Source organism: Aotus nancymaae, unplaced genomic scaffold (genome assembly GCF_030222135.1).
Source record: "Aotus nancymaae isolate 86718 unplaced genomic scaffold, 86718_ANA_hifiasm-v0.15.2.pri h1tg000002l, whole genome shotgun sequence".
NCBI lineage: Eukaryota > Metazoa > Chordata > Mammalia > Primates > Aotidae > Aotus > Aotus nancymaae.
The window spans coordinates 19029608-19173786 of NW_026988413.1; the positions used below are offsets into that span (position 1 = coordinate 19029608).

General features: G+C 41.6%; 3 pseudogenes; 2 read left to right on the forward strand and 1 right to left on the reverse strand.

Moving 5' to 3' along the window:
- Window positions 1–1785: 1785 nt before the first annotated feature.
- LOC135276804 (large ribosomal subunit protein eL36-like) lies at window positions 1786–33467 on the reverse strand (annotated as a pseudogene).
- On the forward strand, window positions 27575–27729 carry LOC135274566 (U1 spliceosomal RNA; annotated as a pseudogene).
- Window positions 33468–41006: 7539 nt separating the features above from the next.
- Window positions 41007–71712, forward strand: LOC135276807 (small ribosomal subunit protein eS17-like; annotated as a pseudogene).
- Window positions 71713–144179: the final 72467 nt, after the last annotated feature.

Here is a 144179-nt window from a genome sequence, read left to right on the forward strand (position 1 = left end):
GTGTAAAAATTCCCTTTTCTCCACATCCTCCTCAACACTTGTTATCTTTTGTCTTGTTGATGATAGCCATTGTTTCCTATCCCCCTCCATTTAAAGCAATTGGCAATAATTGTACATATTCATGGAGTACCTAGTGATGTTTTGATATGTATAATGTGTAGTGTCCAGCTCGGGGTAATTAGCATATCCATCATCTCAAACATGTATCATTTTTGTGTTGGGAACATTCAATAGCCTCCTTAGAGCTATTTGAAACTATATAATACATAGTTAAGATTGTTTGATTTGCAACTGGTTAAGGAAGGAAGGAAGGGAAGCTTTGTCTAAAGGCTTGGGGTCCACAGAAAAGAATCTTAGATGTGGCCTGTGGGTTTGACTTCCTCCAGGTCCCTCAGGAAGAAGTTCAGAATGAAGAATGACTGTCAGAGTTCAGTCCTCAGTTCCCCCTTATCTGAGGTCTATGTGCCAGCAGACAGCGTTTTCTACTTGATGGGGGTCTGGGTTTCTGAAAAATAAGTCAATGACAAATGTCAAGATGTTATCTTGGTCTGGTGCGGTGGCTCATGCCTGTAATCCCAGCACTTTGGGAGGCCGAAGTGGGCAGATCACAAGGTCAGGAGTTTGAGACTAGGGTTTCACCATGTGAAACAACTCAGTGACAAATGTTAAGATGCTATCTTTAGATTTTACAGGAAATCAAACATTTTGTGACGTGAACCTCCTTGGCTACTGCTTTAAGCTACTATTACCTTCTTGCCTGTCCAGTTCATTTACTGGTAAAATCAACATGGAGAAACCCCATCTCTACTAAAAATACAAAAATCAGCTGAGCGTGGTGGCACATGCCTGTAATCCCAGCTACTCAAAAGGCTGAGGCAGGAGAATCGCTTGAACCCTGGAGGTGAAGGTTGCAGTAAGCTGAAATCACACCACTGCAGTCCAGCCTGGGTGACAGAGCAAGACTCTGTCTGAAAAAAAAGAAAAAAAAAGTAGCCAGGGATGCTGGCACACTCCTGTAGTCCTATGCAGGGGGCTGAAGTGGGAGGATTGCTTGAGCTGGGGAGGTTGAGGCGACAGTGAGCTATGATTGCACCACTGCACTCCAGCCTGGACAGCAAAGTAAGAACTTGTCTCTAAAAAAACAAAAAAAGTGTAGATTGTGTTCTAAATCACTATAGAATGACTATAATTAACAATAATGTTGGGAGGCTGAGGCAGGGGAATCGCTTGAACCCGGGAGGTGGATGTTGCAGTGAGCCGAGATCACACCACTGCAGTCCAGCCTGGGTGACAGAGCAAGACTCTCTAAACAAAAAAAAAAAAAAAGGAAAGAAAGAAAAAAAAATTAGCCAGGGATGGTGGCACACTTCTGTCGTCCTAGCTATGTAGGGGGCTGAGGTGGGAGTATTGCTTGAGTCCGGGAGGTTGAGGCAACAGGGCTATGATTGCACCACTGCACTCCAGCCTGGACAGCAAAGTGAGAACCTGTCTCTATAAAAACAAAAAAAGTGTAGATCATGTTCTAAATCACTATAGAATGAGTGTAATTAACAACAATGTTGGGAGGCTGAGGCAGGGGAATCACTTGAACCTGGAAGGCAGAGGTTGCAGTGAGCTGAGATCGTGCCACTGCACTCCAGCCTGAGTGACAAAGTGAGACCCCGTCTCTAAATAAATAAATAAATAAATAAATAAATAAATAAATAAATAAATAAAATAAATAAAAGATGTTATCTTTTTTGGGGTGGGTGGGTCAAGCTGTTCTTTATTTCAGGGAGAGGGGGCTCAGTCTTTCTTGGCAGCAGCTTTCCTCATGGCAGCCAGGACGCTGCTCAGTTCCTCCCCCCACTTTTCTTGATGAACTTGAGGGCCCGTTTGTCCTTGGAGACCTTCAGTAACTCCATGGCGCGCCGCTCGTACGGGGCGATGCCACATACCTCCTGGCTCATGTCCCGCACGAACTTGGTGTGTTTGGTTGGACGGCCACGGCAGTGACTGTGGCTGGGCTTGCTCGCGTTCTTGGTTACCTTGTGGCCCTTGTTGAGGCCCACGGCCACAGGGTAGCGAAGAGCCACGGCTGCTGCCCTCCAATGGTGACCGTGGTGGACGGGCTGGCGTGCGCGGAACTCTAAAAGATGTTATCTTTAGATTTTTGAAGCTATTTGAAACTATACTTAGTTTTTGTTGCTACACAGTTAACAATAATGTATCATATAGTTTCAAATAGCTATAAGGTGGCTATTGAATGTTCCCAACACAGAAATTCTGGGATTACAGGACTGAGGCATAGTGCTCAGCCTGGCTAATTAAAAAAAATTGGTGGGCAGGGGCTGGGCAGGGTGGCTCACACTTGTAATTCTACCACTCTGGGAGGCCAAGGCAGGCGGGTCACCTGAGGTCAGTAGTTTGAGACCAGCGTGGCCAACATGGTGAAATCCCATCTCTATTAAAAATGCAAAAATTAGGCATGGGGGTGTGTGCCTATAATCCCAGTTGCTCGGGAGGCTGAGGCAGGAGAATCACTGGAACCCAGGAGGTGGAGGTTGTAATGAGCCAAAATCACACCACTGCATTTTAGCCTGGGAAACAGACAGACTCCGTCTGAAAAAAAAACTTTTTTCTTTCTTTCTTTATTTTTTTTTTTTTAAAGACAGGGTTTCATCATGTTGGTCAGGCTAGTCTTGAACTCCCAACCTCAGGTGATCCGCCCGCCTTGGCCTCCAAAGTGGTTGGATTACAGGCGTGAGCCACCATGCCTGGCCCTAAAAAATTTTTTTTAGAGACGGGTTCTCACTTTACTGCCCAGGCTAGAGTGCAGTGGTACAATCATAGCTCACTGTTGCCTCAAACTCCTGGGCTCAACCAATACTCCCACCTCAGCCACCTGCATAGCTAGGACTACAGGAGTGTGCCACCACGCCTGGCTAATTTTTGTTTGTTTCTTTGTTTCGAGACAGAGTCTTGCTCTCGTTGCCCAGGCTGGAGTGCAGTGGCGCAATCTTGGCTCACTGCAACGTCTGCCTCCCAGGTTCAAGTGATTCTCCTGCCTCAGCCTCCCTGAGTAGCTGGGATTACAGGCATGCACCACCATGCCTGGCTAATTTTTGTATTTTTTGTGGAGATGGGGGTTTTACCATGTTGGTCAGGCTGGTCTTGAACTCCTGACTTCAAGTGATCCACCTGCTTCAGCCTTCCAAAGTACTGGGAATATAGGCAGGAGCCACTGTGCCTGGTGCTATACTGCCCAGGCTGGTATTGAACTCATGGCCTCAGTGGATCCTTCTGCCTTTGCCTCCCAAAATGCTGGGGTTAAAGACATAAGCCATGACGTGCAGCCTATTTCTACTTTTAGAAAATATTTGTGAATATTATCCCTCATAATAGCCTTAACTAACTTGGAAAATTCCAAGTAAATGATAGTATGATGCTAAATGCATAGGGCCTTCAAAAGACTGAAGTGATGAACATAGATTATAATTGTAGATTCATATAATGAAAATGACATTTGGCCGGGCGTGGTGGCTCACGCCTGTAATCCAAGCACTTTGGAGGCCAAGGCAGGCGGTCACCTGAGGTCAGGAGTTCAAGACCAACCTGACCAACATGGTGAAACCCCATCTTTAAAAAATAATAATAAATAGGGCCGGGCACGGTGGCTCAAGCCTGTAATCCCAGCACTTTGGGAGGCCGAGGCGGGTGGATCATGAGGTCAAGAGATCGAGACCATCCTGGTCAACATAGTGAAACCCCGTCTCTACTAATACAAAAAATTAGCTGGGCATGGTGGCGCGTGCCTGTAATCCCAGCTACTCAGGAGGCTGAGGCAGGAGAATTGCCTGAACCCAGGAGGTGGAGGTTGCGGTGAGCCGAGATCGCGCCATTGCACTCCAGCCTGGGTATCAAGAGCGAAACTCCGTCTCAAAAAAAAAAAAAAAAATAATAATAATAATAATAATAATAATAAATAATAAAAAAAAAAGTGACATTTGAGGAATACATTGCCCTAATACTATTAGAAGACATTTAAATAAGCAGATTGAAGGCAAATGCAGTGACTAGAAATATTTTGTGATAATCCCAGGAAGAGGTGAAAGGAGCCTAGAATAAAACATGATACACAAGAAAGGAAGGCACTCACTGGTAATGCTCCTTGTGGACCGATCTCACTCAATCTAACTTCCTCTTGCCTTTATTTCCTTCAGGGTCTTCTATCCTAAGCAGCCCAGTGTGAGTATTAGTTCTATTCCATTCCTTGACTCAGTTGATTCATTCGTTTTGTTTTGTTTTGTTTTGTTTGGGAACTCAGTCTTGCTCTGTTGCCCAGGCTGGAGTGCAGTGGTGTGATCTCAGCTCAGCAACTTGCAGCTACTGGGTTCCAGCAATTCTCCTGCCTCAGCCTCTTGAATAGCTGGGACTATAGGCTCGGGCCACCATGCCTGGCTAATTTTTGTATTTTTAGTGGAGACAGGGTTTTACCATGTTGGTCAGGCTGATCTTGAACTCCTGACCTCAAGTGGTCTACCCACCTTGGCCTCTCAACGTGCTTGGGGTACAGGCAAATGAACCACCATGCCTGGAGTGACTTATTGACATTAAATAATGCTTTTCTGTGCCGATTTGCCTTCCTTGCACTCTTTGTTGTGAAGGAATTCTTGACCAAATAACAGATTGATTCTATTCCCTTGCCAAGCACTGCATTAATTGATTCATTTTATAAAATAGTACAAAAAACAATTTAGAATTCATGGAAGTATACATGAGTCAAGAAGATTTTTCAATAGTATTTTTAAACTAAATATTAAACCATTATCCAAAGTTGACTGCACTTGTTCCTCAACCCTCTTTGAGATTCAGATTTGTTCTTTTTATTAAAAAATTCTAATAGCAAAGTCAATCATTACTACCTCTCCTCCCTGGATGCCCACCCCCATATAAGGAGAAGAAGATAAATAAAACTATACAGATGAGACACTGAATTCTCTAACTCCCTTTTCTAGCCTAAAGGATTGGCAGTAATGCTGAAACTGCCTTAGCAAAATCATGACAGCAAGACATCTGACCTGGTTGACTCCATTTTGCTTCTGCCCTCCAAGCTGTCTTTGATAATTTTTGGATATAGGCCAAGCTAACTTTGGGAGGAATTTAGTTTATAGTTTAACCTTAAAGCAAACATCTTTGCTTTAATGGCTCTTCCCGAAACCAAACTGCCTTTGTAAAACTAATGAAAGGCCACAAGATTAGGATTATGAGAGGGGCCTGAATTCTGATAAGATAAGCATAGTTTCTATAATCTTTTACTAGCTCAGTAGTCATGGGGCTGGAAGTCACAAGATTTGTGACTTGCCCAGTTGCTCCTGTAGATAACATCAGGATTGGAGAACCTAAGATTGGTTTTTTGAAATGTTTCTGAGACTTTTGCATTCTGGCCACTGACTAACCCCACTTAGACCCATGATGGATCAGCACACAAGGACTTCTTCCACAGCTGCATAATTTCATCCCCAACCTATCAGCAGCACCCATTCTCTAACCCTCTGGCTTCCAAATTATCCATAAAAACCCTAGCCTCTGAGTTCTCCAGGAGGCTGATAAGAGTAATAATAAAACTCTCATCCTACTGTTTGGCTGGCCTTGTGTTAATTACATTTTCTTTACTGCAATACCACAGTGTATCAGTGAGTTGGTTTTGTCTGTGCAGCAGGCAGGAAGAACTCATCAGACAATGATAGGTATCCCATGGTAGTCACTACTGCCATTAAGTACATGTTTTGTTAACCCCTCTCAGGCATATAAAATTGTGCTTGCTGGCCCCTTGTGATTGTGTTGAGTCTATCTATTAGTTCTGAAAAATGAGTTGTGAGCAGAAGTGATCTGTAATTGCTAATGTGAGAACCTCAAGGGCTTTGTTTCATTTTTGCATGATGATTGGCATTATTCTAGGTAATGGCTGCTCTACCAGTGTGGGTTCTGAGTGACACAACAGAGCCCCATAAACTCTTAGTAGAAGTGTAGCACTAGTGGCCGAGTGTGGTGGCTCATGCCTGTAATCCCAGCACTTTGGGAGGCCGAGGCAGGCAGATCCCCTGAGGTTAGGAGTTCAAGGCCAGCCTAGCCAACATGGAGACACCCTGTCTCTACTGAAAATACAAAAATTAGCTGGGTGTGGTGGTGCACATCTGTAGTCTCAGCTACTTGGGAGGCTGAGACAGGGGAATATCTTGAACTTGTGAGGCGGAGGTTGCAGTGAACTGAGATCTCACCATTGCACTCCAGCCAGGATGACAGAGAGAAACTCTGTCTCAAAAAAAATAAATAAAATTGAAAAAAAAGAAATGTAGCATTAGTGAGAAATAAATTTTTGTTGCATTATACTCACTACAATTCTATAGTGGGTGGTGAGGTCTTCTTTCTCATTGATTTATAGATTTGATGTCTGCTTGTGTAATAGTTGGGTTGACGTTTTTCTGGTGTATGGTAGTGTGTTAAAACCGGTTTTGTTACAACCCATTTACATTCTGCTTGTTCAAAGCCTGTGCACTGCTGCTTATTAAAATATGTTGAATATCATCCCTCTGGCTGGCCAGAAATACTAGAAAGTATACAGTGCAAAATTGTAATAAAATATTTTGAATATGGAGAATATTGTCTATTCATTTGAAAAAAAATTTAACTCATGGATGACATCAGTGGTATGAAATCCCAAAGGAAGGTCCATTATCTCACATTAGATAACTAAGTGATTTAGATAAAACCTGGGCTGAGGATATGTAAACTTTATCCTGCTCTATAATATGAGGGATATTTAAGGCTGTTTTGTTATTTTATTTTTATAATTATGTTTTCTTTTCATTTCTCTATAAAAATAAATTACAAAAACATACTCTTTTTTAAAAAAGAAAGAAACAGTTGAGGCTTTTGATGTGAGAATTGAAATCCAAGTTTTTCCCTGTCTCTTTGTTAAACAGTACTGGGAGCAGGCGTATTTTCTTTGCCCCAAGTTAAACAATTCTGGTACCAAACATAGTTCTTGTCCCAGAACTAAATAATTGTAGAGTGAAGCATACACCCTTCTCTCTGCTAAGTAATACTGAGAACAGGCCAGGCATGGTGGCTCACTCCTGTAATCCCAGCACTTTGGGAGACTGAGGTGGGCGGGTCACTTGAGGTCAGGAGTTCAAGACCAGCCTGGCCAACATGGTGAAACTGAAAACATAAAATTAGCTGCGTGTGGTAGCAGGTGCCTATAATCCCAGCTACCTGGGAGGCTGAGGCAGGAGAATTGCTTGAACTTGGGAGGTGGAGGTTATTACAGTGAGCCAAGATCATACCACTGCACTCCAGCCTCGGTGACAGAGCAAAAGTCCATCTCAAAAATAAATAAATAAATAAATAATAAATTGAGAACAGTAGGCCAGATGCTGTGGCTCGTACCTGTAATCCCAGGAGGATTGCTTGAGCCCAGGAGTTTGAGACCAGCCTTAGCAACGTGACTTTCTCTCTCTCTCTCTCCACCTCCCCCTCTGTTTTTGGACAGAGCTTTGCTCTTGTTGCCCAGCCTGGAGTGCAGTAGCGTGATAGCTCACTGCAATGTTTGCCTCCCAGTTCAAGTGATTCTCCTGCCACAGCCTCCTGAGTAGCTGGGATTGCAGGCATGTGCCACCATGCCTGGCTAATTTTGTATTTTTAGTAGAGACAGGGCTTCACCATGTTGGCCAGGCTGGTCTTGAACTCTTGACCTCAGGTGATCCCCCGCCTTAACCTCTGTAAGGACTGGCCTTACTACACATCAACATTTCTTTTAAGGCTCCAGTAGTTTTTTTGTTTTGTTGCCCAGCCTAGAGTACAGTGGCTATTCACACGTGCATTTATCACACACTACAGCCTTGAACTCCTGGGCCACGTGATCCTCCTGCCTCAGCCTCCCAAGTAGCTGAGTCTATAGGCCTGTGTCACTGTGCTAGCTTCTGGTTTGTTTTGTTTTTGAGACGAGATCTGGCTCTGTCATCCAGGTTGCAGTGCAGTGGTACGATCTCGGCTCACTGCAACCTCTGCCTCCCAGGCTCCAGCCATCCCCCAGCCTCAGCCTCCCGAGAAGCTGGGACGACAGTCAAGTGCCACCATGCCCAGCTAATTTTTGTATTTTTTTGTAGAAACAGGGCTTTGACATGTTGCCCAGGCTCATCTCCAACTCTTGAGATCAAGCAATCCATCCCTATGGCCTCGAAAAGTGCTGGGATTACAGGCATGAATCACCGTGCCCGGCCACATTTTTTTTTTATTTGTTGTTTGTTTGTTTATTTTTTGTGACAGGGTCTCACTCTGTTGCCCAAGCTGGAGTACAGCGGTGTGATTATAGCTCACTGTAACATCAGTCTCCTGGGCTTAAATGATCCTCCCATCTTAGCCTCCTGAGTAGCTGAGACTATCAGTGCATACCACCATGTGCAGCTAATTAAAAAAAAAAATTGTAGAGAGGAGGTCTTTCTATGTTGCCCAGGCTGGTCTTGAACTCACTCTCGGGTTCAAGTGATCCTCCTGTCTTGGCCTCCCAAAGTGTTGGCATGATAGGTGTGAGCCACCGAACCTGGCCTAGGTGTTTGAATTTTATGTTGTCAAATTGATACATTTTTTCCCTCCTGGTTGTTTTTGTTGCCTTTACTCTTAGAATTCTTCCCCTTTAGAAATTTGGCAAGTATTCATATATTTTTTATATATAAATTTTGTTTTAGTTGAACAGAAACACACGCACATATATTACAGGCTTATGAAAAAAAGTCAAATTGTACTTCCCAACCCAGATCTCCAGACATACAAATGAGTCTGTTCTTTCAAAATTTCAATTCATACCCACACAAATAGCCTTTAAGCAATTAGAACCTGTTTCAAACTCGCTTCTGCTCTTTTTCTCTTTTACTTACTGGTGTATCTGTGATACCTTTTTAGATTAGTATGTGTATGTGTAGCCCATTTAAAAAAATAGCTGTACAATTTTCTACTGAATAGCTCAGGATGATAAACAGCGATGCTTCTAGTCTAGTATGCTTCATATAACGCTGCAATGAACAATTTTGTAAATGTGTCAGTGTACATAGGCAGAAATATCGATGGTTAAATTTTCAGAATTGGAATTGCTGAGTCAAAGCAATTGTTTATTAAGAATCTCTGTATTTCTTTTTTTTTTTTTGAAGACAAGGTTTCTCCATGTTGGCCAGGCTGGTCTTGAACTCCTGACCTCAAGGTGATCTGCCCGCCTCAGCCTCCCAAAGCGTTGAGATTACAGGCATGAGCCACCACGCCCAACCAAGAATCTCTGTATTTCAAGAAAATTAGTACTCTGCCTATGTGTCTTATTATTATTATTTTTTTGAGATGGTATCTCTCTCTGTCACCCAGCCTGAAGTATGCAATTGTGTGATCTCTGCTCACTGCAACCTCCGCCTTTTGGGCTCAAGTGATTCTCTTGTTTCAGTCTCCCAAATAACTGGGATTACAGGTGTCCACCACCACGCCCGGCGAATTTTTGTATTTTTAGTAGAGATGGGGTTTTGTCATGTTGGCCAGGCTGTTCTCAAATTCCTGACCTCAAGTGATCCACCCACCTTGGCCTTCCAAAGTGCTGGGATTACAGTTGTGAACCACCATGACTGGCCGAATTTTTTTCTTTATAGTTTCTGGGATTTGTATCTTATTTAGACACATACCATAATTAATTTATGTTTTTGTCTACTATTTTTACATTTAAAAGTCTGAGTCATGTGATGCAAAAGGAATGAGGGAGGGAGCCAAGTCCATTTCTTTCCAGATGGCTTCCCAGCCTCCCAACACCACTGATCACTAATCAATTTTTTCCCTACTGTTTTTGTATGTTGCATTTATCCTCTAGTAACTTCCCACAAACATTTGGATCTGTTTCTATAGTTTTAATTTTGTTCCACTATTCTGTTTGTTTATTCACACATCAGAACTGAGCCTTTTTAAATTACTGTTCTTTTCTTTTCTTTTTTTGAGACAGGATCTCACTCTCTCATCCAGGCTGGAATGCAGTGGTGCGATCTTGTCTCACTGCAACCTCTGCCTCCCAGGCTTAAGTGATCCTCCCATCTCAGCCTCCCAAGTAACTGGGATTAGAGGTAAATGCCACTATGCCCAGCTAATTTTTTGTGTTTTTGGTAGAGGCGGGGTTTCGCCATGTTGCCCAGGCTGGTCTCAGACTCCTGAGCTCAAGAGATCCCATCACCTCAGCCTCCCAGAGTGTTGAGATTACAGGTGTAAGCCACCACACCTAGCCTAAATTACTATTCTTTATAATACATTCTATACATTCGTTTTTATTCCATCTGGAATTGATTTTGTTATGTGACATCATGTGAGAATCTAAATGCCAAATACAGTCACACCGTAGAAAAAAACAAGAAAGTTAAAGAAAATGGAAGTGGTGGATATTGAGCTCTCACAGCCTGTTTGCATAATTAGTTCATGAAAGGTGGGAAGAGAGAAAGAATATCTTACGGTGATGGTATTTTTGTTATTACTAAAATATATTATGGTATTCATTATTACTAAAAATATGATAAATGAATATTGGTCTCAAATACATGACCACTTTGATCACTGTTTCCCATTTCTGTAGTTTTTCTTTAAAATTATTATTAATAAATTTTACTATCTGAATTAATTATGGGAAGCTGTATCTTGTTATTACACCATCCTAACCTATCTTTATAAAGTAGTCTTTCTCGTTTTTACACATTTTATTTAAAAAAAGATTAATTACAAAACATAATATTTGGATTTTGCCACAGGGCTCCAAAGAGGAGCAGTTCTGTGATGTGACAGGAATATGTGGTGCTGAACCCAGAATCTTTGTCCAACAGATTAAACTTGCCCATAATTGTATTAGCTTCCTTCTAGTAAAATTTATTTTAGTATTATTATTTTTTGAGACAGCCTTGCTCTGTCACCCAGGCTGGAGTGCGGTGGCTCAATCTCGGTTCACTGCAAACTTCACCTCCTGGGTTCAAGCGATTCTCCTGTTTCACCTTCTGAGTAGCTGTGATTACAGGCATGCACCATCACACCCAGCTCATTTTTGTATTTTTAGTAGAGATTGGGTTTCACCCTGTTGGCCAGGCTGGTCTTGAACTCCTGACTTCAATGATCCATCTGCCTTGGCCTTCCAAGGTGCTGGGATTACCGGCATGAGCCACTGTGTCTGACCTCCTAGTAAAAATTAAAATGAACTACATCTCTAAAGAAATCAGGCCAGGCAAGGTGGTTTGCACCTGTAATCCTAGCAGTTTGGGAGGCCAAGGCACGAGGATTGCTTGAGGTCAGGAGTTTGAGACCACCCTGGGCAACATAGAGAGACTTCATCTTTCAAAAAAAAAAAAAAAAATAGGCCAGGTGAAGTGACTCATAATTGTAATCTTACCACTTTGGGAAGCTGAGGCGGGAATGTCGGTAAAACTCAAGAGTTGAAGACCAGCCTCCTGGTCAACATACTAAGACCTCGTCTCTACAAAAAAATAAAAATTAGCTGGGTATGGTGGTACATGCCTGTAGTCCTGGATACTTGGAAGGCTTAAGTGGGAGAATCTCTTGAGCCCAGGAGATCAGGCTGCAGTGAACCGAGATCTTGCCACTGTACTCCTGCTTGGATGACAGAATGAGACTTTATCTCAGAAACAAAAACCAAACCAAAACAAAAAGGCAAAAAATGTATACAAATAAAATAAAAAGTGAACAGATGCTGTAAGCACTAGTAGAGTTTAAGCATAAGACTACAAAAGAAAATGATACCGGATTGTTTCCTACTATATGAGTGTCCCAGAATGAGCTTAATTCTCTAAGGAACACACGGTTTAGGGTTGATTTCGCCTGCAATTTTGTGGTAGACACAGTTCATGGTGGTCTTTACCACAGAGACTGGGAATGTCAAACATACAGACCTTTTTTTTTTTTAAGACAGGTCTCGCTGTATCTCCTAGGCTAGAGTATAGTGGTATGATCTCAGCTTGCTGCAAGCTCCACCTCCTGGGTTCCAGAGATTCTTCTGTCTCAATCTCCAGAGTAGCTGGGATTACAGGCATGTGCCAACACTCCTGGCTAATTTTTGCATTTTTAGTAGTAGAGATGGAGTTTTACCATGTAGGCCAGGCTGGTCTTGAACTCCTGACCTCAAGTAATCCACTGCCTCAGCCTCCCAAATACTGACATTCTTTGTTTTTTTTATGATTTTTTTTCTTTTTTTTTTGTAAAGATGGGGTTTTACCCTGATGGCCAGGCTGGTCTTGAACTCCTGACCTCAGGTGATCCACCCACCTTGGCCTCCCAAAGTGCTAGGGTTACAGGCGTGAGCCACCGCGCCTGGCCTTACTGACATTCTTAATCTTATTTGTAGGCAATTCTGGCTGCTGGTACATAAACAGAAGACTGTCGGTGCATAGTCGGAAAGCCTTTTCTTTTCTCATGAAAGAGACAGATGTGGCCAATACCACGTCTTCTGGGTTTTACAAGTTTTTGTTTTTTCCTCTCTTGAAAGCGGACTTAATGTCTGGAGCTCTGGCAGCTATTTTTAGTCATGAAGTATATGCAAAGAGCATCTCAGAACATTGGCCTGGACCTTGATGCCAGTATTCCCTATCTACAAACTCCTTATATGAAAAAAAAAAAAAAACACTTCATTTGTCTAAGTCACTGCTAGTCAAGTTTTCTATAATGTGCAGACAAGAGTCGTGGAGAGTATAGTGATATATACACACCAATTATAAAAATACAGATCAAATAATTAATTTCTTGCCCATATATATATATATATATATATATATATATTTTTTTTTTTTTTTTGAGACAGAGTCTTGCTCTGACACCCAGGCTGGAGTGCAGTGGGGTGATCTCGATTCACTGCAACCTCCACCTCCTGGGTTCAAGTGATTCTTCTGCCTCAGTCTCTCAAATAACTGGGATTACAGGCATGTGCCACCATGCCCAGCTAATTTTGGACTTTTAGTGGAGACAGGGTTTATCCATGTTGGCCAGGCTAGTCTTCAACAGGTGATCCACTTGCCTCAGCCTCCCAAAATGTTAGCATTACAGGTGTGAGCCATTGTGCTCCGCCAGAAACGGGGCTTTTAAGAGGTGATTAGGCCTTAAAGCCATTCCTGCCTCATGAATGGAATTAACGCCCTTATAAATGCAGCTTCAGGCAGCTTCTTGCTCTTTAGTGCTTCTGCCTTCTGCCTTGTGAGGACACAGCACTTCCCTCCTCTGGATGGAACAACACGGCACCATGTTGGAAGCAGAGAGCAGCCCTCACCAGATAGTAAACTTGCTGATGCCTTGACCTTGAACTTCCCTGTCTCCAGAACTGTAAGACAATTACTTTCTATTCTTTCTTTATTTTTATTTTTTTATTACTTTTTAAAATTTTGAGATGGGAGTCTTGCTCTTTCACCCAGGCTGGAGTGCAGTGGCGCCATCTCGGCTAATTGCAATCTCCGCCTCCCAGCTCCAAGCAATTCTCCTGCCTCAGCCTCCTGAGTAGCTGGGACTACAGGCATGCACCACAACTGGCTAATTTTTGTATTTTCTTTTTTTTTTAGTACAGATGGGGTTTCACCATATTGGCCAGGCTGGTCTCGAACTCCTGACTTAGTGATTCACCTGCCTCAGCCTTCCAAAGTGCTGGGGTTACAGACATGAGCCACTGCACCCGGCTCTATTCTTTATAAATTACCCAGTCTCAGGTATTTTGCTGTAGCAGCACAAAATGAACTAAAATTTGCAGATTAGGATTATAGCTTAGGGGCAGTAACTGAGGCAATTTTCTCTGTTGGCTTGCTCTCTGCAGATGAACCTGTGCGTAAAAGTCACTGTGAAAAATGGGAAGGAGACCTGCATAGAGAACTTCCTAGTATATTTTCTGAGCCCACTTGAGGTTAGACACCATAAATCCAGAAAGTGAACGTTCAGCAGTTTTGAAGTATTGAGAAGGCAGCTAGTCTGGTTGATCCAGTGGTTGGGGTTTTGCCAAGTGGATGGGACAGAAGAACAAAGTTGCTGATATCCTGCATGAGCAATTGATGCACCAAATGTTAAATGTTATCTGGATTGAGAGGAAAGTGACCACAGCTGGGATGTATAAGAAAGTAGGGTTTGAAGAATGGAGGAGATTAGTAAGGTAAAAATGTGGTTGGTATGGGAGTGAGTGAGCTAGCATAGCGGACTGATAAAAGATTGGGTCAGAAAATTAGATTTAAAGAGAAAATTCAACTTTACATTTTTTTATACAAATTTTTTTTTTTTTTTCTTCGGCGGCTTGGTGGAGGTGGCAGGTGTCGAATGCACCCGGATTCGGGGCAACCGAAGAAAGTTGCACCTTGGCCTCCTCTGAGCCAAAAGCCAAAAGCTGGCCAGGCGCGGTGGCTCACGCCTGTAATCCCAGCACTTTGGGAGGCTGAGGCTGGTGGATCATGAGGTCAAGAGATCGAGACCATCCTGGTCAACATGGTGAAACCCCGTCTCTACTAAAAATACAAAAAATTAGCTGGGCATGGTGGCGCGTGCCTGTAATCCCAGCTACTCAGGAGGCTGAGGCAGGAGAATTGCCTGAACCCAGGAGGCAGAGGTTGCGGTGAGCCGAGATTGAGCCATTGCACTCCAGCCTGGGTAACAAGAGCGAAACTCCGTCTCAAAACAAAACAAAACAAAAAAAACAAAAGCCAAAAGCTCTACAAATATTTTAATTAAAGAATCATCTGGCAGGCCTGGTGAGGTGGCTTACACCTGTAATCCCAGCACTTTAGGAGGCTGAGGCCAGTTTTGACTCACCTGGGGTCGGGAGTTCGAAACTAGCCTGGCCAACATAGTGAAACCTCATCCCTACTAAAAATACAAAAATTAGCTGGGCATGGTGGTGCATGCCTGTAATCTCAGTTACTCAGGAGGCTGAGGCAAGAGAATTGCTTGAACCTGGGAGGTGGAGGTTGCAGTGAGTCGAGGTTGTGCCATTGCATTCCAGCCTGGGCAACAGAGTGAGACTCCATCTCAAAAAAAAAAAAAAAAAAAAAAAAAAAAGATCATCTGATTAATTCAGCCACACAAAAATTAAAGAAGTAGACCATTCCCAGTCTCAGCACATAGAGATTACTTGTAAATATGCTGCTGGATTTTTTCCAGTTATTTATATCGTTAATAAAGCTGCTTCTTATAGAAATCTTAAGTATATTTTAAAGTAGAGGGAATAACACAGCACACAACTATGTAGCCATCAACTATTTGCAAAAAGTATCAACTTTTAAAAATCTTTTTTTGATGTATAATTCTTAATATGCTTTGGATGTGTCCCCACCCAAATATAAACTTGTATTGTAATTCCCACAATTCCCATGTGTCATGGGAGGGACCTGGTAGAATGTAATTGAATTTTGGGGCGGGTCTTTCCTGTGCTATTCTTGTGATAGTGAATAATTCTCACCAGATTTGATGGTTTTAAAAAACAGGAGTTTCCCTGCATAAGCTCTCTTCTCTTGTCTGCTGCCACATGAGATGTGCCTTTTATCTTCTGCCATGAGTGTGAGGTCTCTTCAGCCACGTGGAACTGTAACTCCAATAAGCCTTTCTCATTTGTAAATTGCCCAGTCTCAGGTATGTCTTTATCACCAGCATGAAAATGAACCAATACACTCCTCTACTTTCTTTATTTGCTTATTTTATATTAAATTGCAGCATTTCACCTATAAATACTCTGTATGTACTCCAGTGGATAAGGACATTTAAAAAAATCATCACATCTGATGTTTTTTGTGATGTGTCACAAAAAAAAGTGTTAATTCCTTAATATCCTCTAATACCCAGCCTGTGTTCCAATGTTTTTGTTTGCTTGTTTGTTTGTTTTTTGAGACGGAGTTTCGCTCTTGTTACCCAGGCTGGAGTGCAATGGCGCGATCTCGGCTCACCGCAACCTCTGCCTCCTGGGTTCAAGCAATTCTCCTGCCTCAGCCTCCTGAGTAGCTGGGACTACAGGCATGCCCCACCATGCCCAGCTAATTTTTGTATTTTTTAGTAGAGACGGGGTTTCACCTTGTTGACCAGGATGGTCTCGATCTCTTGGCCTCGTGATCCACCTGCCTCGGCCTCCCAAAGTGCTGGGATTATAGGCGTGAGCCACCACGCCCGGCCTATTTTTGAGATGAAGTTTCACTCTTCTTGCCTAGGCTGGAGTGCAATAGCATGATCTCAGCTCGCTACAACTTCTGCCTTCTGGATTCAAGCAATTCTCCTGCCTCAGCCTCCCAGGTAGCTGGGACTACAGGCATGCACCACTATACCCAGTTAATTTTGTATTTTTATTATAGACAGGGTTTCTCTATGTTAATCAGCCTGGTTACAAACCCCTGACCTCAGGTGATTCACCTACCCCAGCCTTCCAAAGTATTGGGATTACAGGCATGAGCCACTGCACCCAGTCTGTGTTCCAATGTTTGAATCACAATCCAAACAGGTTTGTACACTGCATTTGGTTGATTTATCTATCTCACAAATTTCTTTTAATAAAAAAACCAGATCTTTCATCCCTTTTATAACAATTCCATTTAGTTACTGAATTTTCTACACTCTGAATTTAGATGGTATCATTTATCATGCTTCTTTTGCCCTTAAATTTCTGGAAAAACTGGAAGTTAGATCTAAAGGTTTGATTGGGTTGAGGTTTAATTTTTTTTTGCTAGAATATTTTATATATTTAATCTTGATTGTCATATTTTTCTAGCTATAGGACATATATGTACATATAAAAATGCTTATTTATATATACTGGAGTGATATATTATATCCTGCATTTTAACCTAACAATGCAACATAGAGCTCTGTTCATATCACTAATACAGGTATATATCCTTGTTTTAAAAATGGCTGATCAGCTGGGTACAGTGGCTCACGCCTGTAATCCTAGCACTTTGGGAGGCCGAGGTGGGTGGATCACCTGAGGTCAGGAGTTCAAGACCAGCCTGGCCATCATGGTGAAACCCCATCTTTAAAAAAAAAAAAAATGGCTGGTCAAGTATTTAGTTTTAGAATGAACAATAGTTCTATTGATTTCCTATTGATGGACAATTAAGCTTTAAAAATGATCTAAAATTATAATTAGCACTATGATAAACTTTGCCCAGGCTGAAGTGTGGTGGTACAGTCATGGTTTACTGAAGCCTTGACCTCCATGGCTCAAGTGATCCTCCCATCTCAGCCTCCCAATTAACTGGAACTACAGGTATGTGCTGCCATGCCCAGCTAATAGTTTTAATTTTTGTAGAGTCGGGGGCTGGCTATGTTGACCAGGCTGATCTTAAATTTCTGGTTCAAGTGACTTTCATGCCCAAAGAGAGTGGAGAATTTATTAGAACATTTTAATAACAAAAAATCTGTATATACCCATTAACAGGTGAGTGAGGTAGAGACCAAATTTTGCTATTCCAAGTGGAAGGACATTGTCTCCAAGCCATATGTTGAGTAATTTTTCTTTTCTCTATTTATGTACACTGTTGACACTTTTTTTTTTTTTTTTGAGATATAGTCTTGCTCTGTTGCCCAGGCTGGAATGCAGTGGTGCAATCTTGGCTCACTGTAGTCTCTCTGCCTCCTGGGTTCAAGCAATTCTCATGTTTCAGCCTACCGAGTAGCTGGGATTACAGGTGCCTGCCACCACACCCAACTAATTTTTGTATTTTTAGTAGAAACGGGGTTTCACCATGTTGGCCAGGCTGGTCTCAAACCCCTGTCCTCAAGTGATCTGCCCACCTTGCTTGGTCTCTTAAAATGCTGGGATTACAGGTGTGAGCCACCGCACCCAGCCTTTTGACTGAACACTTCCCAAATTTAGCAAAAGACATAACCTACAGATTAAAGAAGCTGAGCAAATCCTCAGTAAAAGAAATTCAAAGCAAGACATATCATATTAAACCTATGAAAACTAAAGACAAAGGTGCAGTGGCTATGACAGCATCAGAGAGACATGTAAATACGTAACCACGTTGTGGCAACGCACTGTTTCAGTCCCCCGCTCTTTCTCTTCTAGGACTTCAATGATAATAATCTAAGAACTTCTGTTACTGTCCCAAAAGTTCTCTAGGATCTGTTCTTTTTTCTTTACCCCTAGAATTTAAAAAAAAGTCTGTGTTGTTCAGGTCAAATAAATTTTATTGGTCCGTATTCGAGTTTTTGATTCTATTCTCTATCATTTCCACTCAACTGTTGAGCCCATTCTGTGAGTTTTTATTTTGGTTGTTATATTTTTCAGTTTTAGAATGTTAATGATCTAAACTTATATTTCTTTTTTTTTTTTTTTTTTTTGAGACGGAGTCTCGCTCTTGTTACCCAGGCTGGAGTGCAATGGCGCGATCTCGGCTCACCGCAACCTCCGCCTCCTGGGTTCAGGCAATTCTCCTGCCTCAGCCTCCTGAGTAGCTGGGATTACAGGCACGCGCCACCGTGCCCAGCTAATTTTTTTGTATTAGTAGAGACGGGGTTTCACAATGTTGACCAGGATGGTCTCGATCTCTCGACCTCGTGATCCACCCGCCTCGGCCTCCCAAAGTGCTGGGATTACAGGCTTGAGCCACCGCGCCCGGCCCTAAACTTATATTTCTTGCTGAAATTTTCAATTTTTTCATTTCTTCCAAGAAAATCCGTAATTACTTGCAAGAGCATTTTTTAAATGATGGTTTAAAACCCTTTTCAGATAGTTCCTATGTCTGATTCATCTCACTACTGGCTGTTGATAGTCTTTTCTCATTTCAATTTGTGATGTTCCTGGTTCTTGATAAAATAAATGATTCTCTGTTGTATCCTAGACATTTCTTGATATTATGCTAGGAGACTGAATCCTATTTAAATCTTCCGTTTTAGCAGGTAATTACTTGTATAGGTTTAATGTGTGAGTCTTAGCTTATGTTTTTGGGCTGTGGACCCCAGGACAATTTAGTTTTCAGAGTTTTTGTAGTGCTATTCTGGTCTGCTTGGTTCCCCTGGGGCTTCTGGGGCACCTGCTTAGGCAGAATATACTTCTCAGGTCCTAGTGTTGCTAGGTGGGCATGGGAGACGTCAGTACTACAGGGAGGATAGCACAATTATAAGCTTGCCCAGTGCTGGCAGGGCTCTCCTCAACCTTTGCTGGTGCCATCTGTGGTGGTTAAAACACCTGGTGGGCCTACTGGGGCTGCTAGGTGGGAATGGGAGATGCTGGGGACCAAAGGACCAAGAATGTTTCTTAGTTCTTCCAAGTATCAGTGGGCTTCCCATCTGATCTCTGTTGGGGGCCTCTGTGGTGTGGGAGGAAAGGAGGTTGGGAAACGTTAGGCCTGAGCTAGCTTCTGCTGCTGTGTGGAGGGCAATGCCCATATATTTAGGGGTGACCTGTCATAATGTCTGTAACCAACTTTCGAGCAAACAAACTCCATAAGCCAATATCTTTCATGAATATAAATCTTTAACATATTAGTACATTGGATTCAGCAGAAGGCTAATTGAAAATGTGGAGTTTATATAAGGAATGCAGGATTGATTCAGTATTTGAAAATCAAACAACATAATCCATGGTATTGACAGACTAAAGAGAAATTACATGAGACCCAAGTATAGAGGCTCATGCCTTTAATCCCAGTACTTTGGGAGGCCAAGGTGGGTGGATTGCTTGAGCCCAGGAGTTCGAGACCAGGTTAGGCAACATGGCAAAACCCCATCTGCACAAAAAATACAAAAATCAGCCAAGCATGGTGATGAGTGCCAGTGGTTCCAGCTATTCAGGAGGATGAAGTGGGAGGATCACCTGAGCTAGGGAGGTCGAGGCTGCAGTGAGCTGTGTTTATGCCACGGCACTCTAGCCTGGGCAACAGAGTGAGTGAGACCCTGTCTCAAAAAAGAAAAAGAAGGTTGGGTGCAGTGGCTCATGCCTGTAATCCTAGCACTTTGGGAGGCCAAGGCAGGTGGATCATCTGAGGTCAAGAGTTCAAGACCAGCCTGGTCAACATAGTGAAACCTCATCTCTATAAAAATACAAAAATCAGCAGAGTGTGATGGTGGGCGCCTGTAATTCCAGCTACTCAGGAGGCTAAGGTGGGAGAATCACTTGAATCTGAGAAGCAGAGGTCATAGTGAGCTGAGATCACACCATTCCACTCCAGCCTGGGTGACAGAACAAGACTCTGTCTCAAAAAAAAAGAAAAGAAAAACTATATGACCATTACAATAGACACAGAAAGAGCATTTGATAAAATTGAATATCCATTCTCAGCAAACTAAGAATAGTGGAGAATTTCCCCAACTTTATAAAGGACATCTGTGAAACACCTCAGAAAATATCAGACTTAAAAAATGAAAGACTAAGTATTTTCCTGTTAAGATCAGGGAGAATGTAGCCAGGTGTGGTGGCGTGCACCTGTAATCCCAGCTACTTGGGAGGCTGAGGCAGGAGAATTGCTTGAACCTGGGAGGCAGAGGTTGCAGTGAGCTGAGATCACACCATTGCACTCTAGCCTGGGTGACAGAGTGAGACTCTGTCTCAAAAAAATAAAAAATCAGGGAAGATGATGTTAGCTTTCATCACTTCTATTCAACATTGTACTAAAGATCTTAGCCAGTGCAATCACCCAATAGAAGCATATATTTGCAAAAGAAAGAAAACTGTAATTATTTGTACATGACATAATTGTCTACGTAGAAAAACTTAGAGTCTATTAAAAAAGCTATGAGGGGCTTGGCACAGTGGCTCACACCTGTTATCCCAGCACTTTAAGAGGCCAAGGCGGGCAGATTGCTTGAGATCTGGAGTTTGAGAACAGTCTGGCCAGCATGGCAAAACCCTGTCTCTGCTAAAAATATGAAAATTAGCCAGGCATCGAGGTACATGCCTGTAATCTCAGCTACTCAGAAGGCCAAGGCATGAGAATTGCATGAACCTGGGAAGAGGAGGTTGCAGTGAGCCAAGACTATGCCACTGCACTCTAAGCTTGGATGACAGAGTGAGATTCCATCTCAAAAAAAAAAAAAAGATGTCAATTTCTCCCAAATTTATCCATGGACAAATCCTCATCAAAATCTCAGCAGAGGTTTTTGATAAAACCTCACAAATTGATTCTAAAATGTATATGAAAGCATAACTACCTCATGAGTTCTCCTTGTCTGCTGCCCAGATAAAGCCAATTCATAGAGACAGGGGGATTGCAATAGAAAAAGAGTTTAATACGTTCAGAGCTGGTTAAAAGGGAGACCAGAGTTTTATTATTCAAATTAGCCTTTCTGGAAATTTGGAGACTGGTGATTAAAAAAATAATAATTTAGTGGGCAGGTGGCCAGGGAATGGGGAGTGCCGATTGGTTGGATTTAAGATGAAATCATAGGGGGTCCAAGTGGGTTCTTCTTGCTCTCTTCTGTTCCTGGGTGGGATGGCAGAACTGGTTACACCAGATTACTGGTCTGGGTGGCATCAGCTGGTCCATCATAAGACAGGGTCTAAAAATATTTCAGGCCAGGTGCAGTGGCTCATTCCTGTAATCCCAGCTCTTTGGGAGGCTGAGGCAGGAGGATCACTTAAGGTCAGTAGTTCAAGGTTGCGGTGAGCCATGATTGCACCATTGCACTTCAGCCTGGGTGACAGTGTAAGACCCTGTCTCCAAAAAAAAAAAAAAAAAAAAATCTTGAACACCAATCTGAGCTTTTATAATAGTAATGTTATCCATAGGAGCAATTGAAGAGGTTAGGCATCTTGTGGCCTCTGCGTGCATGACTTGTAAACCATAATTTCTGATCATGTGGCTAATTTGTCTTTCAAAGGTGGTCTGGTACCCAGGCAAGAAAGGAGTTTGTTTTGTGAAAAAGCTGTTATCATCTACGTTGCAAGGTTAAACGCTAAACAAATTTCTCATACAGTTAGCTTGGCTTATGCCCAGGAATGAACAAGAACAGCTTGGAGGTTAATGGCAAGATGGCAATCAGATCTCTTTCGCTGTAATAATTTAGATGATTTCAAAAAAGCAAATGGACTAGAATAGCCAAAAAAATTTTGCAAAGAAAGACAAAGTTGGTGGACTCATACTACTTGATTTTAAGACTTACTGTAAATGTCCTGTAATCAAGACAATGTGGTATCAGCAAAAGAGATCAATGGAACAGAATAAAGAATCCATTAAGTAAGGCAATTTAATGGAGGAATAATAGTCTTTTCAACAAATAGTGTTGAAACAATATGCAAAAGCAAGAACTCAACCCACAATTTCTTTCTTTTTTTGTTTTGAGACGAATCTCACTTTGTAGTCCAGGTTAGAGTACAGTGGTGCCATCTCAGCTCACTACGACCTCTGTCTTGGGGTTCAAGTGATTCTCCTGCCTCAGCCTAGCCTCCCAAGTAGCTGGGATTACAGGCACATGCCACCACGCCTGGCTAATTTTTGCATTTTTAGTAGAGATGAAATTTTACCATGTCAGGCAGGCTGGTCTTGAACTCTTGACCTCAAGTGATCCACCAGCCTCAGCCTCCCAAAGTGCTGTGATTATAGGTGTGAACCACCATGCCCGGCCTCAACCCATAATTTCTAAGAAAAAAAATAGGAGAAAAACCTCATGACCTTGGGTTAGGCAAAGATTTCTTAGAACCCAAAATCACAACCTTAAAAGAAAAATATAATAAATTGAACTTCATTAAAAACAAACTCTTTTTAGGTCTTTCAAAGTCACTGTTAAAAAAGACGAAAGAATAAGTCACTGGCTGGCATAAACCACATTTCTGATAAAAGATTTATATGTAGACTATATAAAAAATGTTCAACGTTTATTATTAGGCTCATCTTGAACTCCTGATCTCAAGTGATCCACCAGCTAATAAACTAATAACAAAACTAATAATAAAAGAATAATAAAATAATCCAACTACAAAGTGAGCACTAAAAATAAACTAGTAATAAAACGATCCAACTCCAAAGTGAGCAGCCTGGGAGCAGTGGCTCACACCTGTAATACCAGCACTTTGGGAGGCTGAGGGAGGAGAATGGGTAAAGTCTAGGAGTTAAAGACCAGCCAAAGTAACATAGTGAGACTCCATCTCTACAAAACCAGAAAAATTAACTGAGCATGGTGGCACATGCCGTAGTCTCAGCTACTTGGGATGCTGAGCCAGGAGAGTTGATTGAGCCTGGGAGGTGAAGGCTGGAGTGAGTTGTGATCATGCCACTGCACTCCAGCTGGGAGACAGAGTGAGACTCTGTCTTAAAAAAAAACAACAAAAAAAGTGAGTGAAAGATTTAAATACTTCACCAAAGAAGAAATACAAATGGCAAAGAAGTACATAAAAATGCTCAGCATCAGGCTGGGACATTGGCTCATACCTGTAAACCCAGCTTTTTGGGAGGCCAAGGCAGGCAGATCACTTGAGGTCAGGAATTTGAGACCAGCTTGGCCAACATGGCAAAACCCAGCCTCTACTAAAAATACAAAAATTAGCTGGGCATGGTGGTACGCGCCTGTAATTCCAGCTAGTTGGGAGGCTGAGGCACAAGAATTACTCGAATCCTATGTTCTAAATATAGATGGTGGATGGTTGTACAACTTTGTAGATGTATTAAAAACTCTTGTATTCTTTAGACAGGTGAGTTTAATGATATTCATATTATAACTGAAGTTGTTAAAAATATAACAAAACCCTTCAAATTATAAAAGAAAAGAAACACACACACACAGATGGGTTTACTTTAAACTTTATAGATCTTTGCTTGCATAGGACCTATCCACATTCCTCTGAGGAGTCCTAGTAAGGTCTTGCATTTTTGTAAAAATTGCAAAAGTAGAATTTTACAGCGTTATGTTAAGACCATTTTCTCTTTTCACTGCAGCTTCTCATGGGGTAGCACTGGAGTTGCTAGAGGCATTTTTGAAATAGGCAAGAGGGAAGATAAATTGGGGCTACATTCAGGCCAGGTTTAATGGAATATATTTATATGTTTTGTAGTCAGTTTAATAAATAATAATGATTTGTGATCCTAATGTCTCAAAATGGAGTTACTCATATTAGGTGGCATTAATACCACAGTAAAATTGCTTTTCTTTCTTTATTTATTTTTTCTTTGAGATGGGATCACACTCTATTGCCATGAATGCAGTGGTGCAATCATAGCTCAGCTCAGCGTAGCCTTGAGCTGCTGGGTTCAAGCCATCCTCCTGTCTCAGCCTTCCCATTAGCTGGGACTACAAGTGCACGCCTCTGTGCCTAGCTATTATTTTGATTATTATTATTTTTTTTTAAGATGGAATTTCACTCTTGTTGCCCAGGCTGGAGAGCAATGGTGCGATCTCAGCTCACTGCAACCTCCACTTCCTGGGTTCAAGCGATTCTCCTGTCTCAGTCTCCTGAGTAGCTGGGATTACAGGCACCTGCCATCACGCCCAGCTAATTTTTATATTTTTAGTAGAGACAGGGTTTCACCATGTTGGCCAGGCTGGTCTCGAACTCCTGACCTCAGGTGATCCACCTGCCTTGGCCTCCCAAAGTGCTGGGATGACAGGCATGAGCCACTGTGCCTGGCTACTTTGATTTGTTTTGTACAGATGGGGTCTAACTTTGGTGCCTAGGCTGGTCTTAAACTCCTAGTCTCAAGCAGTCCTCCTGCCTCAGCCTCCCAAAATGCTGTGAGCCACTGTGTCCTTGTTTCTTTAAGGTGATAAGTATATGTGTGATAGACTATGGTGAGACAATAGCACCTGCTGTGGCCCGGTGGCACTGAGGACCCGGTGGCACTGATGACCCAGTGGCTGAGATAATGACTGAGCACATCTGCGGAGAATCACAAAAGTGTAAGGGACTGACAATGTCCAGAAGCTTCTGGAATCTCCTCCCTGTGAATTCTGAAAGCCTCCTCCTGATTTTAGCAGCTGTTGTCCAGAACTACTGCTCTGAGAGGAACAGCTTTGCTCCCTGTCAGCTCGCACCTGAAATAAACTTCATGTCAGTAGGCTGGTCTCCCAGGCCTCCATTATAGTTTATTATTCCTTAACTACTGCTTTTTATAGAGTATTTGTATTGTGGGCCTGGCATGGTGTCTCATGCCTGTAATCCCAGCAGTTAGAGAGGCCGAGGTAGGTGGATTGTCTGAGGTCAGGAGTTCGAGACCAGCCTGGCCAACATGGTGAACCTCCATGTCTACTAAAAATACAAAAATTAGCCGGGTGTGATGGCACATGCTTGTAATCCCAGCTACTTGGGAGGATGGGGCACAAGAATCCCTTGAACCTGGGAGGCAGAGGTTGCAGTGAGCTGAGATTGCGCCATTACACTTCAGCCTGGGCAACAAAAGTGAAACTCCATCTCAAAACAAAAAACAAAACAAAAAACACATGTAATAATAAGAGTACGGTGAACACGTGCCTGACTCTGTGTGTATGTGTGTGTGTGACTCCCTCAGTAAACTGGGAATTTGAGAATTGCTCCTTGCCTAATGGGTCATCATGAAATCTTTCTTAAACCCCAAAGAATCTGGTTAATGTAACAATTAAAATTAACACAGCATAGTTCCATAGTTACTGTTCACCACCTTATATGAGAGTAGAAATGAATTCTAGTAGTTCTAGCTGGCTTTCTTCCTGCACATACACAAGAGCAGTTCTTGTATCACAACAGGAATGTGTGCTGTGGGGTGCAGCACTGGAAGTCAGTGGGGTAGTTGAGATGTGGCATTTGCAATATGTGGAGCCTGATGCCAGTGTGTAGAAATTGTTCCAAATGGCTGGGCGTGGTGGCTCATGCCTGTAATCCCAGCACTTTGGGAGGCCGAGGTGGGAGGATCACAAGGTCAGGAGATGGAGACCATCCTGGTCAACATGGTGAAACCCTGTCTCTACTAAAAAATACAAAAAATTGGGCCAAGTGTGGTGGCTCACACCTGTAATCCCAGCACTTTGGGAGGGTGAAGCGGGCAGATCAGCTGAGGTCAGGAGTTTGAGACCATCCTGGCCAACATGGTGAAACCCTATCTCTAAAAAAAAATAATAAAATAAAAATTAAGAAAAGAAAAAAAAAATACAAAAAATAAGCTGGGTGTAGTGGCACATGCCAGTAGTCCCAGCTACTTGGGAGGCTGAGGCAGGAGAATTGCTTGAATCCAGGAGGCAGAGATTGTGGTGAGCCAAGATCATGCCACTGCCCTCCAGCCTGGGCAACAGAGTGAGACTCTGTCTCAAAAAATAAATAAATAAATAAAAATAAATAAAAATAAAATTCTAGCTGGGTGTGGTGGTGCACACCTGTTATCCCAGCTACCTGGAAGGCTGAGGTGGGAGGACTGCTCAAGCCCAGGAGGTCAAGGCTGCAGTGAACTGTGATCACACCGTTGCACTCCAGTCTCAGCGACAGAGTGAGACCCTGCTTAAAAAAGAAAAGTTATATTACAAAGGTATTATTATGTAAAGAAGCAATTGAGCAATCGTATATTTTGAGGATTTTCTGCTGTCTTGAAAACCTGAGAGTAAGACATTATTTTTCTGAAATAAGGAAGTCTTAGATCCTTTATATTTCCTCTCAGTTTCTTTAAAATCTGACAAGTGCCCTTTAAAGCTCATCTCTTTTTATCTGTATCTTACAGGCAGCCAACAGAAGGCACACAGTGTTTTCAGTATTCTGCCTGGAAATCTCCGAAACTGGATCACTGAGTAGATTAGGTAGGTTTTCTATTGTCCATGTTGTTGTCGGCAAGAGCGTGCTAAACTTGCTGCTACTACCGCATCATAAGGGTCTTTTTGCCTTCATCTTTCTTTCTTTCTTTCTTTCTTTTTTTGAGACAGAGTTTCGCTCTTGTTACCCAGGCTGGAGTGCAACGGCGCAATCTCAGCTCACCGCAACCTCCGCCTCCTGGCTTCAGGCAATTCTCCTGCCTCAGCCTCCTGAGTAGCTGGGATTACAGGCACGTACCACCATGCCCAGCTAATTTTTTTTTTGTATTTTTATTAGAGACTGGGTTTCACCATGTTGACCAGGATGGTCTCGATCTCTTGACCGCGTGATCCACCTGCCTCGGCCTCCCAAAGTGCTGGGATTGCAGGTGTGAGCCACCGCACCTGGCTCTTTTTTTTTTTTTTTTTGAGATAGTCTTGCTCTGTCTCCCAGGCTGGAGTGCAGTGGCACAATCTCGGCTCACTGCAACCTCCTCTGGCTCCCAGATTCAAGTGATTCTCCCACCTCAGCCTTCTAGGTAGCTAGGACTATAAGTGTGCATCACCACACCCAGCTAATTTTTAAATTTTCAGTAGAGAGGGTTTTCACCATGTTGGCCAGGCTGGTCTTGAACTCCGGACTCCAAGTGGTCTGTCCGCCTCAGTCTCCCAAAGTGCTGGGATTACAGATGTGAGCCACTGCACCGCCTGGATGCCTTTGTCTTTCAATAACTTTTTCCTCACTTGATGCTATCAACCCTCTCCAACAGGCTCTTCCAGGCTCTTTCAGGGTTCCCTAACCTCCTCCTCAAGGTCCTTCTAGCTTCTTCCTGATGCCTAGTCTTAAGGCTAAGGCTAGTCTGGGCAACATAGAGAGACTCCCATCCTTAAAAAAGTTAGCTGGGACCACGATCACGAAGGTGGTTTTCCCAGGGCGAGGCTTATCCATTGCACTCTGGTTATGCTGACCCCTGTGATTTCCCCAAATGTGAGAAACTTCACTGCATAATTTGTGGTAGTGGGGGACTGCGTTCATGCTTTCCCCCGTTTTGTTTTTTTTTAAAAAGTTAGCTGGGTGGGGTGGTGCACCCCTATAGTCCCAGCTACGTGAGAAGCCAAGGTGGGAGGATCTCTTTAGCCCAGGAGTTTGAGGTTGCAGTAAGTCATGATCACACCACTGTACACCAGCCTGAGTGACAAAGCAAAACCCTGTAAATGAAAAACAAAAAAGCTGGCTGGGTGTGGTGGCTTAGGCCTGTAATCTCAGCACTCTGGGAGACTGAGGTGGGTGGATCACTTGAGCTCAGGAGTTCAAGATCAGCCTGGGCAACATAGTGAGATCCCATCTCTACAAAAAATGCAAGAAATTAGCTGGGCATGGTGGCAAGTGCCTGTAATCCCAACTACTCGGAAGCTGAGGTGGGAGCATCTTTGCAACTGGGAGGTTGAGGTTACAGTGAGCTATGATCTTGCCACTGTACTCCAGCCTGGGTGACCCTGTCTCAAAGGGGGAAAAAAAAAAAAGCAAAAAACGAATGCTACCTGTTTTAGGTTTTGGATACAGCAGCACTTCATTTTTAGGTAACAAAGTTTGTTCTTGGTTATTTTTTGCTGTGTAACAATAGAGAACTGCCGAACTTGGCTCACACCTACAATCTTAGGACTTTGGGAGGCTGAGGTGGGAGGATTGCTTGAGCTCAGGAGTTTCTGAGAAACATAGCAAGACCCCATCTCTACTAAAAATAAAATAAAAAATAAAAATTAGCCAGGCATAGTGGTACATGCCTGTAGTCCTAGCTACTTGGGAGGCTGAGATGAGAGGATTGCTTGGTCCTAGATGGAGGCTGCAGTGAGCCATGATTATGCCACTGCAATCCAGCCTGAGTGACAGAGCAAGATGCTGCCTCATAAACTAAACTAAAATAAAACAAAATAGAGCTGTGAAAAAGTCTCCATAAGAGAAGCACTCAATTCAACCTCCATCACTAAGAGACTTAACTAATCTCCGGTAGGACGTCTAGTACCCAAACGCCTTGGTCCTGGGATGACCTAGTCCCCCTTACATTTCTGCCTGTAAAAACCTAAGGTTGCCAAAAGAATTTACTATTTCTTGCAGCTAAAACCTGATGATAGACCCCTGACCTCCTTTGTCTTGGAGCATTTGCTTTTGAAATCTTGCAATTGTAAATCCTTTCTCTGTCCTTTTAAGGTGGATATCTTTTTTTTTTTTTTTTTGGACATAGTCCTGCTCTGTTGCCCAGGACAGAGTGCAGTAGTGTGATCTCAGCTCACTGTAACCTCTGCCTCCCAGGTTCAAGTGGTTCTTCTGCCTCAGCCTCCTGAGTAGCTGGGATTATAGGCACCTGCCACCATGCCCAGCTAATTTTTGTATTTTTAGAGAGATGAGGTTTCACCATCTTGGCTGGTCTCGAACTCCTGACCTCATGATCCACCCGCCTTGGCCTCCCAAAGTTCTGGGATTACAGGTGTGAACCACCACACCCAGCGAGGTGTATATCTATTTTCTTCAACTGGGTATGTAATGTCTTTCTCAAGGACCTAGGAGCCATTCCTTTGAAATATCATTAAGAAGGATAGGTTGGGCTAGTCTGGGCCTCAGGGTAGTTGCATTGCTGATCTGGCAGTTGCAGATTTCAAGGGCAAGTATTCTAGGGAGCAGGGTGGAAGCTACAATGCCTTGTCTGATCTAGCCTTGAAAGGCAATGAGTCACAAGTCAGCATGGACTAAAGGGGAGGAGAGTAGACCCCATTTCATCATAGGAAGAGTGTGAAGGCCACATTGCAGATGAGTACAAAGGATGGGAGATAACGTTGTGACCATCTTTGGGGAATGCAGCTGGCCACAATCATCTACTTTGCCAGCATGCAGATTTAATATGTTATATATAGTCTTTCATAGCCATAAATAGAAAATACTTCTTTGCCCTTCCATTTGCTATTGAAATATTAGGCTCTCTCTCTTATTTGTGGGAGTTTACAAAATTTTAGGCATTTGTCCAGGGCCTATAAAGCTGGGAGAAATAGAGAAATAGGCCATCTATACACTGATAGAAATCTGTGCCTTCGAGACCATTCTTATTGAATTCATGCTTTGGGCAACTCTGCCAAATTATCTTCATTATTAGATCTAGTATTTAAGCCTAGGAACTTCATGTGACTGTTAGCGGTGAATGACAAAAAAACAAAACACAAACAATGACAAAAAGCCCAGGGATACCAGCCACTTGGGATTTGTGTATTTGCCATTTAAAAAATGCCATTAAAAAATAAATTGTTAATAAGATATGAAAATTAAGCATTAATTTTTCTCTCTTTGAAAATAATTATATAGAGATTAAATTAAAAAAGAGAAGATGGCCAGGTGCAGTGGCTCACGCCTATAATCCTAGCACTTTGGGAAGCCGAAGCAGGTGGATCACTTGAGGCCAGGACCATCTTGGTGAAACCCCATCTCTACTAAACATACAAAAATTAGCTGAGTGTTGTGGTGCACACCTGTAGTCCCAGCTACTCAGGAGGCTGAGACAGAAGAATGGCTTGAACCCAGAAGGCAGATGTTGCAGTGAGCCAAGATCAGCCACTGTACTCCAGCCTGGGTGACAGAGTGAGACTGTCTCAAAAAAATAAAAATAAAAATAGTCCAGGCACGGTGACTCACGCCTGTAATCCTAGCACTCTGGGAGGCCGAGGCAGGTGGATCACAAGGTCAAGAGACTGAGACCATCCTGGCCAACATGGTGAAACCATGTCTCTACTAAAAATACAAAAATTAGCTGGGCGTGGTGGCACACACCTGTGGTCCCAGCTACTTGGGAGGCTGAGGCGGAAGAATTGCTTGAACCCAGGAAGCGGAGGTTGCAGTGAGCTGAGATTGTGCCACTGCACTCCAGCCTGGTGACAGAGCAAGACTCTCTCTATCTCAAAAAAAAAAAAAAAGAATACCACCATTAAAAAAGAAGATAAAATTAGTAGAGTTGAGTTTGAATTTCAAAAACTCTAAGAATCTAAATAAGCCAGGTGCAGTGGCTTACGCCTGTAATCCCAGCACTTTGAGAGGCTGAGACGGGCAGATCACCTGAGGTGGGGAGTTTGAGACCAGCCTGACCAACATGGAGAAACCCTGTCTCTACTGAAAATACAAAAATTAGCCCGACATGTGCACTTATGTAATCCCAGCTACTCGGGGGGCTGAGGCAGGAGAATCGCTTGAACCCGGGAGGCAGAGGTTGCAGTAAGCCATTGCACTCTAGCCTGGGCGACACGAGTGAAACTACGTCTCAAAAAAAAAAAAAAAAAAAAGATAACAGACAGTATTCACCCTGTAAGTCTATTTAGAGAAACACAATCATGCAAAGGTAAGGTTGTTTTCAAAGATTTTTAAATTCACACCCTCTCCCACTTTTAATTATTCGAAGAATATCAATGAGGGAGATAAAGAGACCCACCTCAGCCCAGGTAAAATCCCAAAGCTGAGTCTAAGAGACTTTTGGAGACTCCTAAGTCTTATAGGATTGGCAGATTTGTTTGCTTGTGTGTAGCAATAGACTGATACACTGAGACAGTGGGGTTTGCAGCAGAGAAGGAGTTTAATAATCAAGGTCACTGAATGAGGAGAAAGATGGAATCCTCAAGCCTCAAATCCATCTCTCCAAGGAGTTCTGGGGAAAGGTTTTTAAGGGGATCATGGAAGACAAGGGGCTGGAAAATTGGGGTTGTTGATTGGTCAGGGTAAGAAGGATGAGATTACTAGGTAGAAATTGTAAACTTCTGTGAGTCACCTCCTTGCTGGGCCCTGCAGAACAGCTGGCGTCAGTGGTTTTATCAGTGAGCAGAACCTAAAAGAGAAACTCAAATGGAAAGCTTACTTCACAATGTATTAGATTTTATCTATAGAACAGAAAAGGAACAGAGTCTTGTGACAAGGTCTATATTATCCCGGAGTAGTAAGCAGCAACTAGCTATAAGGAAGTGGGCCAAAGGACGAGCTGGCTGAATGATTACTGCTGATTGTGCGGCAAGCCTAGTTGAATTTTATTTTGTTTCTCAAAATTTCCTTGCGGATGGTTTCATAGCAGATGAGTATAGCTGGAAGAGTCTCGCCTGGCTGGAGTGCAGTGGCACGATCTCAGCTCACTGCAACCTCCGCCCCTCAGGTTCAAACCATTTTCCTGCCTCTTTCTCCCAAGTAATTTGGATTACAGGTGTGAGCCACTGTGCCCAGCTAATCTTTTGTATTTATAGTCGAGATGGGTTTTCGTCATGTTGGCCAGGCTGGTCTTGAACTCCTGACTTCAGGTGATCTGACTGCCTCGGCCTCCCTAAGTGCTGGGATAACAGGCCTGAGCACCACTCTTGGCCTTAGAAGAGGATTCCATAAGAATCCCCAGGGAAATCAATCTGTGAAGCAGTTCCATTTGATCAGAAACAGAAAGTGGGATGGTTTAGGATTTTGTTTTTAATCTCCTTAATTGAGTGTGATTTATGTGTACTGCAATGAATGAAAGCCTAGACTATCCATTGCAGCTGTTGGATGTTCATGTTGATGGAGGTCCGTCCTGTCTTTCTCCATCCATCTCCAATCCATCTGAGCAATTCCCTGGACGCGGGGTACACTTGACAGAGAGATTTCACTTGGCACTATACTCATGTTCTCTTGGCACATTTTCAGTCCTAGACTCAGGCTTATATTTTTTGGCAAGTGTGTTTTTCTCTAATCATTTTAGTGTTGTCTGTTACAGAGCTGAATTTGTACCATATATAATCTCTATGTTTTGACTGACACAGTTTTCTACTCTTTGACACATAACAATCCATATGAATAAACAGTATCTGCACAGTATTTCTGACTCAAAGATAGAGTCACTGTTGAGTATCGAAGGTAGAAGCTTTGAGGCCTTCAGAGAATGAATACATTTCCTCATTTTCTACTACAATACTCTTAACTCCACCTACACATAAGCTATTGTCAACACTTGGCTCTGTGTTTTTCCAATCAGTTATTTCTCAGGGAATATAGACAATTTTCTTTATAGATAATTGAGGTTATATTGAATATACTACTTTGTAAGTATCTCTTTCCCATGTTATTATATATGTTTTTGTTTTTATTTTTTTCTCTTAAGAAACTCACAGTTAAGGCCTGGCACAGTGGCTAATGCCTATAAGCCCCACACTTTGGGAGGCCAAAGCAGGCGGATCATCTGAAGTCGGGAGTTTGAGATGAGCCTAACCAACATGGAAAAACTCCGTCTCTACTAAAAATACAAAATTAGCTGGACATGGTGGTGCATGCCTATAATCCCAGCTACTTGGGAGGCTGAGGCAAGAGAATCACTTGAACCCAGGAGGCGGAGGTTGCGGTGAGCTGAGATCGCACCATTGCACTCCAGCCTGGGCAACAAGAGCGAAACTCCATCTCAAAACAAACAAACAAACAACAACAACAAAAAAAAAACGAAAGAAACTCACAGTTAAGTTCTTTTTTTTGTCAATAGCTCGTTTATGTCATTTCCCTATGTAAAATTTTAAAAAATGAATTATTGTTGAGTTGCCCTTGCTGTTTTTCATCTGACATGCTGTTTTCCTAATCTTTTTAGATGGTATCCATTAGCTTTTGCTGCATAACAAATCATCCCAAAACTTAGTGGCTTAAAATAAGGAATATTTGTTATTTGTCAGGACTCTGTGGGTTTGACTAGGAGGTTTTCTGGTCTGGACTGACCTGGCAGCTCTCTAAGGTCAGCTGGCAGCTCAGCTGGGGCCATGGTCTAGGGTTGGCTGCACACAAAAGTGAAGGCAGGGGCCGGGCTCAGTGGCTCATGCCTGTAATCCCAGCACTTTGGGAGGCTGAGGAGGGTGGATCACCCGAGGTCAGGAGTTTGAGACCAGCCTGGCCACGTGGTGAAATCCTGTCTCTATTAAAAATACAAACAACAACAACAAAAATCAGCTTCGTGTGGTGGCACGCACCTGTAATCCCAGCTACTTGAGAGGCTGAGGCATTTTGCAAACAATCTGCCATGCTTTTTTTCTCCCTCTGTCTTCCTTCTCCTTCCTTCCTTCCTTCTTTATTTTTTTTTCTTTTTAAGGAGATGGAGTTTCACCATGTTGCCCAGGCTGATCTCAAACTCTTGGGGTCAAACATTCCACCCACCTTGGCTTCCCAAAGCGCTGGGATTATAGGTGTGAGCCACCACGCCTGAACTCCTCTCCTTCCTTACCCTGTTCATTCGTTGCTTCTGGATATTTCTTAGTAAAACTAAGAGCTGGAAGGTTGACATTGTATCTGCTTAACAGGAAATTGTTAGGAGTGGCCTGGCAATACTTTGCTATGCTAGTAGGAAGTATAGGGGAAAATTCTTGTCAGAGTTTGCTGAAACGAAGATCTGAAGTTCTTTAGGGACAAAAAAGTTATTTATAAATTTAGAGAACCCCTTTTGCCATCTCAGTCTGTTTTGTGGCTAAAATTAAACTTAAGAGTAGGGATGAAGCTTACATAATCATTTTTTTGTGAAGACCTCAGGTATTCATTTAAATTATGAGAATAAGAAAAGATTAGCCTTCAGGTAATCTGCACACCAACCTCGACTTAGAAAACATAAAATTTGTGTACATTTGTTTTAAAGAAATCACTTGACAAAATTAGTACGTTCTAGTGGGTTATGTTTATGGATAAATGTGGCCAGAGATTTTTTCATTTTGATGGATTTTTGGAAACGGAGTCTCACTCTGTCACCCAGGCTGGAGTGCAGTGGCAGAATCTTGGCTCACTGCAACCTCTGCCTCTCAGGTTCAAGCGATTCTCCTGCCCCAGCCTTCCGAGTAGCTGGGACTACAGGAGCGCACCACCATGTCCAACTAATTTTTATATTTTTAGTAGAGATGGTGTTTCACCATTTGGCCAGGATGGTCTCAAACTATGACCTTAGGTGATCCACCCACCTCAGCCTCACAAAATGCTGGGATTACAGTCATGAACCACCATAGCAGGTGAATTCAGCTATTTCTAACTTAGCATTTCTCAATAGGTACTCAGAACAATATTAAGTATGTAACAATTTATGCTGCTTGTAATAAAAGTTCATACATTTTGGAAAAGTTGCATGAAACACTTTCCATTTGAAGATTCATGAATCTTCTTTAATATCCCATATCAAAGTTTTGAGAAGTCTTCAAGTAAATATACCTGCTTAACTCTGCTTTATTTAGTGTTTCACAAACTTGTTTTTCAAGTCACACTTAGCAGTGTTCTTCAGAATACAATTTAGCACATATGTCTCTAGAAGAATGGCCCTTGGATAAGCAGTATTTCTCCTAAAATTATTAAGAATAGAGACTTAGGCTGGGCATGGTGGCTCATGCCTGTAATCTCAGCACTTTGGGAGGTTGAGGCAGATGGATCACAAGGTCAGGAGTTCAAGACCAGCCTGACCAACATGGTGAAACCCCGTCTCTACTAAAAATACAAAAATTAGCAGGACATGGTGGCACATGCCTGTAATACCAGCTTCTCAGGAGGCTGAGGCAGGAGAATCTCTTGAACCTGGGAGGCGGAGGTTGTAGGGAGCTGAGATTGTGCCATTGCGCTCCAGCCTGGGACAGCGGGACTCCATATCAAAAAAAAAAAAAAGAATAGAGACTTGGTAACATTATTGCTCATGTAAGGCTTGAGATCTCCAGAAATATTAGTCATCAGAGTTTAGAACACTTAAAAATGAAGAAACAATGTCTTAAAAATCAGTACACAGCTTGACAAGAAATATTTATTTAATAAGACATACCATATCTTTTACAAACAAACCAAATAAGAATGGAGAGAATTAGGTCTTACTGATTAAGCAAGGAAACATTTTTTAACATTTTCCCTGAATTAAGAGAGTTAAACATGTCTGGTTCTTGCTTTCTTCTAACATTGTTTTTTCTCCACGCAGTTGAAAAATAAAAGAATAAAAGTTTTAGAAATGAGCCAGGCATGGTGGCTCATGCCTGTTATCCCAGCACTATGGGAGGCTGAGATGGTAAGATTGCTTGAGTCCAGAAATTTGAGACCAACCTGGGCAATATAGAAAGATCCTGTCTCTACAAAAAATAAAAATAATTAACTGGCCATGGTGGTGTGCGCCTCAAGTTCCAACTATTTTGGGGGACTGAGGCTGCCATGAGCTGTGATCATGCCATTGCACTCCAGCCTGGGTGACAGAACAAGACCCTGTCACATACACACACAAAGAAAGCTTTAGAAGTGAGTAAATTAGCCGGGTGCAGTGGCTCACGCCTATAATCCCAGCACTTTGGGAGGCCAAGATGGGTGGATCACGAGGTTAGGAGTTCAAGACCAGCCTGGTCAAGATGGTGAAACCCTGTCTCTACTAAAAATACAAAAATTAGCCAGGCATGGTGGCACGTTCCTGTAATCCCAGCTACTTGGGAGGCTGAGGCAGAGAACTGCTTAAACCCGGGAGGCGGAGGTTTCAGTGAGCCAAGATCGCGCCACTGCACTCCAGCCTGCGCAACAGAGCGAGACTCTATCTTAAAAAAGAAAAGAAAAGAATAAATTAGTGCTCTAAAAATCTAGTTCAAGTCAGAAATTTTTATGTCAGAATTTTTTATGTCTCATGACGTTGAGTTCTTTTCATTTAGAAGTGCCACTCCCCCTGCTATATTTCTGAAAAATATAATCTGGAAAAATTTAATGTCACATTATGTAGTTCACTGTCATTTGCTGCTTGGGGGGCATCAACATGGTTGAGCAGGGATCAGAATAGGACAGCCTGCGGGACATCAGCAGCTTCTGAAATGTTCTTTGGGGATGAAATTGAGAGAGGAAGATGAGACAATCATGAAAGAATTTAGTTCATCCAAGGTGGTTTTCTCCGAGGGAGAAGGGGCGGAAGGGACGGGGTAGCGGGCAATAGATAGCTCTCATGGGGTTGGATGTTGATGAGAAAAAGAACACTTTCTATCCAGCGAGGAAGATGTTTAAAGATTTATTTTGTAGTAGTGGTGGTAATGAATTCTTGTTGGCCTTGTGCACTTGTAGTCTGTGTATATTTATTGTTTTCTGAATTTTTCCTTCGGCTCACTCTATTCTGGCATTGAACTACGTGGCTGCTGTTGCTATATTCTGAGCTATTTATTGCATTAGCAACAGCTATTGACATATTCCTCCTCCAGCCCATGAATGATGTTAAAATAGACATCAATTTTTTATTTCACTACTCTATTTAGTATCCATTGATTGCAAAGTATGGGACTCATCAATTTTATGTTCCTCATGGAGGGATGAAATGGTTCATGATGGGAACATCATTCTCTGGTAAAGCTACGTAGTCACTGCAGAAGTCTTTAAAATATATACATTTTTTTTTATGAGACACACATACATATATACACATATATTTTTTGAGACACACACACACACACACACACACACATATATATATATTTTTTGAGACAAGGTCTCTCTTTGTGACCTGAGCTGGAGTGCAGTGGCATAATCTTGACTCACTGCAACCTCAACCTCCTGGGCTCAAGCAATCCTCCCACTAAGTAGCTGGGATTACAGGCACATGCCATCATGCCAGGCCAAGTTTTGTATTTTTTGTAGAGACAAGGTTTAATCATGTTGCCTGGGCTTAAAAGTCTTATTGTTATAATAGATGATTCCTTTGGCCATATCCGTGTGTGTGTGTGTGTGTGTGTTTGTGTGAAATGACATCACATTACAATAATAAAAGAATGTTGTTTCTCTGAGTCCTTTCTTATTTGCCGATGATTGAGAACAATTTTCAAATTCTCTCCCACTGTTCAGGAGTGCTCTAGGGTATGCCTAGTATGTATCTGGGAACGCAATCCTCCCAGCTTCTGTTTTCTCCAGCATGTCCTCAGAGGCATATTCTCTCGGTTCTAATATGGCGGTCTCCATTTGTTGTCTCCTTGCTCTGGCTGCTGCTGTGACGTTCCCTGCTAATGCTTCTCAAGCCAAAATTTATACTTTTCTGGCTTGTTGTTCAAGTAGAAGTTATATTCTACATTTCAATATGCTCACAGTGCTGAATGGGAGCATCGTCAGTTAAAGATGGTCAAAAATTATTTGCTTTTCCTCTCATTGAGAGGTAAGAGTCTAAGTCCCCCACCCCTTGAATCTGGCTGGCTCTAGTGACTTACTTAATCAATAAAATGTAGCAGAAGTGACATTCTAGGACTTATGAGTCTAGATTATAAGTTTGCACATTTCACTGGGCATCTTGAAATGCTTGCTTTGGGGTAAGCCAGCTACTGCAGAAGTCCATCTTACCTGTGACCACCATGTTGTAAGGAAGCCCAAGCCAGCCATGTGGAGAGGCTGCAAGGAGAGAGAGCTCCTTCTATGCCCTTACTGTTCTATCCCACACCAGCATGTTAACCAGACATAAGAATGAAGGAGCCATCCTGGTCATTCAGGTTCAGCAGACATTGTGTGGAAAAGAATCGAGAAACCAGTTGACAGTCAAAACTGGAGCCCTTGGCTGGATGTGGTGGCTCATGCCTGTAATCCTAGCACTTTGGGAGGCTAAGGCTGGTGGGTCACCCGAAGTCAGGAGTTCGAGACCAGCCTGGTCAACATGGTGAAACCCAGTCTCTACTAAAAATACAAAAATTAGCTGGGTGGTGGTGTGTGCCTTGTAGTCCCAGCTACTGAGGAGGCTGAGGCAGGAGAATCACTTGAACTTGGGAGGTGGAGGTTGCAATGAGCTGAGACCATGACATTCCACTCTAGCCTGGGTGACAGAGCAAGACTGTCTCAAAACAAAAACAAACAAAAAACTGGAGCCCTAGACATATGACCCCACTTCAGTTCTCCCTGGCCACTTGAGCCACCTGAGGTCCCAGTCATCTGGAAGAGAGGTCAGCTATTCCCACTTGATCTGCTTGAATTACTGATCTACAAAGTCATGAACATAATAAAAAGATATTTCCTTATGCCGCTAAGTTCTGGGTGGTTTGTTACACAGCAATAGATGACTGGAACAGGGAGAATATTGGCTTGTTTCAACTTATGCCATCCAGAGTTGCAGAGGCTAATAAGTGTTCCCTGCACTCTATTGTTGTACAGAGATTGTAGGATAACAGCTGTCCTCAGACCTCTGGCATGAGTCCCCGGGCTGGAGGCCAAGAGAAACTGGCTAGAGAAGATAAGAACAGCATACATCCTGCTTTATTCAACATTGTTCATCTAGAGAATTACCCCAAACAATGAGGGGAATAAGAAACAATCTCTGGAGAGAATAAACAAGTCAGTTATAAAGAAATGGGAATTAGAATGTCCTCAGTTTTTTCAACAACACTAGTGGAAGCTTGAAGATAATAGAGTGCTTGCAAAATTTTGAGTGAAAATTATTTTCAACTTAGAATTCTATATCCCCTCCAGACTATCAGTGAAATGTGAAGACAGAATAAAAACATTTTCAAAATAGAAAGATTAGGGAAAAAAGGTATCTCTCATGCAAATGTTTTAAGGAAAATGCTGAAAGATGCTCCAAAAGACAATCAATGAAAAACATATAGGCTGTAAGAAACAAGAGATTCAGTGCAGAAAAGGCGCATAGGGTTTTTTTTAAAAGACAGAGTCTCACTGTGTTGCCCAGGCTGGAGTGCAGTGGTGTGATCTCAGCTTATTGCAACCTCCGCCTCCTGGGTTCAAGTGATTCTCCTGCCTCAGCCTCCAGAGTAGCTGGGATTATAGGTGCCTGCCACTATGCCAGGCTAATTTTTGTATTTTTAGTAGAGATGGGGTTTTGCCATGTTGGCCAGTCTGATCCAAAACTCCTGACCTCAGGTGATCCACCTGCCTTGGCCTCCCAAAGTGCTGGGATTACAGGCATGCGCCACTGTGCCTAGCATTTTTTTTTTAAAACAAATTTAAAAATATACTTGAGAAAGGGAAATCTTAACATGGTAGCTATGAAGCATATCCTTCTAGATTTAAGGTACACCTTATAAAAAAAGAACTGATAAACTTTCTGACATGTTTAACCATGGGGGAAATATATTGGAAGTATGTCACAGAATTATTGGAAATTATAGGAAGACTTAAATATTCAAAAGACTGTAGCAGATGAACTCCAGATAAAATAGTAAATAATACAAAACATAATCTTAATGTATCCCTAACTCACAGGGAACAATATTTACACAGTCACAGTCACAATAAGGAAAAAATGAAATGGGTGTCAAGATTATAACAAGTTAACTTGGGGGAGGAAAAGAATGATTAGAAGTGAGCAACATCTTTATTTACCATAATATGAAGTTATAGATATTGTTTAAAATAGATGATTCAAGAGGTTATAGGTACTTTATTTAGAAATATGAATATAAGTATTTGAAGAAAAATCAGTTGAGCTGAGAATGGCTTGTTCTGGGGAACAGGATGAGAGGAGGAAGGAAGTGGGGGAGTGCCTATTTGTGATGGAAGCCTTTTAGTGCTGAATGAATTTTTTAACTACTTACATGTAATACTTTAAAAAATATAAAAAGTGTTTGGAGACTGGGTGCAGTGGCTCATGCCTGTAATCCCAGCACTTTGGGAGGCTGAGGAAGGTGGATCACTTAAGGCCAGGAGTTCAAGACCAGCCTGGCCAACATGGAGAAACCTCATCTCTACAAAATACAAAAATACAAAAACTCCATCTTTACAAAATACAAAAATTAGCCAGGCGTAGCGGTGCACGTCTGTAGTTCAGCTACTTGGGAGGCTAAGACATGAGAATTGCTTGAATCCAGGAGGTGGAGGTTGGAGTGAGCTCAGATCGTGCCACTGTACTCCAGCCTGGGTAACTGAGTAATACTCTGTCCATTTAAAAAAAAAAAAAAAAAAATCTGTTCAGGGCTGGGTAGAATGGTTCATGCCTGCAATTCCAGCACTTTAGGAAGCTGAGGAGGAAGGACTGCTTGAGCCAGGAGTTCAAGATCAGCCTGCGCTACAAAGCAAGACCCTGTTGCTACCAAAAAAGAAAAAAAAATAGTAATAATAAAATTAGTTGAGCATGGTAGTGTGCATGTGTGGTCTTGCTACTCAGGAGGCTGAGGTGGAAGGATTGCTTGAGCCCAGGAATTTGAGGTTGCAGTAAGCTGTGATCACACCACTACACTCTAGCCTTGGCAACAGAAAGAGACCTTGTCTCAAAAGCAAAAGAAACTGTTCAGGCAGATATCCTTTTGTAAGCGTTATTGCTGAATTTAAAATAAGGAAACCGAGACCAGCACAAGAAGATCCAATGAGAATTTATTCAGCTCCCGGGCAAGGTTCTGTGGTCCAACAGATGGGGCTGGAGAAGTCGCACGGACTTCTCTCAGAGGTGGGATTTTATAGGGAGTGGAGGCGTTCTGATTGGCTGTGGGAGAGCAGGATGTGGGCGGGGCAAGCTGCCATTGGCAGGTAAGCGGGATGCACAATGCTATTGGGCAGATTTATGAGGCTTCTTTTGAATTTTGGTGGGATTCTTCAATGGCTGGCTAGGTGCCGAGTGCAGAGCCTAGTGCCGAGTGCAGAAGTGGGCGCGGGGTGATGACGTAGTTTCTAGGCGTGGAGAGGGATGGGCATGGCCGAGCTCTGGGGGGGGTGGGGGGTGCGAGGCATGTACGAGCTCCCGGTGAGGCGACCGGGCTTACACCTTTCTCCTCAATAATTTTCTTAAAGGTAGCTGAGAACTTGTCTGCTGCTTCTTGGTTAGCACAATCTGCTTCTCCTGTTATCTTGACATTTTAGAGCCAAACCTCTCTCTAAAATTATCAAACCATCCTTTGCTGGCATTAAATTTTCCATCGTTAGGCCGGGCGCGGTGGCTCACGCCTGTAATCCCAGCACTTTGGGCGGGCGCGGTGTCTCACGCCTGTAATCCCAGCACTTTGGGAGGTCGAGGCGGGTGGATCACGAGGTCAAGAGATCGAGACCATCCTGGTCAACATGGTAAAACCCCGTCTCTACTAAAAATACAAAAAATTAGCTGGGCATGGTGGTGCGTGCCTGTAATCCCAGCTACTCAGGAGGCTGAGGCAGGAGAATTGCCTGAACCCAGGAGGCGGAGGTTGCGGTGAGCTGAGATCACGCCATTGCACTCCAGCCTGGGTAACAAGAGCGAAACTCCGTCTCAAAAAAAAAAAAAAAAAATTTTCCATCGTTAGATCCTTTACCTTCCTTTTTCTTTAAGTTGTTTTATAATGACTTTGCTTTTTCTTAAATCATATTGAAGCCCATAACGATACCTGCCTTATAACAATCTTGCACACACATAAAAGCTGCATTTTCAACATGAAACAAAAAGATATTTCAAAAAAGTACAAGGTTTTTTGCACCTGCTGGCATAGCTTCAGCAATGGCTTGATGAATTTCTTTTCCTTTTTACAATTGTCCTTATGCTGTATTCATTTATCTTGAAACGGTTGCAACCACAGTTGTGGACCTCAATCTATGGTACCTATCAGGCAATTTAATTTTTTCTTTTAATGTCATGACTCTTTTCTGCTTTTTAGGATCACTTCCAGCATTACTAGTGGCACTTTATATGGGTCCCATGGTGTTTGTTATTCAAGGTCTATGGCATTGCACTAAACAAGATGAAAATACACAAGAACTTCAAGAGATCATTTTTTTTTTTTTCTTCGAGATGGAATTTCGCTCTTGTTACCCAGGCTGGAGTGCAATGGCGCGATCTTGGCTCACCACAACCTCCGCCTCCTGGATTCAGGCAATTCTCCTGCCTCAGCTTCCTGAGTAGCTGGGATTACAGGCACGCGTCACCATGCCCAGCTAATTTTTTGTATTTTTAGTAGAGACAGGGTTTCACCATGTTGACCAGGATGGTCTCGATCTCTTGACCTCGTGATCCACCCGCCTCGGCCTCCCAAAGTGCTGGGATTACAGGCGTGAGCCACCGTGCCCAGTCCCAAGAGATCATTTTTTAACTGTGATACACAATTTACTGGAGAGATGAACTGCTCATACAAAGATGATTAGCATCCTACAGTGTTTTAAGTAGATCATCACAACACATGAACTTACCACAATGGCAACAGGAAGTAGCCAAGGAATTATTCCTGTAGGACGGTCAGTATGTACTACATACTGTACACCAGGAGTGTACACGAGGCTTCACACCAGGAATTTGAGACCAGTCTGGGCAACATAGACCCAGTCTCTACTACAAAAAAAAAAAAAAAAAAAAATTTGTGGTTGGGCATGGCTCACGCCTGTAATCCTGACACTTTGGGAGGCCGAGGCGGGCAGGTCACCCGAGTTTGTGTTCAGGAGTTTGAGACCAGCCTGGCCTACATGGGAAAACTCCGTCTCTACTAAAAATACAAAAATTAGTCAGGCATGGTGGCACATGCCTGTAATCCCAGCTACTTGAGAGGCTGAGACAGGAGAATCAGTTGAACCCAGGAGGCAGAAGTTGCAGTGAGCCAAGATTGTACCACTGCACTCCAGCCTGGCTGGGTAACAGTGAAATTCCATCTCAAAAAAATAAATAAGCAAGTAAATAAATAAACAAAATTATAAAATAAGGAATGTAACTACATGTGGGAAAACAGGAATTAGGGATGGAGGGATAAGGAAGAGGTGTTGGTCAACAGGCAGCAGGTGTGCCTCATTGTCTGAATGCAGTGATCTGGAAAGTTTCAGTTCCTTGATCCTATCTGGGAGGGCTGATGGTTGGTTTCCAGAGAAAGGAACACAAATGAAACAAATGTAAATATCTCAAGCTTCAGTTCTATGGGAAAGTTGGGCTGATATCAATGTCCATCAATTATTTGAATGCTTTCTAAGTTACTTCCCAAAAACCACACAGTTATCTTTGTTGAAAATTGCTTAAAATGAGTTATCAGCTGGCAATTCATTTAAGTCCTCCAGTTTTGTTAAGCAAATCATTGGACATTATCTGACTTGCAAAAAAATTTATCTACTTATTAAAGGGATTCACTTACTCAATTACTAATAATCACACCTAAAAAGCCTAATAGTTATCAGGGACTATTAACTTACCTGTTACTAACCTAGAGGTTAGTTATTTTGTTAAACTTGAAGGAATGGAAACTAGGCTTAAAATAAGTCTATAATATTGAAAATTGTCCACTTTGAGATTTTTTTTTTTTTTTTTTTTTTTTTTTTTTTACCCCACAGGCTGTTAATAAATTTAGGCCGAATTAAAAAAAAAAAATTAGTAGTCAAAAATGATGGCTGGGCGTGGTGGCTCACGCCTGTAATCCCAGCAGTTTGAGAGGCTCAGGTGGGTAGATCACCTGAGGTTCGGGGTTCGAGACCAGCCTGGCCAACATGGTGAAACCCTGTCTTTACTAAAATACAAAAATTAGCCAGGCTTGGTGGTGGATGCCAGTAATCCTAGCTACTTAGGAGGCTGAGGCAGGAGAATCACTTCAACCCATGAGGCAGAGGTCACAGTGAGCTGAGATCATGCCACTGCACTCTAGCCTGGGCAACACAGCAAGACTCTTTCTCAAAAAAAAAAATAAAAAGCTTTAGTTCTGCCAAATAATATGACATACATACTTTAAAATTAGTTTACCATCTATAATAAACACTCACATGCCCATCACAGATTTAAGAATTGTTAATTTGGCCAGGTGTGGTGGATTATACCTGCAATCCCAATACTTTGGGAGGCTGAGGCAGGATGGTCACTTGAGCCCAGGAGTCTGAGTAACCAAGCCGGGTAACATAGTAAGACCCCATCTCTATAAAAATAAATAAAAATTAACTGGGCATGGTGGTGTGTGCCTGTGGTCACAGTTCCTTGGGAGGCTGAGGCAGGAGGATCACTTGAGCCTGGGAGGTCCAGGCTGCAGTGAGCCATGACATGATTGTGCCACTGCTCTCCAGCTTTGTGATGGAGCAAAAAAAAAAAATTTTTTTTTGCCGTATTTGTTTACTTGTTTGAAGAATTTTACAGAAAAATAGAAACATCGTATTATTTCACCCCTATGTGTTTCACTAGGCATCTTTTTAATAAAGAATATTTCCCACTTAACCACAGTAACATTGTTACACTTAAAAATAATAACTTAAAAAATATAATGTAAAAGCTAGTCATTAGCTACATTTTCCCATGTTGGAAATGGCTTTATAACAGGAAAAATCCACACTGGGACAACGGATCACTCAGCAAGGCTAGTTTACTTCCTGAAGAAAGGGTGAAACTTGCCAGCAGTCTTCCCATGAGAGCACACCTGAGCAAAGGAGACAGGGACGTTTATAACTTTCATAACCTGACGCAATTGCCCTACTGCTGTGCCCAGTTTCCATTGGCCAGAACGGGACCTCACATTCTATGCTTGACCTGATTGGCTAAAAACTTGAAAATGTCCTGAATAGATTAGGGGGGAAGAAGACAAGGAAGAAGAGAAGAAAGAAGAGGAAGCTAGTCACGAGAAGGTCAGGAGGGTTTCCAAATAAGGAATGGCAGGCACCAGGGTTTGGAGGTTGCCCAGTTCTGTTGAGACACCTCCGGAGCGAGTCAAGGTAGCTGATTTAAGACTTAGCTGATTTAGAGAATATATACGTGGTATATGTTTATGCTAATAGTGGATAATGGCCATAGAACAAAAGATTGTAACTCCTTATAATGTAGTCTAAGATAAACATTGAAGAACTTTCCCATTTCTCATATCCCAGTTATCAGAAAGATGCCATTTAGTGTTTTGAAAACTAGGACAAATCAGGGATCACGTATTTCATTTGGCTATGTCTCTTAAATTTCCTTTAAAGGAGAACAGTTCACCTTACTTCTATCCCCTATTTTCCCCACTCTCCTTCATTATAGTCATTTGTTAAATAGACTCGATCAGTTGTCTTGTAGACTATCCCATCTTCTAGATTAATTCCATTTCTTCCTCATGGTATCATTAAAATTTTTACTCTGACATCTAGCTAGATCTGAAAGTTGTAGAGACTTGATAGTTTCAGGTGAAATACATTTGGTGAGAATACTTCACATGTACTTCATGCTGTATCGTATTAGGAGGCACCTAATGTCAGGTGGTAGCACTCTCAATGTGCTAAAGTCAATCACTGGATTAAGGTGGAAACAGCTCAATTCCTCCATTGGGAGTTGTCTTTTCCTTGAAACCAGCAAATGATTATTGGGGCAATATTGTGGATCTATGAAATTATCCTTTCATTAAATTTAACAACATTGATGATCCCTTCTGAGTTAATTTCTTCATTATCTGGAGCTCTTTGGGTATTCTGAAAATCAAATCCTAATAAAAATGTAAGAAAAGGCTGGGTGTGGTGGATCACACCTGTAATCCCAGCACTTTGGGAGACCAAGGTGGGTGAATCATGAGGTCAAGAGATCAAAACCATCCTGACCAACATGGTGAAGCTCTGTCCCTACTAAAAATACAAAAATTATCTGGGCATGGTGGCACGTGCCTGTAGTCCCAGCTACTCAGGAGGATCACTTGAACCCGGGAGGTGGAGGTTGCAGTGAACCGAGGTTGCGCCACTGTACTCCAGCCTGGTGACAGAGCACGAGACTCCATTTCAAAAAAAAAAGGTAAGAAAAATGCAAAATGCTTACTAAGTTTCCCTTCATTACTAAGCTTATTTAGTTTTTATAATAAAGAGTTGATGTCATGGCCATCTCCAGTGATGCCAAATAAGGTTTTTATGTGTCTGTTTTGTTTTGATTTGATCTGTTTTGGTTTAATCTACAGTTTGGCTCTCTCTTTTTTGAGTATGTTGATCGACCTACAGATTTTTCACATGCTCTATGTATTTCCATCAATTAGAGTGAGAAAGCAAAGCGGCTCAGAGCAGTCTGAGGAATGTGAGGTATGCAGAACTTATCAGGCCCAGAGAGACATGAGCATGAGACTGCAGTCACATTACCAGCACCCATGCCCCGGGCAATTGTTTACAGGTATTTTGTTTCTTCTTTCTTTCCCTGTAGTTTCTGGATAGCTGATAAACTACCTGAAATGTTATTACAAATTGCACAATGTGACCTTCACCCATTATTCTGGAATTTATGATACAAGGAAAATGCACAGCCAGTCAATAGCTTATGTTATGGCAATAAACCAATGAAAATTCTTGGTAAATTAGAAATTTCCTCCTAACTTCTTTGTATTCTTTAAAAACTCACTTGGGGTCAGGAGCAGTGGCTCACACCTGTAATCTCAGCACTTTGGGAGCACAAGGCGGGAGGATCGCCTGCGGTCAGGAGTTCAAGACCAGCCTGACTAACATGGAGAAACCCCGTTTCTACTAAAAATACATTAGCTGGGTGTGTTGGGGTATACCTGTAATCCCAGCTACTCGGGAGGCTGAGGCAGGAGAATTGCTGCTTAAACCCAGGAGATGGAAACCCACTTGGGGCATATATTCAGGGCAACAGTTCTAGGACTCCTGGGCAGTAGCTCTCAACCTTGACCCAAATTAACTCTACTTAATTTTGCCTCAGTTTCTTTCTTTAGGTTAACAAGAATCATGCAAAAATTGTTTCAACGTTGACCAGAGACAGCTCTCTTCATTTGGTTTTTTTTTTTTTTTGAGACGGAGTTTTGCTCTTGCTACCCAGGCTGGAGTGCAATGGCACGATCTCGGCTCACCGCAACCTCCGCCTCCTGGGTTCAGGCAATTCTCCTGCCTCAGCTTCCTGAGTAGCTGGGATTACAGGCACACACCACCATGCCCAGCTAATTTTTTGTATTTTTAGTAGAGACGGGGTTTCACCATGTTGACCAGGATGGTCTCGATCTCTTGACCTCGTGATCCACCCACCTCGGCCTCCCAAAGTGCTGGGATTACAGGCTTCAGCCACCGCGCCCGGCCTTCATTTGTTTTTTTATGACCTTTTGATATCATCTCATTTGTCTTTGAAGGCTTCCTTGCTTTTTGGATCAACAATATGTCTCTGACATCAGATGGAATCAGTACCAAATCAGGAAATTTTTTTTAAAACATAAATTCATAATAGTGGTAATTAAAATGTACATTTTAGTACTTTTATTTTTCTTTGGTTTTGACATATATATATTTCTTCCCTCTTACATTAAAAATCCCATTACCAAATAAAGTTAACATTTGGCTTATCCTACAATATATGTAAAGTTGTTTCAGATTAACAATACAAATATTGGCAATAAAACTACTGAATAAAGTTTCTTTGCAATTCTTCTTCTTTTTGAGATAGTATCTTGCTTGCTCTGTCACCCAGGCTGGAGTGTAGTAGCATAATAATCATAGCTCTCTGCAGCCTCGACCTCCTGGGCTCAGGTGATTTTCCCTCCACAGCCTCCCAAGTAGCTGGGACTACAGGTGCATGCCACCATGCTTGGCTAATTTTTAAATTTTTTTGTAGAGACTAAGTCTCACTATGTTGCCCAGGCTGGTCTTTTTTTTTTTTTTTTTTAAAAGATGGGGTTTCACCATGTTGGCCAGGTTGATCTTGAACTCCTGACTCCAAGTGGTCTGTCCGCCTCAGCCTCCCAAAGTGCTAGGACTACAGGAGTGAGCCACCACACCCGGCCAACCCAGGCTGGTCTTGAACTTCTGGGCTTGAGCAATCCTCCTGCCCTGGCCTCCAAAATTACTGGGATTATAGGCATGAGCCACCATTCCTGGCTCTGTGCAATTCTTTTGATCTTAAATCCCACTATGGATATGTGGCCTAAGAACTGAGTTTTAAGATTTCTTAAAATTATTTCTTTCTGGCCGGGTGTGGTGGCTCACGCCTGTAATCCAAGCACTTTGGAGGCCAAGGAGGGCAGATCACCTGAGGTCGGGAATTCAAGACCAGCCTGACTAAAATGGTGAAACCCCGTCTTTAAAAAAAAAATATATATATATATTTCTTTCTTTTTCCTTTTTATTTTTTAGCAATTTTACTGTCAGGATTATTTACTTTACTTTTCAGTTTTAGGGACTTTTTTTTTTTGTCTTCTCAGTTTAATTTGATTTGGGATTCTTAAAATGTTTAGGCATTCCAGATGTCAAAACCGTATTGGTATGGTTTGAATATTTGACACCTCCAAGCCTCCTGTTGAAATTTGATCCCGATGTTGGAGGTGGGGCCTAATGGGAAGTGTCTGTGTCATGAGGGTGGATTCCTCATGAGCAGCTTGGTGCTTTTCTCAAGGTAGTGAGTGAGTGCTCCCTCTGTTAATTCCCATGAGAGCTGATTGTTAAAAAAGAGCCTGGCACCTCCCCTCCTTGCTTCCTCTCTCACCAGGTGATCTCTGTTCCCCTTTGCCTTTTGCCATGAGGGGAAGGAGTCGGAGGCCCTCGCCAGATGCAGACATCACTGCCATGCTTCTTCTATAGCCTGCAGAACCGTGAACCCAATAAATCTCTTTTCTTTATAAATCACCCAGCCTCAGGTATTCCTTTATAGCAACACTGAACAACCTAATACATATATAAAAAAGGTTTATTCAAAGAAGTTTTCTTTCCCTCTGGAATAGTTATTTCTTTTTTTATTTTATTTTATTTATTTATTTATTTTTATTTTTTAAAGACAGGATTTCACCATGTTGGTCAGGCTGGTCTTGAACTCCCGACCTCAGGTGATGTGCCCGCCTTGGCCCCCAAAGTGCTTGGATTACAAGCGTGAGACACCATGCTGGGCTGGAATAGTTATTTCTATCATTATTATTATTATTTGCTATGTAACAAATCACCTAAAGCATAATACAGCAATAATTGATTATGTTTTGCAATTTTTCAAGTTGATTGGATAGTTCTGGGTCACATGGTTTTGGTTGGGGTTACTCTTATGGCTGCATTCAGTGAGCATCTGGGCTGGGCCGGAACATTCAGGAAGGCCTGTCTTACATGTCTAGGGCCTTGAAAATAAATGTGGGTTTGAGCCCCTCAAATTTTTCTCCAAGTGGCCTCTGACTGGTGATGATTTCTCATCCTGTAAGTCTTTCCAAATGGCTCTTTCTCTTCAGAAGGATAGCCTGGGCTTCTTTATAGCATGGCAACTGGATTTCAAAAAAGCAAAATCCGAATCTGCTAGGCCTTGTAAGGGCCAGGCCTGGACCTGGAACAGGTCACTTCTGTCACATTCTATTAGCCAGAGCAAGTCAATAAGCCAGTCCAGATTTATAGGTAGGGAAATCGACCCCATCTCTTGCTGGGACGAGCAGCCTATGTGTACAAGGATTACAGTAAGTTTTGGGAACCATCTACACCACTGCTATCATCTCCACCCACTCTCTTCACTGCAGGTATTAATAGCAAAAAGAAGAGAAGATACTGGACCATTAATAAGTAGTGAATCTTAGAAAGGTTGTTAAGTTCATGACTTACAACAAATGAGACAACTTATTGAATCTGCCTCCACACGGTTGACAAGAATTGCATGCTATGTTCTAGACAGAAATACAGCCATACTCAAGCATTAATCAGGCTGCCTGGTGGCCCACTTCTTTCTTGATAAAAGTCACATAGAACTAGATTCTGACCATCTGCATCTTTACTGTTCCTATAGTGGATTTCGAATATTAGAGCCATAATATTGCACCTCTTTCTAAATCTGGAGATGTTTAGTTTTCTTGCAGTTAATCTTTTATTTTGTCTCTATCCAATAGGAAAGGAAGTGATGGAAGTGTATGGGGCAGATGAGTGCAGCTTGCAGGTTTGCTGTTTGTGAGTAGATCAGAATTTTAAAGTTTACAAATTTGGGGCTCATACTCTTGAATGTAAGTCTTTGCCTTCTCATGGAGCCTGTGTATTTGCTCATGCAGTATTAAATTCCAGGAAAACTACCTTGCCTATTCTCCTGGGGAAATCTTGACAGCTTTTCAACTCTTATTCAATTATAACCTCTTGCATAATCATTCCTTCATAATGGTCATCTCCTCCTATCTATTTGCAATTAATAGAACATCTTCTGTTTTCTCACAGTCCTCTGATTATACCTCCATCATAACATACCACCTCGTATGGGCTGTCCATCTCAGCTCTCACCCATTGCATTAGAACAGGAGCTTCTTGAGGGCAGGAACAATGTCTTTTTCATGTCTTTTCCTCTTCTCCTGAAAATGGTTTTCAAGTGTAGCCCAGTAGGAAACAACGCAAGTTGTGAAGTGTTGACAGTATTTCTAGAGGCCATAGAAGGAAACCGCCCTTGTAGCTCATTTGACACTGCCTGTTACCTATTAAGAATATGTTAGGCCCAGGTGTGGTGGCTCATGCCTGTAATCCCAGCACTGTGGGAGGCCAAGGTGGGTGGATCACCTGAGGTCAGGAGTTCGAGATCAGCCTGGCCAACATGGCGAAACCCTATCTCTGCTAAAAATACAAAAAAGTAGCCAGGCCTGGTGGCGGGTGCCTGTAATCCCAGCTACTTGGGAGGCTGAGGCAGGAGAATCACTTGAACCTGGGAGACAGAGATTGCAGTGAGCCAAGATCATGCTGTTGTATTCCAGCCTGGGCAACTAGAGCGAAACTCCTTGAAAAAAAAAGAAAAGAATATGTGACGAAAGTACAGTCAAGGGTGGCCTAATGTCAGGGATACGTGTTCTCAGGTGATTTCGTGGCTGTGGCTGTGGCTGTGAGAACATCATAGAGTTCCCGTATACAAACCTAGATGGTAGCGTCTACTATTCACCTTGGCTGTGTGGTGTGGGCTGTTGGTCCTAGGCTACAAACCTGTACAGCAGGTTACTCTACTGAATACTGTGGCAATTATAACACAGTGGTTAAATATTTGTGTATCTAAACGTATCTAAACAGAGAGAAGGTAAAACATAGAGAAGTAAATATGTATTACAGAGTTGCCAAATATATATATATATACACTATATATATATTATACTCTCTCTCTATATATAGTATAATCTCATGGAACCACTGTTGTATATGTAGTCGTTGCAGTGCATGACTTTATTTACATAAAGCTATCCCATGCATGTGCCAAGGCTGTCCATGGCTGCATTGCTGACACATGACACCTGAGTTTACTCAGACATGAGTTAAAATCTCCACTACAGAATGAGTAATGGAACAAATGACTTCTGTGTTTTCTGCAACAGCTGATGCAGCCTGGCCTACACACACCTCTTGCCAAGAGCTCACTCATGCCCAGGGGAAGAGCTTCATGTCCAGGCCGATGACTGTGTGGGCCAGAAAGAGGCAGTGAAGAGTGTGCAGCAGGAATGAGCCTCTGCCTTTCTTTTCAACAGTTGCATCTGTAAGGTTGCGTGTGGTCACTCCCCTGCTCAGGAAAACGGCAGAGTTTCTGCAGGGCCTGGCAGAGTAACCACGGCTAATTCTCAGGCATTAGTTAGCACTGGATCCACCTGCTTAATAGTTTTCTCTCTGTCACTTATAAATTCACCTGCTTATAAGTTCTCTCTCTGTCACTCTATTAATCTTTTAAAGTATGTATCTATAAAACTGGGATTAAGTAGAAGTTTTTTGGCATAGAGCTTGGTGTATTTTAAACCGCCATTGCATTTTAGTTCTGGTTTTTACTATTTTTCTAATCGGTAGATGATAATCACTTAAAATATGTTTGTGGATTGAAGAATTAAGTTGTTAATATATATTATCAAGCAAAGTAGAAACATACATCAATTTAAAAGTGGGAGATCTTTATTTTTCTTTCTTTTTTGATATGGAGTCCTGCTCTGTCACCCAGCCAGGAGTATAGTGGCGCAATCTCAGCTCACTCCAAACTCTGCCTCCTGGGTTCAAGTGATTCTTGTGCCGGAGCCTCCTGAGTAGCTGGGATTACAGGCACGCGCCACCACAGCTGGCTAATTTTTGTATTTTCAGTAGAGACGGTGTTTCACTATTTTGGCCAGGCTGGTTTTGAACTCCCGATCTCAAGTGATGTGCCTGCCTCAGCCTCCCAACGTGCTGGGATTACAGGTGTGAGTCATCGCACCCAGCCTGAGCTGGTCTTTAGGTAATGTAAGTAGGTGAAGCTGGTTCCTGGTGAGACAGCCAGATGGGAAGGGCTCCCTGGCAGAGCCTCCACCTGACCTGCGCACTGGGAGCGTGCACTGAGAGGAATACGCACTGGGGTGGAGCCACAGGAGTTTGCGCCACGTTTGCAGCGGGGAGGAGCCTGGCCTTTCCTGGGTGGAAGCCGGAATTCAATCTTTGAGGTGAGAAGCCTACATTAGCAGGAACTCTGGCCTTGCGGACAGTCCCTGTTCCCTCTGCTCTCCACCTTTTTTTTTTTTTTTAACTTTAAGTTCTGAGATACAAGTGCAGAACGTGCAGGTTTGTTACATAGGTATACGTGTGCCATGGTGGTTTGCTGCACCTATCAACCCTTCATCTAGGTTTTAAGCCCTGCATGCATTAGGTATTTGTCTTAATGCTCTCCCTCCCCTTGCCCTCTACCCCCTGACAGGCCCTGGTGTGTGATGTTCCCCTCACTGCATCCATAGTTCTCATTGTTCAATTCCCACTTATAAGTGAGAACAGGCAGTGTTTGGTTTTCTGTTCCTGTGTTAATTTGCTGAGGATGCTTAGGATTGTCTTGGCAATATGTGCTCTTTTTTTGGTTTCATATGAAATTTAAAGTAGTTTTTTCTAATTCTGTGAGGAACGTCGATGGTAGTTTAATGAGAATGGCATTGAATCTATAAATTACTTTGGGCAGTATGGCCATTTTCAAGATATTGATTCTTTCTATCCACGAGGCTGGAAAGTTTTTCCATTTGTTTGTGTCCTCTCTTATTTCCTTGAGCAGTGGTTTGTATTTCTCCTTGGAGAAGTCCTTCACATCCCTTGATATCTGTATTCCTAGGTATTTTATTCTCTTTGTAGCAATTATGAATGGAAGTTTATCCATGATTTGGCTCTCTGCTTGTCTACCATTGGTGTATACACATGCTTGTGATTTTTGCACATTGATTTTGTATCCTGAGACTTTGCTGAAGTTGCTTATCAGCTTAAGGAGTTTTAGGGCTGAGACGATGGGGTTTTCTAAATATAGAATTATGTCATCTCCAAACAGGGACAATTCAGCTTCCTCTCTTCCTATTTGAATGTGCTTTATTTCTTTCTCTTCTCTGATTGCTCTGGCTAGAACTTCCAATACTATGTTGAATAGGAACGGTAAGAGAGGGTTTTTTTCTAATAAATCCCATTATTCTCACCCTTAGAATCATCTGCAAGCCTAATTTTTCACAGCCGTGTAGTAAGGACCTGGCTGTTAGCTGAGCTAAGGAAAAAGTTTCACAACACTGAGCTGTGACACTACCTTATGTATATGACATGCATTTAAGAGACCATAGCAAAGGACTCCATACTGCATTCTAGATTGTGCAAAAATTTGCCCTGGTCTTTGCAACTCTGCATCTCATGTTCAATTAAATCTATGATTGATATACGTTCTTAGCCAACCAAGAAGGTAACACCGAATGTGTTTTATTAGTGTGTGCTGACTTAATCCCATGACCACTTAGAATTAAATACAGAGAAGAGCAAGTAAGTCAAACCAATACAATTAATATTTTGGCTTCAAGTTTAGAAATAACCTATGCGTGTTTGTTTGGCATTTTAGAAGGTAATTGGTCATATCATCTGTCCACATTAAATAACAACATTCAGAAAATGTGATTAAATGTAGAATTTATTCAAGCAAAAACCTTGAGGGATAGCCACCCAGGAAGTACAGATTCCAAAGAATGGAAGTATGTGTTTGGAAGCGTAGATGTCTGGGGTTGTTTATATAGACAAGGGAAGTTTAACAGAATTTCAGCATCTTTCTGTATAAGGTTTAATGCATAGTTACAATTATCTCATTGGTCGAGGTGGTATTTTTCTTTCAGGAAAAGTATATTTAACATCCCACACTGAAGATGTTAGAGTCATGGGGTCTTTTGTGCCATCTGGTCTGAGTTAAGAAAACTCAGAACAAAAAAGGAGGAAGTTAATCTATAAAAATAGGTCAGTGATTAGGAGAATAGGTCTGGTCTCTTGTCTCTCCTACTCATTTACAGAACAAGAACAATGAGAGAGTTAATATATAATCTGAGAAACAGAAGTTGCAACTACATGCTACTCAACTCATCACAGTTCTGTATCTTTCAAGACTTAAAGCATTTTGAGTTCCAACGACTTTTACGTTTTATTTATTTCCACACAGCCTTGGAATTATAATTTAAAATGTGTAATTGAGGCCAGGCGCAGTGGCTCATGCCTGTAATCCCACACTTTGGGAGGCCGAGGTGGGAGGAATCCTTGACCCAGGAGTTCAAGACCAGCTTGGGAAACATAGTAAACCCAGGAGTTTCGAGACCAACCTGTCTCTATTTTGTTTTTTAGAATGTAATTGAGTAACTTCTGCTTATTATATTTAATGTAATTTAAGATTCACATTCCACGCTTGTAAAAATGTGACACATTAGATGTTTCTTTTTTTTTTTTTTGAGATGGAGTTTTGTTCTTGTTGCCCAGGCTAGAGTGCAATGGCATGATCTCAGCTCACTGCAACCTCTATCTCCCAGGTTCAAGTGATTCTCCTACCTCAGTCTCCCGAGTAGTTGGGATTACAGGCTCCCCCCACCATGCCTGGCTAATTTTTGTATTTTTAGCAGAGATGGGGTTTCACCATGTTGGCCAGGCTGGTCTGGAACTCCTGACCTCGTGATCTGCCCTCTTCAGCCTCCCAAAATCCTGGGATTTTGGGCATGAGCCACTGGCCCGGCCAACACATTAAATTTATAAATTATAGAAGTGCTTGGGAAACCTCGTTTTTATTAGTTAAAAAATTGAAATACTTAAAAAACAAATTGTAGTATATTGACTCTATGAAGGTAGTTAAGATTATTACAATATTAACTGCATAAAAATCCTTAATTGTTAAATTTTTGAATTTATAAATAGCGCAAGATTTACAAATTTAATTTATATCTAAGAAAGAACAAAGTTTTTGAATTTTTAACTTTGTAAAAATTAATACTGAATTGTAAAACAAAAGTGACCCCTGAAATCATCTTTTTTTTACATACAAGTTACCTTCAGGGGCACCAAAATCTCACACTGATTTTTTATTGAAGACATTATCTTATCTTTTTATAGAACTTATTGTCAGTTTTTCTAACATGTTGTAAAAAAGAGGAAGATTAAGATCCTTTTATTTTATTCCTTTATCTTGAAACTTGACCTTTAGTTTCCATCAAAAATCTCAATTTCTAGTTGGGCGCAGTGGTTCACGCCTGTAATAGAAGAGCTTTAGGAGGCTGAGGTGGGTGGATCACTTGAGATCAGGAGTTTGAGACCAGCCTGGCCAACGTGGTGAAACTCCATTTCTACTAAAAAATACAAACATTAGCTAGGTGTGGTGGAGCAAGCTTGTAGTCCCAGCTACTGGGGAGGCTGAGACTGGAGAATTGTTTGAACCTGGGAAGCAGAGATTGTAGTGAGCCTAGATTGTGCCACTGTACTCCATCCTGGGTTACAGAACAAGACTCTGTCTCCAAGAAAAAGAAAAAATCTCAATTTCTGGGAGCTTCCAGATAGCTGCACATCTGGAGGTTCCTGGAGGGTGGTGTACCCCAGGATGACATGGAAGCTCGAAGCCTCTTCCCCTCTACTCTGCCCTATGCACTTCTTCATCTGTATCCTTGTCAATATCCTTTATAATAAATTTAGAAATGTAAATAAATATTTCCTTGAGTTCTGTGCGCCACTCTAGAAAATTGATGGAGCCCCAGGAGGGGAGCATGTGAAGCCCCATTTGTAGCCAGTGAATGAGAATGAGAAGCTCAGGTTACTACCTGTGCTTGCAATTGGCATTGGAAGTAGGAGGGTTGCCTTTTGGGACTGAACAGTGACTCTATCTCCAGGTAGATAGTGTCATAATTGAATTGAATTGAAGGACACCCAACTGGTATCTACTGCAGAACTGATTGCTTGCTAGTGTGGGAAAAAACCCATATATTTGGCTGTAGAAGTCCTCTGTGTTGGTTGTTGGGGTACAAGAATGGCGAAAAAGTTCATAGGGGAGTTGTTATGTTTGAAAACTTGATGCACCTCTTTTACCTGACTGTATTATTGGGACAGACATTGTATCTAACTGGGAAGTGTTTCTCGTACTTAGTATTGTAAGATAGAAGGCATGTAAATTTGCCCTTCAAGCAATATTAATAGGACATACTAATGAGAGAGGAGAAAGGAAAAAAAGCAGGCAGGCAGGCAGTTAGGGTGGGTCCTGAGTAATAATAAAATGCTGGGATCTCATATAGCTGGTTCTGTGTGAATTACTGTTTCTCTATTGTAATTCTGTCTTGACAAATCAGCTCTGTTTAGGCAGCAGACAAGGTGAACTCCCTGGGTACTTAAAAGACTGGGTCAGAACAAAGGTCTTAATACTGTAATAACCTACCCTGGGCTAGCATCACTGACTCCATCTTGGCTGTAAACTCCAACCTGGCTTTCCCCTCCCTACCACAGCCCCTTTGGGTGCATAACTGGGTCATGCTGTACATAGAAGCATTGAAGCCTACTGTTCTTAACACTTGGAACCATTGTAACCGCATCCTGCTTGGCATACCCCCTCAACCCCCAACCCCTGGCTATTGCAAGAAAAAGTTTCCCTTTGATCATTGTGTAGAAGGAGTCTGATCATCCCCCTTCTTGGTAATTGTATGGAAACCACCTGTGCCTGCAGCCCCTTCCTCTAACCTGCTTTTCTGCTTCTGTAAAATTCAGCTCCAGCTAGGGTACCTCCCCTACCTAAATCAAGGTATAAAAGATAAGCCTCTTCTTTGGGGCCGAGATAACTTTGAGCACTGGCCGTCTCTGTCACTGGCTAATAAAAGGAATCTTAATTTGGAACTCGGTGTGTGGCCCATTCCTGCTAACTCGTTTGGTTATTACATTTGCAGGCCCCAGCGAGATATTCGCCACTGTGCACGGACCGGACTCAATCTGACCCCCAGCAGATTGGGAGGCGGATTATAGGGAAGGTGCCACATGAGACGTTCCAGGGCCCTGTAGGCCACCCCTTTCCGGAGGAGAGCAGATCAACTCCCGGCACGCTCCACCAAAATTTTTCTTCTGAGTCCTCAGTCCTGCTCTGCGGAGAAGGTAAGTCAGGCCTGACCTGGTTATTCCTGGAAGTTACAGGGATCATCCAATTACTGGGACACTGGAATTGACTATGGTGATTCATGTGACCTTGGGCTCTGGGTGCCCCAGAATCCCAGGTCCTGGTTCTGGGTTTTAGACTCTGGAAGAGTTCTGGTTCTGGTTTTGGACTCTGGAAGAGTCCCTGGTTCTAGTTTTTGGACTCTGGGTGCCCCAGAGTCCCTGGTCCTGGTTCTGTCTTTGAACTCTGGGGGTCTAGAGTTCCTGGTTCTGTCTGCTTCTAGACTCCACGTGTCCAGGGTCCCTGGTTCTGTCCTTCTGTCTGACCTAGAGGGGTTCAGCCCTGACGAGGACACCCCTCTGGACTCTGTCACCACTCCAGGACACTGGAGGACAGGGTCCCTGGGTTCTGTCTAATTTAAAACATTTGCAAAGAAGCCAAAAAGTTCTTCAGGGTTCAAACTGTTTACAAAGTGCAAAAAGACTGTAATAACCTCTGAGTGCATGTGTGCGTGCATGTGTGAGTGAGTGGGGACCTTAGAGGCTTGCATCTAAGGATCCAGTCTGTGGCTTCACAGTGAAAGCTACGAAGTCTGAGTGGGCCCCAACCTGCGGTTCCATGGTGACCTCATATGGCCTAACAACAGCATCAGGTTAGTTCCACTGCTTCGGACTAGTTTTGATCCGAGTTGGGGGTTTATACTGACCTGTCTGTGTCAAGAGGCACCTGCGTCCCTGTAAGGGGAGCAGCCAGGTGGGCATCTGAGAGTTCCCGATACAGGATTCCCCTCCCCTTGTCTGTCTTTTTATATAACCACAATATTAATATTAATGGGTTCCATATAGGTTTGTTGTATTTACCTCAATTTGGAGAAATTTGGAGTCTGAAGGCAGAGATTACAATGAGAAATCTAATCTGATATTGCTTAGGGCAATAGTTAGGGAAATGAATTAAGATAAAGATTGATAAAAGGGCTCAAGGAGACACAGAGTCTTTTGCATGAGAGACGATAAAATGGTCCAGGGACAGAGAAGTTCCTGAGATTAGAATGTAAAAATGAAAGTGTTGATAGGATTTTGTTTTTAAATTATGTCTAGGGGAACATTCCCTTACCTAGTATCATAAAGCCAAAACCTATTGATAACATCCAGTGGGGGCTACAGTGAGAAAAGTAAGGGTTAATGGATTTAAGATAAAAGTTCATAAGGGAGTTGTTATATTTGAACATGCTTCATGTGAAGTGGATGCATTTCTTTTACCTGATTCTATTATGGGAATGGACTTTGTATCTAACTGGGAAGTGTTTCTTGTACTTAGTACTGTAGACAGAAGGCATGTAAATCTGCCCTTTAGCAATATTAATAGGATATACTAATGAGAGAGGAGAAAGGAAGAAACTGGTCAGGCAGGCAGTTAGGGTGAGTCCTCGGTTGAATTATTTCAAACAAAAGAACAGCCTGGAAAACCAAGCTGCAGGCACAGATAAGGGAACTTGCACAAGGGCCTTGCCTGAGACATGGCCACAGCCGCACAGATAAGAAAGGCTACACAGTTGACTTGCCCAGACATGCCCACAATGGAAAATTCTGTCTCCTTACACATGCGCAGTAAAGGGGAACAGAGTAATATGGAGTAACTCAAGCTAAGGGCTCATGTGCGCATTACGAGATGGGGTGGAGCTACCAGAAATTTGCAGCTCATGCAAATAAGACACCCAGCCCTCATTTTTTTGATGAAAGCATTTGCATTCAATTGTAAAAATGGCAAACCTCTTTTGGGCCCTTTTTCCTCAGTGGAGAGGTTTCTTCTTTTGCTTATTAAACTTTTGCTTCAACTTCATCTTTAGTGTCCATGCTCCTTAATTTTCATGGTTGTGAGACAAAGAACTTTAGGTGATTCCTCAAACAACGAGAGACTGCTACATTGTGTGCACTGGTGAGACTGTAACACTAATGGGAACCAGTAAGAATGCTCAGGCCTACACAATGCAGAACAGAAGCTGGAGTGCTGGTTGGGCAAATTCTTCATTTGGTATCCTGTGTGGAACATTTACTGGGTCTTACAGAAAAATCCTGTGAGTGCCTTCCAATAATAATTACTGGGACTTTGGACTAGAGAATTTCTACTGGTGTGCCCTTATTACCTTGTTATGGGACATTAATTGGAGCTACCCCTGCCACTGAAGAACATAACATGACTTTGAAACCTGAAAGAGCTATAATGTCTAGGATGTCAGAGAAACCCTCTAATGGGATGACAGTTCCCAGAAGGCCTCCATAATAAAAACAAGTGTTTTATGTAAGATCATGTTATCTGGTGATTGCAAGTAAGAAACACTCATGATCAGGGAGCTTCTTTCCCCTAGGACTAACTCTGGAACTGTGGAACTGGGTGAGGAGCTGTCGGATTCTACAGTGCCCTATAAGCAGCTCTTAACCAACTGAGACAGAGCTGCCTGGCTTATGGATGGCAGTTTCTTTCTTTCTCTCTCTCACTCTCTCTCTCTCTCCTTTCTTTCTTTCTGACAGAGTTTCACTCTTGTTGTCCAGGTTGGAATGTAATGGCACAATCTCAGCTCACCATAACCTCCAGCTCCAAGGTTCAAGCAGTTCTCCTGCCTCAGCCTCCAGAGTAGCTGGGATTTCAGACTTGTGCCACCATGCCCGGCTAATTTTGTAATTTTAGTAGAGACAGGGTTTCTCCCTGTTGGTCAGGCTGGTCTTGATCTCCCAACCTCAGGTGATCTGCCCGCCTCGGTTTCCCAAAGTGCTGTGATTACAGGCGTGAGTCACCACGTCCAGCAGCAGTTTGAAGGTGAATAAGCAACATCCTATTTGGAAGGATGCCACTCTGATTGAAGAAGGTAAAAACAGACCAGCTTGATGGGCTGAATTGCATGCTGAAACACAGAACAGTGGTAAATCTCCTGTGTTTGGGTTTGTTGGCTCATGGGCATTGGCCAGTGGCTGGGCCACATGGTCAGGCAGGAGAGCAATGGAACCCTGGTCTATTTAAAGAATACCCATGTGGATCATGGTCCTATGAAAATTTGAGGAGTGCATTTAAGCAGGACCCATTGATGACCATTAGAAGAGCTAATGGTTCCAGGTTTAGAAGGCGACTAGAACTGACAGCACGTATCTCTGTGGGCTTCCTTGAGGTGGACACCTGAGTTCAGGAAGTGAGTAGCTATGTTTTATAATAATCATAATAAAAACACAGAACCAAAGATACTGCCTGGATTTGAATGACCAAAAATCACTTCTTCAGACCAAAGAACATATTGTACATAATGCCCAGGAAAGGGCAGAGATATCCTCCTCAGAGTAGTGGTTTGATAGAGAAGTCAAACTGGCAATTAACGCATTGGTTGTCAACATGCACTGAAGCCTATCAGAGGGTGGATGGTGGAAGGAGAAAGAGAATCAAGAAAAATAACTAATGGGTACTAGGCTTAATACCTGGGTTTTGAAATAATCTGTTCAACAAACCCCTATGACACAAGTTTACCTATATAACAAATCTGCACATGTACCCCTGAACTTAAAAGTTAAATAAAAAAAGAGTCTGGGCACCGTGGTTCACCCCTGTAATCTCAGCATTTTAGGAGGCTGAGGTGGGCAGATTGCTTGAGCCCAGGAGTTCAAAACCAGCCTGGACAACGTGGCAAAACCTCGTCTCTACAAACAAATACAAAAAATTATCTGGGCATGGTGGTATATACCTGTAGTCCCAGCTACTTAGGAGGCTGAGATAGGAGAATAGCCTGAATCCGAGAGGCAGAGGTTGTAGTAAGATTGCACCACTGCACTCCAACGTGGATGACAGAGTGAGACTCCATTAAAAAAAAAAAAAAAGAGGAAGAGAGATGCGAACACATTAGCATACTCAGCACCCCTGCCACATGATGCCCTGCATCAACTTAGAACTCTGCAGAGAATCTCCACCAGCATGAAGGCTCTCACCAGATGTAGCCCCTAGAACTTGGACTTCTCAGTCTCCCAAACTATAGGAAATAAATTCCTTTTCTTTATTAAAACAACAATAACAAACATTGGTTGTCTCCCTGAGGGTCTAGTGGTTAATAAAAAAAAGAAAACATTGGTTGTCTAGGGCTGGACGTGGTGGCTCACACCTGTAATACCAGCATATTTGGGAGGCTGAGGCGGGGGGGAGGGGATCACCTGAGGTCAGGAGTTCGAGACCAGCCTGGCCAACATGGTGAAACCCTGTCTGTACTAAAAATACAAAAATTAGCCAGGTGTGGTGGCACACACCTATAATCCCAGTTACTTGAGAGGCTGAGGCAGGAGAATCACTTGTACCCAGGAGGCAGAGATTGCAGGGAGTTGAGATTATGCCATTGCACTCCTGCCTGGGCGACAAGAATGAGAAAAAATTTTCATACAGTTAATGCAGCTATATTGAACCGTGGGAACAACAGCCTGCTAGTTCTGCATCTTACCCTATATGAATGGAAATTGACTGAGTGGGAGGTCTTTTCAGCACAGCAGCTGGTCTCGATTGTAACGACAGCTTCCAAAGGTGAAAATGTTTGGGTATTAATGGCAAGAAGAAACAATAGGAACTGAGGGTAAATAAGTGAATAAATAGTTTAAGAATTGAGGGAGATCCAGTATCACGTTTACACCTTGAAAGAGGCTCAGAATAAGAGGTGACATTGTCTCTTAGCTCAGTTATACTAGATGCTTGAAAGTGGGGAGCTATATGTTTGCTGAGACCACTCCTGCTTTTGGGACTTGACAAAATCAGTGGAAAGCTGCAAACCTCAGTGACCTCACACCAGGCCTTGCTTAGGAGACGTATTCATACAATATGATGGCAAACTGGACATTTTTTTTAAGACAGGGTCTTACTCTGTCACCCAGGCTGGAGTGCAGTGGTGAGATCATAGCTCATGGCAACTTCAAACTCTCAGTCTCAAGCAATCCTCCCACTTCAGCCTCCCAAGTAGCTAGGACTATAGGTACACACCACCACACCTGGCTAATTTTTAAATTTTTAGTAAAGATGAGGTCTTGCTATGTTGCCCAGGCTGGTCTTGAACTCCTGGGCTCAAGTGATCCTCCCACCTTGGTGTCCCAGAGTGCTGGGATTACAGGTATGAGCCACTGCATCTGGCCTGCACTAACTATTCATGACTGAATGAAATTCTGATAATGTTCCAGTGTCTTTTGGGTTGTATATCCTTGTGCTGCAAGGGATCTGTGTTTGAATACTGGGGGTGGACTGTGACATTGTGAAATATACATTTGGTCTACATACCCATCTCCTATCCTGCAACTCCTAAAATCCTTGCAATCTGTGATAAATGTCTTTTGTATGCTAATGAGTCGAGTAATCCTGGCAATTCCTAGGTAGCTTCAGGATGAGGGCTGGTTACCAAAAACACTAAGGCAGGATTACAGTGTTGGAACTTTCACCCCATCCCCCTACTCTGGGGAGGGAAGGGGGCAGAAAATTAAGTTGATTACTAATGGCTAATGGTTTAATCAATCATGCCTACATAATGAAGCTTTCATAAAAACCCAAAAGGGCAGGGTTCAGGGAGCTTCTGAATAACTGAACACATGGTGGTTCCTGGTGGATGGCACTCCTGGGTAGGGCAAGTGAGCTCTGAACGCTTCCCCTGTAACTTGCCCTATGCATCTCTTCATTTGCATCTTTTGTAATATGTATATATTTTTGAGATGGAGTCTCACTCCGTAACCCAGGCTGGAGTGCAGTGGCGCAATCTCAGCTCACTGCAACTTCCGCCCCCAAGGTTCCAGTTCTCCTGCGTCAGCTTCTTGAGTAGCTGGGACTACAGGTACATGCCACCACACCTGGCTAATTTTTATATTTTTAATAGAGATGGGGTTTTGCCATGTTGGCCAGGCTGGTTAACTGTCCTCAGGTGATCCACCCGTTTCTGCCTCCCAAAGTGCTGGGATTACAGGCGTGAGCCACTGTGCCCAGCTGTACATATATATATTTTTGAAACAGGGTCTTGTTCTGTTGCCCAGGGTGGAGTGTGCCAGATCACGGCTCACTGCAGCTTCAACCTCTTAGGCTTAAGCAATCTTCTCACCTCAGCCTCTTGAGTGGCTGGGATCACAGGTGTGTGCCACCACACCTGGCTATTTTTTTTATTTTTCATAGGGACAGGATCTTGCTGTGTTGGCCAGGCTGGTCTTGAACTCCTGGGCTCAAGTGATCCTCCCACCTTGGCGTCCCAAAGTGCTGGGATTACAGTCATGAGCCACCGCACCTATTCATGACTGAATGAGATTCTAATAATGTGCCAGGCTCAAGTGATCTGCCCACCTAGGCCTCCCAAAGTGCTAGGATTATAAGCATGAGTCACTGCACCTGGCGGCAATTGTAATTCTTATCACTGCTGATGGGAGTGTAATTTGGTAAAGGCTTTTGTTAAAACTGGAGTATATACTAGCACATATACAAATCTATGCAGTTACACTTCTAAATGTGTACACCCAGAGAAAGGTATACTATGTTCATCAAATGGAATGTACAGAATGTTTATAGCAGCACTCTTCAAACTTCAACCTGGAAACTATTCAAATAGTCATGATTCATAGAATGTATAAATGGTGGGTTCATATAATGGTGCACTATATACAGCAATTAGAATGAGGAGACTACAAAAACATATAATAATTATAAATTTTAAGTCAGACATTAAAAAGTACCTGTATTTTTCTAAAATATAAACATAGGTGAAGTAATTTATAACCTTAGAAGGATAGGCTTAGCAGAGTTGGGACTAGAAGAGATAAGCCAGGAGTTTCTGGTATATTAATCTCAGTATGTTGCCCAGGCTGTAGTGCTGTGGCTATTCATAGGCATGATCAAGTTACAGTGACCTTGAATTCCTGGGCTTCAGTGATTCTTTCACCTCTGCCTCTGAAGTAGCTGGGATTATAGGCATGTGCCATTGTACCCAGCTGGCTTCTGAACTTCTTACTGAATGTTGTGGTTCTTGATCTGTGTGGTAATTACATGGGCATGGGCATGTTTTCACTTTGTGAAAACCCATTAATCTGTAGACTTAAGATTTTTGTTTGTTTTTGTTTTTGAGACAGAGTTTTGCTCTGTCGCCCAGGCTGGAATGCAGCGGCACAATCTTGGCTCACTGCAACCTTCGCCTTCTGGGTTCAAGCGATTCTCCAGCCTCGGCCTCCCGAGGAGCTGGGATTATGGGTGCCCACCACTATGCCTGGCTAATTTTTGTATTTTTGGTAGAGATGGGTTTCATCCTGTTGGCCAGGCTGGTCGTGCATGCCTGTCCTCAGGTGATCCTCCTCTTTGGCCTCCCAAGGGCTGGGATTACAGGTGTGAGCCACCATGCCAGGCCAGTAGACTTAAGATATTGTATTCTTCTATATGTATTTTGTACTTCACGGACAAGTATAACAACGGCAAAACAATAGAATGAATTCAGTGCAGGCAATTGACTACAAAAATGACGGAAGAGTTGAGAACCAAAGGCTGGTGATGCAACTCAGAGATTATCAACAGCATGAAGCAATTACCAACAGCATAAACAACTCCAGTGCTGGAGGAACAAGGGCAATATTACTGAAACTCTCCTCTTAACTAGGCCTCAAGCTTGGCTTTCCGTGTACTTGGCCTACAGAGCCCAGTTTTTCAAGCATCTTGTTAAGGCAGTTTTGCAAGAATCCTTCCCCCTTTGATATCTGATGAAATTCCTCATCCCTCACTTTCAGTATCTAAATATTTGGTCTGCTTTAAGTAAAAATCCTGTTAAACTGGTTCAACAGGATTCCCTACTCTTGATGGCTAATTGAGTTCCTCTTAGTAATTTTCCATTTAGTGGCCTCTTTGCTCATCTAGTTGGCTAGAAATTCCCAGCTGTCTTTGCTGTATTCAGAATTGAGTTCTGCTGTTTACTGAGATCTCTCTTCCCTGCTGCAGTAGCTTGAATAAAATCTATCTTATCATTTACAAATATTTATTTATTTATTGAGACAGGGTCTTGCTCTGTTGCCCAGGCTGGAATGCAGTGGTGTGGTGTCAGCTCACTGCAGCCTCAACCTCCCAGGCTCAAGTGATCCCCCCATCTCAGCCTCCTGAGCAGCTGAGACAACAGTCACCTGCCACCGTGCCTGGCTAATTTTTTAAATTTAAATTTTAATTAATTAATTAATTAATTTTTGAGACTGTGTTTCACTCTGTTGCCCAGGCTGGAGTGCAGTAATGCAATCTTGGCTCACTGCAACCTTTGCCTCCTGGGTTCAAGTAGTTCTCCTGACTCAGCCTCCTGAGTAGCTGGGATTACAGGCACACACCACCATGCCCAGCTAATTTTTATATTTTCAGTAGATATGGGGTTTCACCATGTTGGTCAGGCTGGTCTTGAACTCCTGACCTTGTGATACACCCATTTTGGCCTCCAAAAGTGCTGGGATTACAGGCATGAGCCACAGCTCCCAGTATTTTTTTTTTTTTTTTTTTTTTAAATTTTTGTAGAGGCAAAGTCTTGCTATGCTATCAGGGCTGCTCTTGAACTCTTGGGTTCAAGGGATCCTCCTGCCTCAGCCTTCCAAAGTGCTGGAATTACAGGCAAGAGCCACTGTGCCTTGGCTATATTACCATGTTTACAAGTGTCCAGTGTATAATTTTTCTTTTACACTAGGGACTGGGGTCATCCTGCAGAAACTGAAGCCATAGCAGCCATTTTGGAGACACAGAGAAAGTAAATCCACTGCCAGCGTCACTGTAGGATGAAGAGGGGACACAGGGGAAATATTCTAGCTTCTCCTTCCCTCCCAGTTTCTGCCCTCCAGTCTCCTGTCAGTATCTCCCATTGGCAGAACCTGTTTTCAACCTTCACATCTCTTCTCACTTTTAGTCTATTACAATTTGTTTCAGATCTGTTACTGATTCTACCGTGAAGACCAGTAGTACATGGCTACTGTATACTGCCTGAGAAATCAAATCATTTCTCCTTAGAAAGTTTAAAGCCTAAAGATCTCTGAAGCTTTGATAAATGCTAAGATAAAAAAAAATTTCACTATGAAGGTAGAAGTCAATCTATTTTTTAGTTTTATTGGTTGATGACACAAGAGATTAATGCAGAGTTGGTAGATAGAAAGAAATGTGAATTCAATTTCTGTTTTCTGCAAAGAATATTTATTGATTTTAAAAGGCAGAATAACTTGTAAGAGAAATGTGAAAATGAAGCTCGGTAAAGAGATTGTATGAGAAAATCTTAATAACCTAAAGTGAGTTTTAAGACCTGACTCAGATAAATTATATTTTGACCTCTTAGAAAAGTTGTAAATGAAATGTGAAAAAACATCTGAGACGAGAGAATGTTTAAATGTCACAAGCAAGAGGATGTATTCTGTGCATTGTATATTACTAAGCCGCATATTTCAGTCAACCCCAACAAGATTTTCCAACTACTTATTAAAGAAGTTATCAAACAAAAAATGTTGTTCATTTGGACCAAACATAAAATGCTTAAAAATATATCATCCTAATCAAATACTTTACATTGACCAGGTTACCGATATGGTTGTAGAGAAATGAAGAATTTATTTATGGACTTTACCTTGATTACAACAAGGTATTCTACTTTTCCTTGTGGATGCTTAGAGTAGCTGATAGACTTAGGCAGAATAGAAATTGGTTGATCAACAATACCAAGAACTTATTGATTAGTGGATATCAACCTAGAGTTTTTTTTTTGTTGTTTTTTGTTTTAGGACAAAGTCTCACACTGTTACCTAAGCTAGAGTGCAGTGGTGCAATCTCAGCTCACTGCAACTTCTACCTCCTTGGTTCAAGTGATTCTCCTGCCTCAGCCTCCTGAGTAGCTGGAACTAAAGGCATGCACGATCATACCCGGCTAATTTTTGTAGTTTTAGTAGAGACGGGGTTTCACTGTGTTGGCCAGGCTGGTCTTGAACTCCTGACCTCGTGATCCACCCACCTTGACCTCCCAAAGTGCTGGGATTACAGGTGTGAGCCACCGTGCCTAGCCGAGACGTTTTATTAGGATGAAATGAGGTCCTTCCCAGGCCTTGTAATTGGGATTTCCTTTTTAAAGTAGATTGTTGCATACAAAAAATAATGATGAGATTATCAACTATTTGAATGACACCAAACTGAAACAGAAGATGAATATGTTGATTCCCAAAGTTAGAATTTAAAATATGTGCTTAGTGGCTCACACATGTAATCTCAACACTTTGGGAGGCCAAGGGGAAAGGGTTTCTTGAGCCCAGGAGTTCTAGACCAGTATGGACAACATAGCAAGATCTTGTCTGTATTAAAAAAAAAAAAATTAGCTAGGCGTGGTGGTATATGCCTGTAGTCCTAGCTACTTGGGAGTCTGAGGAAGGAGGTTCTCTTGAGCTCAGGAGGTCAAGGCTGCAGTGAGCTGTGATTATGCCACTGAACTTCAGCCTGGTTGATAGAGTCAGCCCCTGTCTCATAAATAAATAAATTTTAAAAATATTTTAAATATTATTTTCAGAATGACATCAGCAAGATGACAGAATAAGAGTTTCTGGCCCTCACGCTCCTATTGAAACAGTAATTTAACAGCCATCTATAGATGAGGATACCTTCACAAAAGTAACATGAACATAAAAGACAAAAAAAAAAAAAAAAGGCCGGGCACGGTGTCTCACGCCTATAATCCCAGCACTTTGGGAGGCCGAGGTGGGTGGATCACAAGGTCAAGAGATCGAGACCATCCTGGTCAACATGGTGAAACCCCGTCTGTACTAAAAATACAAAAAATTAGCTGGGCATGGTGGTGCGTGCCTGTAATCCAGCTACTCAGGAGGCTGAGGCAGGAGAATTGCCTGAACCCAGGAGGTGGAGGTTGCGGTGAGCCGAGATTGTGCCATTGCACTCCAGCCTGGGTAACAAGAGTGAAACTCCGTCTCCAAAAAAAAAAAAAAAAAAGTAACATGAACATATACAAAATAAATTTCACTGATAAGGGTAAAGAAATGGACAAATATAGAATATACCAGACTGGTATAATCATAAGAAGTTTTAGGTAAGCCTTATGATAAAACCCCCCCACACACATATCCCCCTGTAGTAGATACAAAAAAAAAGAATCAAAGTATATTACTACAAGAGAACTACAAAATAGAAAACAACAAAATAGGGACAGTAAGTCCTCAACTATCAATAATTACTTAAATGCAGACAGATTAACCAGTGAGAGTTGGGTGGAGTGGCTCATGCCTGTAATCCCAGCGCTTTGGGAGGTTGAGGTGGGTGGATCACCTGAGGTCAGGAGTTCCAGACCAGCCTGACCAACATGGTGAAACTACATCTCTACTAAATACAAAAAAATTAGCTGGATATGGTGGCATATACCTGTAATCCCAGCTACTTGGGAGACTGAGGCAGGACAATCACTTAATCCTGGGAGGTGGAGGTTGCAGTGAGCCGAGATTGCACCATTGCACTCCAGCCTGGAAAACAAGAGCAAAATACCATCTTAAAAAAAAAAAAAAAAAAAAAATTAACCAATGAAAAGAGTTAGAGTGGCTGAGTAGAATAGAAAGTATGATCCAACTATATGCTGTCTACAAGATCCTCACTTTAGATTTAAGGACATACAAGGATAAAGACAAGAAAGCTACAAAACAGAAAACAAGATCTTCACTTTAGATTTAAGGACACCCAAGGATAAAAGTGAGGGATGAGAAAAGGTATTCCATGACAACAGTAACTGAAAGAGAGCAGAGGTGGCTATACTTCCATCATACAAAATAGACTCTAAGTAAAATGACTGTCACAAGTGAAAAAGTCATTATTTAATTATAAAAGGGTTAATTCAGTAGAAAGAAATAATTATAAATACACACACACCCAACAGCAAACCATCTAAATATATAAAGCAAAAATTGATAGATCTTAAGGGAAAATAGCAATACAGTAATTGCAGGAGACACAAATATCCTACTTACAACAATAGACAGATCATCCAGACAGAAAATCAATACAGAGGCCAGGACAGTGGCTCACACCTGTAATCCTAGCACTCTGAGAGGCCAAGGTAGTGGATCACCTGAGGTCGGGAGTTTGAGACCAGACTGACCAACATGGAAAAATCTTGTCTCTACTAAAAGTATAAAATTGGCCGGGCGTGGTGGCACATGCCTGTAATCCCAGCTACTCAGGAGGCTGAGGCAGGAGAATTGCTTGAACCCTGGAGGCAAAGGTTGCATTGAGCCAAGATTACGCCATTGCACTCCAGCCTGGGCAACAAGAGCAAAGCTCCATCTTAAAAAAGAAAAAAAACAGAAAACAAAGAAAATCAATACAGGAACAGCAGACTTACATAGCATAAAGACTAAATGGACCTAAGAGATATGTAGACTATTCTATCCAATTTTTCTAAATAAAAAGAATCGTAAGGAACTACAAAGACCAATTATATGCCAACAAATTCGATGACCTAGAAGAAATGGATACATTCTACCAAGAATGGATTAAGAAGAAATAGCCTAAACAGACCAATAACAAATAAGATTGTCAGTAAGCAGATTATACACCATGATCAAATAGGATTTATTGCTGGGAAGCAAGGATGGTTCAATATACACAAATCAATCAATGTGATATGCCACATTAACAGAACAAAGAAGAAACAGCACATAATCATCTGAGCAAATGCAGAAAAAGCACTTGAAAAAATTCAATACCTCTCATGACTAAAAAAACCTCTTTCAACAAATTAGACATAGAAGGAACTTAATGTAATACAAACCACAATAGATAAGTCCATAGCTAACATTGTACTCAATGGTGAAAATGCATTTCCTCTAAGATTTGGAATAAGGCACAGATGCCCATTATCACAACTTCTATTCAACATGATACTTGAAGTCCTAGATAGAGCAGTTAGGCAAATAAATACATAAATAAATCATTCAAATCAGAAATAAGTTAAATTATCTGTTTGCAGATGACATAATCTTTTATGTAGAAAACCCTATAGATTTCAACAAAAAACTGTTAGAACTAAGAAAAAAATGCAACAAAGTTACAGGATACAAGTTCAATATGTTGAAATCAGTTGTGCTTCTATCCATTACAATGAATTATACAAAAAGAAAATTAAGAGAATCCCATTTATAATAACATCAAAAAGAAAAATACTTTAAGAATAAACTTTTTTTTTTTTTTTTAGGACAGGGTCTCACTCTATCACCCAGGCTGGAAAGCAGTGGCTCATTCATGACTCACTGCAGCCTCAGTCTCCTGGCCTCAAGTGATCCTCCTACCTCAGCCTTCTGAGTAGGTGGGACTTTAGGCACATGCCACTATGCTGGGCTAATTTTTGTATTTTTTGTAGAGACAGGGTTTTGCCATGTTGCCCAGGCTGGTCTCAAACTCCTAGGCTCAAGCTGTCCTCCCGCTTCAGCCTCCCCAAGTGCTGGGATCACAGGTGTGAGCCACTCCAGCTGACACTTTGTGATTTCAAAATATATTATACTCTTTTTATCAAATACCTGCCAATAGGGGCCACATTTGCACTAAAATCCTGAAGAAGGTGGCCTGGGTCATCATTAAGAAGTACTACCTGGGCAATGACTCTACATGAACAAGTATGTGTGCAAGAAGATCACCATTACTCCCAGCAAGGAGCTCTGCAGCAAGATAGCAGGCTATATCACACATCTGATGAAGCAGATTCAGAGGCCCAGATTCACAGGTTATCTCCATCAAGCTGCAGGAGGAGGAGGAGGAGAGAGAGAACTAATGATGTTCCTGAGGTCTCAGTCCTGGATCAGGAAGTCATTAAAGTAGATGCTGACATTAAGGAAATGCTGAAGCTTTTGGGTTTTGGTAGTGTGCCCAACTCCAGGTCACTCAGCCTGTAATTGGGATGAATTCTAAAACACCATGTGGAGCCGTATGAATCTTTCTGTTGTGCTATTTGGTTGCTGCAAAAGTAATCATGGTTTTTGCCATTACTTTTAATTATGTGAGTTATTAAATTGTTGCCATTACTTTTACACTTGGTCTTAGCCAAATGGCCGAGAAGCGATGCCATTATTTTAATGGGAAAAATTGTGATTACTTTTGCACCAACCTAACTTAATATTTTCCTTAAATCTGGAGGCTGGGTACAGTGGCTTATACCTGTAATCCCAGGTACTCAGGAGTCTGAGGCAAGAGGATCACTTGAGCCAAGGAATGTGAAGATATAGTGAGCTGTGATTACACAACTGCACTCTAGCCTAGCCAACACAGAAAGACCTGGTCTCTAAAATTAATTAATCTAGGACAACAGCCAAATACACACACACACACACACACATATGTGTGTGTGTGTGTGTGCATATGTATATTTGGATTGGAAGAATAAATATTGTTAAAATATTCATGCTACCTAAAGTGCTATACCAATTTAATTTCTATCAAAGTCTCAATGTCATTTTTCACAGAACTAGACAAAATGCTAAAATTCATATAGAACCACAAAGGACCCCAAATAGCCAAAGAATTTTTGAGCTTGCTCCTCTTTCTACACTCTTTCTATCTCTCTCTCTCTCTCACACACACACACACACACTCACTCACTCTACAAAGTTACAGTAATCAAAAGTATGATACTGGCATAAAAACAAACATATAGACCAACAGAATAGCACAGATAGTCCAAAAGTAAACTCATACAAATATGGTCAATCGATCTTTGATAAAGGTGCCAAGAATACAAAATGCAGAAAGGATAGTCTCCCTATAAATGGCACTGGGAAACTGTATATTCACATGCAAAAGAATGAAAATGGATCCTTATTTTATACGATATACACAAATTAGGATTAAAGGCTTAAACAGGCCAGATGCAGTGGCTCATATCTGTAATCTCAGCCCTTTGGGAAGCCAAGGCAGGTAGATTGCTTGAGCCTAGGAGTTTGAGACCAGTCTTGGCAACATGGCGAAACCCTTTCTCTGCACAAAATATAAAAATTAGCTGGACAAGGTGGCATGTGGCTATAGACCTAGCTACTTGTGAGACCGAGGTGGGAGGATCGCTTGAACTCGGCAGGTTGAGGTCGCAATGAGCCATGATCAAGCCACTGCACTGCAGCCTGGACCACAGAGTGAAACCTTGCTCATTAAAAAAAAAAAAAAAAGACTTAAATGTAAGACTTGACACCATAAAATTCCTAGAAGAAACATAGGAAAAAATCTTCTTGACATTGACCTTGGCAATCATAAATTAGTTGTAACAACCAAAACACAGGTAACAAAAGAAAAATTAGACAAATGGGACTACAGCAAATTAAAAAAACTTCCCCACAACAAAAGAAACAATCAAGATAATGAAAAGAAAACCAACCACTTATCTGATAAAGGGTTATGTATTTATATTTTTTGAGACAGAGTTTTGCTCTCATTGCCCAGGCTGGAGTGCAATGGTGTGAACTCAGCTCACTGTAACCTCTGCCTCCCAGGTTCAAGCAGTTCTCCTGCCTTAGCCTCCTGAGTAGCTGTGATTACAGGCTCCCACCACCACATCTATCTAATTTTTGTTATTTTTAGTAGAGATGGGGGCTTCACTATGTTGGCCTGGCTGGTCTCGATCTCCTGACCTCAGGTGATCTACCTGCCTTGGCCTCCCAAAGTGCTGGGATTAGAGGCGTGAGCCACCACGCCCAGCCTGATGAGCAGGTTATTGACCACAATATATAAAGAACTCCTAGAACTTAATAGCAAGGAAACAAACTGATTTTATATATGTATGTACGTATGTATGTAGGTAGGTAGGTAGTTATTGAGACATGGTCTCGCTCTGTTGCCCATGCTAAAGTGCAGTGCTGCCAGCCATCGTAACTCACTGCAACTTCTGCCTTCTGGTCTCAAGCTATCCTCCAACCTCAGCCCCCTGAGTAGCTGGGACTATAGGCACATGCTACCTTGTCCAGCTAATTTTTGTATTTTTTTGTTAGAGACAGAGTTTTGCCATGTCGCCCAGGCTGGTCTTGAACTCCTGGGCTTGAGTGATCTGCCAGCTTTGACCTCCCAAAGAACTGGGATTACAGATGTGAAGTACCACATCCAGCCATAACCTGATTTTTAAATTATTATTAGTTTTTTAGATGGAGTCTTACTCTGTTGCCTGGGCTGGAGTGCAGTGGTGTGATCTTGGCTTACTGCAACCACTGCCTCCCAGGTTCAAGTGATTCTCCTGCCTCAGCCTGCTGAGTAGCTGGGATTACAAGTGCACACCACGATGCCTGGCTAGGTTTTGTATTTTTAGTAGTTTCACCATATTCGCCAGGCTGGTCTCGAACTCCTGACCTCAAGTGATCTGCCTGCCTCAGCCTCCCAAAGTGCTGGGATTACATGCATGAGCCACTACGCCAGATCCATAAACTGACTTAATGGGCAAAGGATCTGAAGAGACATTTCTTCAAAGAAGACATATAAAGTGGGCAGCAGGTGTAAGAAAATGTACTCAACATCACTATTTATCAGTGATACGCAAATCAAAATCACAATGATATGTTATCTCACACCTGTTTGAATGGTTATTATAAAGAACAAAACAAAACAAAAACAAAAACCGAGATAACAAGTTGTATTAGTTTGTTCTCATGCTGCTATGAAGAAATACCCCAGACTGGGTAATTTAAAAAGGAAAGAGATTTAATTGACTCACAGTTCAGCATAGCTGGGGAGGCCCCGGGAAACTTATAGTCACATTGGAAGGCACCTCTTTACAGGCTGGCAGGAGAGAGAATGAGACCCGAGCAAAGGGAGAAGTCCCTTATAAAACCATCAGATCTCATGAGAACTCATTCACTATCAAGAGAATTGTATGGGGGAACTGCTCTCATGATTCAGTGATCTCCGCCTGGTCCCTCCCATGACACACAAGGATTATGGGAACTACAATTCAAGATGAGATTTGGGTGGGGACACAGCCAAATCATACCATGAGTGTAGCCAAGGAGGTGGAGAAAAGGGAACCCTGTACAATGCTGGTGGGAATGTAAATTCGTGCAGCCAATATAGAAAATAGGAAGTTTCTCAAAAATTTAAAAATAGAACTAAGAGATGATTCAGCAATCCCACTTCTGGGAATGTATCCAAAATAAATAAAATCAGTATCTTGAAGAGATATCTGCAGTCCCATGTTTGTTGCAGCATTATTTATAGTAGCAAAAACATTTAAACAACTTAAAATATCTACGGACAAATGAATGCATAAAGAAAATGTGGTATATAAAGACAATGGAATGTTATTCAGCCTTAAGAAAAAATTCCTGCATCTGGGACAAGTATGAACCTGTAGGGCACTATGCTAAGTAAAATAAGCCAGACACAGAAGGACAAATATTGCTAGGTGGGCTTGGTGGCTCATTCCTATAATCCCATCACTTTGGGAGGCTGGGCCAGGGGGATCACTTGAGCTCAGGAGTTCAAGACCAGCCTAAGCAATATAGTGAGACCAGAAGCAAAGCAGCCTTATTGCTGATGTGGAGAAAGTCTGAGTGGTCTGCAAAGAAGATCAAACCAGCCACAATGTTCCCTTAAGCCAAAATCTAATCCAGAAGAAGGCCGTAGCCCTCTTCAATCCTATGAAGGCTGAGAGAGATGAAGAGGCTGCTGGGGAGAAGTTTGAAGCTAGCAAGGTTGGTTTATGAAGTTTAAGGAAAGAAGCCAATCTCCACAAAATAAAAGTGCAAGGCAAAGCAGCAGGTGCTGATGTAGATGCTGCAGCAGGTTTTCCAGAAGATCTAGCTCAGATAACTGATGAAGGTGGCTACACTAAACAACGGACTTTCAATGTAGATAACACGGCCTTCTATTGGAAGAAGAGGCCATCTAGGACTTTTTTCATAGCTAGAGAGGCAATGCTTGGCATCAAAGCTTCAAAGGAGAGCTTGCTCTCTTGCTAGGAGCTAATATAGCTAGCTGGTGACTAAGTTGAAGTCAGTGCTCATTGACCATTCTGAAAATCCTATGGCCCTTAAGAATTATGCTAAATCTATTCTGCCTGTGCTCTATACATGGAACAACAAAGCCTGGATGACTGCACATCTGTTTACATCATGGTTTACTGACTATTTTAAGTCCACAGTTGAGACCTACCACTCAGAAAAAAAGCTGGCTTTAAAAATCTTACTGCTCATTGACAATCTACCTAGTCACCCAAGAGTTCTGATGGAGATATACAAGATTTATGTTTTTATGTCTACAACACAACATTCATTCTGTAACCCAAAGATCGAGGAGTTATTTTGAGGCTTTTTTTTTTTTTTTTTTTTTGAGATGGAATCTCACTCTGTTGCCCAGGCTGGAGTTCAGTGGTATGATCTTGGCTCACTGCAACCTTTGCCTCCTGGGTTCAAGCAATTCGCCTGCCTCAGCCTCCTGAGTAGCTAGGATTAGAGGCATGCACCACCACACCTGGCTAATTTTTGTATTTTTAGTAGAGACAGGATTTTACAATGTTGGCTAGGCTGGTCTCAAACTCCTGACCTCAAGTAATCTGCCCATCTTAGACTCCCAAAGTGCTGGTATTATAGATGTGAACCATGTGCTCAGCCTATTATGAGGCTTTTAAGTCTTAGTATTTAAGAAATAGTTATATCAGGCTGTAGGTGTCATAGATAGTGATTCCTCTGATGGATCTGGGCAAAGTCAATTGAAAACCTTCTGGAAAGAATTCACTATTCTAGATGGCATTAATAACATTTGTGATTCATGGGAGGAGATCAGAATATCAATAGTAATAGGAACAAGTTGATGTCAGTCCTCACAGATGACTCTGGGAGGTTCAAGACTTCAGTGGAGTAAGTCAGTGTAGATGAGGTGGAAATAGCAAGAGAACTAAATTCGAAGTGGAGCCTGAAGATGTGACTAAATTGCTGCAGTCTGATGATGAAACTGGAAAGGATGAAGAATTGCTTCTTATGGATAAGCAAAAAAAGTAGTGTCTTGAGATGGAATCTCCTCTTGGTGAAGATGCTGTGAACATTGTTGAAATGACAACAAAGGATTTAGAATATTACATCAGCCTAGTTGATAAAGCAGTGGCAGGATCTGAGAGGAATGCCTCCAAGTTTGAAGGAAGTTCTACTGTGGATAAAATGTCACTGCCTGCTACATAGAAGTCTTTTGTGAAAGGAAGTCAACTGATGCTGCAAACTTCATTGTTGTCTTATTTTAAGGAATTACCACAGCCACCACAACCTTCAACAAGCACCACCCTGGTCCGTCAGCAGCCATCAACATCAAGGCAAGACCCTCCACCAACAAAAAGGGTAAGACTGGCTGAAGGTTTAGATGATAGTATTCTTTAGTAATAAAGCATTTTTAGGTTGGGCATGGTGGCTCATGCCTATAATCCCGGTACTTTGGGAGGCTAAGGAGGATGGATTGCTTGAGCTCAGGTGTTTAAAGCCAGCCTGGGTAACATGACAAAACCCTGTGTCTACAAAAAATACAAAAATTAGCTGGGTGTGGTGATGTGCACTTGTAATCCCACCTATTCAGGAGGCTGAGGGAGGAGGATCGCTCAGCTGCAGTGAGCCAAAATCAAGCATTGAGCCCAGGAGTTCTAGACCAGTCTGGGCAACATGGCGAAACCCTATCTCTACAAAAAATACAAAAAATTAGCCGGGCATGGTGATGAGCCTGTTAGATCCCATGAGCCCGAGAAGCAAAGGTTTCAGTGAAATGAGATTGTGCCACTGCAATCCAGCCTGAGCCATAGAGTGAGACCCTGTCTCAAAAAAAAAAAAAGTAAAATTAAAGTATGCACTTTTTTTAGACATAATGCTATTACACACTTAATAGACCAGTATAGTGTAAACATAACTTTTATATGCATTAGGAAGCTAAAAAATTCGTGTGACTTATTTTATTGAGCTATTTGCTCTTTTGTAGTGATCTGGAACTAAACTAATAATATCTCCAAGGTATACTTTAAATCTCAGAGTTGTAAAGACGGCAGAAGAAAACTCCTGGAGGCGATAAATAGGTTCATGGCACAGATTGTTGTGATGGATTCATGGATTCACACATATCTCCACACTTACCAAGTTGTATATGTCAAATATGTATAGCTTTTGGCATGTCAGTCATACCTCAATAAAGTGGCTTAAAAATATATTCTCATTAATTCAAGAAAGAGATGTTAAAAAGAAAAAAAATTCTCATAGTAAAATAATTAGGCTGAATATAAAAAGATAATATTTAACACTGATAAATGTACAAAAGCCTCTTCTTAGATATAAAAACATTAACTGCACAATTATAGATTTTGAGAGATATGGTTTAGCAGCAGTAGAATAGAATAGGGCCAGGCGCGGGGCTCACGTCTGTAATCCCAGCACTTTGGGAGGCCAAGGTGGGTGGACTGCTCGAGCCCAGGAGTTTGAGACCAGCCTGGGCAACATGGAGAAACCTCTCTCTACTAAAAACACAAAAATTAGCTGGGCATGGTGGTGTACACCTGTAACCCCAGCTACTTGGGAGGCCAAGGCATGAGGATAATTTGATCCTGGGAGGCAGAGGTTGCAGTGAGCTGATTGTGCCATTGCACTCCAGCCTCGGTGACAAAGCGAGACTCAGAGACTCGGTTTCAAAAAACAAACAAGCAAAAAGAATAGAATAGAAAAGGCTTTGAGTTCAGAATGCCCCAGGAGTGTGACGTGATCATTAACAATCTATAAAGTGTTCTTATTCTGTCTGGGGTCGTCCTAATTAGGGAAGAGGAGTCAGGCTGGCAGGACCAAGGGAAAACAAAAGAGAAAGCAGGTAAGTTGTTAAGTCTGCCTTTCTTCATAGTCCAGGACACATACCCCTCCTGCACTCACAATTCACAACCTTCCTGTGCCCAGCTATCACCCGACACCTGCAAGTTAGCTCACTGCAACCTCGCCATTACCAGTACTGCAGGCAGCACTCTTCAGCATAAGCACTGTTTTATAATATCCTCAGCAAGCCTTTATTTCCTTGCAGTCAGCTCCTTTCTGGCTGGTCTGCCCATTGCAACCTTACAATGTATTTTCATACTTTTATTAACAAATCTGCCTTTCTTTATTTACAACTGTCTTGGTAAATTCTTTTACCCCCATGCCACTGACCCAGATATTCACCGCTCCCCCGAGACAATCTGCAGCAATTAAGGTACAGGATCTCTGTTGAGTGGAAAGTTTTGTTCTGCTCTGTACTGGGTAGGTACAACAGAATTACCACACTTAATTCTCTGTGCCGCATTTGCAGAGATGTCTAGGCAAGCATGGAGAATAACTATGCTAGTAAAGGGATTTGCAGTTCTTCAGATCTAATGGATTTGAGTGCTAATGGCTGACTAGAATAGATCATTTCCTCATTTACATCACAAAGAATCTAAATGACAAATATAATTTACTCCTGTTTACTGAGGTTGTATCTGCACTATCAGGGTTGTTGAGTCTCATTTTGTTTACTTTTACAATCACAGATTTAAATGTATTACTTGTTCACATAAAGACTTCTTTGAAGGACCAGATTTGTAATAATTCTAGTCATTTCAGTTAGCAGTTTAAAAAAAATAAAAAGAAATTATTCTACATGCTTACCTTCTACTTAGGTAGGAATTATTTTTGAGATACATTCATCATGTACAAAGTCTTTTTGGAAAATACACAATGTATTAGCAAAACTACATAAATATACTGCTGTGAAAAAACTGGAATTAGGCATAATCAGACTTCGGAAATATGGGAAGAAATTTTTACCTCAAAGGAAACTATGCAGTTTGTCCACTTGGCCTTTTGTATATAAGTAATTGCACCAATATACGTGAACAGAATTTCTTTCTATAATATTGATTGTTATCAAGGATAGTATGAGGTCAAAATGAATGGGGATAGCTTTAATTCAGGCAAAAGATGAATTTGATTAGTTGTAAACTTCAAAAGATAAAGAAAAGGTAAAACAGTTCCAATTTAAAATTTAACTTATAAACTATTAACATGTGAATAAAATTTTCAGGTTATTTAAACAAGAAACATCTTTTCAGATAATTTGTTCTAAGCATGTGTCAAAACTGTATTTTAAACTTGCTCAAATGAAGAAGCCTAGGCAGACTAATTGTTTTTTCTCTTGATAGAGGAAATCAGAGAAGGGGAATAGGTGGTTATATATTTAAGAAAAGAATGTCGGCTGGGTGCCGTGTAATCCCAACGGTTTGGGAGGCTGACATGAGAGGATTGCTTGAGGCTAGGAGTTTGAGACCAGCCTGGGCAACATAGTGAGACTCCATCTCTACAAAAAATGTTTAGAGAATAGCCATCCTAGCTACCTGGGAGGCTGAGGTGGGAGGATGGTTTCAGCCCAGGAGTTTGAGGCTGCAGTGAAGTATGATCATGCCACCTCACTCTAGCCTGGGTGACACAGCAAGACCCTGTCTCTAAAAATTTAAAAAAAAAAATACAAAAAACAAAACGAAGAAATAGAAAAGACTGTCTGATTATATATTATTAGACCCTTGACTAAAAATAAGTTGTAAGGCAGATAGCTAATTTTAAGAACAGTTCTTTTCAGTTCATTAAAATTTACCTGAAAATAGCCTTAGCAATTTATTAATCAAAGTAATTTCTGCCAGGTGTAGTGACTCATCTCTGTAATCTCAGCCCTTTGGGAGGCAGAGTTAGGTGGATTGCTTGAGCCCAGGAGTTTGAGACCTGCCTAGGCAACATAATGAGATCTTGTCTGTATAAAAAATAAAAAAGAAATTAGCTGGACATTGTGACATACACCTGTAGTCTCAGCTGCTTAGAAGGGTGAGGGGGAAGATTGAGCCCAAGAGGTTGAAGCTGCAGTGAGCCGTGATCACACCACTGCACTCCAGCCTGAGTGAAAAAGCAAGAGGCTGTCTAAAATAATAATAATAATTTCTTCCCTGAATGAAATTGCAAATTGCATCATACAAAAAAAGTTCTGTCCGAAACTCAGTATTTGCCTAAGGCAATCTTTAAATATCTAAGTCAAGAAAATGTCTGTCCCATTGTATTTTGTGGCAAAATCAGAATGTGAATGTGACGAGTTAATAGATTTTGGATGTCTTACATATAGAAATGTAACCAAGCGAGCGCGAAATCACCACTGAGACAAAGACTAGGCCAAATTACAGGGTCTTTATTGCTGGCAGCCACGGAGGACTCGCGTCTCTCTAACCTGTGGCCCTGAAAGGAGGGTGTCAAGACCTTTTATGCCCGTAAACCACCTCCTGGGCGGGGGTGAGGGTGAGGGGCTTCACACATTCCGAGGGTCAGTGGACTTTGGACATTCCGTGAACCACCTCCTGGGTGGAGGTGAGGGTGAGGGGCTTTGGACATTCTGATTGTTACTTAAGTGGTTCACAGAAGTCAAGATAAGCATTAGTCAGGAGGCTGAGGCAGGAGAATTGCCTGAACCCAGGAGGCGGAGGTTGCGGTGAGCCGTGATCGCGCCATTGCACTCCAGCCTGGGTAACGAGCGAAACTTCGCCTCAAAAAAAAAAAAAAAAAAAAAAAAGATAAGCATTAGTTTACACATTGTCTGGGTAGGGTGGAAATTACAGACCTTAGTTACTTATTACAAGTCGCAGGGGCCAAGATGGCGTGGGTTTGGACTGCTTGCCTGTCACATTAGGGTTACAAAGAGCAGTTTCAACGGAAAGCCGAGGTATGGCCGAGGTATGCAGTTTATGGGGCTTTTACCATGTCAGAATAAAAATTAAGTATAGGTTTAATTTATGTAATACATACTATCCACAATCCTGTTTACTATCAGTATTCATATATACATTGAAATTGTTCCTTTTAATCAGTTTTCTACTTTAAGTAAGGTTTCCACACAAAATCCTGTGTTTACTCTATTTTAGTAGCAGCTTTTCATGAACTTTTATATTGTATATGTTCTATTCCATTTAGCGGGTTTTATTTACGTAGCAAAACATGTGCTGAATAGTAAACAAAACTATGGCCATAAAACATAAAATTCGGAACACTGACTTCTTTGCAGCATTTGTAAAGAAACTGCTCCATTATCGAGTGAATGAATAAATAAATGTCCCCTCATTGTATTCAGTTTTCCAAAGCAAGACTTTGTTTAGGATACTTCCCCTCATGATGATGGAGAACAGGAGAATATCTGCATTCCTGGATTCTGAAAGAGTACACATGTGGAGATTATTCTCTGAATTTGATCTCTTCTTAAATTTCCATAATATGAAATATACAATGTTTTTCCTTTTATGAATCTTGAGAGAGCAGCTGGGACAAAATAGCTATCAAGGAAAAATACAAATTTAGCTGGGTGCAGTGGCTTATGCCTGTAATCCCAGCACTTTGGGAGGCTGAGGCAGGTGGATCACCTGAGGTCAGGTGTTTGAGACCAGCTTGGCCAACATGGTGAAATCCTGTGTGTCCTAAAAATACAAAAATTAGCTGGGCATGGTGGCATGTGCCTGTGATCCCAGGTACTTGGGTGGCTGAGGCAGGAGAATTGCTTGAACCTGGGAGGTTGAGGTTGCAGTGAGCCGAGATCGCGCCACTACACCCTAGCCTGGGCAACAGAGCAAGTCACTGTTTCAATAACAATAATAATAATAATTAACCCAATATTCAGAGCTTTATGTTAGTAGTCCCTTAGTCATACATTTTAAAAGAGAGGTGTGGTGTTTTTCTTTTTTCCATTTTGTTTAGTTAAAGCCTAGTAAATGAAAAACAGGGATAGAGAAAGGAGAAATTTTAAAAAGACTCTATTGTATGCTTACCAGAAAATAAAACATTAAGCTTGGCATAGTAGTTCATGCCTGTAATCCCAGCACTTTGGGAGGCCAAGGTGGGAGGATTGCTTCAGCCCAAGAGTTTGAAATCGGCCTGGGCAACATAGTGAGATTTCATCTCTATGAAAAAAATCTAAAAATTAGCTAGGCATGATGGTATGTGCCTGTAGTCCCAGGTACTTGGGAGGCTGAGGTGGGAGGATCACTTGAGCTTGGGAGGTCCAGGCCGTAGTGAGCTGTGATTGTGCCGCTGCACACCCGCCTAGGCAGCATAGCAAGACCCTGTGTCAACAAAAGAAGGAAAATAAAACATGAAAAGTAATATTGAAATCACTTTTGCAAAGTTATGACAGCAAGAGAAATCTGACACAGTTGACACTATCTTGCTTCTAACCTCCAAGCTATCCTTGGTCATTCCTGGGCATAGACCAAGCTGACTTCGGGAGATATTTAGTGCGTAGTTTACCCTTAAAGCAAGAATGAAGTTCTTCCCCAGACTAAACCCCCTTTGCAAAACTAATGAAAGTCCACAAGGTTAGGATTATGAGAGAGGGCTGAGTTTGAAACTGCTGTTGCAAAATCATAACTGAGACAGTAAGACAACGAACTCCATCTAACCTCCAAGCTGTCCTTGTTCATTCCTGGCCGTAGGCCAAAATAACTTTGGGAGGAATTTAGTTTGTAGTTTATAGTTTAAAACAAAGACAACAGCAGCCCTTTCCCAAAACAAATCCCCTTCTTGCCTGGGGACTAGACTGCCTTTGTAGGACTAACAAATTAGCCTCAAGACAAGAAATGATGGTTTAGGAGTCAGGCAGCTGGAGGCTACAAGATTCTGAGCCTCCCCAAATTGCTCCTGGAATAATATCATTATTGTAAAACCTAAGATCAGTGCTTGAGATATTTTGCAGCCCCCTGCACTTGATGGATCAGCTGGTACCACCCAGACTGATAAACTGGCTCATCTGATCTTGTGGCCCCCACCCAGGAACTGACAGTGCCGGAGGACAGCTTCCACTCCCTATGATTTCATCTCTGACCCAACCAATTAGGACTCCTGACTCACTGCCCCCCTCCCACCAAATTATCCTTAAAAACTCTGATCCCCAAATGCTTGGGGAGACTGATTTGCCTAATAATAATAAAACTCCTGTCTCCCATACAGCCGGCTCTGTGTGAATTATTCTTTCTCTATCGCAATTCCCCTGTCTTGCCAAATCAGCTCTGTCTAGGCAGCAGGCAAAGTGAACCTGTTGGATGGTTACCAATTCTGTTAAAATGTGGGTGTACTTTCTATAATCCCTTACTACTGAGGAGTCATGTGGCCAGAGGTCACAAGATTTGTGACTTACCCAATTACTCCTATAGGTAACATCACTATTATAGAACCTAAGATTGGTTTTTTGAGAGACCTTTCAGACTGACTCCACCTGAACTTCTGACTCATGACTCAACAGATCCTGTGGCCCCACTGAGGCAGACTCAGTGAGTAAGAACCTTTTCCTACACCCCTATGATTTCATCCCCAGCCAGTCAACATTCCCCATTCCCTAGTCTGCTGAAATTTATTCGTAATTTCATTATTTTTGTTGAGATGGGAGTCTCATTTTGCCCAGGCTGATCTTGAACTCCTGGACTCAAGCAGTCGCAGTCTTCCTGCCCTGGCCTCCCAAAATGCTGAGATAACAGGCATGGGCCATCAGGCTTGGCCTCACAATTTGATTTTTATCATTTTGCTTCTTTCAACTTCTTGTTCTGCTAATCTTAAATTAGTAATATACTTTTATAAGTCATCTGCTTCTAGACTATAATAGTCCTGGAAATCCTCATGATGTTAATGACATTAATGTCAGTTTAATTGACAATTATATTTATCCCTTCAGTTATTAGTGGTCAAGTCTTTCCCATAAGGCTCTGAAGCTATTTTTTTATGTTTCTTCAAGAAAATCTGGTATCTGGTCTGTGGCTTATGTGATGCCTTCAGGTAATTCTCAGGTGAGAAACAGACACTACCTGTTGCTAACAAGACTTGAGTTAATATTTTAGAGTAAATTACAATATCTGAATGGAGAACAGTGGAATTACTGTTGAAGTAAAGCATATATACACATGGGCTTGCCTAAATATTTCATAAGTACTTAAGTCTATGATGGCCATAAGTGAGAGACTGTACCACGGACAATGAAGATATTCATAATATCCATGGCCAATTAAGATATTCACAAATATTCACAAATTTCTAAAAATGAATCTTTTTAGAAGTAATTTTGTTCATAGTTCTTGAACATAAATATCAGATGCCTCTACCATCCTGAAAGGGCATACAGTTACTAAAACATATTCATGTTAACAACAAATTGCCTTAGTTCATTTGGTCTGCTCTAAACAAACAGCATAAACTGCATAGCTTAACAACAGAAATTGATTTCTCACAGTTCTGGAGACTAGGAAGTTCAAGATCAAGGCACTGGCAGAGGTAGTGTCTGGTGAGGGTTTGCTTTCTGATTCATAGAGCACCTTTTTGCTGTGTGCTCACAGGGTAGAAAAGATAAACTAGTTATCTGAAGTCTCTCTTTTTATTTATTTATTTAGTTTTAAAATTTATTGTTATTTTTTTAGATGAGGTCTTTCTCTGTTACCCAGGCTGGAATACAGTGGCATGATCACAGCCCAGTGCAGCCTTGACCCCCTGGGCTCAAATGATTCTCCCATGTTAGTCTATAACTATATATAATTTTTGTAAAGATGGGATTTCACTGTGTTGCCCAGGCAGGTCTCAAACTTTTGGCCTCAAGCTATCCTCCCCACCAATAACCTCCCGCTGCCCACTGGCCTACCAAAGTGCTGGGATTATAGTCAAGTCACTGTGTCCAGCCAAGTTTGTCTATCTGTAAAATGAAATGCATTATACTTGAAAAATAAACATGCTCAAAATGCTTAGTCCACCTATGTATTGTAAATAGATACTTTAACATTTCCTTCAGGAAGACACGTGTAGGAGAGAACAATGTCAGCAAAAATTGCGAATAGTTTCGTGTAGTTGAGGATATTCTCTGGACACTTTCTAGATGAGGAAGAGTTGATCCTGGAGAAGAAGGTAAATGCTGGAGCATAATGGGAATAATAAGGTCATACCATAAATTCTTGAACACTGGGAACTGTGCTCTTTCTTTTTCATTCTTATAGCCCCAGAACTTGGTTCAATGCTTGGTACATACCTGTACTGGTGTGTTTTCATGCTGCTGATAAAGACATACCCAAGACTGGGTAATTTATACAGGAAAAAGGGTTTAATAGACTCACAGTTCCACATGGCTGGGGAGGCCTCACAATCATGACAGAAGGCAAGGAGGAGCAAGTCACGTCTTACGTGGATGGCAGCAGGAGAAAGAACTTGTGCAGGGAAACTCCTCTTTTTAAAACCATCAGATCTCATGAGACTTATTCACTATCATGAGAACAGCATGAGAAAGATTTGCTCCCATGTTTCAATTACATCCCACTGGTCCCTCCCATGACACATGGGAATTCAAGATGAGATTTGGGTGAGGACACAGCCAAACCATATCAATACCTTATAAGTACTTGTCAAAGTACAATTTTTAAAAGTTAAAACATGACTCTCATACAAATATAGAATGAACACATGGCAAAGATAAGTTAACTTATTAATGAGAGAACCAGTAAGAAGGCAAACTTGGATAAAAGAACACTTGGTGGAACTGGGTGCTTACAGGCATTTTGGAAGGACTGTTAGAATAAGATTGCTACATAAGATACAAAATTGGTTAATGCATACAAGGCAATAAACTGATAACCTAGTCATAATAAGTAAATTGTAGAACGAAAGACAAAGAAAAAATCTTTAAAGAAGCGAGAGAAAATGTACATGCTACTTTCAAAGGAGCAACCACAAGACTGGCAACAGAGTGAGACTCTGTCTCAAAAAAAAAAAAAGGAATATTATATAGGCCAGGCACGGTGGCTCACGCCTGTAATGTCAGCACTTTGAGAGGCTGAGGTAGAGGATATTTTGAGTCTAGGAGTTCGAGATTAGCCTGGGCAACATAGGGAAACCCTGTCTTTACAAAAGTTAAAAAAAAGTTAGCTTGGTGTTGTGACATGCGCCTATGGTCCCAGCCACTCGGGAGGTGGGAGGATTGCTTGAGCCCAGAAGGTCCAGGCTGCAATGAGCCATGATCATGCTACCACACTCCAGCCTGGGTAACTAAGTGAGAGCCTGTCTCAAAAAAAAAAAAAATACCACAAAATAAAAAAGAATGTTATATATCAATGGAATCGTAAAGTATACTACCTTTTGGATTCGGTTTTCTTCACTCTGCATAACTTTAAGATTCATCTAAGTTGAGTGTATCAATAGTTTGTTGCTTTTTATTGCTGAATAGTATTCCATGGTATGGGAGTACCACAGTTGTTTAACCATTCACCAATTGTAGGACATTCTGTTTGCTTCTAGTTTTTTACTCTGCTGTGAATAAATCTGCTGTGAATCGTTGTGTGGAGAATTTAGTGTGAACATAAGCTTTTATTTCTCTGGGATAAATGCCCAAATAACAATTACTGGGTCATATGGTAATGGTATGTTTAGTTTTAAAAGAAAAATCCATACTTTTTCCAGAGTAGTGGTATCATTCTGTATTCTCACCAGCAATATATGAATGAATCCAACTTTACTGCATCCTTGTCAACATTTGTTATTATCACTATTTTTTTGATTTTAGCTATTCTGATAGGTGAGTAGTGATTCTTATTGGGATTTTTGTTTATAATTCTCTAATGACTAATGATGTTGAACATCTTTTCATGTATTGATTGATGTCTGTATAGTCTCTTTGTTTTTTGTTTTATTTTTTTGAGACAGAGTCTCATTCTGTCACCCAGTCTGAAGTGTGGTGGTACAATCTCGGCTCACTGCAACCTCCACCTCCCGGGTTTAAGCAATTCTCTGCCTCAGCTTCTTGAGTAGCTGGGATTACAGGAGTGCATCACCATGCTCAGTTAATTTTTGTATTTTTAGTAGAGACAAGGTTTTACCATATTGGCCAGGCTGGTCTCAAACTCCTGATTTTGTGATCCACCTGCCTCGGCCTCCCAAAGTGCTGGGATTACAGGCGTGAGCCAGCATGCGTGGCCTATCTGTACAGTCTCTTAAGTGAAATATTTGTTGATGTCTTTGCCCATTTTAGATTTTTATCTTTGCTTTTTTACTGTTAAATTTTGATAGTTCTTTATATGTTAATGATGTTAGTCCTTTGTTGATTACATGATTTGCAAAAATTTTCTTCCAGTCTATCCTCAGTCTTTTCATCATCTTAACAGAATCTTTTGCAGAGTGAATATTTTTATTTTTGATAAGTTCCACGAAAGGCTTGGATTTGTGTCCCTGCCCACATCTCATGCCAAATTATAATCCCCAGTTTTGGAGAAGGAGCCTGGTAGGAAGTGACTGGATCATAGGGGCAGACTTCTCCCGTGTTGTTCTCGTGATAGTAAGTGAGTTCTCGTGAGATCTGGTTGTTTAAATGTGTGTAGCATCTCCCCCTCCTCTCTCTTTCCTGCTCCCACCATGTAAGCTGTGCCTACTTCCCCTTCAACTTCCACCAAGATTGAGTTTCTTGAGGCCTTCCCAGCCATACTACCTGTACAGCCTGTGGAACTGTGAGCCAATTAAAACTCTTTTCTTCATAAATTACCCAGTCTCAGGTAGTTCTTTATAGCAGTGCAAGAATGGACTAATACAGTACAATTTATCTTTTTATTTTTTATTTATCGTGATTTTGGTGTTAGTCTAAAATCCCTTTGTCGTAGGTTCCAAAGATTTTTCTCCTATGTTTTCTCATAAAGGTTTACAGTCTTACATTTTAAATTTATATCATGATCCATATTGAGTAAACTTTTGTATAATTTGTGAAGTTTAGATCAAACTTCTTTTTTGTTTTTTCTTTTTTTTTTTAAATTTTTTTAAAAAGAGATGGGGTTTCACCATGTTGGCCAGACTGGTCTTGAACTCCTGACCTCATGATCCACCCATCTCAGCCTCCCAAAGTGCTGGGATTACAGGCGTGAGCCACCTCACCTGGCTAATTTTTTCTTTGGCTAGGATACCCAGAAACAAACTCCTGCATATATGGGCACTTGGTTTATGACAAAGCTGCCCAGCATAATAGGTCTGTTTAATAAACAGTGCTGGATCAATTAGATATTTATTTCTTAAATAAAAAGGCCCTATATGACAACATACTGAAATTTAATTCTAGGTTGATTATCAACCCAAATATGACAAACAAAAGTGGAAAGCTTTTAGAAGGCAATATAAGAGTAAATCTTGGCCAGGTATGGTGGTTCACGCCTATAATCCCAGCACTTTGGAAGGCCAAGGCGGGCGGCAACATGACAAAACCCCATTTCTATAAAAAGTACAAAAATGAGCCAGGTGTGGTGGCATGCTTCTGTAGTCCCAACACTCGGGCGGCTGAGACACAAGACTTATTTGAACCCAGGAGGCAGAGGTTGCAGTGAGCTGAGATCACACCACTGTGCTCCAGCCTGAGTGACAGAGTGAGACCCTGTTAAAAAGAAGAAGGAAAGAAGAAGAAGGAGGAGGAGGAGCGGGAGGAGGAGGAGGAGGAAAGAAGAAGAGGAAGAGGAGGAGGAAGAGGAAGAGGAAGAAGAGGAGGAAGAGGAAGAGGACAGCTTCTTGATATCAAAATTAAAAAGAAAAATAAATAAATAAATTTTAAGAAGTGAATCTTCATGACTGCATTGAGAAAATGCTCTTATAAAGAAACACTAACCATAAACAATAAAATTGATAAGCTACATTGAAATGAAGAATTTCTGTTCATCAATCACATTATAAAGACAGAAAAAAGGGACACAAAATTACAGAAAATATTCGAAGACATGTAACTGACAAAGGAATTATATCTAGATGATTTAATGGCTTTTTACAAATTGATAGGGAAAAGACAAACCACATTAAAAATGGGCTAAATATTTGAACAGTCCCTTCACAAAGAAGAAGTGCAAATGACCAATAAACATAAAACACAGACTTACTACTAATCAGGAAAATGCAAAATTAAATCATAAGAAGACATCATTGTGTACCTACTAGATTGACAAAACTTAAAAATCTGGGTCAGGCGCAGTGGCTCATGCCTGTAATTTCAGCACTTTGGGATGCTGAGGCGGGTGGATCACCTGAGGTCAGGAGTTGAGACCAGCCTGGCCAACATGGTGAAACTCTATCTCTACTAAAAATACAAAAATTAGCCGGATGTGGTGGTACACCCTGTAATACCAGCTACTGCGGAGGCTGAGGCAGGAGAATCTTTTGAACCTGGGAGGCAGAGGTTTCAGTGAGCCAAGATGGCGCCATTGCACTCCAGCCTGGGTGATAAGAGTGAATCTCCATCTCAAAAAAAAGGAAAAAAAAGTGACAATGACATGTTGGGTGAGAATGTGGGGCAGTGAGACTTTTCATACACTATTTATGGGAGTAGAAATCTGAATAACCATTTTGGAAAACCATTTTGTATTACCAAGTAAAGTTGAAGACACACATATATTTGGACTTAGCAATTTCAGCCTTGCATATATATCTTGGAGAAATCTGTGCACATGTGTACCATTATACTTGAATGACAATGTTTGTAACAGTAGACTTCATAATAGTCCCCAAACTTGAATAACGCAAATGTCTATTAATTGTCTATTCATACAATAAAAATGAACTATAGCCACAAGTGACATAGGTGCATCTTATAAGCTTAATGCTGAGCAAAAGAAGTAAGACATAAAAAGATACAGAGTGTTTCTATTTATGTAAAGTACAAATATAGGTAACATTAAACCAAATATTTTGGGAAAATTACTGTGGTAGACATAATAATGACCCCCACACACCAACAGATGACCATATCTTAATCCTTAAAACTGGTGGCCATGTTACTTTACATGACAAAGGTGCTTTGCAGATGCTATTAAGGATAAAGGTCTTGAGATACAGCAATTATCCTGGCTTATGAGGGTAGGATCAATGTAATCACAAGGCTCCTTAAAATTAGAGAACAGAATTAAGAGTTGGAGATGGGATGTGGCTGGCTGGACACAGTGGCTCACACCTCTAATCCCAGCACTTTGGGAGGCTGAGGTGGGTGGATCACCTGAGGTCAGGAGTTCAAGACCAGTCCGGCCAACATGGTTAAACCCCATCTCTGCCAAAAATACAAAAATTATCTGGGCATGGTGGCGGGCACCTATAATCCCAGCTACTTGGGAGGCTGAGGCAGGAGAATTACTTGACCTTGGGAGGTGGAAGTTACTGTGAGCTGAGATCATGCCACTGCACTCCAGCCTGCGTGACAGAGTGAGACTCTGTCTCAAAAAAATGAAAAACAAAAAACAAACAAAAAGCCAACCAAACAAAAAACCCAGAAACCCGCAGGGGCTGTCTGTGTGGGCAGTTTGCAGAAGGAGAACTTAGAGCTGGAGTCTCGTTTGCCTTCAGAAGGCCAGTTGTATTTCTGTGACAATTGTACTTCTCCAATACTCTTAATATATTCTTGGGCACTGGTTGGAATGTGAATTCACATTTTCTTTTTGAGATGGAGTTTTGCTCTTGTCACCAGGCTGGAGTGCAATGGCGCAGTCTTGGCTCACTAAAACCTCTGCCTCCCGGGTTTAAGCAATTCTCCTGCCTCAGCCTCCCGAGTAGCTGGGATTACAGGCATGTGACACTTTGCCCGACTAATTTTTTTGAAAATTTTTAGTAGAGATGGGGTTTCTCCATGTTGGTCAGGCTGGTCTTGAACTCCTGATCTCAGGCGATCCGCCCACCTTGGCCTCCCAAAATGCTGGGATTACAGGCGTGAGCCAGCCTCTGGGGATTTCTTTCCCCACATCACACCAGAAGAGGGCTTCAACAAGATTATTTAGAAAGATTAGAGGTGCTTCCAAAATCAAAAGAGATAGACATTTCTCTCCCCTGCTGGATGTATAATGAACTGCAAAAACTCATGGAACCATCCTGGAGAAGTCACTGGAGTATAGCATGGTGAAAGGGTTCTTGGAAAAGTTTGGTATGTGTGCTCTGGAGTCTAGGAGTGTCCATGAGCCTAGAAATTGGTGCCTCCTTTTCCTCTGAAAGACAGAAGGTAATAGAGGGGCTGGCAGCCTATATATCCACCATCTTTTACTGCAAGCTTACATGTGTTTCCTGTTAGTTAATTGGACGGGGAATGATGTCTCGGTTTTGGTAATCTTATATGTAGACTGTAAGGTTTCTTGCCAAGTTAAATGAGGAAACAGAGACTGGAGTAAGGAAATTAAAAGCCAATTTATTCAGCTCCCGGGCAAGGTTCTGTGGTCCTGGAAAGGGGCCAAAGGAGTCACACTTCTCTTCTTGGGGCGTGGGGTTTTATAGGGAGTTGAGGAAGTTGATCGGCTGCGGGGGAAACAAAGCGGAGGTAGTCTCATTGGTTATGAAAGGACTGGTCATGGACGAGGTGAACAAAGCGGAGGTAGTCTCATTGGTTATGAAAGGACTGGGCACAGACGAGGTGAGCCGCCATTGGCAGCCAAGCTGGGCTACTGGCAAGTGGGTTGGTTGAGGACATATGGGGCAAGCTGCCATAGGGCAGGTCTTTGGCGGGATTTTTCAAAATTTCAGCGGGGCCGAATGCATGTTTGCTGACAAGTGCAGGACTGAGATTGGAATGCGGAAATGGGTGTGGGGAGCCCGCATGGAGAGGCCAGATGCTGAGTAATACGCTCAGAATGGTGATGTAGTTTTCAGGCGCGGAGAGAGAAGGGTGTGTCCATTTGGCTCCCAGCGAGGCAACCGGCCTTACATAGACTATCCCAGAGGGAAGCCTGCTAGGGTGAGAGGTCCTCAGAAATAGGAGACTGTGAGTCACACCATCAGAGGCAGTTGCCAGGGTTTGGGGAAAGGCATTACAAGAGTACAGCTAGACAATGCATTGCCCATATCAGAGTTCAAGCAAGAACCTCTCAAAGAGGCCAGGCACAGTGGCTCACGCCTGTAATCCCAGCACTTTGGGAGGTGGAGGTGAGTGGATCATTTGAGGCCAGGAGTTCGAGACCAGCCTGGCCAACATGGTGAAACCCAGTCTCTACTAAAAAAAAAAAAATACAAAAATTAGCTGGATGTAGTGGCATGCGCCTGTAGTCCCAGCGACTTGGGAGGCTGAGGCATGAGAATTGCTTGAACCCAGGAGGAGGAGGTTGCAGTGAGCCAGGATCATGCCACTGCACTCCAGCCTAGGCAACAGATCAAGATTGTCTCAAAAAAAAAGAAAAAGCAAAGCAAAGCAAAGAAAAAGAACCTCTCAAAGTACTTGTAACCCGCATCTCAGTGAGAGAGCCAGTATTTGGGCCGCACCACCATTATAATCATTATAATGGTACTGATTAAGTTCTTAGTTCTATCTTCTCTAATTCTTTCCCCTCTACCTTGACTCTGAAGAAAACAGAGGTAGCAAAGGGAGTAAGTGGTGTATTGATTATCTGTTGCTGCAACATGCAACATTTGTTATCTCACACAGTTTCTGTGAATCAGAAATTTGGGAGTGGCTTAGGTGGGTGCTACAGGCTCAGGATCTCTTGTGATATGATGGTCTAGATTTGGCTGGGGTACAGTCATCTGAAGGCTTGACTGGGGCTGAAGAATCTGCCTCCAGGGAGGCTCACTCATGTGCTTGGTGAGTTGATGCTGGCTACTTGCAGAAGGCTTCAGCTCCTTACCGTGTACACATAGAACTCATCATAAGGCTGCCTGCGTACAACCCAGGCATGTCTTCTGATACCCACAGAACAAGTGATCCAGGAAACAGCAAGCCAGAAGCCAAAATATCTTTTCTGACTTAGTCTTTAAAGACAATTCCTTATATTCTTACATCAGTCATTCTATCATTATCCTTATATAGGTCTCTCTTTGTATAGACAATATCCTTTTATAGGTCAGTCCTAGTTTATGTGGGAGAGGATTACGTTACACAAGTGTGTGAATACTGAGACTCGTCTGTTATGTGATTATTGCCTGGATAGGCAATGTGGAGAGTGAGGATGAGAAGGTCTTATGAGAACTGAGAACCCGCCAGCTGTGGTGACTCACACCTGTAATCCCTGCAGTTTGAGAGGCCAAGCCAGGTGGATTGTGAGGTCAGGAGTTCAAGACCAGCCTGGCCGACATGGTGAAACCCTGTCTGTACTAAAGATACAAAAAATTAGCCAGGCGTGGTGGCACATGCCTGTAATCCCAGTGTAAAATATAGTGAGCTCCAAGTTTATCTTCAAAGAATCAGTATGTCAGTATGTTCAGCTCTCTTATTCTTTTTTCTCCATTTTAAAGTTTAACTTCCTGATTCTCTTTGCCCCCTTGCCTATAGTTTCAGTAAACAACTTTCCCGCCAGTTCTAATCAGTAGTTCACATCTGTTCCCCTGGTCACCTGCTGTGACCTGAGTCACCCCTGGTCACCTGCTCCATCCTGACTCATCCTGGTCACCTTCTCTGACCTGAGTCACCTTTAGTTACCTGTTCTGTAACTGTCCTTCCCACCAAACTGCTCTCTTCGCCACTCTATCCCTGCTCATATCCCTGATGCCTTTAAAATAGGCAATTGGAATTAGCTTAAACTGTGTGGTCCAACCCTAGCCAATAGGGGAATACACAGCAGTAGGGGCTACCTGCCTTAGGGATGAGAACCCCTTTTCCTCCCCTGTTCAGGTGTGCTTTCACCATTGCTCCATCTGTGAGATGCACCCTTCTATAGAAGTAAATTGCCTTGCTGAGAAAATTCTTTGTTGGAGCACTAGTTCTTCTTTTCAGCACCGAGGAACAAGTATTTATTTGTCTCTAACACCCAGCTACTCAGGAGGCTGAGGCAGAAGAATCGCTTCAACCAGGGAGGTGGAGGTTGCAGCGAGCTGAGATCATACCATTGCACTCCAGCCTGGGTGACAGGATGAGACTCCATCTCAGAAAAAAAAAATTAAAAAAAAAAAAAGAACTGAGAACCAGCAAATGAAATAAAGGACTATTCAGCAACCACAAGTTAGCAGCAAAGTAGGAAATTAAGTCATTTGTTGGCTAAGCCTAATGTAGATTGTAACCTATGGCAGGACAATTTCTTAGCCCCTGGCTTGTGCTACACCTGCGGGTTATACTTCCATTGGTATCTTGGTCCTCTTTTTCTCCAAGCCTCAGAGATACACACATTCCAAGGAAACAGCCTTCATTATTATTATTATTATTATTATTTTAAAGATGGGGTTTCACCATGATGGCCAGGCTATTCTTGAACTCCTGACTTCAGGTGATCCACCCACCTCGGCCTCCCAAAGTGCTACAAATACAGGCATGAGCCACCGTGCCTGGCCCAGCCTTCATTATTTAACATCTCCATTAAAAAAACAAAGTGGAGACATTTGCCTTACATTTGCTTAATTACAGCAAATAAATCAGCAGATCTATTTGTCTCCACTGTTGAAGTAAATGAAGTTGAAGTAGATGAAGTTCCAATAGTTCTCATCTCTTCTGCACTCCTGCCCTGGGTGTGCTATCAGCTTCCTGCCAGGACTACAGATCTGGCAGCCTCCCCTCTTGCTCCCAGAGTCTCATCTTCACACAAAGCCAGAGAGGTCCTTTTAAAACATACTTGGATCACCTCACTGCCCTGCTGAAACTCTCCAATGGCTTTCTTTCTCACTTAGGAAAATCTAAACTTTAAAATACCATTCTCTATCCAGAAAAAAAAGTATTCTTTCTTACCAAGTATTCCCACTATACAAGCTTCTGCTGAAATCTTTTAGGAGGCAAACTGTTTAAAGAAAATATTTTGTTAACATGTAGTTTCCTATTTTTTTTTACTAAAAGAATTTTTTAATGAGTCAGGAGTCCGACTTTATTGCCCAGTCTAGATTGCAGTGGTGCAATCAACATGTGGCTTATGGCTGGGTGCCGTGACTCACGCCTGTAATCCCAGCACTTTTGGAGCCCAAGGTGGGCAGATCACCTGGGGTCAGGAGTTCGAGACCAGCCTGGCCAACATGGTGAAAGCCTATCTCTACAAAATTACAAAAAATTAGCCTGGCATGATGGCAGTGCCAGTAATCCCAGCTACTTGGGAGGCTGAGGTGGGAGAATCACTTGAACCTGGGAGGCAGAGGTTGCAGTGAGCCAAGATCATGCCATTGCACTCCAGCCTGGGCAACAGAGCAAGACTCCATCTAAAAAAAAAACAAAAACAACAACAACAACAAAGCATGTGGCTTACCTGATTGCAATGCTTCTCTAATATTTAGAAAAAACGTGTCTAAAACTTGGAAATCAGATAGAGAGCTGTTGGCATGCCCTTTTCATGTCCAGCAAACCCACTGAAGGTGTAACTGCCCAGCGGGTTCTTTCTGGCCACTGCACAAACAAAGTCAACTTACTGAGACCATCACAGTTAAGAGTTTAATTGATGCTAGGCCAGCCACATCATGTGGGAAATGGAGTTATTATTACTTAAGGCTGGGTACAGTGACTCATGACTGTAATCCCAGCACTTTGGAAGGCTTGGCGGGAAGATTGCTTGAGCCCAGGAGGTCAAGACCAGCCTGGGCAACATGGTGAAACCCTTTTTCTACTAAAAATACAAAAATTAGCCAGGTGCCACAGTACACACCTGTAGTCCCAGCTACTCAGGATTCTAAGGTAGGAGGATTGCTTGAGCCTGGAAGGCAGAGGTTGTAGTGAGCCAAGATATTGCGACTGCACTTCAGCCTGGGCGTCAGACTGAGGGAATGTGTTCTCTTTCTGGGTCCCTGAGGGGGCGTAGTTTTAAGCGCAAGAACTTCCAAGTGCCATGCCTCCTCCCATCTCTCTCCATCCAGGAGATTTAATGGTTTATGTTTGAATTTTGTGGGCATGGAGACTAAGAGTCAATCACCCCAGTGGAAGTTTAAAGGAACTCCTTTCATTGGCCAGAGGAACTTGGGAAGATGGGAATTTCTCCCAGGATAAATTCCCCTGCTCCTTCACCCACACTGGATTTCCAGCTCTCTGGAATCCCCTCCCACGTAGTGGGAGCTCTCTTTCCCCCCTTGGATTTCCCTTCTGAAACCCCCTTCCACACTCTTCATGAAAGTCTTTCTCTTCTTCTCCTGTTCTTTTCTCTACCTAGATAAAATCACCTTTCTGCACACTTCTTGGGTCTGATATTTACTTTTACTAGCATAGAGTGCACCTGCAGTGGTCCCTTTTCTTATTCTTAAGAGATCGGAGACCAAGAACCCACAGCATTCTCTCAGGGGGCTGTGCCTCACCAACACCCCAAAAAACATAGTTATAAGACCCTGTCTCAAAAAAAAAAAAAAAAAAAAAAAGACAAGACTTATTACTCAAGTCAGTCTCCCCAGTAGCTGGGAAGTTAGGATTTTTCAAAAATCCTTTGGTGATCGGGGGCTAGAGGCAGGGGTATACTGATTGGTTGGGTCAGAGATGAAATCACAGATAATCAAAGCTGTCCTTTTATGTTAAGTCAGTTCCTGGGTGGGAGCCGCAGGACTGGCTGGCAGGTCCAGGTGGGACCATCCACTGTCAGAAATACAAAAACCTGGTTGGACACAGTGTCTCAAACCTGTAATTCCAGCACTTTGGAAGGCCAAGGTGGGTGGATCACCTGAGGCCAGGAGTTTAAGACCAGCCTGGCCAACATGATGAAACACTGTCTCTACTAAAAATACAAAAAATTAGCTAGGTGTGGTGGCAGGTGCCTGTAATCCCATCTACTTGGGAGATTGAGGCAGGAGAATCACTTGAACCTGGGAGGTGGGGGTAGCAGCGAGCCGAGATCGCACCACTGTACTCCAGCCTGGGTGACAAGAGTGGAACTCCGTCTCAAAACTAAATAAATAAATAAAAGAATTCAAGCCCCTCTCATCCTCCTAACTTGGTAGCCTTTCATTAGTTTTATGAGAACAGTTTAGTTTTTTGTAAGGGCTATTATTATTTAAACTATAAACTAAATTTCTCCAAAAGTTAGCTTGACCCACACCCAGGAATGAGCAAAGACAGCCAGCCTATGAGGCTAGAAGCACGATGGAGTCAGCCATGTCTGATTTCTCTCACTGTCGTAATTTTGGAAGAGCAGTTTCAAAGGGTCCTCAAGCTCTGGAAACAACTCAAGTTGATTTAGAGTCAGTTGCTTTATGATGTTGTCAAGTTACAGGCTAACATGTAGAAGATGGGTGAGGTAAGGAATTCTCCTTTTCTGTTTCCATCCACGTTCTGCCTCCCTCCTAGAAGGAAAGCTGTGATTCCACTGGGCCCACACTGATAATTCAGGATAATCTTCCTAACTCAGGATCTTTAACTCAATGGCATCTGCAACATCCCTTTGCACTATAAGGTGACACTCCGAGTTTCTAGGGATTAATAAGTAGATATTTTAGGGGCGAAAAGGTGTAATACATTTTATTCACTCATTTCAAGGTCCTGTAGAGTGTTCTTTCTCTTGACCAGTTCCCCTTTGCCCATTTCTTTTCCCCTCCTTCTTCATCTACTCCCTTCTACCCTCTTAGCAACTTTACACCGTGTAGTGTGTTGCTTACTTTTTATTCTCAAAATAAAAGCTCCCTTCCCTAATTTTCTCTCATAGTATCCCTCAGGAAGAGCTTAAATCTTTACCATAAAAAATAGATTTACTTTTCTCCAGGGCAGGGAGAATTCAACCAATTCCTGTAATCCACCCAAAGAGAAAGCAAGGCTTCCTTTCCATCCCAGAAAACAGTCTTCTCTCCTTCTTCTTCCCCATGGACTCCAAGATTGTTAAACAAAAAAACAAAGCAATGTTTTTCATACTTAAACCAACAGAACAACCTTAAGTGTAATTGTAACCGCCCAACTGGTTCACCTTGCCTGCTTCCTAGGCAGAGCCAATTTATCAAGACAGGTGAATTACGATAGAGAAGGAGTTGGCTGTGTGGGTGACTGAAGTTTTAATTATTACTTAAATCAATCTCCCTGAGAATTTGGGGACAGGCGTTTTTAATGATAATTTGGTGAGTGGGTAGGGGGCAGTGAATCCGAGGTTCTGATTAGTCAGGTGGGAGATGAAATCCTAGGAGTTGAAGCTGTCCTCTTGTGCTGAGCCAGTTCCTGGCAGGTGGCTACAAGACCAGCTGAGTGGGTTTATCTGTCTGGCTGGTGCCAGCTGATCCATCAAGTGCAGGGTCTGTAAAATATCTCAAGCACTGATCTTAGGTTTCACACTAGTGATGTTATCCCCAGGGGCAATTTGGGGAGGTTTAGAATCTTGTAGCCTCCAGCTGCATGACTCCTTAATCAAAATTTCTTATCTTATGGCTAACTTACTAGTCCTGCAAAGGCGGTCTAGTCCCCAGACAGAAGGGGGTTTGTTTTGAGAAACGGCTGTTATCATTTTTGTTTCAAAGCTAAACCATAAACTAAGTTCTTCCCAGAGTTAGTTTGGCCTATGCCCAAGAATGGACAGGGACAGCTTGGAGGCCAGGGGCAAGATGGAGTCAGTTAGGTCAGCTCTCTCACTGTAATCATTATCTCAGTTATAATTTTTGCAAAGGCAGTTTCATCATCTTGCAAACTCAAGCAGGAGGAAGCATAATAAAAGAGTTTTTTGGTGACTTTTGAGTCACATTAAACATGGTCATTTTGAGGGAAGACAGAGGAAGGAACTGGTTAGGCAAATAGGACAAGTCCCCTGGTAGGAGTCCTTCTATCAAAAGAGCAACCTGGAAGAAATCAAGCTGCAAACGCAGATGAGGAAGCAAGGTCCAGCATCTTTATCTCTTATGCAACCAGTGAGCTCCAGCTATATACACAGTGGGCTTTAGTGAGCACATTCTTTTCTTTTTGGGGCATGCTCAGATAAGGGAATTCGCACAAGGGGGCTTTCCTAAGACAGGCCTGCAGCTGTATAGATAAAAAAGTTACACAGAACCAGACATGTCTGCAGTGGAAAATTCCATCTCCTGACATGTGCATAGTAAGGGAAATGAAAGAATATGGAGTAACTCAGGCTAAGGACCCACATGCACACTAGAGGGACAGAGTGGAACTAACAAGAATTCACGCCTTATCCAAACAAGACACCCAACCCTAACCAGTTTTTCGTATCCTATGCAGATGACACACCCTGCTCAATTAGCTTATTTTTTTTTAACTTTTTTAATTTCAATTTTTAATTTTAATTTTTATTATTTTTGAGACAGAGTCTTGCTGTGTCGCCAGGCGCCAGGATGGAGTGCAGTGGTGCAATCTTGGCTCACTGCAATCTCCACCTTCTGAGTTCAAGCAATTCTTCTGCCTCAGCCTCCCGAGTACCTGGGACTACAGGCGCACACCACCACGCCCAGCTAATTTTTGTATTTTTTAGTAGAGACGGGGTTTTACCATGTTGGCCAGGATGGTCTTGATCACTTGACCTCATGATCCACCCACCTTGGCCTCCCAAAGTGCTTGGATTACAGGTGTGAGCCACCATGCCTGGCCCCAATTAGCTTGTTTATAACAGCCTTTACATTCAACTGTAAAATGACAACCCTCTTGGTCCCCTCTCTGTTGAGAAGAGCTTTTCTTTTTTGTTTGTTAAACTTTTGCTCCAACCTCACCCTTGGTGTCCATGTTCCTTCATTTTCTTGCTCCTGAGACAAAGAATTCTGGGTAGTATGTCAAACAATGAGATTGCTCCAGTAACCCTAGACTGCTTCCATTTAGATGAAGGAAATTCTGCCAGTGTGTTTCTGACATTTGAATAGCATACAATGCTGATAAATTTCAATTTTGTCTCCCGGGTTCCACTACCACATATCCAACATCTTATTGAGCATTTATGCTTTGTAAGGATAAGATGCTGCAATTTTCTTTGAGGAGGGAAATAGTTGCCACTTGATCCTCCTTTCCTTAGTGTGTCTCCTTGAAAATATAATAGACCCAATGTGAGGCCCCATTTGGCTTTTATGCCGCTAAGTTATGAGCCATCTGGTCCTTGGAACCATAAACATCTACCTCTGAAATTAATTAAGAAATCCCTCAGGAGACAGAGAGGAGATAATTATAAGGCATGTCCATGTATCTGTCAAGAAGATAAGACACAGGGTCTGTATTAGGGTTGTCTAGAGGGATAGAACTAATATATATAAAGGGGGGTTTATTAAGGAGTATTAACTCACATGGTCACAAGGTCCCACAATAGGCCATCTGCAAGCTGTAAAGCAAGGATGCCAGTCTGAGTCCCAAAGCTGAAGAACTTGGAGTCCAGTGCTTGAGGGCAGAAAGCATCCGGCATGAGAGAAAGGTGTAGTCTTGGAGACTAAACCAGTCTAGTATTTTCACATTTTTCTGCCTGCTTTATATTCTAGCTGCGCTGACAGCTGATTAGATGGTGCTCACTCAGATTAAGGGTTGGTCTGCCTTTCCCAGCTGACTCAAATGTTAATCTCCTTTGGCGACACCCTCACAGACAGGCCTAGGATCAATACTTTGCATCCTTCAATCCAATTGAGTTGACACTCAGTATTAACTATCACAAGCCTACCCCTTGTCAACTTGAACCTATACACATCTCCTGAGATCATATATAATCTTCAAATAAAGACAATAAGGTCATAATTACACCTAACATAATACAACTGTCCTTCATATAACCAGAAATGCACCAATCCCCAACCCAAATGCTATTACATAAACTTAACAATACTTAAACACTGATATGAAGTCAATAAATTTTATGTCACGTGATAAAAGAAAAAGGAAATAAAATGAAGATATATTCTTAGTGCAAGTATATATATATGCACAACCATGTTTTGAACAAAGCAAGGAGGAAATACTCATGACAATTAGAGTCCTCTTTTCTGCAACTCGTCACGTGGTCATAGCTGGTATTGATGACTCCCTTCTTTGCTACTCGTTCTGTATTCCCTTTGCCTTCAGCAAGCACCTCAGCAGGTTGTGTGTTTGTTTGTTTGTTTTTCCTGGTGGAGTGACCCAAACCTTCATTCCTGAAGGGTCTGGGTCATTTGTAGTCCTGCCTGGATTGGGCTGTTGTAGTTTCCCATTGACCTTGATCACAGGGCATGGTAATACTAAGAGATGCCCTAATGGATCTCTCATATTCTATGCATACCCTTCCTTACCTCCAATGTGGAGTAGTAGACTGATTTCATCTTGATAGTGTAGGTCAGTCACTCCAACCAACACTGTAACTTCCTTGTTAGCCTATTGACTTAAAGATAGGGGGAGCCCAAAGTGTTTGGGTCGAAATCTTAATTCCAGTTCATTGGAATCTTTGTTGTGTTTGCTGGTGGCAGCATTCCTCCCTCTGGACCTCTAGGCTAGCAAAATGTAATGTCATGGGAATATGAAGCAAAAATTTTGCTAGTGGATCACTAGAGGTGATGGTGAGTGGTGCTACTTCCACTTCCACTTCTTGATTCCTGGACCCATGAATCCTGGCTATGGGAGAAACGCTACCATGTATTGGATGCTGATTCAGCGCATACACGGCTTTCTGGAGAACTTCGCCCCAGATATGAAAAGTATTGTCACTTAGTTGGCATTGTTGTGACTTCAAAAGGATATTCTACCTTTCTATCAATCCAGCTGCCTCAGGATGATGGGGAACATGGTAAGACCAGGGAATTCCATGAGCATGAACCCACTGCTGCACTTTTTAGCTGTAAAGTGAGTGCCTTAATCAGAGGCAATTCTGTGTGGAATACCATGATGGTAGATAAAGATGTGAGTCCATGGATGGTTGCCTTGGCAGAAGCATTGCATGCAGGATAGGCAAATCTATATCCAGAGTGTCTATTCCAGTGAGGACAGACCTCTGTTCTTTCCATGATGGAAGAGGTCCAATATAATCAACCTGCCACCAGGTAGCTGGCTGGTTACCTAGGAATGGTGCCATATCGAGGGTTCAGTGTTGGTCTCTGCTGCTGGCAAATTGGGCACTCAGTAGTCATCCTATTCACTTGATTATTAAAATCTTCCTCTGCTGAAGTCACCCTTTGGTGAGGACTCACATGGAATACAAATATCTTCACAGTTTTTGACCACTCAGAGAGGTCCATCCACATGCCTCTTCCCTAAATTTCTTTGTCACCAATTTTCCAATCATGCTTCTTCTAAGTCCTGACCATAAGTCAAACCATTGGCTATGGCCATGAATTGGTATCTAATTGCACATCTGTCCATTTATCCTTCCATGCAAAGTGCACAACCAGGTGCGCTGCTCAAAGTTATGCCCACTGGGAAGATTTCCTTTCATTGTTGTCCTTCAGGGATATCCTAGAAGGAGGATATAGTGCTGCAGCTGTCTGCTTTTGGGTGGTGCCTGCATGTCGTACGCAACCATCTGTGAACCAGGCCCTAGCCTTCTTTTCCTCTGTTAACTGATCATAAGGAACTCTCCATGAGGCCATCGGTGCAGACTGGGGGAGAGAAGGCAGGGTGGCAGGAGTGGAGACCATGGGCATTTGAACCACTTCCTTATGTAACTTACTTGTGCCTTCAGGACCTGCTCAAGCCCAATCACATATATACTATTTCCATTTGATGATGGAATGCTGCTGTGCATGACTCACTTTCTGGCTAGATGGGTCAGAAAGCACCCAGTTCATAATAGGCAGTTCAGGTCTCACTATGTTGCCCAGGCTAATCTTGAACTCCTGGCTTCAAGTGATTCTCCCAACTCAGCCTCCCAAAGTGCTGGGATTATAGGTATGAGCCACTGTGCCTGGCCTCTGTCTCTTTGATATTGGCACAGAGGGGTGGTCTTTGTTGGCAGGTCTATTTTATTCTCCCAAAACCTTCAAGTAACTGAAACTCAAAGCACTCAAACCAGAATTCAACAATTTTCTGCTTTCCTAGTCTAAAACTTTCTCTTAGGCTTAAGAATGATAACATATTCACACTCAGGCACCAAAGGTAAAAACCCGTATTATCCATAACCCTATCTTCTCCTTTATTCATTTAACAAGTATTTTCTGAGCACATTTTCTGGGCTAGGGACTGTCTGGGCACTGGAAGACAGAGCTGTGAACAAAACAAATCTTCCTGGGGCTTACATTTTGATGGAGAGAAAGACAGTAAACAAATAGTTAATATACTATCAAGTGGCATGTTAGTGCTATAAGCAAAATATAGCAGATTGAAGAGGACAGAGAATACCAGGGAATAGAGGTTAGAAAAGCCTCCATGGTGACAGTTGATCAAAGACCTGAATACAGTGAAGAAGTGATCCAGGCCAATATTTGGAGTGTGGCTGGAGTTCAGTGAGGCAAAAGGAGAGCAGTAGTAAGGAGGTCCATGGATAGGAAGGCCCATCCAGGAGCTGGGATTTCAGTACAATTATGTCAGAAAGTCATTGAAGGATTTTCAGCAGGAGAATAACATGTTTGTTATTCTGATACATGTTTGTTTTAAAAGGCTTTCTGAATCTATTTTCACACTGACCAGAGTCGTCTTTCTTATTTTTGCTTCCTCTTACTCTTTGTTTGTTTTTTTGGAGACAGATTCTTGCTTTGTCACCCTGGCTGGAGTGGAGTGGCATAACCATGGCTCACTGCAGCCTTGACCTTCTGGGCTCAAGCAATCCTCCCACCTCAGCCTCTGGAGTAGCTGGGATCCCAGGTGTGTGCCAACATGTCTGGATAATTTTCAAAAAGTTTTGGAGAGATGGGGGTCTCACTATGTTGCCCAAGGTGGTCTTGAGCTCCTAGGCTCAAGCAATCCTCCGGCTTTGAACTCCCAAAGTGCTGGTGTTATAGATGTAAGTCATTGCACCCAGCCCTCCTTTTCTTTTTTTCTCCTTTCTATTTTTTCTTAATGAAAATAGCTTTACTGATTGTAAAAATTTTATACGCTTGTTGGGAAAAAATCAAAGAGAATAGAAAAGTTATTCTTTCTTTTATTTCTTTCTTAGTAAAAGTTGAGTGAAATTCCTTTGGTAACATTTGGCACATTTAACTAATATTTTGTATTCTTGAAGTGCAAATATGCTCAGTCTACTCCTTGAATTTGAAACCATCCTCGTAAAATTAATAAAACAAAATTATAAGCTTGAATAGAAGCATAGCCAAGCATTAACCAGCTAACCCTTTAGCCTACTTCCTTACAGTTGCTTAATGCTTAAAAGTTACATAGCTCCTGTCACGAGGTCCTACCTTCCCTTGTTTCTATAGATAACATCTTTAATGTTAAGAAAACTCAAGTTTTAAAATTTGAGATTTTTTCAGATCCTGTATTCTGAGGATGCCTGCCAGACTGAAAACACTTTCGAGGAATTGACTCAGCACAAAATTCGGTTTCTACATTGTTATCATTTCACCCCCCACCCCCAACCAATTAGTGATCATAGCTCCTTATCCTACTTCCCACCAAAACTCTGTTGAAAATTCAACCAAAACTCTTCAGGGAGGCAGATTTGAGGTTCTTCCCATCTCTTTCTCTGTTGAAACCCCTGCTGTTTTGGTATATTGGTCTGTTGCCACACAATGGACTATTGAACCTGGAGTCCTATAACAAATTGAAGCCCGTTAGTAGCTTTCCATTGCTCTTTTGATGAAGTTCACTTGCTCTATCTTTACCTCTTTCTCTTCTTCATGTTCTACCTTCAGTCTCTTGTTACTTCCCTTTCCTGCCTCTGCATAGACCCAGTACCTCACCTGGAGGCATTGTCCTCTACCTGGCAAACCCTTCTCCTGAAGCCTCTCAGTCCCTCCGCACCAGCCTTTGTCCCACTGTTTAGTAGCACCTCTTTTCACTGTAGACTGTAGGCTCTTTGAGGGCAGTCAGAGTTTTGTTTGTGTAATTCCAAGGGGAAATTTTCCCTTGGCCCTGTTGACTGGAAAAAAAGAAGTGGAGGCAAGATTAATATGAGTTTATTTGGGTCAACCCTGAGGATTGCAACCTGGACACACACTGATTAGCAGTAGTTACAAGTGAATTTTTAAAGGGAAAGAAGAGTCAGTTCCTGAGTTGTTTACCCAGAATTTACATAAAAATAACCAGCGATTGAATGGCTATATATTGTTCTTTGTATCACAAATTCCAGGAACATGAAGATAATGGGTGAGACAGCAAGTCAGGAACAAAAATGACTTTAAACAATTGCCCCCAGGCAATTGAGTGGGAGGGAAAGGGGGCATGACTGAAGGCCTGTACTCATATCTCCCCCGGCCTGCATACCTTACATAGCTCAGACCACTCTAAGCGTTTTTTTTTTCTCAGCCCTCTGAAGGGTCACTGAAAAATCAGCTGACAAAAGGCAGATTAATAGAAGAAAAGGCATACAAATTTATTAACGCACATGGGGGCAGAACCACAGAGTGATTACCCCAATCCCCTAGTGGGGTACAGAAGCCTATATACCCTTTTTCCAGGGGGAAGGAGGAGATGGGGAGTGTATGCAGTTCTTTTCAGGGGCAGTACATGATTTTAAGGGAGAATGAATGGACTAGAAAGACGTAAATTAACTTGTAAATCATTCTCTTTGAGGCTTATTGTAAATGATTCTCATGAGACTGAGAGGCAGGATTATCTTGTGAAATAAAATATAAGATCTCAAAGAAAGGAAAGATGGTTGATGGTTTTATACCATTTTGAGTTTACAGAAAGAATAGGGGCTTAGGTCATGGCAAAATGGGTTATGGTGGCAAAAGAGGTTATGAGAGGTACAGAAGAAGAGGCCCGGCTATCACAGTTCCTCTTGTTATACAGATGAAACTGTGAAGCTAGCCACCCTCATAGATAATAGATGATAAATATTTCTTTCAGACTCGAAGGCATCAGACTTTCTGTTAATCTTTTCTAGATCTAGACAAGGGAGGGCCGCAGAGAAAGCCTGGCTGCATCAATGTTGATTCTCTACAGATGCAAATCTCCCCCACAAAAGGCAGCTTTTCAGCTATTTTTGCATTTCCGGCCCTTCTGAACAACCATCTTGAAACATGTCAAGAAAATATATTTTGGGATGAAATATTTTGGTTTTCTTTATTTGCCTGGGCATCCAAGTACCTAGTCCAGTTCCTAGTCATTTAGAGGCACTCAATGCTTTGATTCTAGATAATCCACTCAGGAGGTGCTTATTAAATGTCTCCTGGCTACCAGATTCAATTCTGTTATCAGGAAGATAAAAGATCTGTAAGACAATGCTCCCCTCAAGTTTATCACAGTCTCCTGGTGCTGCTTCAGACAGAAATATCCCCGAACTAGAGACAGATAGTCAGTCCTACAGACTGCGTCAGCTCAGTACCCACATGCTTTAAAGAGACCACCCTTTATCATTCTGAGATTCCAAACACCCTTATGATCTCTTGTTTTGTCTATTATCCATTTAGAAAAGATAAATCCGCGCCTTTTCCCCCCATGTAAAGAAGAGTGATAAAACATATACAACCTAAGTTCTGCCTTTTAACCGTTTACGTACAACGTAGTTGTGCTAAAATACATTCACAATGTTGGGCAACCATCACCTCTATCCACTTCCAGAATTCTTTCATCACTCCAAACAGAGACTCTGTACCCATTAAGCAATGCGCTCCTACTCCCAGTCTCTCATGTATTTTCTATCTCTATGTATTTGCCTATCTAGATATTTCACTTTAGTGAAATCATACAATATTTGTCCTTTGTTATCTGGCTTATTTCACTCAGCATAATGCTTTCAAGGTTGTGATGAGCCTTTTTATTTTCATTTTAACTTTTTTTTTTAATATGGGGAATAAATGTTTGGTCTACTACCCATTTAGAGATAAATCAGTGCAACAATATATTTTATTTTCATTTTTTACCTTTTTTTTTCTATGAGAGGGAGTAAATGCTTAAAATCTCTGTTCATTTTTTTTCTCCTTCCTTTAGAGAAACTAATTGCTTTTGGCTCACACATGTATGGTGTGTTCTTTCTATAGGAGCTTTACCACAGCTCCCAACCCCACTCCACAATTTCTCCTGCTCCTGTGGGTGTTTGTTTACACTAACCGTAGTAACAAGAATTCTGACCCTGGATCTGGGCAAACAGATGACGTTACTCATGACATAGCCTACTCCTGCCTTCCAAAACTAGGGATGCAATATCTCCAAGCTAGGACTGGGAGAAAATTTGGAACTGCCTGCTGTTCACTGTCCTCTAGTTTCATTTCACTTTTCAGTCACAGTTTTTCTATCAACAGTCAAGACTGAGATTGTGATCATGCTTTCAAGGTTGTGATGAGCCTTTTTATTTTCATTTTTCCTTTTTTTTTTTTTTAACTATGGGGAATAAATGTTTGGTCTACTACCCATTTAGAGATAAATCAGTGCAACAATGTATTTTATTTCTCAGTGTTTTGTCAGTTTTCATCAGCTTGGCCACACCTGGCCAGTGTAGCCACGGCTAAGGTTCCTCAGTGACTCCTTCCAATTCGTATTGAGTTTCCCCTCCTATCTGCTCTCTTTCTCTCTTTTAGCGACATCAACAAAATAATAAACCAAGGTTTTATGGTGTTTTACATTTTCAATGTGATTTCCTCTATACTCACTAAATTTTATCCTCAAAACAATCTTTCTAAGGTGGTAGAGAGGGTTTGATTTTTCTCCCTTTATAATTGAGTAGACTCTAGATATCAGGAATTTCAGTGATTTCACAAATTCATTCAGCTGATAAGTGGCAGAGCCTGAACTGCAACCAAGATTTGTTATCAGTTGCTAGGCCCAGTGGTGGCTACACAACGTAAGAACTCAGTAAATATTTGCTGAATGAATTACTGATATGTTGTGTGTTTGCTCTTGTCTGATTGACCATTCCACTGGCAGCATTTTTTTGAGCAAGCAGAGCTTTTCTAGGTGTTCTGCTAATGCTGACTGTTGTTTGGACAAACTTTTCTATGGATAGTTGACCTTATCCAAGTAGCAGAATATCTTGAATTTATAAAAATTATCAGGAAATTGTAATGGACAAACATGTAGGAAAGTTAAGAGGACTGGCCTGGCACGGTGTCTCACGCCTGTAATCCCAGCACTTTGGAAGGCTGAGATAGGTGAATCACCTGAGGTCAGGAGTTTGAGACCAGCCTGGCCAACGTGGTGAAACCCCATCTCTACTAAAAATACAAAAATTAGCTGGGTGTGGTGGCGTGTGCCTGTAGTCCCAGCTACTTGGGAGGCTGAGGCAGGAGAATCGCTTGTACCTGGAAGACGGAGGTTGCAGTGAGCCGAGATCACACCACTGCCACTCTAGCCTGGGCTACGAGAGAAAAAAAAAAAAAATCCATCTCAAAAAAAAAAATTAAGAGGACTTAATTCGCTATTCATTCTTAAAACATATGTATCTTTGAGAACATTTGTCAGCATATTAGAATGGGAAGGAGGAAGGGAGTGGGAGTTGAGTTTGGGTCTAAAGGAGGAAATATTTTTATAATTACACAGAAGAAAAGACAGCTATTCATTGGTCTGTGGTGATAATAGGCTATTAATTGAGGAATCTGATAAACTCTTTGCACCTGAGTTCTGAAAATAAAAAGCACATTCTATATATTTCTTTCACCCCTCTTCTCCATGCCATAATGAAGAAAACCAAGCACAATACACAAAAAGCCTGAGCCCATCTAAAGAGACGCAGATTTTGAATTTCCCTTTTATTTCATTCTGTTACATCCTTTTGGAGAAGTGCGATGTCCCAAGAGAATTCTTGACAGAGCTGCAGTCCTAGAGTGTAAGCCATTTCTGCTGGTCGCCTGCAGATCATTTCTACCACCTGGAGAGTTGCTCTCAATCCTATTGACTTTCTATGACCTTCCTTTATCATGCAAACCAAGGCAGTCAAACTGACTGAGCTGGGTCCTCCCCAGTCCCCAGCAGATGGCCATTACTCACAGCCAGTGAATGGCAGGATTATGGCAAGGCTTTGACTCTCCCTACAACTCAGTAAACTGCATCAAGTTCCCAAAATTATTCAGACATTTGCAGTGGCTGATATATCCTTCCATTCACTCCGGAGTGATTTCCTAATTTCAATGCTTTAAATGTTTCCAAATCACAGATAAGAACTGGTCTAAAATTTTACTTCAGAATTGATTAAAATTCTTAAATCATTTATAGGTGACAGAAAAAAAACAGTAATAAAAACAGAAAAAAAATGAAACAAACATTTTTTTAACTTTTTTTGTTTTTTTTGGGTTGTTGTTTTATTTTCCTTTAATCCTCTTCTATCAGGAGACAAACTTGTTTATAAAAATATCTTTATCTTGAAAACTTTTTTAAAAAAATAAAAAAATCATCTTTAATTTAAAGGTAACAAGTATCTAAGTTATCTTCAAAGTATCTTCAAGTTAGAAAAACTGCAAAACATAATGTACAAGAAAATAATCTACATTTGAGAATGACCCAGAGATGAGAAAAATAACTGTTGGATGAATTGTGTTTCTTTCCAATTGCATCCGTATACTTTTATTTTATGTGAGTGTGTACTAAATACGAATTTTTGATGTCTTATTTCATGAAAGATTGGTGATCGTTAGTATTTTTTATGTCACTAATGGCTCTATCAAAGTGTTTTTGAGTGATGCCTTTTATTTTATCATGTGGTATGTCATTAAAAAAGAAAAATCACATTATAGGCCAGGTGCGGTGGCTCACGCCTATAATCCTAGTACTTTGAGAAGCCGAAGCAGACTGATCACTTGAGGTCAGGAATTTGAGACCAGACTGGCCAACATGGTGAAATCTCCTTTCTACTAAAAAAATACAAAAATTAGCTAGCCTGGTGATGCACGCTTGTAATCCCAGTTACTTGGGAGCCTGAGGCAGGAGAATCACTTCAACCTTGGAGGTGGAGGTTCGGTGAGCTGAGATCACACCACTGAACTCCAGCCTTGGCGACAGAGCCAGACTCCATCTAAAAAAAAAAAAAATTCATGTTATAAAGGAAACTTCTGGATCCTGTTAAGGGATTTGCAGTTTGATGATGATGCATTTTAATTATGTCTAATTTCAAGAATTAAGACTTCATAGCTGGACGTGGTGGCACACACCTGTAGTCCGGGTTACTCTGGAGGCTGAGACAGCAACTTGGGAGCCTGGGAGGAGGAGGTTGCAGTGAGCTAAGATTGTACCACTGCACTCCAGCCTGGGTGACAGAGTGAGACCCTGTCTCAAAAAAAAAAAAAAAAAATTATGACTTTAGTTTTCATTTTTGCTTTTAAATTTAAATTAAGATTATTTTTGTAGAGATGGGATCTTACTACATTGAATTCCTAACCCCGAGTGATCCTTCCACTGTGGCCTCCCAAAGTGCTGGGATTATAGGCAGGAGCCACTGTGCCTGGCCGGTTTTCATTCTTCTATTATTTTTTTTCTCAAAGAAGAGTACAGTGATACAAAATATAAAACAAATATATTTACATAGAAAATAGAACAAATATCTTTGTATTTACCAATCAGAATTAACCAATGCTGTTTTGTTGCTTTTCTCCAAAAGATTTAACAATAAAAATGGGATATTACATATAAAGTTGAATTCTACTTTCCTCGCTCCCACATCACTCCATTACAAATCTGATGTGGACAGTGATAGACTGGACAAGGAAAACGTGGCACATATACACCATGGAGTACTATGCAGCTATAAAAAATGATGAGTTCATGACCTTTGTAGGGACATGATGAATCTGGAAACCATCATTCTCAGCAAACTGACACAAAAACAGAAAAACACCACATGTTCTCACTCATAGGCAGGTGTTGAACAATGAGAACACATGGACACAGGGAGGGGAGCATCACACACTAGGGTCTGTTGCAGGGGAATAGGGGAGGGACAGTGCGGGGTAGGGAGGTTGGGGAGGGATAACCAGGAGAAAGGCCAGATATAGGTGATGGGGGATGGAGGCAGCAAACCACACCACCATGTATGTACCTATGCAACAATCCTGCATGTTTTGCACATATACTCCAGAACCTAAAGCACAATAAAATATTTAAAAAAAAATCTGATGTGGATTCAACCCATCTTTTTATACATATATATACTTTAAATTACATAGATGGTATCATTCTATGGCTATGGTTCTGCAATTTTCATACATCGCACAGCATTGTCATTTTCAGATCTATCGATGCATATAGATAGATTCTTTCATTGAAACTATCACCCACATAGTATTCTACTTTGTAAATATGCCAAAATTTATTTATCCATCTCTCAACTGATGAGTTGTTTGAAAAAATTTTCTTTTCTTGTGACAAACAATTCAGCATATATATTACGTTTCCTTGTATTCTTGTATACAAACACCACAAAAGTGAAATTTTTGGGCCATAGGGTGTGCTAATTTGAACAGTTATAAGATAAACTTAGGCAGATTAAACCTTTTTAAAAATCAATTTATTTTGTAAAGGCGGAGTCTCACCATGTTGCCCAGGCTGGTCTCAAACTCCTAGGCTCAAGCAGTCCTCCCACCTTGACCTCCTAAAGTGCTGGAATTATAAGTGTGAGTCCCTGTGCCTGGACTATTTTTAATTATTTTATATATACATATATATTTTATATAAAAATATACATATGTATATGTATTATATTTATGTACATGTGTATATAAAAGAGTGTGTGTGTGTGTGTATATATATATATATATATTTTTTTTTTTTAAATAAGGATGGGGTATCACTTTGTTTTCTAGACTGATCTTGAATGCCTGAGCTCAAGTGATCCTCCCGCTTTGGCCTTCCAAAGTGCTGGGATTGCACGTGTGGTATGAGCCGCCATGACTGGCCTGTTTTTATATTCTGAATACTAATCATTTTTGGTTTGTCTTTTAACAATAATTATGGCATGGATTTTGTTTGAAAATGTTCATCTTCATGTACCAAAATTTATATATTTTATCTTTATAATTTCTCCTTTTAAAAAATTAGTTTTGTTGTTAAATTCTTCATTACTCCAAAGCTTTAAAAATATGATACTATATTTTTCTTTGAAGTTTTAAATAATTATTTCTGCAATTAAGTTTGTAATCCTCCTGGTATTTTCTTCTCCCTATCATTCAAAATAGAAATATACTTCTTATTGTTATGGTTCTCATATGGTAATCCAGTTGACTCAGCACCATTATTGACTTGTCCATTATTTTTTGAGTGGTTTGTGTTGACATCTCTAAAGCACATTGAAGTATCATATGTGGTTGAGTGTGTTTATTGGTTCCTATAGGTACTGTCTTCATTTATATGTTTCCATCATAAATTTGGATATTATCTTTTTTATTATTTAGTAATAAAATTTTATTTTTACATAAAATTTTCAAACCATTGATGAGTTTAAAGATGTCTTTTATTCCTACTTGACTGAGAGTATTCATCATAAGTGAATATTGAGTTCTACTGAGTGCTTTTATCTCAATCTATTGAGAAGATTATATTGATTTTCTCTTTCTAAAATCTGTTAATGAAACTGCCTTTGCAAAGATTATGACAGTGATACAACTCTAGCATGGATGACTCCATCTTCCTTCTAGCCTCACAGGCTGCCTGTCATTGCTCATTCCTTGATATGGACCAAGCTAACCATAAGAGAAATTTAATTTATGGTTTAACTTTTTTTTTTTCTTTGGGGACAGAGTCTTGCTCTGTCACCCAGGCTGGAGTGCAGTGGTGCAATCTCAGCTTACTGCAACCTCCATCTCCTGAGTTCAAGCAATTCTACAGTGTCACCCTACCGTGTAGTAGGGACTACAGGCATGTACCACCACACCTGGCTAATTTTTTGTATTTTTAGTAGAGATGGGTTTCGCCATGTTGTCCAGACTGGTCTTGAACTCCTGACCTTAAGTGATCCACCCTCCTTGGCCTCCCAAAGTGCTGGGAGGCCAAAGCCTATGGCCTAACTTGAAAGCAAGGATGCCTGGCCTATGGCTTATCTTGAAAGCAAGGATGATAATAGTCCCTTCCTAAAACTAAACCCCTCCTTGCTCAAGAATAGAAAACTGATTTTGTAAGACTAATGAAAGGAGGCCATGAAATTAGGATTATGGGAGAGGTCTGAACACTGCTAAAATTGAAGAATAGCTTCTATAACCCCTTACTGTTCAGGTGTCATATGGTGAAAGGTCACAAGATTTGTGGCCTTCTCAATTGCTCCTGTAGATAACATTACTATTATGAAACTTAAGATTGGTCTTTTGAGATTTCTTTTTTTTTCAGTCTTGCATTCTGGCAACTGACATACCATACCCAGACTCCTGATTCCTGACTCAGCTGGTTCTGTGGCCCCACCCAGAGGCTGATTGAGCACAGAAGGATAGTTTTCACACTCTTATGATTTCATCTCCAACCAATCAACAGCCAGTCCCCCTGCCTATCAATTGCCCATAAAACTCCTAGCCTCTAAGATGTCAGGGAATTAAGTAATATGTCCATCTCCCACATGGCCAGTCTCAAGTTAATTAAACTCTTTCTTTACTGTAATGTCACAGTCTCAGTGAATTGATTTTGGTTGTTCAGCAAGCAGGGAGAACCTATTGGGCATCTACATTAAACATGGTAATTATGTTGAAAGTTTTTTTTTTTTTGAGATGGAGTTTTGCTCCTGATACCCAGGCTAGAGTGCAATTGCGATCTCGGCTCACCGCAACCTCCGCCTCCTGGATGTTGAAAGTTTTATGTTGACTATCCTTGCATTCATGATAGAAACTTTACTTGATTATGATATATTCTGTATGCACTCACACACATTTGTACTATACATACAGTCAATTCTCATTATTCACAATAGTTATGTTGCTTTGAATATTGAATCAGCAAATACTGAACTATTGCTCCCAGAGGAAATACACAGTTAGGTTCCTGAAAGCCTCTGGGCACAACATTTTAGTCAACCAATTAAAGCATAACCTTGTTTTATTTGTTTTTCTGTCTAAAGACACCTTATTTTGAGCAGGCATGGTGCCTCAAGCCTGTAATCCTAGCACTTTGGGATGCCAAGTCGGGCAGATCATTTGAGGTCAGGAGTTCAAGACCAGCCTGGCCAACATGGTGAAACACTGTCTCTACTGAAAATACAAAAATTAGTAGGATGTGTTAGTGCACGCCTGTAGTCTCAGCTACTCGGGAGGTGGAGGCTCGAGAATCACTTGAACTTGGGAGGTGGAGGTTGCAGTGAGTTGAGATTACACCACTGCACTCCAGCCTAGGTGACAGAGTGAGACTCTGTCTCAAAAAATAAATAAATAAAGCCACCTTATTTTATATTGTTGATTCATTAGCATGCAGCTCATGGCCAGTACCACTGTATAATGCATGCCTGTACAAAGCTGACCTAATGCACGTGTTTTCTCTATAGCTCACACGACAGCCTTTTTGTGCTTAGAAGCAGCACACAGCACTTTAGTCCTATACTTGGGGACCATTTGAAACAGTAAATTATCAACAATAAGCACAAAATTGTGAAAAATATGGCACTAAATAGGCTGCCAAAAGGACATTTGTTTACTGAATAGGAGCTGAAACAAGAAAGGAGAGTGTCACCTCTTTTGCCTTGAGCTAGGAATGTGTGAGTTGGGTAACTCAAAGGTTTTGCAATTCTGTACATGTCTGTAAATGACCTTGAAAGTGTTATGAGTATTGATTTTGGGGTTGCAAAAACATTTAGCAGGTAGGCAAACTCACAGATACAGAATCTGCTGATAATGAGAATCAACTATGCTACAGAATCTGATTTGTTATTTATAATATTTAGCATTTTAGCTGTATATTCATAAGTAACGTTATATTGTTTTTGTTCTATTTAACAAAAGATTGAATTTGGTGACCTTTTTATTCTCTGAAATATATATTTTTTATGTATTAGTCCGTTTTCATCTCTTAAATATTTTATATGAAATAGGAATTATGCATTTCCTGAAGGCTTGATAAAACCTATGTTTTAACATCTTAAAAACGTGTCCTTTGAAGCAAGAAAGGGAATATTTGACTATCTTTTACATTTCTTTAGTGTTTATTCGTTCAGTCAGCTTTTCTTAAAAATCAAATTTGGTGAAGTATACTTTTTAAAAAGCTATGTGATAGCTAAGCTGTGAGGACACAAAGGCAAACGAATGATACAATGGACTTTGGGGACTTGGGGGAAGGGGGGGCAGGACGAGGAATAAAAGACTATAAATATGGTGCGGTGTATGCTGCTTGGGTGATGAGTGCACCAAAATCTCACAAATCACTGCTGAAGAACTTGAACAAATACCACCTGTGCCCCAATAACTTATGGATAAAGAATGTCCATTTTATCTAAGGTTTAAAATTTATTTGATAAAATTTTTCTTTTAGAGAACTGTGTTTCCATATTATGTTCCCATTTTTTTCCCCCAAGATGAAGTTTTGCTCTTGTTGCCCAGGCTTGAGTGCAATGGTGTGATCTTGGCTCACTGCAACCTCCACCTCCTGGGTTCAATTGAGTTTCCTGCCTCGGCCTTCCAAGTAGCTGGGATTACAGGTGCCTGTCACCATGCTTGGCTAATTTTTTGTATTTTTTGTAGAGATGGGATTTCACCATGTTGACCAGGCTGGTCTCAAACTTCTGACCTCAGGTGATCCACCTGCCTCCGCCTCCCAAAGTCCTGGGATTACAGGCATGAGCCACCATGCCCAGCCCTATGTTCTTTTCTTTAATTTTCTTTTCTTTTTTTTTTTTGAGACGGAGTTTTGCTCTTGTTACCCAGGCTGGAGTGCAATGGCACGATCTCAGCTCACCACAACCGCTGCCTCCTGGGTTCAGGCAATTCTCCTGCCTCAGCCTCCTGAGTAGCTGGGATTACAGGCACGCACCACCATGTCCAGCTAATTTTTTGTATTTTTAGTAGAGACGGGGTTTCACCATGTTGACTGGGATGGTCTCAATCTCTTGACCTCATGATCCACCTGCCTCAGCCTCCCAAAGTGCTGGGATTACAGGCGTGAGCCACCGCGCCCAGCCTATTTTCTAAAATACTTGTAAAAAGGTAATAATTTTAGTCAATTATTTGTTTATGCCTTATTTTATTTTTTCTCAAATTTTCTAGTGTTGTATTTATGTTTTCAAATGAACTTGCTTTTTGTTATATTAGTTCTCTGTTGTTATCTATTTCATTCATTTTCCTATCTTTTAAAAATTCTTTTTATTTTTACTTATTTTTTCCTTTTTTTCTTTTTCTTTTCTTTCTTTTCTTTCTTTTTTTTTTTTTTTTTTTTTTTTGGTAGAGATAGGATTTCAACATGTTACTTACGCTGGTCCCAAACTCCTGGACTCAAGCAATCCTCCTGCCTTGGCCTCCCAAAGTGCTGGGATTACAGGTATAAGCCACCATGCCCGGCCTATTTTCTTGCTTACTTTTATTCTTTCATTCCTTTCTATTTTGGTTTGTTTATTGTTACTTTTTTTTTTTGAGATGGAGTCTCACACTGTCGCCCAGGCTGTAGTGTCGTGGCGCGATCTGGGCTCACCCTGGGTTCAAGCAATTCTCCTGCCTAAGCCTCCTGAGTAGCTGGGACTACAGGTGTGCGCCACCATGCCCAGCTAATTTTTGTATTTTTAGTAGAGACGGGGTTTCACCATGTTAGCCAGGATGGTCTCGCTCTCCTGACCTCATGATTCACCTGCCTTGGCCTCCCACAGTGCTGGGATTGCAGGTGTGCGCCACCATGCCCAGGTAATTTTTGTATTTTTAGTAGAGACAGGGTTTCACCATGTTAGCCAGGATGGTCTCGATCTCCTGACCTCGTGATTCACCTGCCTTGGCCTCCCACAGTGCTGGGATTGCAGGTGGGGGCCACCGTGCCCGGCTTGTTGTCACTATTTTATATTATCTTGAGTTCAAATCGTAATTTATTTTTATTTGTTGTATCATCAAATTATTTAAGGCTATAAAATTTTCTCAAAGTTTTACATTTGGTATATTCCACGGAATTTTAAATGTAATGGTTTTGGTTGTTTTCGGATTTCTATAAAAAGCATTTCTAGCTTTCACTTTGATTTTCTTTTAAAACCATGGTTTATGCATTGCATCGGTTCTCAGTTTCAAAATATGTATGCAATTAACCATTTTTTTTTGGAGGTTGAATTACACCACATTATGGTCAAATTTGGACAATTTAAAAAAGTATTTTGTAATAGGATAAATATAAATGACAACTAAATTCAATACCCTACTCCTAGACTAGATGTTGTGTTGGACAAAATCGTACTATGCACAGTAGATTAGAAAGTTTCAATGTAATTATATAAAGCTGATAACCATATAGTAGCCTTACAAGAGAATATTTCTATGTTTAGGACATACACACAGAAGTTATGGGGAAAGAATCATGCTGTGTTTAACTTGCACTCAAGTGATTTAGGAAAAATTTTATACACACACACAGAAAATAGTAAAAGCAAATAGAGTAAAAGATTAACAATAGGTGAATCAGAGTAAAGGCCACAGAGGTCTTTCTCAGGGCTCAGATCATGGGACACCAAAGTATGGTGACTTGGCCGCTGAGTTCTTGGCCTGAAGGGCACTGGAAGGGTATCTGAAGCAAGGCCTCTCTGACCTTCTCCCATCCTCTTCTCTTCTCTTCTCTTCTCTCTCCTTCCTTCCCTCCCTCCCTCCCTCCTTCCTTCCTTCCTTCCTTCCTTCCTCTCTCTCTTCCTCGCTCCCTCCCTCCCTTTGTTCCTTCCTTCCCTTCCTTTCCTTCCTTTCCTTCTTTCCTTCTTGAGACAGGGTCTTGCTCTGTCTTCCAGGCCACAGTGCAGTGGTGTGATCTTGGCTCACTGTAGCCTCCGCCTCCTGGGTTCAAGCGATTTTCATGCCTGAGCCCCCTAAATAGCTGGGATTACAGGTGTATGCCACCACATTAGGCTAATTTTTGTGATTTTAGTAGAGATGGGGTTTCACCATGTTGTCCAGGCTGGTCTCGATCTCCTGACCTCAAATGATCCACCCGCCTCAGCCTCCCAAAATGTTGGGATTACAGGCATGAGCCACTGTGCCTGGCCTCTCCCATGCTCTTTTCTTTGACTCCCTTTTCTCTCTCAAGACAGGTCGTAAAAACTAGAGCTCCTCTTCCTCAAAGCAAGCCATAAAACCTAGAAAGGTTTCTAGGTCATAGTTCTCCGACCTACCTCCCTTGAAGGTGATACAGGTAGGCATGAGCCAAGCAGGAGCGGGCTCTCCCCCACCCACTAGGAACTTTGGGTGAAGGTTCAGCAATGATCACATTGCCTCTCTAAAAGTGATAAATTGGGAGCTGGCGCAAGGGAGAGGCCATTTTCTGATGGTCGATACCATCGGGCAATGATGGTCCCTACCTGTTGCAGACACTGGGGAGAAGCAACTTCTCGGGGATGCACATGAAGAGACAAAATGGTGGCATATGTGGTTCTGGGAACACCAGTGGAAAATGGAGGAAAGCCTCAGATGGGAATGCATCCAACTTCCTAAACACACTGCGCGCGTTCACCTCCCAAGGGTCAGGAGGGCACTGCCCATGTGGGCAGCCCACCCTAAGGGAAGAAAGAATCATGGGAAAGAGGCCAGCCTATGAAGTCCTAGGTTCAAGGTTAAACACAGCACTTGACCTTCTGGTGCCCACTTGAGTCTCTTCCAAGTTAACTTTACTTTCCTGTTCTAAAGTCTTTGTGTGTGTGTGTGTATGTTTTTTTGAGACGGACTCTCGCTCTGTCACCGAGTGCAGTGGCCGAGTCCACCACCCAGGTTCAAGCGATTCTCCTGCCTCAGCCTCCTGAGCAGCTGGGATTACAGGCATGCACCACCACACCTGGCTGATTTTGTATTTTTAGTAGAGACAGGGTTTCTCCATGGTGGTCAGGCTGGTCTTGAACTCCCGACCTCAGGTGATCTGCCTGCCTTGGCCTCCCAAAGTGCTGGGATTACAGGCATGAGCCACTGTACCCAGCCAAAAAGTACTTTTAATAGCAGAAACCACAATAGCTCTTGCACCAACCTAATATAACCCAAGGAATAACATAAAAATATTTTTTTAATTTTAATTTTAATTTTTATTGGTTAAATGAGGGACATACTGTGTACTTGGAAATAAAGTAACAATCTATGAGTTCTTGCTGATATAAATAAATAAATACTTACACACATAAATAAATGGGGGAAAAGGGAAAGGTCTTAGTTACATAAAAATATCAACGAATCCACGTAGAACACGTGAGTGAATTAAAAAATCAACATTGGGCAACCACTGCAGGATAATCGTTTTAGGGAACAATCATTAATGAATACCATATTCAGTGAGTGAAAATTTGATGTCAAATAGGATATTTACAGTCTCAAAGTATCTCTTTATAAGATACTTATCAATTTCAAGGGAAAAATAGTAACTCTATAGGGGAGAAACTTGGCAAACACCCACTTAACCAAGTGATGAGGCTAAGAAATACCGTAAATCAATATTTATTCATCTAGGTCATGACACATCTCCCATTTACACTCAGATGGTTGCAACCATCATACAATATTTTCCAGTGAGCCATGCCCATAAATCCATAGATTTCTGGTTTGTTTACCATAAGCAATCGAAAATAACCAGGTTCCTCCTATTAAAAGCATTCCATAGATAAAGACGCCCCTGTTAGCAAATACCATTAGCTGGGAGGCATGTCATTAGCATTTTCACAAAGAGATTGGGTCTGGCTTGCCTATTTTTGCTGTAATCCACTCTTCTTCCATTAATAGAAGAGATTGCAGACTTACTGCTTAACCATTTCCTTCTCAAAGACACCACAAATATATTTGCATATTCTCTACTCTTAACTTTTCCACTGGTATCTTTCATTGAATAGAAATCCTTGATCTGGCTATAATTCTTTTCATCAGTAATTTGCTTTATGGCTTGTACTTTTGAATTGTGTTTATGAAATTATTTCTCATCTCAGGTCAATGATATTCTTCTTCACATTCTTCTATCAACTTTATTGGGTTTTTTTGGTTTGTTTGTTTGTTTTTGAGACAGATTCTCACTCTGTTGCCCAGGTTGGAGTGCAGTGGCGTGATCTGGGCTCATTGCAACTTCTGCCTCATGGGTTCAAGCTACACTTGTGCCTCAGCCTCCCAAGCTGGGATTACAGGCGTGCACCACCATGCCTGGCTAATTTTTGTATTTTCAGGAGAGACAGGGTTTTGCCATGTTGGCCAGGCTGGTCTTGAACTCCTGACCTCAAGTGATCCTCCCATGTTGGCCTCCCCAAGTCCTGGGATTACAGGTGTGAGCCACTGTTCCTGCCAAACTTTATTGGGTAATGTTTTCTAAATGGTCTGCTATTTTGGAGATAGCAGCATTGTGTATGTGGCCCTGGTCCAGCTCTCTGCACAGGGCATGGGCTGCATTCTTCTTTCTGAGTAGGCTTCAGAACTTTAGCCTCCAGCTTTGAGGTTCACATTCAGTGCCAGGAACTCTGAGTCATTTTGGTTTCAACCTTCAATTGCTGCTTAGACTTGAAGTTCACTCTGTTTTTGCCATCTTAGCTTTTTTTTAAATTTTTGCTTGGCCATATATATATATATATATAAATTTTTTTTTTTTTTTTTAAGAGAAGGGGTCTCTTTCTATCCCCCAGGCTGAAATACAGTGGCATGACCCTAGCTCACTTCTGCCTCAAACTCCTGGGCTCAGCCATTCTCCTACCCCAGCCTTCCTCCCAAGTAGCTAAGACTGCAGGTGTGAGCCACTACACCCAGCTAATTAAAAAAAAAAATTTTTTTTATGCTGGGCACAGTGGCTCATACCTGATATCCCAACAATTTGAGAAGCTAAGATAGTCGGATCACTTGAGCCCAGGCGTGAGCCCAGGCGTTTAAGACCAGCCTGGGCAACATAGTGAGACTCCATCTCTACTGAAAAAATAAAGATTACCTGGGTGTGGTGGCATGCACCTGTAGTCCTAGCTACTTAGGAAGCTGAGGTGAGAGGATCACTTGAGCCCAGGAATTTGAGGCTGCAGTGAGCTATGATTGTGCCACTGCACTCCAGCTTAGTGACAGAGTGAGACCCTGTAAAAAACAAAATAAATTATTTTTTTAGAGAGAGAATCTTACCATGTTGCCCAGTCTGGTCTCAAACAAACATCACTAGATAGTGTAGTCAAAACATAGGTATGTACCACACAGTCTATTCAGTTTCTCTAAGGGAATAAAGAACTTCCAAGGCCCCTTTGGCTGCAATATGTTTTTTCAGTACATGCCCAGATTCTCCTACACAAGCACACCAACAAACTGTAACCAGGATTATAGGTGTGATTACACTGTGTCCAGTATCCAGCTCAGAATTTATTTTTAGTAAAGCTTATGCAGCACTTCTACATATGCAGTCTTTTTTTTTCTTGGGACAGAGTCTCACCCTAGCTGAGTGCAGTGTCAACGATCTCAGCTCACTGCAATCTCCGCCTCCCAGGTTCAAGCGATTCTCTCATGCTTCAGCCTCCCGAGTATCTGGGATTTCAGGTGAGCGCCAGCATACCTGGCTAATTTTCGTATTTTTAGTAGAGGTGGGGTTTCACCATGTTGACCAGGCTGGTCTGGAACTCCTGACCTTAAGTGATCCACCTGTGGCTCAAGCTGGTAATCCCAAAATGCTGGGATTACGGGTATGAGCCACTGCACCCAGCCCGTGTGCAGTCTTAATGACAGGCAGGAGAACCTTTTCACAGAAACCTTACCTTTTATGTTGATTAAGTAATTGTAATTTATTTCCCTTGTAACATTATAAAGAAAAACCAGATACATCTGAAAGTAACAAATTTTGGGGGGGGAATTAGGAAAGATATCCACAAAATAATTTTTTGAAGTTATTGCTTAATGTGCTATATGACATGAAGTTTCCTCAATGTATCCTTCTAAATTGCCAGTAAAATATTCCCTTTTCATCATTGTCTGAACTCGAACAAAGGCTGCTCAGAGTATCCACTCAGGTTAGAATTTGAGTTTTAAATTCCACGTTTTCCCTTAGTAGCTATGTGACCTTGAACTAACTATATTACTTGTCAGGGTCTTAGTTTCCTCATCTTGTCAATCAGGATAACAACATGCACCTAGTGACTGTGGTGTTAAATGAGGAAGGTCATGCACTGCCTTTCTTTACTCTTCCTCCTGTGGAAAAGCAAAGAGTAAGACGGAATGATGACAGTGAAGGCCTAAATCATCACTAACGATCTCTGCAATATTGTGGAAGTTCCTCAGCCTCAATCTACCTCGGTGTTACCATATATGAAATAGTCTCTGAGGTTTCTTCCAAATTAACGATCCCATGTTTCAAGGGTTTGGGACTGTGTTTAAGATAAAAACTTGATAAGGCTCCTGTGCAGTTCAGTTTTTCTTTGCAAATATTTATTTATACAGGGTGAGCATTTCTAATCTGAAAGTCCAAAATCCAAAATGCTTCCACACCTGACACATTTTTTTGTTTTTTGTTTTTTTGGAGACAGGATCTTGCTCTGTTGCCTAGGCTGGAGTGCAGTGGCAGTATCATAGCTCACTGTAATCTTGAACTCCTGCACTCAAGTGGTCCTCCTGCTTGAGCCTCCCAGGAGCTGGGACCACAGGTGTGTACCAGTACAACAGGCAAATTTTTATTTTTTATTTTATTTATTTTATTTATTTATTTATTTATTTTTGACATGGAGTTTCGCTCTTGTTACCCAGGCTGGAGTGCAATGGCGTGATCTCGGCTCACCGCGACCTCCGCCTCCTGGGTTCAGGCAATTCTCGTGCCTCAGCCTCCTGAGTAGCTGGGATTACAGGCACGTGCCACCATGCCCGCTAATTTTTTGTATTTTTAATAGAGACGGGGTTTCACCATGTTGACCAGGATGGTCTCAATCTCTTGACCTCATGATCCACCCGCCTCGGCCTCCCAAAGTGCTGGGATTACAGGCGTGAGCCACTGCACCTGGTATTTTTTTCTTTTTTTTAAGACAAAGTCTTGCTCTGTCACCTAGGCTGTAGGACAGTGGTGTGATCTCGGCTCACTGCAACCTCCACCTCCCAGGTTCACGTAATTCTCCTGCCTCAGCCTCCTGAGTAGCTGGGATTATAGATGCATGCCACCACACCTGGCTAATTTTTGTATTTTTAGTAAAGATGAGGTTTCACCATGTTGGCCAGGCTAGTCTAGAACTCCTGACCTCAAGTGATCTGCCCACCTCAGCCTCCCAAAGTGCTGGGATTACAGGTGTGAGCCACTGCACCCGGCCCTACTAGGCTAATTAAAAAATTTTTTTTTGTAAAGACAAGGTCTCACCACTTTACCCAGGGTGGTTTCTCAAGCAATCCTCCTGCTTTGGCTTCCCAAAGTTCTGCAGATATAGGCATGAGCCACTGCACCCACGCTCTGAAACTTTTTGACTACTGACATGACACACAAGTAGAAAATCCCACACCTGGTTTTTTATGGTGGGTTGCAGTCAAAACACAGGTACACAGCATATAGTTTATTCGGTATACCTAATGGAAAAAAGACCCTCTCAGTCCCCTTCAGTTGCAATATATCTTTCCCATACACGCCCAGATTCCTCCGCTCAGGCACACTGACAAAGTGTAATAAAATGGCACAGATACAGGCCGAATGCACCAATGGCAGGTTTGCCCTGATGCCCCACATGGGGCCAATACCTATATTCATTACTCACTGTGTTCTTGTGCTTATTCTCTGCTCTGTTGGGTAAAGATATTCTTGAAAATGTCAAAAAGGCCTGCAGATACCTCTACGGATAATAGTGATAAGAAAAAGAGTAAGCATGTATGTTTGTCTGTAGCACAGAAAGTCAAGCTGTTGGAGAAACTGGACAGTGGTGTGAGTGTGAAACATCATACAGCACACTGTGGTGTTGTAATGACTGCCATATAAGACCTGAAGAGCTGGACACAATGGCTTACCCCTGTAATCCCAGAACTTTGGAAAGCTGAAGCTGGCGGATTACTTGAGGCCAGGTGTTCAAGACCAGCCTGGCCAACATAGTGAAACCCTGACTCTATTAAAAATTACAAAAATTAGCCAGATGTGGTGGCGCATGCCTGTGATTCCAGCTACTGGTGGAGACTGAGGCAGGAGAATTGCTTGAACCTGGGAGGCCGAGGTTGCAGTGAGCCAAGATCATGCCACTGCGCTCCAGCCTGGGTGACAGAGGGAGACCCTGTTTCAACAAAGGAAAAAGAGGAAAAAATAATTTAAATTTGTAAAAAGACCTGAAGAAACATAAGGGTAACATGTTGAAGTTGTGTGCTGAAAGGGATGAACAGAATTTAATGATACCAAGAAAAACACTGCCTGAAGCTAAAAATGAAGATCTCCATTATGTTTTAAAAGAATGGATCCATCAGTGTCTCAGTGAACACATGCCCCTTAATGGTTAGCTGATCATGAAACAAGCAAAGATCTATTACCATAAACTTAAAATTGAAGGAAACAGAATATTCAACAGGCTGGATGCAGAAATTTAAGAAAAAGCACAGCATTAAATTTTTAAAGATTTGTGGCAATAAAGTATCTGGTGATCATGAATCAGCAGAGAAATCATTGATGAGTTTGCCAAGGTTGTCAGTGATGAAAATCTGATAGCAGAACAAGTCCATGAGGCTGATGAACTATCACTGTTTCAGTATGCTTGCCCCAGAAAGACATTGGCTGTAACTGATGAAACAGCCCTGCAGGAATTAAAAATGCCAAGGACAGAGTAACTGCTGAGAGGTACTAATGCAGCAGGGAAGCCTATATGTAAACTTGCTGTGAAGGGAAAAGCTTGTGTCCTCATGGTTTCAAAGAACTGAATTTCTTACCAGTCCATTATTATGCCAAAAAAAAAAAAAAAAAAAGGCATGGATCGATAGGGTGTGGTGGCTCACATCCGTAATCCTGGCATTTGGGAGGCCAAGGCGGATGGATCACGAGGTCAGGAGTTTGAGATCAGCCTGGCCAATATGGCAAAACCCCGTCTCTACTAAAAATACAAAAAATTAGCTGGGCATGGTGGCACATGCCTGTAGTCCCAGCTACTCAGGAGGCTGAGGCAGGAGAATTGCTTGACCCCGGGAGGTGGAGGTTGCGGTGAGCCGAGATCATACCACTGAACTCCAGCCTGGGCAACAGGCTAAAATGGTTAGCTAAAATGGTTCTAAATCAAGGAGATTGTGATTATGGTGATGCTGAGATATTAACACTGCAGAAAGGCCAGGCGCGGTGGCTCATGCCTTTAATCCCAGCACTTTGGGAGGCCGAGGCAGGCAGATCACTTGAGGTCGGGAGTTCAAGACCAGCCTGACCAACATGGAGAAACCCCATCTCTACTAAGAATACAAAATTAGCCAGGCATGGTAGCACATGCCTGTAATCTCAGCTACTTGGGAGGCTGAGGCAGGAGAATTGCTTGAACCTGGGAGGCGGAGGTTGCAATGAGCCGAGGTCGCGCCACTGCACTCCAGCCTGGCGCCTAGTGACGGAGTGAGACTCTTGTCTCAAAAAAAAAAAAAAAAAAACTGCAGAAAAAGGGCCTGTAGACAACGTGGTGGCAATGTGTGATAGGTTTATTGCAGGACTAGAGCAGTGGGCATTCGTATAAAATCAAAGAGAGACTTCTAAGACAAAAACTGTGGTTACTGAGGCAGATGACTCTGGAGGAAACATTTTTAAAAGCCACCCAGCAGAATGCCTCCTCATCTCTAGAGGACCCACTTCCTGGTCCCTCAACTGCTTTGGATGTTTTTTCTCACCTAGAAGTTGAAATACAGTGCACCATAACCCTTTAACCAAAGCACAACATTGTAGGTAGAGGCAATACCTGCCGTTGGCTGTTGTTGCAATGTAGCCGCTGAGACAGATTTTCTGGAGATGCTACTGTGCTGCTTAGTTCCCCTGAACACATTGTTTTTGCACTGTATTAATCATACGCCATATTTTTTTTTACTGTTGAGTACTTACATACGAATAAGTGGAAGAAAATGGCAGCTTATTGGTATATAAATCAGCATCAGGAATGATGATGCCAAACAACCACAGATTGTCCACATGGGTGGCTGAGATGGTGACGCCTTTGCTTTCTCATGGTTCAATGTACACCGTCTTTGTTTTATGCACACAATTATTTAAAATATTGTGTCACATTACCTTCAGGGTATGTGCATAAGGTATAGGCGACATAAATACATTCTGTGTTTGGACTTGAATCCCAGCTCTAAGATATCTCATTGTGTATAAGCAAATATTCCAAAAATCTGAAAAAGTCTGAAATTTAAAACAGTTTGGTCCTAAGCATTTCAGATAAAGGATAGTTAACCTGTATTCATAAATTTAGTAAGTGAAGAAGGTGATTTGATTTAGGAGTTAAAGATCTCGCATGGTAGTAGAGTGTATTGCTTAAATTCTCTGCTTTATCTCTATACATGGGTGTGTTGTGATCAATTGCAAGAGATGTGTCAAATAATTTATTTCTAAAATTATGAATTGAAGTGTTAAGTCCAATGGAAGTAAAAAGGAGAGCAGGGAGGAGGTTCAGAAATACTGCAGATAGTGGCTGAGTATCGTGGCTCACATCTGTAACCCCAGCACTTTGGGAGGCCGAGGTGGGCAGATTGTTTGAGCCCAGGAATTTGAGCTCTCCTGGGAAACATAGCAAGACCCCATCTCTACCCAAAATTTAAAAAATTAGCCAAGTATGGTGGTGCATGCCTGTGGTCCCAGGAGAATTGCTTGAGCCCAAGAGGTTGAGGCTGCAGTGAGCTATGATGGTGCCTCTGTACTCCAGCCTGGGTGACAGAGTGAGACCTTGTCTCATAAAAAGAAAGAAAGAAAAAAAAAACACAAAGAAATGCTGGATTTATGTTGGAGAAGGCACAGACTAAAATCTGCATTTACTTTGTTTGAAAGTGTATCTAAACACTTATTTCTAACAAACAACATTGAGACTAATGTAAATTTTCTGGTGTTTGCTTAATTTGATGATCTTGTGAAAGTTCTAGTTACCAGTAGAAACCAATTTTTCCTTCTAGTTCAAAGTGACAAAGAATCAAGAGAAACAGAACTAATGAGAGCTCCCTGTGCTTATATTTTTACTGTTTTAGGAGTCATCCATCTTCAATGAGACTTTTTTCTTACAGATAATCTAAATTGTTCTATGATAATAGGAAAATAACAGAATATTCTTAGATAACTGTGAGCAAGAGGCTCAAAACCAGTTCCTGTTGGAAACAGTTGCATAGCATTCAATAAATACATACATGTATACACACAAAGGGGCCTCTCCCTCAACAATGAAGGACCAGCTAAACCGCATAGCTGCAGAAGGCCATCGATCACATTTATTACATTGCAGACAGCAGCAATTTTAAGTGAGGCTGGGCTTCTCGAATGAATTCCAATAATTCAAGTTATGATTCCTAAACTGTGTGTCTAGACTAGTTCAATATTACTTTTAGGGAAAAAACATTGAAAGGATTAGTTCCATAATATGAGTAAAAGAACCTGGTTTTATTACTTTAATCATTAATAAAGATATTACAATCCACTTGGTGATTTTTTCAAACAAAAGATGAGGTAAATCGTGCAGCCCTGCTTGCTGCATTATAGTTGCATAAATGGTTGGGTGTTTTTTGTTTTGTGTTTTGTTTTCTTACATCAGAAATAGATTTATTTGGTGTCTATTTTGGATTTTGGAGACTACTTTTTTGGTTTTTGCATTTTTCCAAAATGGAAATCTTTTTGTTGTTTTTGCTGATTATAAATGTAATTTTTGGTCATGAAAAGAAAAGAATACAGAAGAATTCTGTAATTCTTGCCCCCAGATAATACCTTTTGGTGATATGTGGTTATAACAAACAGAAAGCAACCGACATTATTTTCCACAGCTTTTTCCATCCACGCATCCATCCATCCATTCATCCATCCATCCATCCATCCATGCATCCATCCATCCATCCATCCATGCATCCATCCATCTATCCATCCATCCATGCGTCCATCTATTCATCCATCCATCCATCCATCCATGCCATCTTTCCATATTGAAGACCAGAGAGTTAGGGAGGGGCAGAAAGGAATGAATTCTTCTCAGAGAGAGGAGGACTCATACAGAGTCCATCATTGCAGTACTGTTGAGGCTGGCCTGGGAGCCAAGGATGGAAGCCCTGTTGTGTGGCGTCTGCAAAGCTGTGTGCTAAGAGTTTGGATCTCCATGCTCACATTTCAGCCAGGTTTCTAACTCATGTGAGACGATGGGCAAGTCATGCAACCTCATCTATGAAATGTGTGTCCTTTGCATGCTAGTACACACTGAATTTTTTTGTTTGTTTTGAGACAGGGTCTCACTCTGTTACCCAGGCTGGAGTGCAGTGGTGTGATCTTGGCTCACTGCAACAGGTTCAAGCGATTCTCCATGCCTCAGCCTACTGAGTAGCTAGGATTACAGGTGTGTGCCACCAGGCCTGGCTAATTTTTTTTGTATTTTTAGGAGAGACGAGGTTTTACCGTGTTGGTCAGGCTGGTCTCGAACTCCTGACCTCAAGTGATCTGCGTTTCTCGGCCTCCCAGAGTGCTGGGATTTCAGGCGTGAGCCACTGCACCCAGCCGGATCATTAATTTTTGATAAGTTATGTTTATTTACAAGAGCGTCCAATTGGTGCATACTATAGACCTATGCCCTGAAATACTCTAACCAACGTTTGACAAGGTGTCTTTTTTCTTTTTTTTCACTCCCTGAATGACTACTTAGGTTGCTTCCTTTAGGCTAAGCTTAAAATACTTAATGTTATTGAAGAATAGAGGCAAAACAGATGTCTGTGTTAGCTCTGAGAAAATGCTTCAAAAATTGGTCATGTCTTGTCATTGATAAAAATGATAGTAGCACTGGCATCAGTAACACAGACAAGGGTTTGGGAGTGGTTGTCTACGCACGCTGAATTTCAAAGATGTGGTTCTCAGGAATACAGGGGGTTTTGTATGGAGCTGAATGAACCTTCCATAGTCTGAAAGCCCATCTTTGGGAAACAAATATCCGGTTGCCATGGAGACACTCAAGGTGGATGAAGGATGGATTAATCAAAATACAGTAAATCCTTTTTACGAGCTTCCTAAGAAATCTAGTGTGAAGAGAAGCCTCTGGTTTGTCTCCTCTTATTCTCCCCTCCATCACACAGGAAATCCACCATGGATGTACAATGACACACACTTATTGTACTGAGTTCTGTGCATGAGCTAGGGCATGACTGTCTCTTGCCTGAAAGGTACAGTCAGTCATATCAGCTCAAGGGTCCCTAAACATTATTTTTAAACCTGTTTTTGAAATTTCAGGAAAAAAAATCATTTATTTTTTGCAACAAAATGAAAAAAGAATAGTTAGAAACAACCTCTAAATAAAAATTGTGGTTATTTATTAACCGAGCTACATTCTCTGGGGAATAAAGGATATGAAATCATTTGCACTGAGATAGTAGCTGCATTCAGCCTGAGTCTCGATGCACAACTAATCTGATCATTTTAACTGTTCAATTTAGTCAAAAAAACAAGTCATATCAGTCACAGTATCAGTTAAATAAATAAATGAATGCATCTAAATAAATTATTCAGTTGAATAAATTAAGCGAATAAATAAATTAAATGGCTATTCCCTTCCTTCCTAACAAACTGACGGGTCATATTAATCAAAACAGTTAATCCAGTTGTGGGAGACATTTCCAGAAGCCTCCAGTAAATCATTCTTGGGCAGCCAATTCAATTTTAGCTCCTGGTCTTGAATAGCGACGGACTCAGGCTGCCTGGACGAGCTAGCATACAGAATCAAGCTGATGTGAGTAGGTTTTGGACACCCTCCGAGGACAGATAAAGGTTCACAGTGAGGATGTTGGTTACTGCAGGCGAGGGGCCTACAGGAAGTCCAGGGGACCAAACAGAGGGCACAGGCAGGAGGTTTTCAGGGTCTATACTCCATGTGTTCTCACAGACTGAAGGAAACACAGAGCATGGGAATTCCACGGGAATTCAGCATAGAATGAAACAGTGGTTCTCAACTGGGGCTGATTTTGTTATGATTGGGGGTGAGAAAAGGTGTGTGTGTGCTACTGGCATCAAGTTAATGGATTCTAAGTTGCACAAGATGCTGCTAAACATCCTACACTGCACAGAACAGCCTCCTGCAAAAAATAAAAAGGTCAATAGTGCTTAGAATGAGAAATCCTGGAGGAGAAGAATAAGAGTTCATCATTTCTAAGTAGGATTTTAGATTGAGTAACAATTCATAGATTTACTACCAGAGCCAGAGGGTTATAACCTCTGATCTTAGCTATAAGAAATCAACTCCAGATTAGGAATTTGAAGCCCTAAGTCTCGACCCGAGCCTTGCTTTTTATTACGTCTGGTAAGATGGCAGCCTCTCTGAGCTCAGTTACTTCATTTGTTACATGGTGATAGTAATAGCTGCCTACTTTATAGTAAATGCTATAACAGATATGAAAACACGGAGCAGTGTCAATGCTCATAAAATAATGATTGGAAACAAGCCTGTTTATCTTATCCACATATATATTTTTTTCGGGAGGCAAAATGGCTCACTTCTGACCAGTGGTGACAATAAGAAGAACAAAAAGAACTGATTTAAATTGATCACTCATTTTGGATCTTCATGTGTAAAATGTCCATCTGTTGCTTTGGGTTGAAGTGTACCAGGTGTGAGGATACAAGCTTGAAGAAGCTATATGTCTTTGCACTAGGAAAAAAAAATAGAATATGTAGAGAAAGATTGGGGAGGGCCAAGGGAGAAGCAATGTCTAAGACAACAAGTAGGGTAAGAGAAGGATCTAAGTTTTGCTGTGAGAGATACAGTGTAACTCCCTTCTATCTCACTGTAACGTCTTTAGTAAAATCTTCTTCACTCTTGTATGCTTTATGAGTTTGAATTGGTTTTATTTCACTTTGTTTTTTCTATAGTCAAGTCCTGAGTCCTGCTTTGCTGTGAATATGTGGGGCTACCACTACCCCATGTTAAGGAACATTATCGAAAACTTGGTTATAAGGCAAAAGGTGATTAATGGCATGCTAAGAACATTTCTAACAAGCCCACCCAAGGATCATCTGACTCAGGAAATTTAAGCTTGTTGGCATAATTCATTAGAGCCCAGAGACTTCGTAATTCTGTAAAGTTGATCTGATGCAATGACTTTTTTGTTTAGTAGGAAAGGTAAATCACAAGGTTATGAGTTTTTAAAAATAATTTTTTTATTTTTTCTTCTTTTTAATATATTTTATTGCACCTTAGGTTCTGGGGTACACGTGCAGAACATGCAGGATTGTTGCATAGGTACATACATGGCAATGTGGTTTGCTGCCTCTATCCCCATCACCTATTCTCCCCATTTCTCCCCATGTTATCCCTCCCCAATTCCCTACCCTATGCTGTCCCTCCCCTGGTGCCCCCCAACAGACCCTAGTGTGTGATGCTCCCCTCCCTGTGTCCATATGTTCTCATTGTTCAACATCCGCCTATGAGTGAGAATATGCAGTGTTAGATTTTCTGTTCTTGTGTCAGTTTGCTGAGAATGATGGTTGCCAGATTCATCCATGTCCCTACAAAGGACACGAACTCATTGTTTTTTATGGCTGCATAATATTCCATGGTGTATATGTGCCACATTTTCCCTGTCCAGTCTATCATCGATGGGCATTTGGGTTGGTTCCCAGTCTTTGCTATTGTAAACAGTGCCGCAATGAACATATGTGTGCATGTATCTTTATAATAGAACAATTTATAATTCTTTGGATATATACCCAGTAACGGGATTGCTGGGTCAAATGGAATTTCTATTTCTAATTCTTTGAGGAATCGCCGCATTGCCTTCCACAATGGTTGAACTAATTTCCACTCCCACCAACAGTGTAAAAGTGTTCCTATTTCTCCACATTCTCTCCAGCATCTGTTGTCTCCAGATTTTTTAATGATCGTCATTCTAACTGGCATGAGATGGTATCTCAGTGTGGTTTTGATTTGCATTTCTCTAATGACCAGTGATGATGAGCATTTTTTCATATGTTTGTTGGCCTCCTAAATGTCTTCTTTTAAAAAGTGTCTGTTTATGTCCTTCACCCACTTTTGAATGGGTTTATTTGTTTTTTTCTTGTAAATCTGTTTTAGTTCTTTGTAGATTCTGGATATCAGCCCTTTGTCAGATGGGTAGACTGCAAAAATTTTTTCCCATTCTGTTGGTTGCCAATTCACTCTAATGATTGTTTCTTTTGCTGCACAGAAGCTCTGGAGTTTAATTAGATCCCATTTGTCTATTTTGGCTTTTGTTGTCAATGCTTTTGGTGTTTTAGTCATGAAGTCCTTGCCTATGCCTATGTCCTGAATGGTTTTGCCAGGTTTTCCTCTAAGGTTTTTATGGTGTTAGGTCTTATGTTTAAGTCTTTAATCCATCTGGAGTTAATTTTAGTGTAAGGTGTCAGGAAGGGCTCCAGTTTCTGCTGTCTGCACACGGCTAGCCAGTTTTCCCAACACCATTTATTAAACAGGGAATCCTTTCCCCATTGCTTGTTTTTGTCAGGTTTGTCAAAGATCAGACGGTTTTAGATGTGTGGCATTGCCTCCAAGGCCTCTGTTCTGTTCCATTGGTCTATATCTCTGTTTTGGTACCAGTACCATGCTGTTTTGATTACTTGTAGTATAGTTTGTAGTATAGCCTTGTAGTATAGTTTGAAGTCAGGTAGCATGATGCCTCCAGCTTTATTCTTTTTGCTTAGAATTGACTTGGCTCTGTGCTCTACACGTTCAGAGAAACTTCTCTAGTAACAAATTATTGAAATGATCCCTGAAAGTATAGTCTTAAAAATAGTTTTTTAAATTGAGGCAGAGTTTGGCTCTGGGACCCAGGTGGGAGTGCAGTGGCATGATCATGGCTCACTGCAGCCATGACCTCCCAGGCTCAAGCAATCCTCCTGCTTCATTTTTTATTTTTATTTTTTTGAGAAAAGATCTCACTGTGTTGTCCAGGCTGGTTTCAAGCTCCTGACCTCAAGCAAGAAGGTTATGATCTTATTATTCCTGTAGGATTATTATTTTTTAAAATTTTAGAAACTGGGTCTTTATCACCCAGGCTGGAGTACAATGATTCTATCATATCTCATGGCAGCCTCAAACTCCTGGGCTCAAGCAATCCTCTCACCTCAGGTGTATACCACTATACCCAGCTAATCCTTTAAATTTTTGCAGAGATGAGATCACTGTGCTGCCCAGGCTGCTCTTGAACCCCTGGCCTCAAGTGAATCTGAAGCAGTCTAGGGTCTCTGGAACAGTCTTTTTGTCTGGGATGTTATTTGAGTTGTTTGTCTCACAACCAAGAGGATTAAGGAGTGTGGACACCAAGGGTGAGGTTGGAGCAAAATAATAAGTGAAAGAGGCAAACTCTCCACTGTGGAGCGGGGGTGTGAGAGTGTTGCTGTTTCACAGTTGAATACAGAGGCTTTTATAAACAAGCCAGTGGGGTGGGGTGCTTCATTTGCATACAGTGCAAAAAACTGTTCCTTATTTGCATAAGGTACAAATTTCTGACAGCTCCACCCCATCCCTCTAGTGAGCATGTCAGTTTTTAGCCTGAGTTACTCCATATTGTGTCATTTCCCTTACTGCACACGTGTCAGGAGATGGAATTTTCCAATGCAGGTATGCCTGATTCAGTGTAACTTTTTTTTCTTTTTTTGAGATGGAGTTTTGCTCTTGTTGCCCAGGCTGGAGTGCAACGGCGCATTCTCGGCTCACCGCAACCTCCGCCTCCTGGGTTCAAGCAGTTCTCCTGCCTCAGCCTCCCAAGCAGCTGGGATTAAGGAATGTGCCATCACGTCCGGCTAATTTTTTGTATTTTTAGTAGAGATGGGGTTTCATCACGTTGGCCAGGATGGTCTCGATCTCTTGATCTCGTGATCCATCCGCCTCGGCCTCCCAAAGTGCTGGGATTACAGGCGTGAGCCACCATGCCCGGCCTCAGTGTAACTTTTAATCTATACAGCTGCAGGCCTGTCTTAGGCAAGCCCCCTAATGCCAGTTCCCTTATCTGAATATGCCCAAAAAGGATGAGATGTGCTCACTGAAGCCCACTGTGTATACCTGGAGCTCATTGGTTGCACAAGAGATAAAGGTGTTGGACGTTGCTCCTTATTTGTGCTTGCAGCTTGATTTCCATGTCGCTCCTTTGTTGGAAGGGCTTCTACTGGGAGCCTGTCTGAACTAGCTGCCTAACCAGTTCCTTCCTCTCTCCTCTCTCAATCCTCCCACCTTAGTCTCCCAAAGTGCTGGGATTATAGGAGTGAATGGTACCTGGCCCCCTGCAGGGTCGTAATCATTGTATAACTCTATCTAATTTAACAACTTTATTTCAGCATTACTGTCCCCTCTCCATTTATCATAAAAATTTAGTTTCTTAAACTCTCTTTTGAATTGAGCTTTTCATCCTTCTGGGTTTCTTATTAATGAGTTTAATAAATATTTGACATGAACTCACTATTTGTATTAGGATTATGTTTTTAACATTTTGAGAACTATGCCTTGGCACCCATAGCCAACGTTTGTGAGATTTAGGAAAAAGGTGTCCCTTTCTTAAGTATAATTAGTTTTCTTTTCCTCAAGCAAAACTTTTAGAAGATATTGTAATATTTCGTTCTTTTCTTTATTCTGTTTTAAGTAGAGACAAGGTCTTCCTATGACGCCAAGGCTTGTCTTGAACTCCTGGGCCCAAGAGATTCTCCTGCCTTGGCCTCCCAAAATGGTAGAATTACAAGCATGAGCCACCATGCCTGACTATATTTATTTCTTAATAACAATTATAGCAAGGATGAAGAATTCTATACAAATTCTACAAATTGAATGATTAAATAAACAGGAAGTACAAATATTTAATCACACTAAGAACTCCCTAGAATAATCAAGAAATCATTAGGAGTTAATGTGTTATAAGATAGTTATATTCATCTTACTTTCAGAGACAAAACATTTTTAGGACAGTTTTGAGGCAGGAGAATAAGGTCTGGGAGCAGAAACCTAAGGGCTTCCTAGAACTAAATCAAACAGAAAAACCCCAATTTAAATAACTTTGTAACTCTACTTCAGCTATGACAGGAAACATTCTTTTCATTTGCATAAGGTGTACAACAAATAAATAATTTTGTAACCTCATTTCATCCTCTTTATTTGCATAGTGCGTATGCCAAGTGAATAACTTTGTAACTTCATTTTAGCCTCTTCATTTACAAAGGGCATACACCAAGTAATCAATGGGAAACCTCTAGAGGGTATTTAAACCCCAGAGAATCCTGTAAATGGGCTAGCTGCTTGCTGGGGCCGCTCCCACCCTGTGGAGTGTGCTTCTGTTTCAAAAAATTTGTGCTTTTGTTGCTTCCTTCTTTTGTTGCTTTGTTTGTGCATTTTGTCCAGTTCTTTGTTTAAAATGCCAAGAACTTGGACACCTCAACCAGTATCATATTTTGGCAAGCCATTCAGAAGTTAAGCCCAAAATTTGGGGTTTATTTTTCTCTTTTTTATTTCTGCTCCACACAGGAAATCTGTCTCTCTCTCTCTTTTCCTTTTCAACTCTGGACCCTTTCAACTCTGGCAGTGCCTAAACATGAAGGTAACGGCAGATTTCTGGCCGGGGCAACTCTCTGGTCTTGCCTGAAGGCAAGGAGTGAATGGGATAGTTTCCCTGCCTGGAAAGGGGAAGAATTCTTTTCTGTCTTTTCTGGTTGCAATCCCTTTTCCTCTGGGGTGAATTCACATGCCTTTCAGGCAATTTACACCTTCCTTTCTTATGACAAATTCTTCCCTTCCCCTACTCATCTGGCTAAGGACAAAAGAAACCTACCCATCCTTCAGTTTCTATTATTACATTTTGTATCAGTTCATTTTCATGCTGCTGGTAAAGACATACCCAAGACTGGGTAATTTATACAGGAAAAATGATTTAATGGACTCACAGTTCCACATGGCTGGGGAGGACTCACAATCATGGTGGAAGGCAAGGAGGAGCAAGTCATGTTGAACATGGATGGCGGCAGGCAAAGAGAAAGAGCTTGTGCAGGGGAACCCTTCTTTTTAAAACCATCAGATCTCACGAGACTTATTTACTATCACAAAAACAGCATGGGAAAGACTTGGCCCCATGATTCAGTTACCTCCCACTGGGTCCCTCCCATAACACTTGGGAATTCAAGATGTGATTTGGGTGGGGACACAGCCAAACCATATCCTTCTACCTCTGGCCCTCCCAAGTCTCACATTCTCACATTTCCACACCATTCATGCCTTCGCAACAGTCCCCCAAAGTCTTAACTCATTTCAGCATTAACTCAAAAGTCCACAGTCCAAAGTCTCATCAGAGACAAGGCACGTCCCTTCCACCTATGAGCCTGTAAAATCAAAAGCAGGTTAGTTACTTCCTAGATACAGTAGAGTACAGGCATTTGGTAAATGCAGCCATTCCAAATGGGAGAAATTGGCCAAAACAAAGGGGCTACAGGCCCCATGCAAGTGTGAAATCCAGTGGGGCTGTCAAACCTTAAAGCTCCAAGATGATGTCTTTTGCCTCCATGTCTCATGTCCAAGTCACACTGATGTAAGAGGTGGGTCCCCATGGTCTTGGGCAGCTCCACCCCTGTGGCTTTGCAGGGTGCAGCCTCCTGGCTACTTTCATGGGCTGGCAATGAGTGTCTGCAGCTTTTCCAGGCACATGGTGCAAGCTGTTGGTGGATCTACCATTCTGGGGTCTGGAGAATGGTGGCCCTCTTCTCACAGCTCCACTAGGCAGTGCCCCAGTAGGGACTCTGTGTGGGGACTCCAACACCACATTTCCCTTCTGCAGTGCCCTAGTGGAGGTTCTCCATGAAAACCTCACCCCTGTAGCAAACTTCTGCCTGGACATGCAGGTATTTCCATACATCTTCCGAAATCTAGGAGGAGGTTCCCAAACTCCAAATTTTGAATTCTGTGTACACGCAGGCTCAACACCACATGGAAACTGCAAAGGATTGAGGCTTCCACCCTTTGAAGCCATGGCCAGAGCTCTGTGTTGGCATCTTTTGGCCATGGCTGCAGCAGCTAGGACACAGGACACCAAGTCCCTAGGTTGCATACAGTACAGGGACCCTGGGCCTGGCCCACAAAACCACATTTTTATCCTAGGCCTCCGGGCCTGCGATGGGAAGTTCTTCTGTGAAGACCTCTGACGTGCCCTGGAGACATTTTCCTCATTGTCTTCAGGATTAACATCTAGCTTCTGGTTACTGAAGCAAGTTTCTGCAGTTGGCTTGAATTTCTCCTCAGAAAATGGGATTTTCTTTTCTATTGCGTAGGCTACTAATTTTCCAAACTTTATGATCTGCTTTCTTTATAAAACTGAATGCTTTTAGCAGCACCCAGGTCACATCTTGAATGCTTTGCTGCCTATAAATTTCTTCTGCTAGACACCCTAAATCATCTATCTCAAGTTCAAAGTTCCACAAATCTCTAGGAAAGGGGCAAAATGCTGCCAGTCTCTTTGCTAAAACATAAAACAAGAGTCTCCTTTGTTACAGTTGCCAACAATTTCCTCATCTCCATCTGAGACTACCTCAACATGAACCTTACTGTCCATATCACTAGCAGCATTTTTGTCAAAGCCATTCAACAAGTCTCTAGGAAGTTCCAACCTCTCCCACATTTTCCTGTCTTTTTCTAAGCCCTCCAAACTGTTCCAGCCCCTGCCTGTTACCCAGTTCCAAAGTTGCTTCAACATTTTTGGATATCTTTTCAGCAACATCCCATTCTACTGAGACCAATTTATTGTATCAGTTCATTTTCATGCTGCTGATAAAGACATATTCAATACTGGGTCATTTATACAGAAAAAAGGGTTTAATGGACTTACACTTCTACGTGACTGGGGAGGCCTCACAACAATAGTGGAAGGCAAGAAGGAGCAAGTCACTTCTTATGTGGATGGCAGCAGGCAAAAAGAGCTTGTGCAGGAGAGCTCCTCTTTTTAAAACCATCAGATCTCATGAGTCTTATTCACTATCGTGAGAACAGTACATGACATAATTGCTCCCATGATTCAATTACCTCCCACTGGGTTCCTCTCACAACACACAGGAATTCAAGATGAGATTTTGGTGGAGACCCAGCCAAACCTTATCACAGTTCATGGCTATCACTCTAGTGGAAAGGGAAGCATGGGAAAGCATGGCCTTGTAAAATTATAAAGATGTTAATGTCGGGGATGACACCCAGAAACCAAAGAAAAGCTCATAGTAGGCCATTGCCTCTGGAGGGAAGACATACAAAGTGGCACCGATGACCATCTAAGGTCAGAGATGTCTGACACTCTAAGATTGAATACCAAAGGGGGATGATCCAGGGGATCCAACCTCAGACCTCAACCTCTTCAAATGGATGCCCTTGGTAGAGGTTCTGAGTTCTAGTACCAAGCCTTCCTTAGAATTTTCTCTCACAGATGACACTGGACAGGTTGGACACTCTTGGGGCTTGTGTGTTACTGCATCAGTTGGACTGTGTTCTGGTGATTGTGTGTGTGTGTGTGTGTTGATACAATCATGGGAAATTAGGATTCGGTAAACTTGATATCCTTTTGCAATACTGTTTGGCCCCAGTATTGTTTGGAATTCTGGAATTTGCTGTTGAATGGGAAAGTGGGATGGAGTTGCATGTATCCAGGCTTTTGTGCTACTGTTCTAAGCAGGATCAGGCCTGGTTCATATGTGACATACTCCTTTGGTGCTGTTTGGCCTCAGTGTTTTTTGGAGTCTGGAGAGGTTTGGCCTTTAAAAATCGAGCTGCCATGGAATCTGCTTTACCAGAAATTTTGGTTCACAGTCTTCACTGGATTACCTATTGGAGCAAACAAAGCAAAACTGCTGAGTTTGTATTGCTGTCTCACAGGTACAGTTCCAAAGTAAAAGCTATTGGATCTTCATTTGCGTGTTATGTATCCATGTCTAGTTGTGTTTATTTGTATGTACACTTATTATTATATGTTGTGCCTACCAATTGACTTATAATTAAAAGAATGCTCATACATTAAGTAAAAGCAATTTTCAGGTTCATGTGACTTAAGTATAACTTTACTAAACAAAGTGGTTTTAAAATCATTCGTAAAATAAAAATGGGAATGCCTTTGGAATTGTCAGCACACATTTTGTCTGGATTTTATATTTGTCTCTGCTAGATATTTTGAGGTGTCAGCATTTAGCATAGAAGGTTATTAAAGTATAAACCCAGCCAAAACAAAATCATATTGGTTTATGTGCCCCTTTTTTTGTTTTTTGCCAAACAAGACTGATGTTGTTAGCTAAATTTTCCAAGTTATTGGCAAAAATATCTATGTGTTTAACTTGGAGGGTCTTACTTGGGTTTAAGTGAGGACCTGATGTTCACTGGCTATTAAGAACATGGTTAACAAGGAAATAACTAACTTTAAATGATAGTGTCTGATATCTCAATTTGCAGAAGTAATTTAATTTAAACTCTTAAAAATGAAAGAATTGAGTAAGAATTCTAGTTAGCACATAATTCTGTACACAAAATTTGCCAGAAAAGGGTTGTATTATTAGTGAGAAAAAGAATAATTTTGTCTAATTCAGAAGTTATCTAAAAGTTAGTTCCAGTTACAGATTTGAAAAGGTTATTTATGAAACAGTGTAGTAAGGCTTCAGTACATAGGGGAGAAAAATGTGGAAAAGGCTTAGATAATAAAATATTCTTTTAAACCGGATAGAGAATTGGAGACATTTGCCTAATCAACATGTTCATAGTAAAAGCTCTTAGTCTTAATTAAAGTAAAATAAATATTGTAAAGAAATGCATTGATAGTTTGGCAATTCTTTTTTTAAATATAATTAAGCCTGAAGCTGATTGAGTGAGGAGCCAAATTTCACATACATGCTTACATTGCTTCACACTGTGTTTACTGTTTTGCATGGATAGTGTGGCACTGGAGTACTTATCAGTCATGTGCTTAGAGTGAATTTCTTATTCATTTATTTAATATTTTGGAGACAGAGTTTCACTCTTGTCACCCAGGCTGGAATGCAATGGTGTGATCTTGGCTCACTGCAACCTCCACCTCCAGGGTTCAAGTGATACTCCTGATCCCGAATAGCTGAGATTACAGGCGTGCACCACCACACCCAGCTAATTTTTGTATTATTAGTAGAAATGGGGTTTTACCATGTTGGCCAGGCTGGTCTCAAACTCCTGACCTCAGGTGATCCACCCACCTCGACTTCCCAAAGTGCTAGGATTACAGGCATGAGCCACCATGCCCGGCCTACGGTGAATTTCTTGATTGCACAGGATGCATGGTGATATTGGTGGACTTAACGGATATTGAACTATGTATCAGGAATACAATATTTATTATGTGGGTTTTTGGAGGCCCTGGGTAACAATGTAGCCTCCAGGGTAGATTGGGTAGGAAAAATTTAGGGTTAGTTTTCTGTTCATTTGTTTATGCTTCTAATTTTTCTTCATTTGCTGTTTATTTTCCTCTGGGTTTTGCTTGTGTATGCATATATATAAAACCATATATACATATTTTAGTTTTTAGTGGATAGCTTTTATTTGGTTCTGTGAATAGTTATTTTGTTTCCTATGCATTTCTAGCAAGTCATCATTTATTCCATTAATCTGGAATTCCTAGACTACCTTTGTCAGGCCCACAGGAATTGACGGAGCACACCACCTTTTAACCTTAAACTAAGTTTTTGGATATTAGGCTCCCTGATACTTTAAGATAGAGTTTTGTAAATAGAGTTTGAGTCATTTTTCTCTGTCTGCCTAATTTCTCCAAAATTTGTAAACTATTTGTGAATGTTCTTAATTCATGGCAATGTGGGTTTTTTTTGCATACAGTTGAGTAGGTTCGTTAGGGCTGCTCAGGGAAGGAGAACAGAAAAGGCAAAAGGGTAAGAACTACTTACCAGTTGGACTCTGTCTCTCTGTACAAACCATTTGATGAGTGGTAAAAATTACTGTTTATCTCCTTTGTAAAATTTGGGTTAATGTGAAAAGAAATTTTGAGGCAGTCATAAGCTGTAGCAAATCTGGGGTATTTTGTGCTGTAAATTTCTCTTTCTCTGTTGTACTGTCATGGAGTACCTTAGGATAGAACATGGCTTAGGACCCCATAAGGTCACTGCTCATGACAACCCAGTAGGCTGGTCAGTAGCAAACTTGACTGCAGGTCCCTGAAACAAACAAAACAACTGGATGAGGGCTCCATCTTGTTTCATGTCTCTAGAGCTTGACCCTGTAACCACATGGCAGTACTTTCTCTTAGTCTCTGCCATCCAGAACAGGAATTTTGGGGTTCATGTTATAGTTAGCTCTAAAAATTGTCTTAAGTAGTTGGAAGCCTTTACAAGCTCAAAATTAGCTACTCTAGACTCCTTCTGGGAGGGACAGCGTGACCTGCCCAATACTGTGGCTCAGCAGCTGAGGTTTCGCCATTTTACGATGGCAGCCTGGGTTCCATCCTGGTTTGGGAGATGATTCCTTTCTGGTTTGATATCTGTGTGACCTTTACCATTTGTTGGTTCTCTTCCCCTCTGTGAACTATCTTGAATTTTTCTTTGAGCATCTGGGAGGTTACATTTGGTAATGTTCAAAAGCCAGAAATATTAGCCACATGGCATGGCTAAAATTGAGTAATATGAGATTTTAAAGAGTTTTTTTTGTTTTGTTTTGTTTTTGTTTTTTAGAGAGTACTATGGTTAAGTCAGCTTAATTAAAAGTAGATATCTAACCATAGGTGTATTTAAAAGGTCTTTATGTTTTTTTCTCTTCTTGGATCTTGTTTTTCTGGAAAAAGGTTTTTTCCTTATCAGTTGACTAAATTATTTTTATGGGTTTCTTAAAGTTTTAGTATATTCTGAGTATATTCTATCAATTTTAATTATTGTGTTAAGTTACTGTAGACCACAGAAATACTCAAATCTCCTTGTCAATAGTGTTTTTAACTATCATTATTTAAAGTCATTTGAACTCCATGCTCTAAGTCAAATTACCTGTGATAACCCATTAGTTATCAGTGCTATGCACCTAAATTGGAGAAATGACTGGTGTTCAAGTGGTCATAAGTCCAATGTTAAGCATGGACTCATGGAGAACTGGGACATCTGCCTTATCTTTCCTGAGTCTTTAAAGCTTTTGTTATTAAAGGTTGTGCATTCTGTGACTCATGATGGAAAGGATAAAATGATCCAAATTAAATAAATATTGGTGTGCTGACTTACAAATTGCTAAAGTAGTTTATAACCAGTGTTTGGTTTGTCAAATTCATATTCCTGGAAAGACAATAAAAGCTTTAGGTACATTTGGCTACCTAATGGATCATTTAAACATTTCAATTGTCATTTTCAATGCCTGTTTTCTGGTTGTATAAAAGCTTTCCCTTGCAAGAGGGCTGATGTTATAACAGTTGACTATTATGCTACAGTGTATTTTCACCAGATAAAGGAAGCTTTTTATGATTCCCTGAGTGAGGACAATCAACCCCTTGACAGACTAGAACCGGAAGACTGGATCTTCTGAGAACATCAGAGAAAGACTGTCCTTGTCATCAACGCTACAGCAAAACTTCGTGACCTTGAACTTTGAGTTCATAATCTTACAGATGAAAAGGATCCCTCCACACTCTTGGAACTGTATACCCATTGGAAATCTTAAGGTAAAGCTAACCAGGGAAGCTTCTCCCCAGAAGATGGCATTTTTGATGTGAACAGCTTTTCCCAACATTATGGATCAAAACTTCTCTACTCTCATGAGAGTCTTATCTTGGAATATTTGTTCCTTGGTTATGACTCTATGAACAATAGAAGTGGAAAAGGGGTCTGTTGTAAGCCCTTGTGGGGTATTCTTTTATTTGTGAAGGATTGTACAGCCAGCCTTATACATGGATAACTTTATACTTTGGTAGATAAAAGATGAAGGCCTGGGTTAGGCATGGTGGCTCATGCCTGCAATCCCAACACTTTGGGAGGCCTAGGCAGACAGATCACCTGAGATCAGGAGTTTAAGACCAGCCTGGCCAACATGGCAAAACCCTGTCTCTACTAAAAATACAAAAATTAGCTGGGTGTGGTGGCTACACGTCTGTTATCCCAACTACTTGGGAGGCTGAGGCAGAAGAATCACTTGAGCCCGGGAGGCAGAGGTGACAGTGAGCCGAGATTGCACCTATGCACTCCAGCCTGGGTGACAGAGTGAGACTCCATCTAAAAAAGAAAAAAAAAAAAGATGAAGGCCCAATGTAGGTGAGAAACTTTAATGGTACTTATGTTGCTTCATAATCAGTCAGAAATGGAACATTGGTTCACTCTTCTTTATCCACATCATGGGTTAAAGAGAACATTGCCAGGAGGCCTTCACTCTTCTTGAAGGGCATCATTTGTTAGGTCCTTTTTCCATGGTTTGGAGTAAAGGCAGTGATTAGAAATGTATCCCTCATGATAGATTCTATAGCACATTCTACTGTAAAGGCTACAGTTATACAACAGACTTTCAAGACTTCA